The sequence below is a fragment of the Arachis hypogaea genome, chromosome 2 (assembly GCF_003086295.3).
Source record: "Arachis hypogaea cultivar Tifrunner chromosome 2, arahy.Tifrunner.gnm2.J5K5, whole genome shotgun sequence".
NCBI lineage: Eukaryota > Viridiplantae > Streptophyta > Magnoliopsida > Fabales > Fabaceae > Arachis > Arachis hypogaea.
In genome coordinates, this window is record NC_092037.1 from 88,123,672 (window position 1) to 88,250,631 (window position 126,960).

The 126,960-nt window shown below is 34.3% G+C and overlaps 3 protein-coding genes and 1 pseudogene across 10 annotated transcripts in view; 3 read left to right on the top strand and 1 right to left on the bottom strand.

Moving 5' to 3' along the window:
* Window positions 1-2,749, top strand: part of LOC112749677 (disease resistance protein Roq1) — a 12,363-nt gene extending 9,614 nt beyond the window's left edge. For all 6 annotated transcript variants that reach the window (XM_025798013.3, XM_072219557.1, XM_072219552.1 and 3 more), the window contains 3 exons: window positions 1-483; window positions 1,123-1,764; window positions 1,862-2,749. The exon at window positions 1-483 is cut by the window's left edge and continues 291 nt beyond it. In XM_025798013.3, the coding sequence (XP_025653798.1) occupies window positions 1-483; window positions 1,123-1,764; window positions 1,862-2,626 (1,890 nt within the window). In that variant the 3' untranslated portion in view covers window positions 2,627-2,749. The remainder of the gene's footprint in view (window positions 484-1,122; window positions 1,765-1,861) is intronic.
* A 4,470-nt stretch (window positions 2,750-7,219) lies between these two features.
* Window positions 7,220-25,462, top strand: LOC112749706 (disease resistance protein RPV1-like). 3 transcript variants are annotated; one of them, XM_072219569.1, is made up of 8 exons: window positions 7,220-8,016; window positions 19,951-21,049; window positions 21,173-21,448; window positions 21,627-22,400; window positions 24,067-24,490; window positions 24,585-24,649; window positions 24,859-24,984; window positions 25,102-25,462. In XM_072219569.1, exons 1-7 carry the CDS (start codon window positions 7,547-7,549, stop codon window positions 24,970-24,972), a joined length of 3,222 nt encoding a protein of 1,073 aa, XP_072075670.1. In that variant the 5' UTR covers window positions 7,220-7,546; the 3' UTR covers window positions 24,973-24,984; window positions 25,102-25,462. The 3 variants fall into 3 exon arrangements, with proteins under 3 accessions (XP_072075670.1, XP_072075674.1, XP_072075666.1); XM_072219573.1 differs by having other exon boundaries at window positions 25,109-25,462; XM_072219565.1 differs by having other exon boundaries at window positions 24,859-24,968; window positions 25,109-25,462.
* Window positions 25,463-26,102: 640 nt separating this feature from the next.
* LOC112749664 (disease resistance protein RPP2A-like) lies at window positions 26,103-40,362 on the bottom strand. The gene is given in 9 exon segments (XM_025797991.3): window positions 26,103-27,082; window positions 27,382-28,311; window positions 34,106-34,569; window positions 34,572-34,806; window positions 35,510-35,791; window positions 35,935-37,036; window positions 37,549-38,009; window positions 38,367-39,417; window positions 39,736-40,362. Coding segments are annotated over 9 exon segments (5,901 nt in total). The 5' UTR covers window positions 40,233-40,362; the 3' UTR covers window positions 26,103-26,203.
* Window positions 40,363-66,034: 25,672 nt separating this feature from the next.
* LOC112727513 (disease resistance protein RPV1-like) lies at window positions 66,035-71,073 on the top strand (annotated as a pseudogene).
* The last annotated feature ends 55,887 nt before the right edge of the window (window positions 71,074-126,960 follow it).

The following is a 126,960-nucleotide window of genomic DNA, read 5'->3' on the forward strand; positions in this document are numbered from 1 at the left end:
AAATCCTTGAAAAAATTGATTGCGGATAAGACTGGAATAACACAAGTGCCATTTTCAATAGTAAGATCAAAAAGCATTGGATATATTTCCTTGTGTGGCTACGAAGGTTTCACACGTGATGTGTTTCCTTCTCTCATTTGGTCTTGGATGTCACCAACAAATAATCTTTCATCATTAGTACAATCATTTGCTGGTTCGGGAATTGTCTCTTCAGATGTACTAAATCTCCGAAGTTTTTGGGTTGAGTGTGGCACAGATCTTCAACTAAGTGGAGGTGTAGCAAAAATTCTGGATACTTTGTATGCCACATACTACAAGGAATTAGAAGTAACACCAACTACATCACAAGCCTCACAAATTAGTAGTTCATCCTTGATTGGCTTTCATAGTCAATTTCACACATTTGGATCACCCAAGTCTCTTTTAATTGAAGTGGGAAAGAAGACCACAGTCAGCATTATTCTTAGGGAGATAATTTTGCAGGTTTGTCTTTGAAAATCTCTTTTCATTGTTTTTTGCTGGAAGAAATATTTTTTAAAATATATAATATAATTTTAATATGTTATTGTTATTATTATAACATTATATTAGTGATAATTCAGAATAGAAAACTTTAAAGTTAATTGATTCAAAAATCTAAATTTAGTATAATTCTCAACTTGGCCAGGTGCCAAATAGGGTTGGAAAATTTAATATAATAAATATTCAATTTCTTTTGAATTTGATATAGGTTTTCCCAACATATAGTAACTTAACTTTAGGTACTAAATATATTATTTTATTATATAAATGATAATTGAAAACAATAAAGCAACATATTTTATGATATTTTTTTTCATTATAGTTTACAGTAGGAAATAGAAAATTTCTAGCACATAGAAGAGAAAGTATTTTATGTTATTTATGCTTTAAAAAATTTATCGAAGCAACACCTTTTTCCTTAAAAAAATGATATAAGTAAGTAGGTAAAGTTTTTCAAAATAAACTATAACTAAAATATTTAAATAATAAACAGTTTTTGCCTTTAATTTATAGAAAATAAAAATTATTGTTCTTATTATTATTTTAGTATTTTGTTAGATTTTATAATAAGTTGTCTTTTTTTTTCTTTTGGTGTTACAGAAATTGATCACTGTTGAATTTCATGATTATTTGTTGCCTAGTGACAATTATCCATATTGGTTAACCTTCACTAGTGAAGGTTCTTCCATAATTTTTGAAGTCCCTCACGTGCATAGCCGGGAGCTGAAGACAATAATGTTGTGTATCATGTATCCTTCTTCTCCATATACCATCACATTTGAATCTCTCAAAAATGTGTTGATCATAAATTATACTAAGTCCACCATTCAGGTCTATAAGCAAGACACACTAGCCTCTTTTGAAGATGAAGAATGGCAAAACATAATTTCAAGTATGGAACCTGGTGATAGAGTGGAGGTTCATATTGTGCTCTTTGGGTATGGATTCAGTGTGAAGAAAACAACGATTTTTCTCATATATGATGGCCCGATCCACCAAAAAATGGAGCACCAGTATGCAGATGTTATTGTTTCCTGTGATAATGATACTATTTCCGGTTTTGGTGATGTGACATCAAATGAGAATGTCTGCGTTTCTGACGATGATATTGTTGCATTAGTTAAGAATGAAAAAACTTTTCCCATCGTGGTTCCAAGTGCTTCCTTAAACTCTCAAGAGGAATCAGGCAACTTAGGATACAAAAACACAACTCAAAATCAAGAATATCAACAGCTTCAAGAGGTAAACTCTCACTTAAAGAACTTTCAAATCTAGAGCCATTTACTAAACATGACATCCTTTTTTTATTCCTGTTCTCTAAATTATTTGCCGTGTACAGAGTCCCTTTGTTCCCAAGACTGATGATGCAGAGCCAGACAGAGTCGAAGAAACCAATGAAAGTGAGCTTCTTGTCGATCTTCCTGAAGATGTTGATTTACTGGCAGAGTTAGATAAGATCTTATCAGAGAGTTATATTTCTAAATTCAAATCTCAAAGTCTCTCGGTGATTCATATCCTTCACAAGATACAACAACTTTTTGATAATCAATTAGAAGTATTGGTGGTTGATGGTGGCATTAGAAGACAGTTTCTCGACCTTTTGGCTCAGCTAAAACAAATGAAGTCACAAGTCCCTACAAATCTTAAGCCTTTGGTTAATGATATTAAGAAATTCTATGAAGATGTCCTCAATTATTTCCCATCTATTCAAGAAGTCTTTGGCAATCATCAAAGGTTAATTGAATCCAAGAATCGACTTCAAGACAAGTTAGAAACAGCTAAATCCAGGCAGGCTCACTTTTATGCTTCAATTTCTAAAGGGAAAGAAAGGATCAATGAGATGTCAAAGGAAATCAATGACTTGGAGCTGAAACTGAAAGCCCTGTATGTGAAGAAGGACAAGTTAGAATCCACTGTGAAACTTTGTGAGGTTGAAACTCTCAACATCAATATGAAGGCTGCCACTTGGGTGACAGAAAGGGAAGAGGTCGAGAGAACTCTCCAAGATTCAGAGTCTGCCTTCAGAAATGCTGAATCATCGAAACAGAATTATGAGAGGAAGCTAACTGAATTGAAAAGCGCTCTTGGCAACATTAAACATTAGAATTTTCTTCATTCTGTAATTATTCCTTTTTCCGTTTGTTCGTTTGTTAACTTCTGCGATTGTTTTAAGTAGAATTTAACAACTGTGGCAAATCCAAATAATAATTTCCTATTATTTTTCCTTTGGACCGTTAGTCGTGCTTCCTTTATGATTTGGACACGATGTCAATCTACAAGATAGCATCATTTCAAGAAACAAACCTATACCCGTTTGAGAAATGAGAAGTCAGTTTTCTAGTACTATTATAGAAACTAGAATGAGATCCGCGCATCGCGCGGGTCGGTAAATTAACGAGAGTATATAATAAATATTAAAAATTGTTATGTTTTGTAGAAATAAATTAAATATGTGTAAATTAAAGTTAAATTTAAAAGGTATTTTATTTTAAATAATTTGTAGTACAAAAGATTTGGATGTTGGAGTTGTACAAAGTGACATTTTTATTTGGTGGTTTGATTTTTGCATTTGTTTTAGTTGATAGACTTAGTCATCTTATGTGACGCTCGTCCTCCTTTTTTTGTTGGTTGTTAGAGTTGGTGCTTTATTCTTTTCTTACGAATACATGTTCTTTATAAATTATTAAGTTTGATGCACTTTCTATTGTGTTATTTGGTTCCATCTTTGTATGTATGTTCTTCTTTGGAAGATGTGTCTTGAATTTGTATGGTTTTCTTTCTCCTTAATCTCTTGATGGGGTGGTGCTTCAATGTCATTATTTTTCTGAAATGTCATTAGATTTGAAGCAGTTGTGCCCAATAAATTTTTTTGCGTCACCATCAAATAGTGAAAAAGTTGTTGTAACGCTTTGATCTAAAACCTTTAATTGAATTCTGAACCTAAAATAACTATTGGGCTAGCAACTAATAATTTGATAGATGAGATTATGAAAAATATATAGAATTACCTTATTATTGGATATTGTGGTGTTTGATTACATGTGCCACAAATATAGTTGTTTCTTTTTTTGATATGCTTTCTTCTGACACTTTTTACATTTAACATAGTTCCATCCTAATTTGTCATCAATTTCATTTATAGTTGCTAAAATTGTGAAGATCTTTTTCTATTCCAATATTCAATTTATGTTATCATTAGATATATAGTATTTGAGTATGAATGTATGATACATGTTGTGATTTTTTTTGTCATACCTGATCATCAGATTCTCATTGCATAGCCATTAGATCTTGGATAGTTATTCGATTTCTAATCATTTTGCTCTGAAAGAATGATACTCTATTGAGTAAGTTTGAGATGTGTAGTTCGAAAATAAATTTTTTGTGCTAAATTTGATGTTATATGAAGGAATAGTAATAAGAGACTTATATATGTAGTTTAAATGGTATGGAATTTAAAAACTTATAATGTAAAATTTATTATGATTAATAATATTATTATGATATTTGTAATATGGATGTTTATTACATTATTTATAAAAATTAATAAATTAATTGTTACGGTTATAAATTTATTGTATCGTTTATAACGGTAATATATAATAAATACAAGAATATGAATTCAATGTATTTTGATGTTACAAATTTATTGGATTCTGTTTTTTAGTTTTTTATTTGTATATTTTTTTGTTGATTTAAAAATAATAGTTAATTTGGCAAGAATTGAGTGGTTGATTCTAAAATTGTGCCAAATAATAATTATTCTAAAGTTGACAATGCAATTGACGTAGTCAATGGCCTAAACTTATAGAGTTGCGGTCAACATAATTATTGTAATAATTATATATTTAGATTTGTATCCATGCATGATGCATCTTATATGTACAAATATACGCAACAAAAGCTAAAAGTTAAACATTTTTAGTAAAAAAAAAAAGAAAATAGTTAATTAGTGTTTTGAGGTAAACATGCATGCATGATGTATCTTATATACTACGAATGTATCTAATATGAAAATGTATGTCTAATATCATATATTTTTTGGTTTCGTTTTGATACTCTTTTAATAAATTTGTTTTTTTTTTAGTTTTCAAATATTCTTTTCAAAATTTATATTGGTAAAATAAAATATAATTTGTTTTTAATAAGTAAAAACTACAATAATAGTTTTTTGTACCTAGTGTTACTTTTAAAAATTAAAATGATTATTTTTTTTTACCAAAGATACAGAGACTTGAACTCGCGACCAATATGGGAGACTATGTCATTTGAGGTATAATTCATTGGCAAAAATTAAAATGATTATAATAAACATAATTATAATAATAAAATATAATTTTTATTTTTAAAATTTTTAATTTATAAATTAATTGTTGCGGTTATAAATTTATTGTATTGTTTATAACGGTAAGATATAATAAATATAGGAATATGAATTCAATATATTTGGAGGTTACAAATTTATTAGATTCTATTTTTTAGTTTTTTATTTGTATATTTTATTTTTTTTGTTGATTTAAAAATAATAGTTGATTTAGCAAGAATTGAGTGGTTGATTTTAAAGTTGTGCCAAGTAAACAATATTGCTGACATGGCATTAGTAGAAGAAAAGAAATATCTCAAAAACAATATGGTACATGTTTATGTATCTACTTTTATATATTAAGAATAGATAGAAATGAACCTGAACCAAACGAAAGTAAATCCTATAATTAGCCCGTGTCAATTGTCTCAGTAATAGAGTGATTTACTTTGCACAGTGTGAACAATTTGAAAATTTTCTTTTTACTTATTAATTGTCAAACTAGTTTTGGTAGTTGAAAATGAAAGCCACTAGCAAGTGCTCACAAATGAAACGTGGCCAGGCTGAGTGCCTGAGACTTGACCAGATTTACGATCTCTTCACTTTCGCTTTCTCCAGTTCATCAGCACAAGCAATCCTCGCTTTCTACTTGTGCAATTTTCTAAGATTTGTTACGATTTTTGGACTTTTCACTCTTTCTAGCCACTTTCTTGTAGCTATAAAAGGAAACCCAGTCTGATGGTAAAAGCATGTCATTTTCCCCTTATCTGAAAATGTTACACCTACTGGGGCAAATTTTATTATATATATACAATTTTTTTGGCAACAAACCCTTATTACATCATTTCAGACGACTTATATTTAAATGTTCTATCTTGTCATATTTTAATAGTAGAATCAAAATTAGTTTGCCGCTAATCAAATAGATTGTTGTGGCCAGAACGAAATTTGAATTTTCAATACTTATACTACTTAGTCAAATAAGTGATACCCTTTGACCAATCTAATTTAGTTGATTAAAATATAGAAGGCACTCCGATAAAGATATTTTTTATTAACTAAAATTTAATACATATAATCAATTAAATTATATTACTTTTGTCAAAATTAGATCAAATAAATTAATTTGGCCAAAAAATTGGTAAATCAAACCTTAAAACTGATCTAAATTAATATTCTTTTTATAAAAAATGACTACAATAACTTTATTATAGAAAATGACTAAAATATTCTTATTATATATATATTTTTTAATTTTGAAAATCCTAAATTTTAATTCTATAACGACACACAGAAAAGAAATATATATATATATATATATATAATAAGAGTATTTTAGTCATTTTTTATAATAGAGATATTATAATTATTTTTTATAAAAAAATTATTAATTTAGACCAGTTCAAGATATAATTTATCGATTTTTTAACCAAATCAATTTATCTAATATTATTTTAATAAAAATAATATAGTTTAATAAATTATATGTATTGAATTTTAATTACTTAAAAATATCTTTAAAAAAATGTTTTAAGCGTATTTATCTAAATGACTACCTTACAACATTACTTTACTAAAAAGAAATTGACCTTTTAGACATTAAAAAAAGACGTTTTAAGCATATTTATCTAACTACCTTCTTGTAGCTATAAAAGAAAATCCAGTGTGATGGTAAAAGCATATCATTTTCCCCTTATCTTACACCTAATGCTCCCGCTGGAATATTACATAAATAACCCAAAAGTTGATATTTTTAGTTCAGTTATCTTTTTAAATAAAGATTGAAAATTTAAATTTTATCATATATAAACAAATTTTTTAATAACAAATCCTTAAATAAATCTCTAATTTACATCATTTCAGATGATTTATGTTTAAATGTTCTATCTTATCATATTTTAATAGTAGAATTAAGAGTAAAGTATCGTTTTTGTCCTAAACGTTTAGAGTAAGTTTTATTTGTGTCCCTAACGTTTAGATCGTCCTATTTGTATCCTTAAGGTTTATAAAAGTGATTCAATGTTATCCTACTATCAATTATACTAACAAATCAGATTATATTTTTCAATTATTCTCACTTGAATGTATTAATTCTCAATTAGATATCACTTGGATGTGTTCGATTTTAATATTATACCTACTATTTGTGTTTAGATTCAATTATGTTCCTAGAAAAGTGAATTATATAAATGTTGTAGGAATTAGTTTCAACTTCTGATGAGCTATTTTTCGAGGTGGATCATCGATTCTATCCCAGACATTTGTATTCTAACTTCAAGAAGAGATTTTTAAAACTTAAACTAAAGCGTTCATGATGTGTAATTGACGGCATGATAATATTAAATCACTTTTACAAACGTTAGAGATACAAATAGGACGTTAGGAACACAAATAAAATTTACCCATAAGAAGAAAAACCATACTTTACCTAAAATTAAAATTGATTTGCCGCTAGCCAAATAAATTACTGCACAGAGTAAAATTTGAACTTTTGATACTTGCTCAACCAATCCAACTTAGTCGATTAAAACATTACTAAAAAGAAATTGACCTTTTGGACTTTACGGTCCTACACTCCTACCGAATAGATGTGCAAATTTTCCGAAAAAAATAAAAAATAGAAAAAGGTGACCTTGGGGATTTGACCTTACAGCGTTTCTCTTCTGCCTTCGTCTCTGCAGCAATCACTTGCTTTCTTTCACGATATACATTCCAACATCCATGTCTTCTTCGGAACCTAAAAGATGGATATACGACGTGTTCTTGAGCTTCCGAGGCGAAGACTCTCGCAGCACAACCGCCTCACATCTCTACAATTCTCTTACTCAAGCCGGCCTTTACGTTTTCCGCGACGATGAAGAGCTTCAGAAAGGAGACCAGATCTCGCCCTCACTGATTCGAGCAATAGAAGCTTCTAGAATCTCTCTGGTCATTCTGTCGGCACATTACGCTGCCTCAACATGGTGCCTGGAAGAGTTGGAGAAGATAATGGAGTGCCGGAGAAGCATAGGTCAGTGGGTTATTCCGGTGTTCTGTGATGCAAGTCCTTCAAAAATACGCCTTCAGGAAGGTCCTATCGGAGAAGCTTTCCAGCAGCATCTGCAAACGTTCTCAGAGGAGAAAGTCAATCTTTGGAGGGCAGTCCTCCGCCAAGTTTGTAGCTTTTCAGGGGTGGATCTCCGATGTTCCAGGTATTTCAATTTCAATACTACTCCTATGTTATAAGCAGACAAGTCTAACTCTAAACTGATATTAAAAACCGGGTCAGTTCTTGCCTTTTTGGTGGCATTAGCTCTTAATGACTAATTTATTATAGACATGAAAAAGTACAATAGTTAGTCGAAAGTCAAAATTCTAGCTCAGAAATCAGAATTTTAAATTGTGTTTTTTATGGTGTTTTTTTCTTTTCTTTCTAACAAGTCCTAAATTAAAACTAGCTGCCATTGTAAATACATCAACAGAAGATCTCGCTCCTTAGTTATCACTAGTTTTAAAATTAATTACATGAATATAATTATTTTAAAGAATTATCAATATGCCACTTAATTTACACTATAAGAAAAAATTTGTAGAAGTTTCTGTTGGAATAATTAATTTTCTATAACCCAGATCATCTATATTGAATCACCAAAAATATAACATAATGTGGAAGCGTACCTGAATTCATAAACATAAATTATGATTAGAAGAGTTTGGATCTTGTGGTTCTTTCGATTTTCCTCAACCAAAGCATTCTGTATTCCTAGGCGGCTGAACTGTAACTCTTTTGATGGGAAAAGAGCAACAAAGGCGACTTTTTTATATTGGGGACCGAAACCCTGAAGGTTTATTTATATTTGAGCATGACACCCATTAAACCCTTAAGCCCAAATAAAATAATATTTAAAGCCCAAAAGATAATATATCTAAAATCCAAAAAGATAATTATCTAAAGAACAAAAGATAATATCCGGTTTTATTCTCATTTAATTCCAAATCAAAAGTAATAATGACTTATTCAATTAGCATTTATAACAATAAATGAGATCATCATTATATAAGTCTTTTGATTTTAAATAGCATAATTTGTGATTATAATTAATATATGTATTGCCCACAAATAAGTTAGGAAATCAAATAATTTCCTAACAATCTCCCACTTGGGCTATACATATGCTATTTCTTAACATAATCACATCTTTATAAACTTTATGCGCGCATCTGAATGCTATTTCTCTCATTACTTTAACAATCTGGTCCGTCTCATATATTAGATATGGAACTACCGCAGCTTTTATCACATTAAATGCCGTGACTAAACCACGCCAATCACCATCCTAATATACTCAACGACATAGATCAAATTTGGATGAGTAATATGGAAATTACATGCCAAGTGATCTCATGCATGTCTATTTCCAGCTGGTCCAACTTTATTGAGATCAAACACAATACAAATATTGCAAAATGATCATTTCATTTAACATGAAATAAACCATCAACTTAATTCTGCAGAAAATAACTCAATATCTGTCATAGGACATATAGCATAAAATAAACTCTCACTAAACCAAGGCATCACTAATATTGACACCCATCCGAGCAGTGTGCTCATGAAAGACTTTAGGAATCAATTCCTTGGTTATTGAGTCTGCTAGCATATACTCTGTTCCTATATGTCCTATGGAAATCTATTTTTCTTAACCTTCCTCCTCGACAACTAAGAACTTGATGTCTGTATGCTTCAATTTTGTCAAGCTCTTATTGTTGTTAGAGTATAATACTGCTGACTTATTGTCACAAAATATCTTTAATGGCCTTTCAATGTCATCTACTATATGAAGCTTAGTGACAAAGTTTCGTAACCATATGCCATGAAATCGGAATCAGAGTACCTAATGATCTCCAAATTTTCTGATCTCCGATAAATAAGCATGTAATCCTTTGTTCTCTTTAGATAACGCATTATGCGTTTAATAGCTATCCAATGATCCATATCCGGATTGCTCAAGTATCTACCTAACACTCTCACTATAAATGATATATCGGGATATATGTAGACTTGAACATACATTAAATTCCCTAGTGCTAATGCATAAGGTTTATCATGCATTGCTGTCCTCTCAAGATCATTTTCAGGGCATTGTTTGAGACTGAACTTGTCTCCTTTAGTTACGGGTGTGTCCATTGGTCTACAACTTTTCATGCCATATCTACTTAAAATCTTATCGATATAGTTCTTTTGTGATAATCCAAGAATACGTTGAGAGCGATCTCTTAGTATCTCAATTCCTAATACAAATTCATTTCGAATTTGTCCGATAGAAATTTCTTAGTTTCATGCAACAAGCGATATCGTTACTAGCAAGTAGAATGTCATCAACATATAAGACCAAAAGGATATATTTACTCCCACTGAACTTGCGATATATACATTCATCTATAATATTTACCTCAAAATCATATGAGGTAATGACTTGATTAAACTTGTGATACCATTTAACAGGAAGCTTGTTTGAGATCATAGATGGATTTTCTCTTTTCTCTATTGGATCTCTTTAATGACACTTCTTGAGGTTGTTGAGCTTGCTGTATGGATTGGGATTGAGGAGGATTCTCATTATTTTTCTGTGCTGTAGCAGTATCTTGAGAAACAACGATATTCTCATTGTTCTCTTGTACTGTAACTGGATCTACAGTAGGATTCTCATTGTACTTTTGTACTATAACTGTGTCTTGAACAATAATAGGTACAAAGACCTGATCATTGTCAGTTACAGAATCCTCATCAAAAGCAACATTTCTAATATCTCCTTCCCCCCAAACTCAACATCCTCAAGAAATCTCGTATTTCCTGTTTCAAAATAGACCTTGATGCAGGATTGTCAAACTTGTACCCCCGTGAGCGCTCAGCGTAACTAACAAAGTAGCAACTAATTGTCCTTGAGTCCAATTTTCTTTCATGCGACCTATAAGGTCGCGCCTCAGCTGGACATCCCAAATATGCAGATGCTTTATACTGGCCTTTTTCCAGTCCAAATTTCATATGGGGTTTTGTTAATTGCTTTGCTTGGCACCCTATTTAAGGATGTACACTGCGGTCTTTAATGCTTCTCTCCAGAGTGATTCAGGTAAGGAAGAATGACTAATCATACTTCTCACCATGTCCTTAAGAGTTCGGTTCCTTCGCTCTGCAACACCATTCATGCTAGGCTTGCCTGGCATGGTGTATTGCGGAACAATACCACACTCCTCTAGGAAAAGAGCAAAAGGTCCGGGACGTTGCTCACCTGAACCATCATATCTTCCGTAGTATTCACCACCACGATCAGATTTGACAGCTTTAATTTTCTTTCCAAGTTGAAGTTTCAACTTCAGCTTTGAAAGACTTGAAAACATCCAAGGCTTAGGATTTTTCATGAATTAAATAAAGATACCCATAACGAGAGTAATCATCTATGAACGTAATAAAGTACCGGGATACAGTAGGGAATGGACCACATATATCGGTATGTATCAGTTCTAAGACATCTTTAGCTCTCTCGGCATCTAATTTTCTTTCGTTTGTCCTTTTCCCCTTTATGCACTCAATGCAAACTTCCAAGTCCGCCAAATTTAGGGGTCCGAGAATTCCATCCGACACAAGCCTCTGAATTCTCTGTTTAGAGATGTGGCCTAGGCGCTTGTGCCATAATGATGCCGAATTCTCATTAAGTTTTGTTTTGTACCCGTTTGCAGTATTTCATTATTATAGGAATTTAAGTTAAGCCTATATAGATTATCCACCAAATGACCAGAGCAAATATTATTCGAATTATAAAAGAGACTGACTTTGTTGTCTCCGAATGAACAAAAATAACCTGATTTGTCCAAACGAGAAACAGAAACCAAATTTCGTCTAAATGACGGTACATAAAATGTCTCTAATAAATCCAAATAAAATCCACTCGTGGAACATAATCTAAAGGTTCCTATAGCTTCGACTGCAACTATATTGCCGTCTGCCACGTAGATGTATCTTTCAGCATCACTTGGCGGTCGGCTCCACAGGCAACCCTGCATAGTGACACTTACATGAGTAGTAGCAGCAGAATCTACCCACCAAGTATCAACAGGTGCATAACTTAAACTAGCCTCAGAACAAACGAAAGTGAGAATTATACCCTTCTTCACACGCCAAGTGGCATATTTGGTACAATCCTTCTTCATGTGTCCCACCTTCTTACAGAGGAAACAAGTTGAAACTTGATCTTGTTTCTTAGCCTTTTTCTGCTGAGAAGGCACATCCGCAGTAGTATCACACTTTCTTTTATACTGAGAAGATGAAGCCATGTGAGCACTTTCAGTCTTATCTTGCTGTAGCCTCGCTTCTTCTTGCACACAGTGAGATATAAGCTCATTTAAGGACCAAGTGTCCTTCAAAGTGTTATAACTCACTTTGAATTGCCCAAAGTGTGCAGGAAGGGAAATCAAAATGAAATGCACGAGTAAATCTTCAGACAACTCTAACTTTAGTGCTTTCAATTTTGAAGCAAGATGAGACATTTCCATAATGTACTCCCTTATGTTCCCGTTACCTTTATACCTCATGGAGACAAGTTTGCTCAAAAGACTACTTGCCTCTGCCTTTTCATTCTTAGTAAGGAATTTTTCTACATCTTTTAGGAACTGTTTGGCATCTTTATCCTCAGTAATTGAGCCCCGAAACGCCTCAGGAATTGAGCGTTTCATGATAATAATGCTCATTCGATTGGATCTCTCCCACTTCTCTATTTTAACCTCATTGAGGTTTTTCGCAGTGGAAGTGGGTTTCTTCTCTCGAAGAGCTATATCTAGGTTCATACAATTGAGGACAATCTCTATGGTATCCTTCCAAATTTTAAAGTTTGAACCATTCAACATAGGAATACTGCTTATTTGTGCAGAAACATTGGTAGCTAAAGCCATAGTTTCTGGATTAGAACAAAAGGAACATGCAGTAAATATTAGTTATTAATGGGTAAAAAATCCATATTGAGATATCTAGCACAACATTAATTTTCAATCTTTGGATAAAAAAATTAACCGTAAGTGATACTCTCATTGCAGTAATCAAATATTGTCAAAATTCCTGTCACACATTAAGCCTTTCTTTGGACCGACTTAATGCGCACATGGAAACTTAAACTTTGCAACCTATTTATTACCGCATATATTTTCTATTAATTGGCCAAACAATAACCTTCCTTTGGGCCGATTATTGACCGCATAATTAATAGAAAATAAACAAAAGTGTGCAATGCTTATTATTTGGCCAAACAATAAACTTCCTTTGGGCCGATTATTGTTCGCATAAATAATAAGTATTACTTTATTCTTAATTAGTTACCCAAACATGTATTTACCATCAATATGTGTATGTAATTCGGCCAAATATAGACCTTCTTTTGAGCCGACCAATATTCGCATGAATTACATATCACCATATTCCTAATGTTTTGAATAAATCAATTTTCACAAAAGATGCTACTTTGGCAGCATAATGTTTAATCAATTTATTCCAAAACTAAATATTTATAATAGATGGGTATAATAATCCAAATTGTTACTAGTTTCCTTATGTAACAATAAAAAAATATTTAAATTCTAAAAGAAATTAAATTTTAATAGTGTCTTTTCAGACCTTAAAAAAATATGATTATTAATTTTCATAAGTATCAATTATATATATATATATATAAATATATATAAACTAAAACGTGCTCGGCATGCACTATAAGCACGCAATAATATGCATATATATACGTATCGAAATAATAATAATAATATATATGTATAATAAATTACCAACCGTGTATATATATATATATATATATATATATATATATATATATATATATATATATATATATATATATATATATATATATATATGCGTAACGTGTGATACATGCATATAAAAGCAATCCAAAACGGTATGGAAGAAATACGTTTCATATGTAAAGCATTGATGCACACACAATCAGAAATAATTTTATTAAGTGTGCAACAATTTCATATATAATGTAAACAACGTATATGTATATATATTGATCTAATAAAATTAAATATTTTTTGATGATTAAATTATGGATGGCTCTGATACCACTTGTTGGAATAATTAATTTTCTATAACCCAGATCATCCATATTGAATCACCAAAAATATAACATAATGCGGAAGCGTACCTGAATTCATAAACATAAATTATGATTAGAAGAGTTTGGATCTTGTGGTTCTTTCGATCTTCCTCAACCAAAGCCTTCTGTATTCCTAGGCGGCTGAACTGTAACTCTTTTGATGGGGAAAGAGCAACAAAGGCGGTTTTTTTATACTGGAGACCGAAACCCTGAAGGTCTATTTATATTTGAGCATGACACCCATTAAACCCTTAAGCCCAAATAAAATAGTATCTAAAACCTAAAAGATAATATATCTAAAATTCAAAAGATAATTATCTAAGGAACAAAAGATAATATCCGGTTTTATTCTCATTTAATTCCAAATCAAAAATAATAATGACTTATTCAATTAGCATTTATAACAATAAATGAGATCATCATTATATAAGTCATTTAATTTGAAATAGCATAATTTGTGATTATAATTAATATATGTATTGCCCACAAATAAGTTAGGAAATCAAATAATTTCCTAACAGTTTCATTTATATCTGTGAGACTTAAACAGACAAATTTTAACTTTTTATTTTATTATATTTATATTTTATATTTTATATAAATGATAGACATTTAAAATCTAACCCACTAATCGGGTAAATCATATTTTTTAATTTTTAAATGAATACATATATTTTTCTTAAATATCGAATCGAACATATTATGTAATTGGTTTTGAGTTAGTAAAGCTAGAAATTTGACTAAATTTAAGCTAAATATAATTATTATACCTACTTTTTTTCCAAAGACATTTTTATGTTATTGCTAAAACAAAAGGAGCTTTACCGCTGTTTCGATTAACACAAGGAAGGGGGTTTCCCAAAAGAAAAAGTTATTAAAAGTAAAAGAAAGTGAAAATTAGATGATTTTGCAGATAATAATTTTTGAAATAAAATTTTATCTATTTTGATAAGATTTATAATAAATAAAAAATAATTGCTAAAAATTATAATAAATATTTTATTATTTAAAATTACATCATTTTATACTTATGTAATAGCAATAAAATACTATTATAAATAATAAAATACATAAATAATTTTATTTTATTTCGTAATATTTATTGATAGATAGATATATATATTCTTTTATCAATAAAAATTATTATTTATAATATTTAAAAGTTGTTTACTTATATTTTTTTATTTAATTATCCCTCACTCTAAAGATAATTATTATACCCTACTTATGTATGCGTAAAATTATAAATTATATTTTTTAAAAAAAAATTAATTGAATTTTTAATCAAAACAATCGGGTAACCCATCTATCTATTTATATATTTTTATTATATAAAAATTAATACTAAAGTCTTTGTACATTAAACTTAAATTATTTTTATTTTTCTAATAATATCACGTGACTTACCTAAGCACATTTACTTATTTGGCAAGGTTTAAAAATCAACTAATCAAATTTTAAAAAAATAAAAACAAACAAAAACTATAACTCCCACAGTTAATTAATTAAATACAATAATATCTATATTAAAAATAGCATAATAATATTATCACAACAAACTTTAAATTACAAACTATTTAATTTTTATACTATTTGACATACTTATATGTTATACATAAAATTTTTATTGCTATTACTTCATTTTATAATTCGTAGTTCGTCTATGAAAAATATTTACATCAACAAATAAAAAAAATCATTCTATTAAATAATTAGGTACAAAATAAAAATATTTATTATATTTTTAAAACAAATTTATAAAAAAAACACTCTTATTACTTTTACTATTTATATTTTTTTATTATTTTGCAATACTTTACGTATAATTATATTTATACTATTTTAAATTTGTATCACTTGAGACATTATTTGATAGAATGAATTAAAAAAAATATTAACAAATATCTTTGCTTTATGCTATTTAAATTATTTTATTAAAAATAATTTATTCAATATATATATACACAAAATACATATTCTAAAAATTTTTAATCTTATTATTATAGATATCATTAAAAAACTATATGCATCGAGAGAAAAGAATAAATAGATGTCAAAAAAATTTACAAAAAATAAAAAAATAAAATTTTTGTGCTACAATATAAAAATATTATTAACATGTATTTTTACTCTATGCTATTTAAATCATTTTTATTAGAAACAGCATATTCAACATATTATATATACACATGCAATAAATATTTTAAAAATTTTTATTCTTACTATTATAGGTGTTATTGAAAAACTGTATACACTAAGAGAAGAATAACTATATGTCAAAGAAAAATCCATAAAAAGTACAAAAAATGACGTTTTTGTGCTACAACATAAAAAAATATTATAGATTAAAATTTCAAAAAATTTTATTAAATTCTATCAAATTATATATATATATATATCACAAAAAATTCATCAAATTATAAATTATTAACTCAATAATTATTCTAGATTCAAAATTAAATTAAAAGTATTAGATCAAAAGTGCTATAATAATTTTATGCTATTTGATAGAGAAGCAAAAATATTACTGGACACAACTACCTTAAATCTAATTACACTCTAAGGTAGTACCGACACTCAAGTACCATTCCAATTGAAAAATTTATACTTTACACTTATATTTAAAGTCAAAATAAATGTAAATGATTTTAACTATGTTCTCAACAATACACAATTATGAAGACATTTGTCCCAACAAAATATATGAAAGCTCAACTCCTATTACAACAAATAAAATAGATAATACAACAAAACTTTTATTTATTCAAAACATCATTTATATTGTTCATTTATATTCTTCATTGATTATAGGAATTAACTTCTCCAACACTAATATCATCAAATCTAGATGATCTAATGATCAAGAGATTAAGAAGAAAGAAAAATAAACAAATCTAAGATACATCTTCAGATGAAGAATATATATATATAAGGATAGAACAAAAAAAAAAGATAATAGATCAGAAAATATATACAAGTCAACGGTTCAAAAAAAATATGTCTCCACAAGAACATATGATAGAAAGAAGAAAGAAACAACAACAAAAAAATAAAAAAAAGACAAACATCGTATAAGAAGATTAAGTCGTCAATTAAAACAAATACAAAAATAAAAACAACAAATAAAGATATTGCTCTATATTGTTTCAATATAAAAACTTTTGTATTATAAAATATTTTAAATAAAAAACACATCAAATTTAATATTAGTTTGTATATATCTATTCTTAATATATAAAAGTAAATGGATAAATTTACCCACATTACTTTTAAAATATTTTTTTCTCCTACTAGTGTCATATCAGTAATATCGCTTACTTGACAAAATTCTAGAATCAACCATTCAATTTTTGCCAAATCAACTATTATTTCCAAATCAGCACATATATACATATATATATATATATATATATATATATATATATATATATATATATTAATAGTGTCTAACAAATTTGTAACCTACAAAAATATTGTATTCATATCTCTATATTTATTATATCTTACCGTTATAAATAGTACAATAAATTTATAACCCAAATTACAAATGTCATAATAATATTATTAATCATAATAAATTTTACGTTATAAATATTTAAATTCCATACTATTTAACCTGCTTATATAAGTCTCTTATCACTATTCATTCAAATAACATTAACTTTAGCACAAGAAATTTATTTCCAAACTACATAACATTTCAAACTTACTTAATGGAAAAAGCACGTTAGAGTTTTTTGAAAGTTTCAATTTTTTGTTTGGCTAATTTTCTTCTCTACAAACGCAGAAGTAATTTTATTCATAAAGCCACGTTTACAAAAAGCAATAATTTCTAACTTCTCTGTTGTACTAATGTGCTTTTAGCCACTACCTTTAATATTTATTTTTCTTTTACCAACTTTATCTTTTATACATGTTATTGCATTATTTATAAAATTTTTATTATTTCTCTCTATATGAACTCTTTTTTTATAATTTATTATTTATATTTTTTATTTGATATTATATATTTTTATAGTTATAATTTTTGTGTATTTTATTTATTATTATCTTTTTATAATAGAATTTATTGATCCCATTAGGTAAAATAAATTAAACAAAAAAATTAATCATAAATAATAATAGTTAAAAATTATAACGTACTAAAAAAGAGTACTAAGAATATTAAAAATATACTATATAAAAAATATATAAGAAAAAAGTATAAAAAAGAAAATTAAACATGTATAAAAAAATAACATTATAATTTAATGTCATATCCTTTTAAGTAATTACCTATCTAAAGGTGATTTTAACTAATATTATCCAAACAATATTTATTTTATCAAAATCAATTTCGATAAAGAGTTGTCAAACATAAATCATGTTGACACAAACTTACTTTTACCCAAAATCAATTCTATAAAATCACTTTTATTTAAACTCCAATTTGACAAACCACAATCCAAACACACACACATAACATTTTAAACTTACTTAACGGAGCGTCATTCTTTGGACAATATCACCAAATAAATAGACAATTGGTTTATCAAAATTTGCATGAACATTAACACCCACAAAATGAAGAGGAGCCTTTTTACTTAGAAATGATCATACTAAATGAAAGGGAGACCATTACATTTGTGGCACATGTAATCAGATACCACAATATCCAACAATAAGGTAACTCTATATACTTTTTATAATTCCATCTATCAAATTATTAGTTACTAATCCAATACTTATTTTAGGTTCAGAATTCAATTAAAGGTTTCAGATCAAAGTGCTACAACAATTTTTGTACTATTTGATGACAAAGAAAAAAAATTGTTGGACACAACTATTTCAAATTTAATGACACTCCAGAAAAATAATGACATTGAAGTACCACCCCAATTGAAAAATTTGTGAACCTCACACTTATATTTGAAGTCAAAGTAAATAATTTTAACCTCAAAGAAGGTTCTCAACAATACACTGTTACCAAAATATTTGTTCCAAAAATAATAAACCTCAACACCCATTACAACAAATAAAATAGGTAATACTAAAAAAAAAATCACTTATTCAACACATCATTTGTATTTCTAATTTAAATTATTCATTGATTATAAGAACCAACTTCGCCAACACTAACATCATCAGATAAAGATCACATACCCATTAAGAGATTAAAGAGAAAGAAAACCATACAAATTCAAGTCACATTTTCAAAAGAAGAACATACATGCAAAGATGGAACAAACAACACAATAGAAAGTGCATACAATTCAACAATTTATAAAGAGCATGCCTTAACAAGAACCTACGACAGAAAGAAGAAAGCAACAACTCTAACAACAATCAATAAAGAAAACGGAGGATGAGCGCCACATAAGAAGACTAAGTCCATCAATTAAAACAAATGCAAAAATCAAACCACCAAATAAAAATATCACTTTGTACAACTCCAATATCCAAATCTTTTGTACTACAAATTATTTTAAATAAAACATATTTCAAATTTAACTTTAGTTTACATATATTTAATTTAATTCTATAAAAAATAGCAATTTTTAATATTTATTATATATTATCATTAATTTATCGCCTTGCGCATTGCGCGTGTCTCATTCTAGTTTTAATTAATTTTTATACAATATAATATTTTTTAAAATATACTATATACTATCATTAATTTATCAACCCACACATCGTGCGGGTCTCATTTTAGTATTCTATTAAGTATCAATCCTAACAATTACCCAAAACACAACAGGATTTCCAACAAAAAAAATCTATTAATCTTAGTTGGCTCTTAATCGATAAATTAATAGTTTAACATGTCATGTGGGTTAATTCTATAATACAGAAAAAAATATTGACAGAGAGATAAAAAAAGATTTTTTTTTCTTTGTCTAGTACTTCAGTTATCTTTCGAGATAATTGTCTAGTGCGGTTTAGAAATTTTTCTCATGGTTTTATAACAAGTTGCTCGCAAGCCTTTTGTTCAATTAATTTTTGTAGGAATGAAGCTGAGGAAATCAATTCGGTTGTTAAAGAAATCACTAGGTTCATAGGCAATACACTCTTGTTTGTTGCTCAATATCCTGTTGGGTTAGAATCTCGTGTGGAACATGTGATCAGTCTCTTAAACTTGCAACAGTCAGAGAAGGTTTTGATATTAGGAATTTTGGGAATTGGAGGAATTGGAAAAACAACTATTGCCAAAGCCATTTACAATCAAATTCATCGTCGTTTTGAAGGCCATTGCTTCCTTCCAGATATTAGAGAATCTTGGAAGCAAAGCACTAACCGGGTTTATTTACAAGAACGACTTCTTTCTGATATCTACAAAACAACAAAGATAAAGATACATAACATTGAATCAGGAAAGTTTATATTGCAGCAAAGGCTTCCCGGGAAAAGGTTACTCCTTATACTTGATGATGTTGATGAATTAGACCAACTAAGAGCTTTATGTGGGAGTCGCCAATGGTTTAGTCCTGGTAGTAGAATAATCATCACAACAAGAAATGAGCACTTACTCAAAGTGTTTGAAGCTGATCACATATCTAGGATGTCAATTATGGACGATGATGAATCTTTCGAGCATTTTACTTGGTATGCATTCAAAGAAAAAAGTCCTCAAAAAGATTTTCTTGAACTTGCTACAAAGGTAGTTGCATATTGTGGAGGATTACCCCTAGCTCATGAAGTTATTGGATCCTTATTGTTCAATAAGAAGAAAAAGTTGTGGGAAAGTGTACTGGAGAAACTTACAAGAATTCCCAATCATGAAATACATAGAAAACTAAGAATAAGTTTTGATAACTTAAGTGATGATACAGAAAAAGAAATTTTTCTTGATATAGCATTCTTCTTTATTGGGATGGATCGAAATGATGTCATAAATATTTTAGATGAATATGATGCTGAAGTTGGAATAAGCACTCTTGTAGACCGAAGTCTTGTGACAGTTGATAAAAATAACAAACTTGGAATGCATGATTTGCTGCGAGATATGGGAAGAGAAATTGTCCGTGAGAAATATCCGAAGGAGCCAGAGGGGCGTAGCAGGTTATGGTTGCAGAAGGAAGTGCTTGAAGTGCTACAAAAACACATTGTAAGACCTACATGCATTTTATTGTTTATGAAATCACCGAAGAAAGTTAAATGAACATAATATTTGATTTCGTTGTTGTACTCATTTGGTTTCTGATATAATTCTGTCTATTTTATTTTACAGGGTACAAAAGCTATTGAGGGACTAACTTTGAAGTTGACAAGAACTGGTACAATTTGTTTGAAGACTGAAGCATTTAAGGAGATGAAGAAACTCAGATTGCTTCAACTTGCAGGTGTACAACTTGGTGGAGATTTTGAATATATTTCAAAAGATCTAAGATGGCTTTACTGGCATGGATTTCCTTTGAAATATATGCCTTCAAACTTTTCTCAAACAAGCTTAGTTTCCATTGAGTTAGAATCTAGCAGTCTCAAATTAGTGTGGAAAGAGCCAAAGGTATAAATTTTGAACATTTCTCAAACTTATTTCAATATATTTATTTTGATTTAAGGTTCTCATGGTAATGCTATTTTAATGTATAGGACTTAAGCTTTGCTTTTGTGTTGGTCATGCTTTCACAAACAAACAAACTTCTTTCATAATTTATCTTTCTTTCTTTCTTTCCTTCTTTCAGTTCCTTGAGAGGTTAAAAATTCTCAATCTTAGCCATTCTCAGCACTTGACACAAACCCCTAACTTCTCATACTTGCCTAATCTTGAAAAGTTGTTACTCAACGACTGTCCACGTTTGACTGCAATTTCAGAAACCATTGAACATCTCAAATACATTCTTTTGATCAATTTGGAAGATTGCACAAGCCTTCATAACCTTCCAAGAAGCTTCTATAAGTTGAAATCTCTGAAAACTCTCATCATTTCTGGATGCTCAATGATTGATAAATTGGAAGAGGACTTGGACCAAATGGAGTCATTAATAACTTTAATTGCAGATAAGACTGCAATAACACAAGTGCCATTTTCAATAGTAAGATCAAAAAGCATTGGATATGTTTCTTTGTGTGGTTATGAAGGATTCTCACGTGATGTGTTTCCTTCTCTCATTTGGTCATGGATGTCACCAACAAATAATTTCTCATCTCAAGTTGAAACATGTATGGATTTGGAACTTGTTTCCTCAGATGTAGGAAAGCTTCGAAGTTTGCAAGTGGAGTGCAACTCAGATTTTCAACTAGCTGAAGGTATTGCAAGAATTTTGGACACTCTATATGCAACATATTACAATGAATTAGAAGCAACACCAACTACATCACAAGTCTCAAACATGGGAAGTTCATCCATAATTAGTATTTGCAATCAATTTCAAATGAATGGATTAGTCAAGTCTCTTCTAATTGAAGTGGGAGTCAAGAACCAAGTCAGCAACATTCTTAGGGAGAGAGTTTTTCAGGTATCTCTCTCGAATTTATTTTAATAACGTTTAACTTAGGGTAAATGGTCAAATTAGTCTCTAAAAAATCACTCAATCTCTAAATTGGCCCTAAAAGATTTTTTTAATCAAATCCGTTCTTTAAAGAAATTAACTTAGTCATGTTAGTCCTCCCGCCACTTTATTTGTTGATGGTGTCAAAATTTGCTAATGTGACACGTTAACTGATATCCCGACACACACTTAGAAGTCTTAATTGACTATTAAGATGATTAATTTATGAAATTAGATAAAATTAACTTCAAATTAAGAGATTTCCATGCCTCAAGTTCTCTTCACAATTAGGTTTTGATTTGATCTAATTTCATAAACTTACTATGTTAATAGTCAATTAAGACATCCAGATGTATGTTAGAGTGTCATTTAATGGGTCATATTAGCAAATTTTGACACCATCAACAAGCAAAGTGACGGAAGGACTAACATGATTAATTTAAAATCTTTAAAGGACGAATTTGATTAAAAAAGTCTTTTGGGGACCAATTTAAAGAACGAGTAATCTTTCAGGAGCTAATTTGACCATTTACCCTTTTATTTTGGTGTATGATTATAGAAATGATAGATATATAGAGGATGTTTCCTCTTTTTTAGGATTTCCCACGTCTTTCTTACATATAGAGAATTTATCATAAGGTAGATTCTATTGTGGAACCAAATCTAGTGCCTTTGTTTTTAATTAGCAACAAGAATTCAGACATTAGAACATCATATTGTTAATTGTTTAATAAATGGGAAAAGATCTGCATACAAGCCCTTAGGGCTTGTATGCTTTACAAGTTCATTAAACAATAAAATCAAATTACGCGCTGCTCCACGTACGAGCGCTACATTCCTTCTTCTTCTCCTTCTTTTTCGATCGTTCTTTTCTCCTCCTTTCTCACTGGTTTGTTCTTCGTCGTTGACGTTAGTTCCTCCACATACTGTTACGGCACGTTTTCATTGCACCTTCTTCTTCTTCTTGCTGCACGTTCTTCTTCCTCTTCCTCTTCTTCTTCTTCTTTTCTTTTGTTTCTTGCATTCTCTTTCTCCTTCTTCATTTACATGCTTTTCTCTCTGTTTTCTTTCTTCGTTATTCTCGATTTCTATTATTTTTTGACATCAAGCTCTGAAATTGTTTTTGAAGAAGAAGAAGTAGCAGAAGATGAGGAGGAGAAAGAGAAAGAGTTCTGAATTATGCATGATTTTAGCTGAAGAACTCTTTCTCTTTCTCCTCCTCATCTTCTGCTGCTTCTTCTTCTTCAAAAATGATTTTACCATGAAAAATCGAAAAAAAAGAGAAAACAGAGAGAAAAGACGTAAATGAAGAAGAAGAAGAAGAGGAAAACGAGGAAGAAGAACGTGCAGAAACGAAAGAAAAGGAGAAGAAGAAGAGTAAGAGGAAGAAGAACGTGCAGTAAGAAGAAGAAGAAGAATTTCAGAAACCATGAAAATCGAAAAAAAAACGAAGGAGAAGAAGAGGAACCATTTGAGTGGGGCGCGTGTAGTTACGCTCCATTCAAAATGAGTTAATGCGCGTGTTAATGAAGTTTGGGCTGATAACTTGTAAAACTTGTACGGCCTTTTTACTTGTATGTGTAGCAGGCCCCATTAAATATTGATTTAAGATTTTATGAATTTTTCTTTTCAGAAATTGAGCACCAATGAGCATGACAATTATTTGTTGCCGGGTGACAATTATCCTGATTGGTTGACCTTCAATTCTGATGGCGCTTCTATAATTTTCAATGTCCCTCACGGGAATGGACGTGACTTGAAGACAATGACAATGTGCATTGTTTATTCTTCTTCTACAGACACCATCTCACTAAAATGTCTCAAGAATGTGTTGATAATAAATTACACCAAATCTACCATTCAAGTGTATAAGTGTGACACACTAGCTTGTCTTGAAGATGACGAGTGGCAAAGCATAATTTCAAGTTTGGAACCCGGAGACAGAGTTGAGATTGTGATTGTTGTTTATGGGACAGAATTTGTTGTGAAGAAGACATCAGTTTATCTCATATATGGTGAGCCAAATAATGAAGAAATGGAGAACAGCCACGTCAAAGGTAAGAACAATGTTGATGATATGAGAATAGTAGAATACATGAGTCATAAAGTCATTTATGAGGACTAATGTATCTCGTGGTGATGATATGGCAGGAGATAGGGATGCTATTGATATGCCAGAAGATAAGAATGTTATTACTTTTGGCAAAGCTAAAAATGTAAGTAGTTCTAACCCTATCACACTCATTCAATATTTCATGGTTAATGAGATGCGATGATTTATACCAATTGGCATTAGTTTTTTAATTTGTAATCCAAAACAAAATTAACAATCCATGAACTAGTGATTCTAGTGGTTAAGCATGGTAGACATGCTGAGTTGCTTCAACCAGTATAAACCATTTTCTTTACTTCTTTGTGAGCTTAGAGATTTCGTGGACCCTTGGCTCTCGCCTCTGTTTTGGTCTCGCCGCTGTTCTGGATTGGTGTCACTGGTTTTCTAATTTGGAAACATTGCCTATCTGACAAACGAAGAAGGTAATCTCATTTTAAGGTACCAACCTATACCTGCTGCTTCCTCAAATATGTATAGAACCATTTCTTCATCACAAATATGTTTTATTTTCCATGTCTTAGACTTAGAATTTTTGTTCTTACTATAGCTTTAAAGTCTGCAGACATGGATGCATCAAATTTTCAAATTATGAGAAGACTTTTCCATTTCTATTGTAGTAGACCAGAAGTATCGATGAAGAAATTAAAGAGGAAGGTAGCTTGCTATGAAAACACTCAAAATTTGATCTGTTATGTGACCTTTAAAAGTAAAAAAAAAAAAAAAGTTGTTGAAAAGAGCTCTTGGCAACATTAAGCATTAGAATTTTCTTCATTTTGTAATTATTCCTTTTCCTTTTGTTCACTAACACTTCTGCTATTGTTTAAATAGAATTTAACAACTGTTGCAAGTCCAAATAATAATTTCCTTTTTTTAACTTATATCTATGTTATGTTTTTGAGCCTATCACACAAACGAACAAGATAGCACCATTACATGGTACAAACCTATACCTCTTTGAGAAATGAGAATTCAGTTTGTTGTTTGTCATCAACAAAAAGTCAAAGCAATATATTGTTTCTATGTTTTGACCTAGAGTTTTCTGCTATGGGTTTTAACTTTTACAAATCACTTAAATGATGAAGTTTGTTCTGACCAAAGAAAAAAATAGAAAAAAAAGAAGATAATCGATTAAGTTTGTTGTGCCTTTCTAGATCTCAATGTATAAGACTAGAAGTATTAGTGTGCCTTGCATTCTTCAAGAAAAACTGAGGCATAAAGTAATTCGTCGGTTCAGATGTTCGAAATTACGAATTTTGAATGTTTGAAGAAAATTGAGTAATGATTAGGAGTTTTGTTTTTGTAGAAAGAATGGGAATTTAGATGAGAGCTTGAGTGATTATTGGTATGAGTGAGTGAATGATGTCAAGACCTTTTATGTGTGAGTGGAAACAATGGTGAAAGTTTTCACAGTTGAGAGCAAGAGTGAATGAGCAAGGGTTGGAGGAGGCACTGGTGTTTGCGGTGACCAAGAATTGAGTGGATACAGGTTTCCTTTTTTAATTAAAGAAGAATGGATTGGTGCAAATGAGTGTGCCTTTAAAAATTGTCTTGAGCCATTTCTTAACTAACTGTTATATATATCAGTTTGGACCAACACAAGTCTATAACTTTTTTATTAATATTAAGTGTTCTAATTATTACAAAATTGAAGAAAATTCTAATGTCTAGTGTTTCCAAGAAGAGCTTGCTTCAAAACGGCTAGCTTCCTCTCATAATGCTGCTTTGACAACTCAGCCTTTCTGAATGCAGATTCTGATTTTTTGAGAGTGCTCACAACCTCTTCATTCTCTTTTACCAAAGTTTCCAGTTTCCTATTGATATTTACAGATTCAACCTCACAACGTTCCACAGTGAATTGTAACCTATTCCTCTTCTCATGCAATGCTTTCAGTCGCACCTCCAATTCATTGATTTCTTTTGACATCTCATGGACCCTTTCTTTTCCTTTAGAAATTGAAGAAGAAAAGTGTCCCTGCCTGGCCTTAGCCGCTTCTAACTTCTCTTGAAGTCCATTCTTTGAGTCAATTAATCTTTGATGATTGTCTAAAACTTCTTGAGCAGATGGAAAATCATTGAGAAAACGTTCATAGAAATGCCTAATCTCAGTAATCAAAGAGTGAAGATCTTTAGGAATTTGTGATGACTCCATTATTTGGCCTAATTGAGCCATGGATCCAAGAAGTTGATTCTTGATGTTAACATCTCCTACCAAAGCTTGTAGTTCATTATCCAAAAGAAGTTGCATTTTCTGAAATATTGAAATAACGGAGAGACTTGGAACTTCCGGTGATCCAGAAGTGGAGTACAAAATGTAGCTATCTGACAATGCTTTATCCAACTCTGCAATAAGCAAATCACAATCTTCATCAAGCTCATCTTCTTCTGCAACCATCATAGGTATTATGGTGGTGACTGGTGATGCAGGATTAACACAAAGATCCGTAGCTGAATGGGAAATGCAGATTGTTTCATGTGTTTTCTCTACTGTCTCCTTGGTCAAAGTAAGATCAGAATCTGTATTTGAACCAAAAGGAATCTGTACAAGGTAGTAATTAAATAATTAGAAAAAAAAAACCAATAATTCGGGATTTAATTTTTAAATGAGAGTGTATCTGTAAACGTTTTCTAAATAAAAGTGTTTCACGTTGATATAGAGTGGTTCAATAAAAATGCAATGCATTAACAGTAACTACATTCAGCTATTTCTTGAGTGTCTTTGTTTGACAAGAATCAATGTTTTATACATTTGATTAATCCAAATCAATATTTAAATCATTCAAATTTCCAAATCAAGTTAAAACTATTCTGAACCGATATACCATTTTCCTTTCATACCTGAACTAAGGGAATAAGTCCTTCAGATTTTGAATCGAAACTCATGGTGGTTGAAATGGCTTCAACTGGCTGTCTTTTTACCAGGGCAGCAACATTGAGATTATTATTTACATTTTGATCTCCAATGGCAGCAACATCATCATCATTATTATCATCTGCTAATAGCATATCATCAACACTTGAAGCACTTGCATTCATATCAGTTGCTGCTACATAATTAGCACCAAGACCATTAGTACTTGGTGGCATGCTATCAGTACTAGAACTAGAAGCATGTCTGTTCAGATTGGTTATCGTATCATCATCAACACTAGCAACAGTAACATCATCCTTATCTTCTGCCATAGCATCAACACCAGAAACAATTTCACTCAAAACAGCTACCGCTTCATGAACACCAAAAACAGTTACATCTTCATCGTCATCTGTTGCAATGATATCAACACCCAGAGCGTTTCCATTCACATCAGCTACAACAACATCACCAATAGAAGGAACAATATCAACCTCATTCCAGTACTGTGAGTTTTTCTCAGTTGGTGGTTCTTCATCATATATGAGATAAACTATGGTCTTCTTCACAATGAACCCAGATCCTAAAGCAGCAATGACCTGCACTGTGTCACCAGGTTCTAGATTTGACATTAAGGTCAACCTGTCTTCATCTTTGAATGAAGCTAACTTATCTCCCTCATATAAGTTAGATGTGTTCTTTGTTTGATTTATGATACGCACATTTTCAACAACAAGACCGTCTGTTGTTGTGATGCATGTGGAAGAACAGAAAATAATGCGCAACATCATAGACTTCAAGTTAGGCTCATTCGTTTGAGGAACTTGAAATTTCACCAAGGAACCTTCACCACTGAATGCTAACAAACCCGGATTATTGTTGTCATAAGGGATTAGGTAATCTCCAAGCTCATTGTTCTGCGATTTCAGTGCACAACTATGCTTCACAATTCATTCACTAAAATATATTACATTTAAGATTTAACAATATAATAATATTCTAACAACTTTGGAAGTTGTTCTGACTTCGAGAAAATTTAATAATCAACCATGTGTAAAAATATGAATTCGATATTCACTAAATATACACAAATGTACATTAAATAATTTGTTTGCTCACTTCTTATGTTTAAGAAACACTTTTGTTAAACACTTTTTCAGTCCGATATTTCTTTCTTTCTTTTTTTCAAAGATAATAGGTTATATTTCATTAATTATTAAATAATGAAATACAAAGATGTCCAAAAGCAGGACAACATAATAAAAGGTGGGGATTTCCCAAAAATACTACACTGAAGGTATTCATCCAACGGTGCGTGGTCGAAAAACGAAGAAAAATCTTAAAGAAGAAATAATGATAAATCAAATTGAATGCATCTAAGAGCTTGTCTCATGGAGATGACGACTTAAACTGGGAGTTCTTTGGATTTTACAGAGCAACTTGACAGAGCTTGCTAGAATGGCAGACGGCATAGAAGTAGAACCTTCAAAAATCAACTGGTTGCGAGCTTTCCAGTAGTTCCAGCAAATGATGGCAAGCAATTGAGGATTACGGTCAGCATTCTTCAACGGGTTAAGTATCTCTGTTGATGCAGTCCACCATGTCCAAAAATCGTTAGAACTCTAAGGGGGAAGACAGTCACGAAGATAACTCTGAGACCATACGTCTTTAATTCTAGAGCAATCGATCAAACAATGAGTGACTGTTTCCGTTGCTTCATGACAGCAAGGGCATATTGGTGATATAGATGGGATGCGGTGATGAATCTGAGTAAGCACCGGAAGTCGGCCATGGAGAGCTTTCCAGATAAATAGCTTAATTTTGTGAGGCAAGTTCAACTTCCATAGATCAATCCACGGCTTTTTCTGTTGCATATAATTAGGGCAAAGCTCCAGAGGCAGATGGTAAAATAAATAGCCAATTCTGTAACCTGAAGCTGTATCATATTGCTTGGATTTGTTCAAATCCCATTGCAATTTGTCCCTACTCTGCTGAATTTTAACTGACAAAATTTTGTTTGTAACGTCTTGGGGAAATAGTTCTTGAATGAGATTCTGATTCCAATTTCTATCTTCAGTAATTAGATCTTTAACTCTTGGAAACAACTCAGAAATAGCCTGTCTATTTGGCATATCAGAAATCATTAAAGGATACGGAGGAGGCAGCCAAGGATCCTCAAAGGTTCGGATATCCTCACCAGTACCCACAGCCCAATTAAGACCTTTTTCAACAATCTTTCGGCCTTCCAGTATGCTCCTCCATCCCCAAGAAGGTAAGACTCCAATTTCTGCCGTTATAGCATTACCATTGCTAAAGTATTTACCTCTTAAGATTTTGGATAATAAGGAAGTAGGCTGTGTTACAAGTTGCCAAAACTGTTTGCCTAAAAGCGCCATATTTTGGATTCTGAGATCTTTAAATCCAAGGCCTCCTTCTTTTCGTGAGCGAGTCATAGTGTCCCAGCTAATCCAAGCCATCCTCCTTTCAGAACCTTTTTGTCCCCACCAGAACTGAGAAAGTAGAGAGTGAATTTCCGAAATTAAACCATCAGGCAACTTGAAGCAAGACAATGTATAAATAGGAATAACTTCTCCCACTGCCTTAAGCAATACGTGTCTACCACCTGACGAAAGAAGATTGCGCTTCCACCCTTGGATTATTTTCCGAACCTTTTCTTTGATCATACTAAAAGAAGCCTTTTTCGATTTAGAGACTGTAGAAGGCAAACCAAGGTATTTATCCTGAGCCCCAATATGATTAATATTCATAGAGTTAGCCAGTAGTGTACGAGTAGTGGACAGAGTGTTGTGGCTAAAGAATACAACAGATTTATTAAGATTTACCCTCTGGCCACTGATGCTTTCATAAGAATTCAATAAATGCAGGATATTTGAACATGCTTCAGGATTAGCCTTATAGAATAAAATGGAATCATCAGCAAATAGGAGGTGGTTGACCTTGGGACATCGCCTATGTATCTGAAGACCCTGAATTAGTCTGTTTTCTTCTGCCTTGCATAGCAAGAAGGAGAGACCTTCTGCACAAAAAAGAAAAAGATAGGGGGATAGAGGATCTCCTTGTCGAATACCTCTATTTGGTTTGAAGAAACCATAAGGTTGTCCTTCCACAATAACAGAATAAGAAACAGTTGTCACTAATTCTCGAATCCACATGATCCATCGAGAGTCAAAACCAAACTTCTCCAATATAAACCAAAGAAAGTGCCATTCCACCCTATCATATGCCTTACTCATATCTAATTTTAGCGCCATTTCATTTTCGAGACCCCTTTTTTTGTTCTTCAAGTAATGCATACACTCGTGAGCAATTAGGATATTATCAGAGATTAATCTGCCTTTAATAAAAGCACTTTGCGTAGGGCTAATTAGTCTATTCATCATACTCTGAAGCCTATGTACAAATACTTTGGAGATAATCTTGTAAAAGAATGAAGATAGGCTTATTGGTCTTACCTGAGTCATATATTTAGCATCAGAAATCTTGGGAATAAGACAGATCTGAGTGTGGTTAAAACCCTTTAAGATTCTGCCCCCAGAAAAGAAGCTCTTAACTGCTCGAAACACATCACCACTAAGTATGTTCCAGAAGCTTTGAAAAAATTTTGATGTCATACCATCATCTCCTGGGGCACTTTGAGAATGAATGCTAAATGTTGCGCATTTCACTTCCTCCATAGTCACTGGTCTTTGAAGCCTACGGTTCATGTGAGCTGTAACCTTAGGTTCAAAATCAGTAAACAGAGGTTCAGGGTTCTCATGACAAGTGGAGGAAAAGATGTCCTTGAAATAAGATTCAACCACAGAAGTAATACCAGCATTTGAAGTAGCCACTTCACCATCATTGCCAGTTAGTTGCCAAATTCTATTCCTTCGGGTTCGATTTCTAAATTTCTGATGGAAGAAAGCCGTATTCTGATCACCAGATTTGAGCCATTTGACTCTAGACTTATCTTTCCAATAAGATTCCTCATTTTGCAATGCTTTTTCAAGTTTGTCCTCAATTTCTGAAATGATGTCGCCTCCATGAATTCCTGCTAAACGAAGTTCCTCTAATTCCGACTGTAGTAAATCAATCTCCACCTTCGAATTAGATCTGTGTTCTTGCTGCCATTTGACAATCTTATGCCGACAACGCTTTATTTTTTGAGTTAGGATATACATGGCTGAACCATCAATCTGTTCATGCCAAACCTCTCTAACAATCTGCCATATTTCATCATTGGAACACCATCTTTCTTGGAATTTGAATCGGCATTTAGATCTCTCAGTTCTCGAATTAGAGTCTAGGATAAGAGGGGCATGATCCGAGCCTGATTCTGACAGTCTAAGAACCGTTGCATTGGGATAGAGTTGCTGCCAATCAACTCATACCAGGAATCGGTCCAGTCTTTCCTGTATCAACTCATCACCCCTCCGTCTATTTGACCAAGTGAATGGTCTTCCGACCATACCAATATCAATCAAGGAATTATCATCAATAAAACTATTAAAGGTTTCAATAGAAGAAGGAGATTTAGCACCCCCACCTTCTTTCTCCAATTGATTAGAAATGACATTAAAATCCCCCATTAACACAATCTTACCATCGAACTGTTGGGTGACTGAAGTTAATTCAGCAAATTGAGCCATTCTATATTGATCATTTGAACTGAAATAAACACCTAGAACACCATAGGGATCATTAGAACCAGCTGTCAGAACTGATGCCGCAATAAAAAATCTACCATGCTATAAAATCTGAACAGTGCAACCATCCCTCCATGCCATTGCCAAACCCCCTGATAATCCATCCGGATCTACAATAAACCATTCCTTGAAACCACAAGATCTTAGTTTTCCTTCAACTTCGAGATTGATTTTTTGTTTCACAGATAAAACCAACCTCGGGGGAGTAGGATTTGCAAATACCTTTAAGATTGTGGATTGTCAGGGGTCTCCCCAAACCCCGACAATTCCACGAGAGCAGTTTCATATTTCTTTGGGTGCCACTTGAAGGTTGGCACCCTCCACCGTCATAACAATTATATGAGGGTTCTGCGTCTCTGATTTGTTGTTCATGGTGTAGAGAAAATCAGAATTGGTATTCAATGATTCCAAAGAGACATAAGATATATGGAATGAGTGAATTAGAAAATGGAATGAATTAAAAGAGCAATGAATTGGGAGAGAAAACGAAAATTAGGGAGTTAAGTGAAAAAGAAATTAAAAAAAAATAAAAAATAGAAGAAGATGGAAAAGAGTTTGACGAAGAAAAGACAAAGAAAGGTGTAACCATAAAGGTGGCGCAGTGAAACCCTAGCAGAGCGTCGAGCGCTAGATGAGGAGTACGTACTCCCACGGTGAGAGAGTAGTAGTCCGATATTTCTTTCACGTTATCGAGTTGTTAAAATAATATTACTTATCAAAATATATTTATATAAATTTAGATTCTTTCCACGGTTTGAGTTAAAGTTGAGGCCAATTCTATGACGACTATAATTTGGTAAATAAATTTTATCTAACTTATTTTTTATAATAAATTTTATATTTTTAAAAATTATTTATTTTTATATTTTTTAAATTAAATATAAAAAATATAGGTAACTAACTCAGCGTAATCAATTTTTTAAATTTTACAAAACGTGCACCCATTATTTACATTGGGCCGTTCGTCTTTTTCCTTTTCTTCTTCCTCTTCCTTTTCTTCTTTGCCAAATCCGCCCTCCGCCACACACGTAAGACCACATCACAACCTCCTTCCGCTGACCACCCCGGCTCCCCCACTCACAATGCACAACGTTTCTGACCACCACGACTCCTTCCTTGCGTCGCACAGCCTCGTCAACCACTCCTTTTGCTTGGATATTTTTTCTCATAAGTTTTGAATGTATTTTTTCTTATGTTTTGGATGTTTCATTATTTATTTTGGATTTTATATAATTAAAAAAAACTATACTTTGATAGATCAGAGTCGTTAAATAATCTAACAGATTTGATTAAATTATCATCCAACGATTCTCAATTATCAACTTCACATAAAGTTTACTGTGTAGTTGAGTTTCCACCTTTTTTTTAATGTCTCTTTTATTAAATTTTAAAATAATTTTGAATATTTTTCTTTAGATTTTGGATGGTTTTTTTAATTACGTTTCGGATAATTTTTTTATTATGAATTTTTAAAATAATTTTAAGATTTATAAAATGAATTTTAAAATTTTTAAGATGATTTTAAATTTTTAAATGAATTTTTTGAAATTTCTAAAATAATTTTGAATGTTTAAAATAAATATTGAAATTTTAAAAATAATTTTATAATAATTTTAGATGTTTATTATTATTGAATTTAAATATTTTTTTAGATTTTGAATGATTTTCATAATAATTTAAATTTATATTTTTTCTAAAAAATTAGAAAAAAATACTAGTTCGCCCAAATCTACAGCAGAATTGATTAAATATTTGATAGGAATGATTATTTCTATGAAATATATATGGTAAAAACTCAGGTACCGTTGATTTCACGTGAAATTGATACTTAAGAACTGTTAGATGATTTGACTGTTTTGACTAAATTTTCATCTAACGAGATATCAACTTTATCTGAAGTCGACTTCACCTGGTTTTCATCAATATATATTTGTAGTTTAAAACTAATTCTTTTCCAAAATGGATATAATCAGATGAAAGAGTACAGGGAGAGGGAGAAAGAAACCTGTGAAATGGTCTTTTGAATTATCTCTGTAAGTGAGTTGTCCAACCCCATTTGAATCAAAAGGAAATTCGAAGATATTGATTCAGAAATATCCATCGACAATAAGTCATTGCACTTTGCCACATTATTGTCAGTATCCGAAGATAGATCTCCAACAATATGAAGCCGTGGATTGCATTTTGCCATCCGTGGACTATTTGTTAGTAGTGTTACATCCATGAAAACAGTTGATGAAGAGCCCGATGAACATTTTTCCATAATTGCAGACAACATATTAGTTGGAGAGGTCCATGACCAAAACATGACTAAAGGAATCACATCACGTGCCATTCCTTCGTAGCCACCCACAGCAACATATACCATGTTTCTTAATTTTGATAGCGCATTGGGCACTTGTATTATGCCAGTGTTATCTGCTTTTAGCACTGCCAAAGATTCCATTTGTTCCACATCTTCCTCGAGATGATGAGAGTTTCAAGAGATTTCAATTTGTATATGCTTCTTGGAAGTAAAAGGTTTGTACAACCTTCTAAATCGATAAGAAGGATTTTCTCTAGACTTCCAATGGTGGGGAAAATCGAAGACAAATTTGTACAATCTTTGAGTACTAACTTCTCAAGATTAGGTAAGTATGAAAAATCTGGGGTTGTTCTCAAGTCGTGAGAATGACTAAGATTTAAAATCTTCAACTGCCTTAACAACTACAAGAAAAGAAAATTTCAAAACTTACATTAGAATAATACAATGCAGGCTTACGAATTATGCATACACGTTAGGAACAACCACAAAATTCTAAAGATAATTAAGAATAGCTTTGATATCATTTTTATAGTTTTTTTTTTCTTTATGTGTTATTAGTCTTGGTTTCTAACAGGAGAATGTGAATTTTTGAGATGCTAAAACCGGATACGTCACATAACAACAACAACAATGAAAAGCTTATGAAATTAGGAAACTAGCTTTTATTTTAGATAGAACTTGTAAACAAAGAAAAGCAACCATATAAGATATAAAAATGTGGGAGATATATAATATTTATGTATATAATTGTCTAAGTTTTTTAAATAAATTATAAATTCAATGCAATTCAAGTGATTTATAAATATAACAAGAACCAATAATTAATTTTTTTTATCATTTTAATTTCAATATAGAGGTTTTCAATTCCAACCATGCTATGTACATATAAAAATCAACTAACAAATCAGTTCTCAACATAAAATACATATTAAAATATAAAATACGATGAAAAAACTTAAAAAAACACATGTATTTATATAATAGTGACTAATTGTTGACATGCACAACATAGCATTTTTGTTTTGATTCATGGATTGTAGAGTTAAACATTCCCGTAAAAATTGATTAACGAACGAAAGAGAAGATTAATCATAGAATTCAGACCTGGGCCTCCTTCCAAAAAACTTTGAGTTTGCTGTTTTCTAACTCAATGGAAATTATGTTTGGTTGATAGCAGTCTTTGGGTGTGTATGTCAGAGGAAATCCATGCCAACTCATCCATCTAAGATATCTTGAAACATGTTTGAACTCTCCATTAAGTTGTACACTGGCGAGTTGAAGCAATTTGAGTCTACTCATAGTCTTAAATGCTTCTGTACTCAAACAAATTGAATTGGTAGTTGGCAACTTCAAACTCAATCCCTTAACAGCTTTCAAATTTGTTCCCTAAATAAAATTGAAAAAAAAAAGGGAAAGGATTTGATATTAGTTGCTGGAAGTTAGAAACTGGCACGCATAAGTAGTAAAAGAGTTAGATTTCAACAAATAATCCTCGTTTCTTTTTGCATATCTCTCATACAATTTCATACCTCATGATTTTCTAATATTTGGAGCAGTGTTTCATTGTACCATATTCTACTTCGCTCTTCAAGTTCAGGTGATTTCTCACAAATTATTGCTCTCCCCATTTCTTGTAGCAGCTCATGCATTCCAAGCATATTATTGTTATCAACAGTTACAAGGTTTCGCTCTATTAGGACCCTGATTCCAATTTCTGCATGGAACCCACAACCATTTAATATCTTCACAACATCATTTCGATCCATCCCAATAAAAAAGCACGCAATGTCAAGGAATATTTCCTTTTCATTATCATCACTCAAACCATCAAAACTTATTTGTAGTATCTTCTGGACTCTATTGTTAGGGATTGATTTCAGTCTATCCAATGCACTCTGCCACTCCTTGATTTCCCTATCAAACAAATAGGACCCGAGAACTTCCAATGCCAGTGGCAATCCATTAGAATATTCAACTACATCTCTAGAGAGCTTAAAAAATTCATCCTTTGGATATGCTTGCTTGAATGCATGCCAACTGAAAAGCTCAAGGGATTCATCTGTATTCATCTTTTCTATGTCGAATGTGTGGTTAACACCGCACAATCTAAGAAGATGATCATCTCTTGTTGTAACAAGTATTGTACTACCTGGACCAAACCTATCACGACTTCCACACAACGCATTGAGTTGGTCCAAATTATCCACATCGTCAAGCACAATGAGTACCCTTTTAGTTCTAAGGCTTTCCATTAATGTTTGCTTCCCTGAATCAATATTATGTATCTTTCTTGTTGTTGATCTGAATACATCGTGAAGAAGTCGCTCTTGCAAGGAAACCTTTCCATTATCTTGCTGCCATGTTTCTCTAATGTTTAGGAGGAAGCTTCTGCCCTCAAAATTGCGACCAAGTTTGTTGAAGATGGCTTTGGCAATAGTTGTCTTACCGATGCCCCCCATGCCCTTTATCCCAAGAATCAGAACATCTTTTCTTTGTTGATTGTGTAATTTTTCAATCACCTTTTGCATACGAGATAGTACCCCCACTGGACGGGCTGCAATGAATAACTCTGTCTTATCCAGTAAACGACTAATATGCTCAACAATTCTTTTGATATCTTCACTTTCATTCCTATCAAATATATGGACCAGAGACAAGGAGCATATTATATCAGCATTTTTAGGTGCAATAATCGATAGAAAAGCATAGTTCTTTCAAGAAATTCTGTTTTTGAAAGGTCTAGAGTTTGATATTTGCTGAATCCCAAAAGAAATAAAAAAATAGTATAAAATAAATAAAAAAAGAAAATAATACCTATGTAAAAAATCAAGTAAACCCCAAAAGGCTTTTAATTGAAGGAACTTGTTACGAATATAACATATGTTAAACTGTTTTGTACTAGTAGTACATTAAAATTAAATTATTTATTTTAATATAATGAAATTTAAGTTTCATGTGCAGATATAATGTATTAAGTGTTTTGCACAAGAGAAATGCTAAGGAGCAATCATAATTTATTATTTTTTGTCATTACTTAATTATCAACTCAATTCTTTTAGTATAGTTCCTTTAATCTAATAATCCAACAACATACTGATGCTCAAAATCAATAAATTTTGATGGCCTTACAGCATTCAAAATACCTGGAGTTTATGACGGTAATTCCTGAAAAGTTACTCACTTCACGAAGATCTGCTCTCCAACTTTGCACCTTATCTTCTTCCACTGATCTTCGACTTATAAAATCTTCAAAGGCTTTGCCAAATTTACTTTGTTTCTTTTGATAACGCACATCTGAGGGATCTACTTCATAGAATATTGGAAAAACCACTTGACCTTTTGTTCTATGGCATACCATGATATTCTCAAGCTCTTGCAGGCAATATCTTGAATCAGCATAGTGGGTTGAAATAACAATGACAGAACATGCAGACAATCCAATTGCTTTTAACAATGAGATTGAGATCCGTTCTCCCCTTTGAAGTTCATCATCATCCTTGAAAACGGTAATTGAGGCATTTTGAAGAGATGCATGGAGATGTGAAGTAAATGTTGAACGAGTGTCCTTGCCTCGAAAACTCAAGAAAACATCGTACATCCTTCCCTGATGATGATGAATTTCCAAATGATAAATGATAGTGAGGGTAAATTGTAGACTTATCTAAGTGACTTGATATTGCTTCAACAAGATGCCGTGTTTGAAATTTTGATCTTTTCTATATATACATGTAAATTTATCTAGCTAAGATATTATTAATCATTTTTTAAAGTATAGTTAATTTTTGGAAGTGACTAACTGACTAAGGAAAGAAGAAAGAAGGATAATTAGTTTAATTACAAAAAGGAAAAGTATAAGCAAACCAATTTACTAATGCTTCTTTTGCTGCATTCAAATATCTTAAAATAAACTGCCATATACATTAATTGTTCATGAGAAAATAACACAGCACATAATATATACCTGAGCCTGAGTTTGAGATTGCTCTCTAACGATTTCTCTTCCCATATCTCGCAACAACGGATGCATTCGAACTCTGTTTTTGTCATCAAATGTTATAAGACTCTGCTCTTCAAGGAAACCAATTCCTGCAACTTTGCCAAGTCCAAAGCCATAATTTAGTGTTTTGAGTACCTCCCCGCTTTCCATGCCAATACAAAAGCTAGCTATATCAAGAAATATTTCTTTTTGTGTGTCATCATTTAAGTCATCATAGCTCATTTTCAAGACTTTGTGTACATCCGGATGGGGAAACCGTTTGAGTCCATCTAATACAGTCTCCCACTCTTCTATCGTCTTTCCAAACAATTGACAACCAATTGTTACAAGGGCTAATGGCAACCCCCCACAATATGCAACTACATCTTTTGCAAGTCTAGCAAACTCTTCTAAAGGAGTTGCTTGCGTAAATGCATTCCAACAAAGAAGTTGAAGAGATTCATTGTAATCCATTTCAGTCACTCGGTGCACATGATCAACTCCAACCATACAAAGCAGACGTCTATCTCTTGTTGTGATGATTATTCTACTCCCTGCACCAAACCATTCTCGACTTCCGCACAATGCATTCAGCTGGTCTATATTATTCACATCATCAAGTACAACTAATGCCTTTTTCGTGCAAAGTCTTCTCTTTAATATAGCTACTCCTGATTCAATGTTTTTTATTTTTATGCCTTGTAAGTCTTTACCATTCAATAGTTGTTCTTGTAGAAAAACCTGTTGGTTATTCTTCCACATCTCCCTAATGTTTGGGAGGAACTTTGGACATTCAAACATATGACAGTATTTATTATAAACAGTTTTGGCAAAGGTGGTTGTACCCACTCCTCCCATCCCCCATAGTCCAATTAGCACGACATTATCGTCTTTTCGCATATGACAATCTAATATTTGAACCACATCTTGCATGCGAGATTTTACTCCCACTGGATGCTTTGTGATGAACAACTCTTCCGAAACTAGCAGCGATGTTACACGTTCCACAATCTTTCCCACAACTTCAGCTTCATTTCTACAAAATTCAACCAGCAAAGATCTTAACGAGTACACTTTCTCCGGTGTGTACTTACAAATAACCAAATAATATCCAAAATTCCAAATAATAATAATAATAATAATAATAATAATAATAATAATAATAATAATATGTCATTTTACTAAACTTTTATTTTCTTTCTTTCTCTAAACTTTTTCTTTTCATCCAAATACACAACCTTTTCTATTCATTTTCTCTTGTGTAAGCTTTCTTTTAGCATCCAAACTATGCATACAGTAAAAACAGCGCTTCAAATTGTGAAAAGACAAAACAAACAAGCAGATATCGAATTACCTGTTGCTGCCTTTGTTGATTTCAAATCCGCCAATGTTAGCAACTTGAGTCAGCGCTGACCTCCATCTTTGGACTTTCTCAAGTGATGATGAGAGTCTTTCCTCATGTTTTGCAAAATCTTTTTCAAAAGAACCTCGCTGGTGGCGTACATATGTCGGATTGATATTGTAGTACACTGGGAGGACAATCTGACCTATGGTCGCTCTACACTCAATTATTTTCGACAACTCGTCCAGACACCATCTTGAACTAGCATAACCTTCTGACAGAACAACAACCGAAACTCTAGAACCTTCTATTGCTTGAAGTACCGTGTATGCGATCTCCTCTCCACTCATTAGCTCCTCATCTTCAGGGAAAGCATGAATCCCAGCATTCTTGAAACCTTGATAGAGAAATGAGATGAATCCGTGGCGAGTGTCTTGGCCTCGGAAATTCAGATACACATCGTACTTCCATGATCGAGTGGGGATTCGTTCTGCTGATTGGTAAGACATGGATTGATGGTGGATTAGTACGAAAACGAAAAGGTTTCGACGGTAACTTATGAAGAAACTCTATGATGATCTAAGGTCAACGACCACTCACCAATTGCATACGTTGCAAAGGTCATGATCATATGAGAAATTATTTTATGTTACCCACAAGGACTAGACTAGGCTGTTTTTTTAGTAATGGAGTATGATATCAGAAACACGGGTGTTACCAACCGGAAGATACCACGAATGAAAAATAGTGGCAAATTATATGATCGTGGTAATCACTTGCAATGTTTTGTATCTCTGTGGTTAAATTTTGTGGATTTTTTCGACGGTTTTATTTGTTCGTGGCCAACTTGAGATACTTTTCTCATTTACCACGAACCTAATGATCACCGTGGCGAATTCAAACGGTTTTCATTTCAAAATTTCGTCCTTAATTTGGTGTTTTTCTCCATCCCTTTTAAAATATTTTTATGCAGTTTATACTTTTTTTTTCAATTTTTATGCAGGCTTCTCCAATTTCCCAATTGTTAGTTTTTTCTCCCTTCTTCCTTTCTAGTGCTGCCGCTGAAAAATTATACTCTGCCATATCTCCAAAGTTTTGTTTACTTACTACTAATTATGCGCTGATTTGGTTAATTTTTCTTTCTTGATTTAAAAGTAATTTTTTTGTGTGGTTATGTTGTTCATTACTTTATAAAATCATATTGTAATATAATAAAAAAGACTAATTCATATACATACAATTTTACTATTTATATTTTTTAGTTGTCACTTTTTCTTATTTGTACTCTTTCTGCTTTCGGTATTTAATTACACAGTATGCATTAATTTAGAGACTTTAGTAATAAAATAAAATGATTCAATTAAAAATGAATGTTAAAATTATAAAAAGAATACTAAAAGAGTACAAAGAAAAAGTACATATTTATCTTTAACAGAATAACTCTAACTAATTCTAAAAAATAAAAAATACTAACTATGATTGATTGGAATAATAACTAATTTAATTACTCACTATTAATTTACGGCAATATTAATGAACAAAGTTCTAACTCTTAAAATTCAGAATATTAGTTTTATATTATATTTTATTATTCTATCTATTTATTAACATTTTATTAATTTAATAAAAAAATAAAATAAAATAAATTTTATGGAAGTTTAATTTTTAACTATGTACAAAATTTTTATTCTTTTTTAATTCAAAGGAACAATGGACACTTACCTAGAAGATCCGCATGCTCAATATACTCGATAGTTAACTGGTAAGTTCAACTTTCTATTCTAAAATATTGATCTTGGTAATTGCTAACACATTTCTATTTTTACTTTTAAATTCTGTCTCTAAATGGTTTTGATTGCAATCTGATATCTTACTTACTTACATAAAGCAATTGAATTGAAAGTTGTTTACCAGGATATATGTCTAGTAATATATAATATATTGATTGATGAGGAGTTTAATGAGATGTTTTATGTTGTGAAAATGAAAATTCAGCTTTATTGGGTATGCATTCTTACTTTTTTTTTTACATTAAACTATTATTTTAAATAATATCTTGGAACATTTTTTTTCATGAATTAAGAGATAACACAATCTTATTTGAATGTTTTCGCAGGTACTCCAATGAAGACGTTAGAGATCTAATAATGATGCATTCTGATACTTGATTTTGTAATAGTTTAACTCATTTAGTTCAGGATATTTACTTTTCAACATTATTATTTAAATTTCATATTTTTATTACTAAGAATTCTACTTATATGGACATGGCTAATTTTTTTTTAATTTTGTACGATATAATTTTGTATTAAGTAACATCTTTATTATATATATATATATTTAAATTTATCTTTTATGATTAGCCACGGAAAAAATCATGGCTAAATAACCCACTAACATTAGCCACGGACAAAATTGTGGCAAAAAAACTCAGTCCGCCAATATTAGTCACGGAAAAAATTGTGACAAAATTATACTTGTTGATTATATTGTTGTCATTTAGCCACGGTTTAGAGCGTGACTAAAATAGTAAAAACCGTGGCTATTCAAATGTCTCCACGGATCACAAAACCGTTACTAACAGGCTAAAAACCGTGACTAACTAAAAATGCGTCGCTCTTGTTAGCCACGGATACCCATTCATTGCTAACACTTCATCGCCACAATTTTTTTTATTTTAGCCACGATTTTTTTCCGTGACTAATTACCGTGTTTCTGGTAGCATGGTGTTATGCACAATTATAAAACAGTGATGTGTTTTTTATTAATATAGAGGTTTTTTCTTTTCTTATAAATTGTAACTCCGAGCCTCAGATTTAGTTAGCATGAGAGAATCGAGCCGAGCCTCCAATTTATGGTGCAATAAATTCAAACTCAGAGGGAACATATTGGAGCCTCCAATTTGTGTGGGGTTATTCTATTTATTTTCAACGTGAAAAAAAAAAATCTGTGGATCAATTTTGTGGGGAAAAAATTCAGAGCGCCTAAATCAGTGGATCAGAATTGTAAAATAATTTTTTTTAATTACGAAAATATAAATCTGAAAATTCGATTTGTAATTATATATATACACACCCGTGGGCTGTTGTGCAAACTTCATTTTCTTTAACTCACTCTTCTTTTCCTTACCGTTTTCAGTTTGTTCTTCTCACTTTTCCTGATCTATCTAATCTATCTATTTATAATATATAAAAACTGATTCCAACTTTTTCTACAATGAGTTTAAGTAATTTTTTTTCTAATAATACCACATCAGCAATTCTAATGACTTGGCAAAAGATAAAAATCAACCAATCACTATTTAGTAAAATATTTTAAAAAATTAAAACAAAAAACTCTTATCTATTATTATTCAATTGAAACATCAAGTACTAATTAAATGTAATAAACATATATTAAAAGTGTCATAATAATAATAATTATAAAAGATTTTAGTTACAAATATTTAAATTCCACAACTTATACATATTAAGACTCTTACTACTCTTCATTTTTTAATCTCTCATACTAATTGACAAAAATTCCTTAAATTTAATATAACATTTTTATATATTTTTCATTCTCATTCATTTATTTTTTTAATTATTTACAAACAAAAAAGTCGTAGGAAATTAAAAGACAAAGCGTAGCCATTAATGCAAATCGAAGAAAAAAAAAAGAAAAATACAATTTTGTATAACTCTAATATAAATAACTTATGTCTTTTTTAAAAATAAATCAAAAATAAAAAAAAAGAAAATACAATTTTGTATAACTCTAATATAAATAACCTATGTTTTTTTTAAATAAATAAATTCAAAATCTATTTATAATATGTTCTCTAAAATATTTTTAATATAACATTTATTAAAATATACTATATAGTATAAATAATCTACCTCTCTGTTTATTTTTTTCATTATTTACAACCAAAAATACCGCAAGAAATTAAAGGACAAAGTGTAGCCATTAATGCAAATCGAAAAAAATATAATTTTGTATAATTCTAATATAAATAATCTGTTCCTTTTTTAAAATCTATTTATAATATATAAAAGCTGATACTAACTCTTTTCACAATGAGTTTAAGTCATTTTTTCTTTGCTAATAATGCATCATCAGCAATTCTAATGACTTGACAAAAGATAAAAATAACCAATCACTATTTTTTCTTTGCTAATGATGCCACATCAGCAATTCTAATGACTTGGCAAAAGATGAAAATCAACCAATCACTATTTAGCAAAATATTTTAAAAAAATAAAACAAAAAACTCTTATCTATTATTATTCAATTAAAACATCAAGTACTAATTAAATACAATAAACATACATTAAAAGTGTCATAATAATACTAATTATAAAAAATTCAGTTACAAATATTCAAATTCTACAATTTATACATATTAAGACTCTTACTACTCTTCATTTCTTAATCTCTCATACTAATTGTCAAAATTTTTTTAAATTTAATATAATATTTTTATATATTTTTCATTCTCATTCTTTTATTTTTTTAATTTTTTACAAATAAAAAACCCGCAAAAAAATTAAAAGACAAAGTGTAGCCATTAATGCAAATCAAAAAATGAATAAAAAAAGAAAAATGCAATTTTGTATAACTCTAATATAAATAACCTATATCTTTTTTATAAATCAAAAATGAAAAAATAGGAAAATGCAATTTTGTATGACTCTAATATAAATAACGTATGTCTTTTTTAAAAATAAATAAATTCAAAATCTATTTATAATATATTCTCTAAAATATTTTAATTTAACATTTATTAAAATATATTATATAGTATAAATAATCTACCTCTCCGCTTATTTTCTTAATTATTTACAAAAAAAAATACCGCAAGAAATTAAATGTAACACCCTACCACACAGAGCTTTACACCTATGATGTAAAACAGAGGTGGCGTAGCGCTACGACCTCTAAAAATAAAATATATATACATAATAATAGAAAAAATATAATAAACTAGGAGTCTTGAAAAATGAGTAAAGCAAAATTCATAAAATAAAAAGTGCAACATTCAGAGAACGGAGTTACCTGCGTGCTAAGAAACCTAAAAGCTCAAGATATAAATAAGCAAGAGAGAGGAAAGAGGGCCAAGAATACAACATAACTAGCTCCTGACTCAACTTGCAAAGTCAAGGCTGGCCAGAGAATTTATATACATACATATACAAGTATCCCAAAAACCAAGGTACAGAAATGAAACCTTGACTCTTCTATAGCCTCTAAGTGGAGCAAAATAAACAAGTTTCTTGGAGAGCAAGCTAAATACATATATACATATATATAAACAGAAACCCAAAATACACCCTGGAACTACTTCGCTTCAAAGATCCAAACGCCTAGCGAGGAGCCTCTCAACCTGCATCTAAAAACAACAACACAGTATGGGATGAAAACCGGATGTTCTCAGCATGGTAAAAGTGTCACGCATATAATAAATAAGGTTCTCAGAATGCCATAAGCAATCCTAAAACTCCGTTATTTAGTTATCCAACTTAATTACTAAACAGAAACCATAAATAGGGGTAGGTATTCTAAATCTGCTTAACTGAATACCTAACTTACTTAATTTCAATCCTAACCTATCAACAAACCATTTCTCCATTTCCTCCATCCCTCCATTATCCGTAATGCAACAGAAACAAGCAACCAAACAAGTTCACGCACAAGTATTAAGCAGATAGTACAAGTAGCAAGTATAACAGGTAGCCAGTGGTATATATCAATTAGGCAAACCCAGGAAATGCATAGCAATCAAAACAAACAAATGCAAATGCATGGCTGTCCTATGGCTAATGGGGCCCATCTGTCGGTTATCCAGCCAACCCGACAAGTCTGAAAACCTTAGACTGTCCCCCATCGCGCATCCCCAAGAGTCTATGCATAGAGTTCACATTCATTCATTATATAATCACTCAATAGGGGCTATCCATACCCAGAAATTTATACGTGCACGGTCACCCTTACGACGTAGGGTTAACAGAGTATCGAGATTCAACCTGGAACACGTGGTGGCGAGCCACGATTTTTACCCATAGAAACTCATATCTCAGATATCATTATTCATAAGCCATGGCAATTTCATTATCAATACATCATCAATTATCAAGCCTTAGCGTTAAACTTCGTTAACATACTTATTTCCTTCATAAAAGCCACCATTTACAACTTTCTTCATCCTCAAGATATCTTGTTTTCCTAGTTTCTTTTATCCACTGGACCCAAAACCATACTTTAGGCCTTAAGGGAAGAAAATGAGGGTTTAAAAGTGGAAAATCGGTTTAAAAACAGTCAAAATCGATTTTTGCAGTAGGCAGCATCCACGCGTACGCGTAGGCCACACGCACGTGTGGAGCGTACATCAAGCCACATGTGTGCATGAGTCATGCGTACGTGTGAATATGCACACATGCATACGCATGCTTCTCGCGTATGCGTCACCAAAAATTCCACGCCACGCGTATGCGTGGATGGGCGTTTTTTCAAAAATGGGCAGAGTGCCCAGAAAGCTTGCTGCAACCAGTTTTTGCCATCCTGTAACACAGATTCATACATCAAACTTTCAACGTACACAACTTTTTCTACGAAATTCCATTTTTCATAAAATTGGTATCAATCAAAAGCTCATAGAACCATCTCTCATTTGCAACAAATCACAACTCAATCCGAAATTTGTGGAGTAAATTATGGATGCCCAAAATTCATCAAAATAACTTTTTTACCAAAACACTTCTAACCCTCATTTTCACCACATTCATAAATCCTTATCTCTAAAACATGTATATTGCTAACATATCCATTCCCAACGTATCAACAATCACTTCAAACTACCTTTAACCAATCCAATGAGCGATAATATCAACTTTACATTAGCATATATCACATATACGTATATGAACAACCCATCACAAATACCATTCCATTAATGCAATTATCAACCCTTCACACACAATATTCCATCAACACATTACCATTCTATTAATGCAATTTTCAACCCTTCACACACATTAATCCTTCAACTCACATAACAAATCTTTATTAACAAACACCAACCATAATCCATCAATATATATCAACACCAACACAACCCATCATAAGCAAGTCCAAGAGCATAAAATTAATAACGTCAATACCTCATAATTCCAATATATGTTCATCAAAAATTTATTCCAACAACATTACAAAACTACTCATTAAATACAACTAACAAATTCAACTTATCCTATAGTTCCTCTAACCTAAGTTTTCACAACACCATAAATATTAAACGTGCGAAACTTAAATCATACCTTGGCCGATCACTTTGTTTCACCCAAGGCAGCCTCATAACAAAAAACACAGCCCCTCTAAGCTCAATTAAAATAGCCACAAACCAAGCCTTGATCACCAACAAGCCTCCAAATACTCCCAATTTAATTCCAATGCATATATACCCACTTAATCTACACCTAATTCATATATATATTCCAATTTCAGTTTTTTCATTATAAATACAAGATTGAGCTAGGGTTAGAGTGTCTTTACCATACCCATATGCTCAATAGCTTGAATCCATAAGCCCCAGAAGCTAACTTGAACCTAAATGACAAAACTGGACAATATTTTACTATAGGATTTCAATTTCACCAAAGAAAGGGGAATAAAAATTTTGAATCAAATATGAGGTTTACTAGTGAAATTAATCCAATAGAAAGGTAGAGCTTGGCGCGCTGGACGCGTGGTCGCAAACGGTGTGACGACCGGAGCTCAAACGAGGAAGTTACGGTGGATCAAAGGTTGGTGAGGGTTTGGACGTTCTCCCTCACTCCCCAAATCTGTTGGCTTTGTTGGGTATGAATGAATGAAGAAGAAGCTGCTGCTTCTTTTTAATTATGGGTCTGGTTGGGCCCACGAGTCCGGTTTGGGCCACAGTTCAACCGGTTCGGCTCTTCTGATCCGATTTTGGGCCAAATTTTCGAAATTGGTATCAAAATTCTTGTTTCGACGAGCTCTATCATATTTTGATATTAGTTTTGAATTTTTAGCTTTCCTATTTAAAATTCAATTTATTAACTAATTATTTACCGATTTTAGCGGGTTTTACATCATACCCACCTAATTAGGAATTTTGCCCTTAAAATTCAGAGTGAGTTGCCTGAAAAGAGGTGTAGGTAGTCCTTCCGTATCTCTAACTCAAGCTCCCAGGTATGTTCTTCAATACCAGCCCGACTCCAAGCTACTTTCACCAAAGAAACCTCCTTTCTGCGTAGACGCTTGATGCTAGTATCATCAATCCTAATCGGAGTTACTGGAAGTGTCAAGTTTTCTCTTACTTGAACTGATTCTGGCTCTAGGATATGACTAGGATCAAAAGTGTATTTACCAAGCTACGATATGTGAAACACATTATGCTGGTTCGAAAGATGTGGTGGTAACGCGATCCTGTTCACCATTGGTCCAATTTCCTTCAGGATTTTAACGGCCAATGTAACGGGGGTTTTACTTTCTAGTTTTTTTATTGCTCACTCGAGTCTAGTTCGTTGAAGCAATTTTCAGAGATAGGTGTCCTTTTCCTTCCAACTTGAGAAGTCTCCTTCTTTGATCTGCCTAACTCTTTTGTCGGCTTTCATCATGAGAATCCTAACTCAAATTTACGTAACTTTTTCTTCGTTGTCTCGGCTATCAAATGCAGGAATTAAGACATTCGATGTTTCAGTTTCCGATCAATACAGAGGTGTTTAGTGTACTGTGAAGTCTCACCTTCTCCCTGATGTATAGTCTTATTACTATCTCCAATAAGTAATTTGCTCCAATAGGAAAACTGGACTTGCTCACTTGATCCATGATTCCCTAACAGCATCCCCTTTTGTCCTAGACTTCGGCAACCTATTACGAGATCGATAGTTGTTCTCTTTTACTTTTAATGTATAATTCTCGACGGTTGTAGCCTTTCGCACGTCTTCTGGTGGTCTCTCTTTTCTTTCTTATGCGTCGAACATGTAATCACATAGATTGTCACTTTGTTCTTCACTTCTGGCAGCTCAAAATATCTTCTTGGATTCGCGATACGTTTTAGAAATCTCAAAGTAACTTCGAAAATCCTCTTTTGTAAGCTTCGGACAACAGTTTCTCGTTTCAACCCCTAATTTTTGCATATATCCCTCTCTTGGGATCTTCTTGATTCAATCGGTTTCAGTACTCTTAGTAACTCCTTATCACCAGTATTGCACTCCCTAAGTTCTTGACTCTACGATTTCTATTTCGGCATTTGCATTAGGCACATAAATCTCTTTTTAATTCTCCTTTATTTACCAAACTTCAATATCTTTGGTGGATCCTTTTTGCCTCGTTACGCGTCTGGTATCTCATCGTTACCATGTTGTAAACTAGCAATGGATTTAGACCGATACTTCCAACCGCACCCTCACTCTTCCAACTTAGAACTTTAACTCATCTAACATTTTCTCCTTTGGAATTAACGTCCAAGAATCCCTTAGAAACTTCTTGCTTAGGGCATATACTTTGATCTCACAATGTTGTTTTAGCTCGCATCTTAAGTCCTCCAATAATGCATCGTAGTCATTCCCTAAATGGTTCATTAGGCTTAAGTGATACAAGCATTGGCATGAAGATCAATCTTCTTTCCATGGCTCGAAGGCTTCCATCGCATCTTGGTATTTTCAATCACACGGTGCACCTCATTGCATCTATTTAGTCACGAGTGATACAATCAGCAAGGATTAAGGCTCTAAATTCCCTAGTAATGTCGCTTGTTCATTTTCATGTTCAATAGTCTTGCCCTAAAGGATTGACACTCTAATAATTTCATCTAAGAATTATGCGCGACGCAAAATCCAATACGAGTCGATTTTTCAAAGAAATGTTATGTTCAAAGGGACGAACGAGTAACGCGAACGGTGTTCACGAGAATTCAAAAAGAAAGTCTTGCATACAGTTAACCGGAGTTGTACAGAACTAATGGAATGCACAAGAAGAGAAACCTAGTCGCATCTCAGGGAAGAAGTTTGGACCAAGCTTGAATGGAAAGAATAAGACATGCCGAATTGAATAGGTTCTAGTTGGCTTTAAAGGAATGCAAGTTTCCACAAGAGAGCAACTCCACGCACTGCAGGTTTCCAGGATTCAAGGCTTATGTGATTATATCAGGATGAGTTTAAGATTATTTTAAAAGAGACAAACTTTATACAAGTAAGGAATAAATTCGAAAGAACGATGAATTGGGCTTTTACAAGAAAAGATTCAAGATAGAGCTTTCAATGTAAACTATAAGAGAAAGGTTAGATTAAGTCGTGAAGATCAGTTGGCACGCTCTCGCAAAGAAACACTTAATTGGATGATTCTCTCTTCCAGTGCTCCCTCCAACTCGGTCCTGAGTTTTACTGATTATAATGATATCTCCACTTGTGACGCAATCAACACTGATCCGGCTTTTGCCACTAAGTCTATCGCAAACTTATGTTCTCTATATGGTGGGAATTCTGGTATATCTTCAAGAACGGTCTTGAGAACCCTCTCGTATAGGAATTTGGTCTTACCTTGACTCGTCTCTTAATTAATTCGCAACTAAAGGTTGAATCCACTCTATTCCTCTTCCTCGAAGTCTTAACGTCACTAGATTTCAAATGGTAACTCCGCATAGCTCTCGACAGTTCCAATTCCTTAGATATAATCCACCCTACTTCCACTGTGTCATTCTGATTCTCATCCTTTAAGAACCTAGTCACTCATCTAAGTTAGCTAAGTATCGCTCCATCTTAACAACTAATAGTATTCAACTAACCATCGGCTCGGACTCCATGATCATCAAAATTTGTCATGCTTCACAAATGGATACTATACATTAATGATATGCAAGGTAACTAAAAATTCAACTGCTGTTTCATTGTTACCTCGGGTCTAAGAATTGGATTCGGCTGCATCCCAGTGTTTCCTATCTAGAGCTGTCTCTCCATAGCCTTCATGTAGCATTGCCTTCTTCATGAAGTAATCTTCTGCGAATTGACTTTTCTTAACCAATTTAGTAAATTTTATTAGCCTTTGCGGATACACGTAGTTGAAGATGTCTCTCCTAAGTCCTTTCTCATAATGAGCACACTTCCACACCTCATAGTCGGCTGAATTTCCTTGACAAACTTTTGAGAGACGACAAAGGTCATCGAATTCACGAGTATAGTCAGCAACAGACATATTCTCATGCTTCAGCTGCATTAACTCCAACTCCTTTGCAATGCGAAGTGCATGTAAGAAATATTTTCCGTAAAATTCCGTCTTGAATCTATTCCAAGGGATGTCTGTTAACTCCATCTGCAAGGTATGATATAGCTTCTGCCACCATTTCTGATCATCTTCCTCCAACATGTAAGTCACTATTTCCACTGACTGTGCTTTCAGTATGTGCTGAGTGTATAAAAACCTCTCCACGTTTCGAAACCACCGATCAGCCTCTAACGCATTGGCATTTCTATTAAATCAAGGTGGACCACTTTTGAGGAAATTAGTAAGGGTCATAGACCTATAGTGTTGACCTATGTTGCTTGTACCAGCACCCAAGCTTCCATCTCAGGGTCCTCGCATCGGTTTGGTCCTAGGATTTTCCCTCCAGTTACCTCGCTCAGATCCGCGAGTCAACGTTTGGTCCCTGTTCACACCAAACCATTGATATTAAGGTGATCAGTCTCAATATCTCAAGTTTAGTGCTTAAGAGTCCCAAATGCATGCTCACAAACATGTATGCTACTTATATCAGTTAGATATCCTAATAACACATAGACACATACACAGAGAATGCAAGAAGCATAATCAGTTCGTCCTCAGGCTCTATAGAAATGAACTACTCTGATACCATAATGTAACACCCTACCACACAGAGCTTTACATCTAGGATATAAAACAGAGGTGGCGAGGCGCTACGACCTCTAAAATTAAAATATATATACATAATAATAGAAAGAGTATAATGAACTAGGAGCCTTGAAAAATGGGTAAAGCAAAATTCGTAAAATAAAAAGAGCAACATTCAGAGAACGGAGTTACTTGCGTGCTGAGAAACTTGAAAGTTCAAGATATAAATAAGCAAAAGAGAGAAAAGAGGGCCAAAAATACAGCATAACTAGCTCCTGACTCAACATGCGAAGCCAAGACTGGCCGGAGAATATATATACATACATATACAAGTATCCCAAAAACCAAGGTACAGAAATGAAACCCTAACTCTCCTGTAGCCTCTAAGTGGAGCAAAATAAACAAGTTTCTTGGAGAGCAAGCTAAATACATATATACATATATACAAACAGAAACCCAAAATACACCCTGAAACTACTTTGCTTCAAAGATCCAGATGCCTAGCGAGGAGCCTCTTGACTTGCATCTGAAAACAACAACATAGTATGGGATTAGAACCAAAGATTTTCAGCATGGTAAAAGTGCCATGCGTATAATAAATAAGGTCCTGAGAATGCAATAGGCAATCCTAGAACTCTGTTATTTAGTTATCCAACTTAATTACTAAACAGAAACCATAAACAAGGGTAAGTATTCTAAATCTGCTTAACTGAATACCTAACTTACTTAATTTCAATCCTAACCTATCACCAAACCATTTCTCTATTTCCTCCATCCCTCCATAATCTGTAATGCAATAGAAACAAGCAACCAAACAAGTTCACGCACAAGTAATGAGCAGATAGTACAAGTAGCAAGTATAACAGGTAGCAGGTGGTATATATCAATTAGGCAAACCAGGAAATGCATAGCAATCAAAACAAACAAATGCATATGATGCATGCCTGTCCTATGGCTGATGGGGCCCATCTGTCAGTTATGCAGCCAACCCGACAAGTCCGAAAACCTTAGACTGTCCCCCGTCGTACATCCTCAAGAGTCTATGCATATAGTTCACATTCATTCATCATATAATCACTCAATGGGGGCTATCCATACCCGGGAATTTATACGTGCCCGATCACCATTACGACGTAGGGTCACCACAGTATCGAGATTCAATCTGGAACACGTGGTGACGAGCCACGGTTTTTACCCAGGGAAACTCATATCTCAGATATCATTATTCATAAGCCATGGCAATTTCATTATCAATACATCATCAATTATCATGCCTTAGCGTTAAACTTCGTTAACATACTTATTTCCTTCATAAAAGCCACAATTTACAACTTTCTCCACCCTCAAGATATCTTGTTTTCCTATCTTCTTTTATCCACTGGACCTAAAACCATACTTTAGGCCTTAAGGGAAGAAAATGGGGGGTTTAGAAGTGGAAAATTGGTTTAAAAACAGTCAAAACCGGTTTTTGCAGCTGCTAACATCCACGCGTACGCGTGAATATGCAGACACGCGTACGCATGCTTCTCGCGCATGTGTCGCCAAAATTCCACGCCACGCGTACGCGTGGATCGCCGTTTTTTCAAAAATGGGCAGAGTGCCCAGAAAGCTTACTACAACCAGTTTTTGCCATCCTGTAACACAGATTCATACATCAAACTTTCAACGTCCACAACTTTCTCTACGAAATTTTATTTTTCATAAAATTGGTATCAATCAAAAGCTCATAAAACCATCTTTCATTTTCAACAAATCACAACTCAATCCAAAATTTTTGGAGTAAATTATGGACGCCCAAAGTTCATCAAAATCACTTTTTTACCAAAACACTTCCAACCCTCATTTTCACCACATTCATAAATCCTTATCTCTAAAACATGTATATTGCTAACATATCCATTCCCAACTCATCAACAACCACTTCAAACTTCCTTTAACCAATCCAATGAGCCATAATCTCAACTTTGCATTAGCATATATCACATATACATATATGAACAACCTTTCACAAATACCATTCCATTAATGCAATTATCAACCCTTTACACACAATATTCCATCAATACATTACCATTCCATTAATGCAATTATCAATCCTTCACACACATTAATCCTTCAACTCACATAACAACTCTTTATTAACAAACACCAACCATAATCCATCAATATATCAACACCAACACAACCCATCATAAGCAAGTCCAATAGCATAAATTAATAACCTCAATACCTCATAATTCCAATATATGTTCATCAACAATTTATTCCAAAAACATTACAAAACTACTCATTAAATGCAACTAATAAATTCAACTTACCCTATGATTCTTCTAACCTAAGTTTTCACAACACCGTAAATATTAAACGTGCGAAACTTAAATCATACCTTGGCCGATCACTTTGTTTCACCCAAGGCAGCTTCACAACAAAAAACCCAGCCACTCCAAGCTCAATTAAAAAAGCCACAAACCAAGCCTTGATCACCGACAAGCCTCCAAATACTCCCAATTCAATTCCAATGCATATATACCCACTTAATCTACACCTAATTCATATGCATGTTCCAATTTCAGTTTTTTCATTATAAATACAAGATTGAGCTAGAGTTAGGGTGTCCTTACCATACCCATATGCTCAATAGTTTGAGCCCATAATCCCCAAAAGCTAACTTGAACCTAAAACACAAAATTGGACAAGATTTCACTATAGGATTTCATTTTCGCCAAAGAAAGGGAGATAGAAATTCTGAATCAAATATGAGGCTTACTAGTGAAGTTAATCTGATAGAAAGGTAGAGCTCGATGCGCTGGAAGCGTGGTCGCAAACGCTGCGGCGATCGGAGCTCAAACAAGGAAGTTACGGTGGATCAAAGGTTGGTGAGGGTTTGGACGTTCTCCCTTACTCCCTAAATCTGTTGGCTTCGTTGGGTATGAATGAAGAAGAAGAAGCTGCTGCTTCTTTTTATTTATGAGTCCGGTTGGACTCACGGGCCCAGTTTGGGTCCCGATTCAACCGGTTCGGTCTTTCCGGTCCGATTTTGGGCCAAATTTTCGAAATTAGTATTAAAATTCTCGTTTCGACAAGTTCTATCCTATTTTGATATTAGTTTTGCATTTTTAGCTTTTCTAATTAAAATTCAATTTAGTAACTAATTATTTACCTATTTTAGCGGGATTTACATTAAAAGACAAAGTGTAGCCATTAATGCAAATCGAAAAAAAAGAAAAATGCAATTTTGTATAATTCTAATATAAATAATCTATGCCTTTTTTAAAATCTATTTATAACTAGTGTATGTTTCCGTACACTGTACGGTCTAATTAATAAAAATATATAAATTTTTTTTATTAAAAGAGATTAAACAAAAGATATATATAATAATTATTACTGTAAATATTTTACAAAGTTATAATTAAAATTAAAATTTATTTATTTTTAATATTAAAAATAATTAGTATTTATTTTAATTAATTTGGATTAGTTGAGTGGTCATTTCGCTTGTCTACCTAAGTAAGGATTAGAGTTTCGAATCCTGCCTTGTGTAGTTGTGTATATAACAACTCATTGGCTAGCCGCAGACCCTTAATAAATGGAGCTTCAATCGTGGATGATTAATTCTCGACTATGATACACGGATACGGGACACGACACGGGACACGCCGACACGCAAATTTTAAAATCTTACATGACACGGGAACACACATACATATAAAATATAAAGTATTTTTTAGATAAATCGTAATGATATTTTATTGATATTAAAATATAAATTAAAATTTTTAATTATTTTTAATATCTTATTTTAATTATATCAACTATTTAAAATATTTTTTGTTTTAATAAATAATAATATATACTATATATATATTTATTTTAAGAATATATGTTAAGAATAAGATTGGATCGGATACACTAACACGTGATGGTATTTAGGTGTGTCCATGCGTGTCCGAAAAAGAATTTTTTATATTTTATTAAGACACGGTTGGACACAGCAGACACGCGTGTCGGACGAGTGTCGGCGAGTGTCGTGTCCGAAATGTGTCCGGCACGCAGACACAGCAACTCAACAAAGTGTCCGTGCTTTATATGTTCTCGACCTGCCGAGTTAGAAAATACAATGAAAGAAAATAGTATTTGTTTTGAAAATAGAACAATTCTCATTGATGATAGCAATACTTATGGAGATTTGCCTTTGTTAAAATTTAACTGTGATAGTTTTATTTATTGGTATCATATTCATTCAGGAAGTCAAACAATATGATCAACGTTGTTACCGATTAAAATTTTATATTTTATGACATGATTTTCAAGCTTCTAAACTTATAAACTTATGTCATTACAAAAGCTATTAGATTGATTAATATTTCTTAATAATATTATCAAAACACTGTTGTTGAATATTAGTTTGTATAAAAAAAACTATAATAACTTTTGTTATTCAATATATAATTTATTCTATTAAAAAATATATTATTATTCCTAGATTGATAAATATATTTTTTTCCATTTTTATATCATTTTATTTGGCAATAATTGTCATTAAGAAAAAACAAATGACTACAATATCTTATAATATGATGTACAAAATTATTTTTTATTTCAAAATTAATTTCGATTAGTAAAAAAATTCAAAATATTTTTCTTACACAAATTTAAATTTAAATTTATATTCAGAATTGATTAACAACTCACATTTTTTAAAATTTTAATAACAAAAACAAAATTAGTTAGGTTCAAAATGTTCAGCATTTAAATTTTTACTACCAAAAGTTAAGTTAAAATGAACTATAACTTAATAATTGATAATATACACACATAATACACAAACGCACGCACGCACGCACGCACATACACATTATTTTTTATTATTATTTAAAAAATTATTCATACTTTTTTTATTATGTAATTAATTTAATTAATAACCTTTATTATTGCTTTTCTATAAAAAAAATCATGTTTATATTATTTGTATATTTTTTAAATACTAATAAATATGTAGGTATTTATACTATTGTATTTATTGTCTTAGATAATGGCTTAAAGTATTTATTTCATATGTTAAATAATATAAATTATATTTTGTATATTAAATTTATCAATTTATCCATATTAAGAGAAAAAAATTATGCAATAGATCGTATGTTATAAAGATTAGTTGATTTATATATAAATTATCTTTAAAAAAATAAAGAAATAATTTACCACATATAATAATCTTTGATATATGTAGTGTCTTGTATTTATTAGGATGATCTATTTTAATTATGTGAGTGATTATTATTATTTACTTTTTCATTAACATAGTAAATAATATTTAAAATTAAAAAAGAAAAAAAATAATTATAATTTGTTTAGTTTGATTATAAAATCTATTGTAAGTATACCTAACTTTTATATATACTAAATACAATCATATTAATAGTATAATCTTTATTACATCAATGACTCATGAGTAAGATCAACCTAGGCCTATTACTAGGATCCTAAATTCGAATTAGGTTCATTGTCATAAAACCCAATGCAGATAAAGTTCACGTGTCCTATCTCAAATCGGCTCAAATTGAATTTCCATTGTTAGTTAGATACAGTAATAGATACTCGTGTGGGTACGGCGGACCTCTTTTTCCATCTTTCACTTCCGTTTAAAAAAAATATCCACTGTCCGCTCTCCATCTTCATCGCAAGTTCCCCTATTTAATTATCCTCTTAGAGAATGCAGATATCCAAGATTATCTATGGATATTTTTTGAAAATTTTTGAAAAAAAAAACAAAAAATATAATATAATAATCATAAAATAATCAATTCAATATAATTCAACACAACTCATAATATATTCATTATAAAAAACAACATTTCAAAAAAAATATGAAAACATCTTCCAACATAATAATATAATATAATATTTTAGGGCGAGACTGAGCGACAAAATGACGAACATAAGAGGTAGAGAAAGTAAGTTAGAGGAAGAGTAAATACGAAATCAAGGCTAAGAACGAGTCCAGAAGGAAAAAAAAAAGAGTTTAAATTGGAGAAATAAATTAGGATTACTAAATTTAATATATATATATATATATATATATATATATATATATATTTCACATGGTGTTTATCCGTAAAAATTTCACATATCTCCATTTAGTTCCAAATTACAAGTAATCCAGCAAATATCTATTTGGCTGATCTTTTTTCATTATTCTAATTGCTAGCATTTGTTGGTTCGTGATGTGAAACTACTCTAGCTACTTAGTAAATTTTTAGATAACTAAAGTTCAAGCTATATCATTCTCATAAAGTCACATGTATCCTTATTATAACAATATTAATCGAAAATAAGTGGTTAAACACTAAATGAGTCGCATTTTTCATATATATATATATATATATATATATATATATATATATATATATATATATATAACAATTGCTAATATCACATATTATAACTTGTAAATCATTTTATAAAATATTGATAAGTTTGGACAACTTTAAAAAAAATAAAAAATATTAAAAAATTACTAGTTGATTCATAAGATTTTATTTTTAGAAACTTATCTATAGTCTATGATTAATAATGGAATTATATGCTATTTATCTTATATGTATTTTATTTTATTTGATAGATATTTATATTTTTTTCCTATCAACAATCTTAGTGATAGAAAAATTTTTACCATTAAATAAAACTATAGAAAAATTAAAAACAAAATTTCTTGATATTTTTTGATAATTCATTTAATTTTTAATTAAAATTAAAATTAAATTATATATTCAATTTATATTTGTTTGTTTATTATGTTAGTGACTATAGAAAAAATTTCACCATTAAATAAAACTATAGAGAAATTAAAAACAAAATTTGTTGATATTTTTTGATAATTTATTTAATTTTTAATTAAAATTAAAATTAAAATTAAATTATATATTCAATTTATATTTATTTATTTATTATAATAATTATTTGTACTAGATAATATATTTAAGTATTTTTGAAAGAAACGGTTCAATTTTACACAATTAAAAGATAACTATGAAATTGAATTTAAGACGAAGTGAAATATAATAAACAAATTGGGAGTAAAAGTTAAATAAATAATTAAAAATAAGATAAAAAAAACAACTAAAAGAAATAGAAATTGGAAGAAAAGACTATACATGTACTCGATAAAAAAATACACTGCAAGAAAAATTTAGTATAAATCAATGAATATAAAATATGAAAGACAAAAATTAAGATATGTCTCTATTAAAAAAAATATTACGAAGAACTTATTAATAAAGTTTTAAAAAAATCACAAAAAATTTGAAATATTAATAAATAAAATAGTAACATTCTTAAAAATTATTAATCAAAATACATAAAAATTATATAAAACAAAATCATAGAAAATTTTGGCAAAATAAAGAAATTACAAAGATTATAACGGAAGTACAAAAAAAAGAAAGAAAAAAATATAAAGTACATTCTAATTATATATATATATATATATAATAGGTAAAAATTTTAAATTAAATTCATTTATTTTATTTTCCTATTCATTATTTATTAAATAATTTAATATTTATTATGGTCAAATCAAATAATTAGTATAATGACTATTCATACTTAATGCTATTTATGCAGTAGTATAACTGAAACATATTGAAATATCAAGAATAAAACTGAAACTAAATATTAAGAATAAAATTAAAAAATTTCTATTTACTATCTTATAATTTTTTTAAATAAAAATAGAAAATAATATATTTATAAATAAATAAAAATTACTATTAAAACTCAAATATCCAAATAAAACAAAAATAATTTATAACTTGTAAAAATAATTTATAAGATTTGTTACCTAAATATTAAAATGTATATACCCTGATGTCACTAAGGTAGTCTTTGGAAGAGAGAGACTGAAAGACAGAGATTGAGAGACTAAGATTGAAATAAGTCTCAATATTGTATTTGGTGTAAAGTGAGAGATAGAGACTGAAATAAGAACGAACACTAATTTAATTTGCACAAAGAGTAAAGTTGAAATTAATTAATTGAAATGAAGATATTTAAGATATAAAACATTATTAAAATTCAATCTTCATTCCAAACGATTTCAGTCCCCTATGTCTCCACTTTTTGGAGGTACTGAAATATTGAAATTTTGAGAATATATTGAAATTTTAATATCAGTTTTTGAACCAACAAACATGATATTGAATCACAATCTCTTAGTCTCCATCCCAATACCTTAAAACATATGCTACCTAACACAAATACAAATCATACAATATAAACAAATGTATAAAAGTAAAAGTAAAATCTTCAAACTCAATCAATATAACAATAAATGAAAATTTTGTTATTTATCTACTAAACGAGCAGTAAATATTGGACAAAATAAAATCATATTTTTATAATATATTTACAGATAACTAAAAAATTAAAAACAAACACACTAAACAATATATAGCATTAATGATAAAATATAACCTAAATACATTAAAAGACAAAGTGTAGCCATTAATACAAATCGAAAAAAAGGAAAATGTAATTTTGTATAATTCTAATATAAATAATCTATGCCTTTTTTTAAATCTATTTATAATATATAAAAGCTGATACTAACTCTCTCCACAATGAGTTTAAGTCATTTTTTCTTTGCTAATAATGCCACATCAACAATTCTAATGACTTGGCAAAAGATGAAAATCAACCAATCACTATTTAGAAAAATATTTTAAAAAATTAAAACAAAAGACTCTTATCTATTATTATTCAATTGAAACATCAAGTACTAATTAAATGTAATAAACATACATTAAAAGTGTCATAATAATAATAATTATAAAAAATTTCAGTTACAAATATTCAAATTCCACAACTTATACATATTAAGACTCTTACTACTCTTCATTTCTTAATCTCTCATACTAATTGTCAAAAATTCCTTAAATTTAATATAACATTTTTATATGTTTTTTATTCTCGTTCATTTATTTTTTTAATTATTTACAAACAAAAAAACACAGAAAATTAAAAGACAAAGTGTAGCCATTAATGCAAATCGAAAAATGAAAAAAAAAAGAAAAATACAATTTTGTATAACTCTAATATAAATAACCTATGTCTTTTTTAAAAATAAATAAAAAAATGAAAAAAAAGGAAAATGCAATTTTGTATAACTCTAATATAAATAACCTATGTCTTTTTTAAAAATAAATAAATTCAAAATCTATTTATAATATGTTCTCTAAAATATTTTTAATATAATATTTATTAAAATATAATATATAGTATAAATAATCTACCTCTCCGCTTATTTTTTTAATTATTTACGAACAAAAAAAACTGCAAGAAATTAAAAGACAACATGTAACCATTAATGCAAATAAAAAAATAAAAAAAGGAAAATGTAATTTTGTATAATTCCAATATAAATAATTTATGCCTTTTTTAAAAATAAATAAATTTAAAATCTATTTATAATATGTTCTCTAAAATATTTTTAATATAATATTTATTAAAATATACTATATAGTATAAATATTCTATCTCTCCGCGCATTGCGCGGGTCTTACTCTAGTTTTATTATATAAAAGTTGATACTGACATCTTATATAATGAGTTTAAGCCGTATTTTCTCTTCTAATGATGTCACATTAGCAATTTTGATAATTTAACAAAACTTAGAAATTAACCAATTATCTTTTAGTAAAAAACTTTAAAAAAATTAAAAGAAAAAATTCTTATTTACTATTATTGATCAAAACATAAAGTACTAATTAAATACAATAAGGGTAAACTATTATTTTGGTCCCCTACGTTTGGGGTGAATTCTGTTTGAGTCCCCAACGTTTAAACTGTTCTATTTAAATCCAAAAAAGTTTTGATTTGCATCAATCAGGTCCTTCCGTTAAGTGGGTGTCAAATTATTGACGCCGTGTCCGACGTGGCAAAGTTGGTAGTTTGGCTATAGTTGACAGTTGGAAGTGGAAGCACGAAAAAAAAAAGAAATGAAATCGGGTCCAATAAGTAAACCCTAATCCCCAAAGTTGATGTTCTTCGTCTGCTGAGAATGGCTAGTATGTCGTCTTCCCAAGGTTCGCGTAGCAGCACCAAGAGTCGTGGGAGAAGGAGGACGTGCTTCTGTGAAGAGAGACCGGTATTGCGCACATCATCTACAGCGGAGAACCCAGGAAGAAGATTCTGGGGCTGCGTCAACTATCAGGTGAGTATCCTCTTTTCTGTCTCTTGTTTGAAAATAATATTGGGTGTTAGTGTTTGGAGGATCTGAAGTGTTTGGTGTGTTCGTGTTGGTTTGGTTGAGAACAGATAGGAGATGGATGCGATTATTTTGGTTGGGCAGAGCCTGAAGGACAAGATCCACAAATTCAAAGACTGAAGAACAAAGCGAGCTCGTTGAAACAATAACTACAGAAAGCTGAAAGGAAATTTGCAGTGGCACTTGCTGTTGAAATTTTTGGATGGACAATGGCTGGGCTGTTGTTATATGATCGACTTAATTGAGGTTTAGGGTGTTAGCATTTTGTTTTGTTTGCTTTTCTGTTGTTGTCCCTAGTTTGTAGGGAATATCAATTGTTTAGGGATTGAAAAAATTAACATACAGTTAGGATGATAACAGTGATGTGTTAGTTAAAATTTTTTAGAGGCTGTATGTGTAAAAGCATTTGCTGTAAACATTGTAAGGTTTTGACAGTGAAATGAATAGCAATGAGTTCCTGTATTTTAACATACATTATTTGACTCTGTACAAGTTTATTTTAGTTTGATCTACTAATAAATACAAGGCTTAATTTGCCAATTCAAATAACTTTGCTGCTGAAAATTCATGTAAGTCAATAGATAATGGAGAAGTCTTAAAGTAGCTTCTCTTAACCATAACAATATCCAAACAAGCCTTAAATATAACCATGAAAAGGTAACAACACAAAAGAGATCAACATGAAACTAGTAGTCTTAAACTCGGGTGTCTAAAGTATCACAGGGACATTAGCCCTTGGTCATTGACAGATTCATTACAAAACATATGGTAAACACTAAAATCTACTATGTTCTTCATCCCAATGCCTTCCAGGCCCTAGGTGGTGTTTTTGCCATGAACCTTAGGGTCCTCCTTGATGGGCTAGTGACTGTTGCTGTTGATGGCTGTGGTTGACTGGCGCTGGTGCTGCATCTAGCTCTCTTGGAGGATGTTTGTGACTCCTGACTCCCTCCAACTTGTGTATTGCTCTTCCTCTTTGGCTGAAGTTTTGTTGCTGGTTGTGTTGTTGTCTTGGCTGGGATCTTGCTGGGTTTTGGAGTCCTAGTTGTGTCAGCACCTTTCTTGGCTTGTGGAGTTGCATTCTGCTATAAATAGTAACAACAAATTGGGTTAATTGGACAGTATCAACATTCACATATAAGGAATTGTAATCAAATTGACAACAACTTTACCTTTTTTGCAGAGGCCTCCATCTTACGTTTTCTAGGGCAGGTTCTTTTGTTGTGACCAAGTGCAAAACAATATGAACATTTTTGTTGTTGTCCAGTCCTGGATAACTTAGACAGTGGTCCATTATTGCGTGGCTCATCACCAGTCTTGTTCCTGCTCAGTTTTGGGCGACCTATTGGTTTCCTAAACACTGGTGGCAGCACATCATCATTCTTAGTCCGGGATTAGAGATTTGGTCCATTCAGTGGGCAGATTACATGTTGATAGCAGTCCACGTAGGTCTCTTTCCTATAACACTTGTTCACATAGTTCTTAACATCTAGACACATTTTCCTAATGCAACTCATGGCATGCTCATAAGGGTAACCTGTTAGTTGAAACTTTCTACAGGAGCACTCATGTAAGTTTAAGTCCACAACAAACTTGGCTCTATTACCCTGACTGCTAGACACTTCATACTTGTCCCTACCAGCATATATGGCTAACCACTCCCCACCCTTATCAAACTCTCTTTCAATTTTCTTGTTTATTTTTGGCAAAATTTCTCCAGCATATGTAACTATACTTTGTCTGTTATCACTCCACCTATTCATTAGATAAACCCTAATATCTTCTAGCATAGACACAATGGGTTTCTCTCTAGCATCTACAATAACAGAGTTAAAACACTCACACATGTTGTTTACAAGTGTATCAACTCTAGAAAAATAATTAAACCTGGACTTGCTCCAATACTTGGCAGGGATCTCCATGAGATGATTATAAGCTCCTTGATCAACCTACTGAATCTCCTTCATCCTCCTCTCCCACTCCTGGACATATGTTACCTACCTTTGTAGCCTTCCACATCATCATCTTTAGCTGAACACCTAGGAACCTTTTTCTGAAGTTGCTATATAAGTGCCTGACACAAAACCTGTGGTCTATGCCAGGCAGCAACTCATTAAAGGTTGGGATCAATCCCTTTGAAGCAGAATTTAAAAACATCATCAGTCAATAACAGCACAACATGAATTAAAGACAGAATTAATTATACAAGTTTAGGTTGAGAGTTACCTTTTGTTGGTCGCTCATGAATGTACACCATCTGATATTATCAACTCCCAAATCATCACACAGATTCAACAAAAACCATCTCCATGAGTCTTTCGTCTCTGCTTCAACAACAGTAGGCAATTGACAAAATCTGATCATTGGGGTCCCATCCAATGGCTGTTAGAAGTTGACCCCCATATGGAGTCTTGATGAAGCATCAATCAAGGCCGATCATGGGTCTGTACACCATGAAACTCCGTTTACAAGCATCCAAGCAGATATAAATCCTCTGAAATCGTGGTCTCATGTCCGTACCAGGAGTTGGTGTCTCTAGTTAAAATTCAGGAGGTCTCTCCACTTGTATCTGAATAGTGGAACCCGGATTACACCTCAGTAACTCTGCAGCATAGTCATGAATCCTCCTATATTGCTCTACATAAGTACCATTAATTTCATCCAGGGCTTGCTGCTTCACTCTGGTAGCTTTGGTCATTGTGAGATCCACATTCTACTTGCTATGAGCCTTCTTTATCAAACTTCTCAACCTGATTTTCGGGTTTTCACAGATCTTCTTCATAAAAGCCTTACTTAGCCACTGAGAACTCATTATACCAATCTTGGTTGCCTTAGAGCGTGTGTGTTTTTTGTAACAGCTGGTCAGTTGCCATGTATCTTCTCTCTTCATCTTATGGCAGTAAACAAACCACTTGCAACCTTCTTTGCAAACAGCTTTGCACCTATGGCTATCACACTTTGAGAACCATATTCCTCTGCCACTGTGCACAGCATAGCTCGTTAAACATTCCTTAAAAGCATTCCTATCTACGTACATTATCCCAGCCTCCCATTTATACTCCTTCATATTCTTCAAACTTTTATATAACGGGTACCTCCTCAACAAGGGATCTCCTTCATCATCACTTACAGGGACATCCCACAACCCCTCACTCTCATACCCATCATCCTCATCCCTTAATCCAGCAGCCACCACTTGCTCCTTACCCTTATTAACACTGCTACTGTGCTCTCCTTGTTCTCTCTCAGTTGGAACACTCTGTTTCAGCCTTTGGGGATCTTTTGTAGTTGTGACTTCAACATCATACAAACCCCCATCACCATTCTGATCATCATCGTTGTCATCAAATGCAACCTCCAGATCATTATCTCTAGAGCTATTTTCACTCTATTGTTCATCACTGTCCCCCTCATCATCATTTTCTGGCTGGTAGTCATCATCCTCATATTCATTACCTCCTGAAAAATCTGACCTCTCTTCATCACCATCCTCCAGCACATCATTTTGGGCTTTTGTCACCACCTTGGGCTTCTTACCCACCTTGGCCTGAGCAAATGATTGGGCCTTGTGCAACACAATTGGACCAGGCCCAACAGTGTCTGCAGTGGGTGCAGCAGCCTCACCACTATCTATGTCTTTAACTTCCTCAATAGTGCAGCCTTTCCTAGTAGTAGCAGCATCTTTGTGAACAACAAAAAGCTCCACCATGTTGTCCCTCAATTCCAATTTTAGCCATGTCCATGGCATCCTTGTCTGTGTGAAGCATCCTCAACCCTACATCTGTTTCATCTTTCAGAGACTTATACCACATTGCAGCGATGTTCTCTACCACATATCCCTGTTCAAGCACTATCTCCATAGCCTCGAACCTACTCCACCTATCTTCATCACAGTAGTCCACTATCGAAGTCTCACCCCCCACATAGGGTAAAGGTTCACCACCAAACCCAAACTTCCCCCCATGGTGTATCTTGACACTAAAATAACTCATTTTTCGAACAATCTGTTACACAAACATAATACACTTCATAAAATTCTCACATTGATCAACAACAACAAAAATGCATAAATAAAATCACTAGGGCAAAATAAAAACTTTCAAAACAAAACAAGAAACGAATATGAAACTATAAACCAAAACAATCACACATCAACATACATCATTACATATCAACATGCATTAAGATAAAAACCAAATGGGTTCAGGAGATTTGATAACGGAATACCTGCTACGATCTTCTTCCGGAAAGCAAGGGTTTCAAGCTCACTGCTGCTATGGACCTTCAACGTTACTGAACGACAATGTCACTTCTCTGGCTGTGAATCGCAAGCCTTTAGTGACGAGCGATAGGGTTTGTGGCTATTCATTTGCGTTTCGTGCTTCACAAGAAGAAGAAGAAGAAGAGTCAGGGTAAGCAGCATGCGTTATGTCCAAATGCGGGAAGGCTTACACGTCTATAACCACTGTCACCTCTCCCTTGTCACGTCGGACACGGCGTCAATAATTTGACACCCACTTAACGGAAGGACCTGATTGATGCAAATCAAAACTTTTTTGGATTTAAATAGAACAGTTTAAACATTGGGGACTCAAACAGAATTCACCCCAAACGTAGGGGACCAAAATAATAGTTTACCCAATACAATAAATATACACTAAAAGTGTCATAATAATAATAATAAAAAAAGACAAATAGGTCTTTGACCTTTTGATTCGTAGACATTTAAGTCTTTGAAAATTTGAAAATACATTTAAGTTCCTAACCTTTTCAAAATCTGGATATATCGATGCCTCGTATTCATTTGGGTCTGTCAAATCCAACGGAAAAATCAAACCTGACTGATTGATATGGATGCACACATGAAAGAATTTTTAAAATTGGACAAATTAGATTCAGAGATTGATGTGTCAAGATTTTGAAGAAGTCAGGGACTTAGATGTACTTTTAAATCCTTAAGAATTTAAATGTTTGCTCAGAGATCAATTTGTCTTTTTCTCTAATAATAATTAAAAAAATTTTAATTACAAATATTAAAATTCTATAACTTATACATGTTAATATTCTTATTACTACATTTAGAAAGTATCACTGCTTTGCTAGACAATACAATCTTGTTCGTTGCTCAACATCCTGTTTGAGTAGAGTCTTGTGTACAACATGTGATAACTCCAACAGATCCGATAATGTTTTGATATTAGGAATATTGGAAATTGGGGGAATCGGAAAAACAACTATTGCCAAAGCCATTTACAATCAAGCTCATGGTTGTTTTGAGGGTTATTGCTTCCTTCCAAATATAAGAGAATTTTGGATGCAGAGTACTAGCCAAGTTCATTTGCAAGAACAGCTTCTTTCAAACATCTTCAAAACTACAAAGATAAGGATACATAACATCGACTCTGGAAAAATTATATTACAACAAAGACTTTGTGGCAAAAAGTTGTTTCTTATACTTGATGATGTTGATGAATTAGACCAACTAAATGCATTGTGTGGAAGTCGAGAATGGTTTGGTCCAGGTAGTAGAATAATCATCACAACAAGAAATGAACATCTTCTTAAAGTTCTTCAAGTTGATCACATTTCTAGGATGTCAAATATGGACCATCATGAATCTATTGAGCATTTTAGTTGGCATGCATTTAAACAAAAATGTCCCAAAAGAGAATTTCTTGAACTTTCTAAGAAGGTAGTTGCATATTGTGGGGGATTGCCACTAGCTCATGAGGTTATTGGGTCTTTGTTGTTTGATAGGATGGAAAATGTGTGGGAAAGTGTATTGGAGAAACTCACAAGAATTCCTAACCATGAAGTGCAAAAGAAGCTAAGAATAAGTTTTGATAGTTTAGTTGATGATACAATCAAAGAAATTTTCCTTGACATAGCATTTTTCTTTATTGGGATGAATCGAAATGATGTGATACACATTTTAGATGAATACAATGCTGAAATCGGAATAGACGTCCTTATAGATCGAAGTCTTGTGACTGTTGACAACAAAAACAAGCTTGGAATGCATGATTTGCTGCGAGATATGGGAAGAGAAATTGTTCGCGAGAAATATCCAAAAGAGCCAGAAAACTGTAGCAGGTTGGTTACAAAAGGAAGTGATTGAAGTGCTACAAACACAACGTAAGCTAAATAAACATAATGAACCAGTATGTTATCTAAGCTACTTTTTAATTTTTTTTTTTATTTGTCCATTTTATTTTCACAGGGGACAAGAGCAACTGAGGGACTAGTCTTGAAGTTGACAAGAACCAATACAATTTGTTTGGAGGCTAAAGCATTTAAGGAGATGAAAAAACTCAGATTGCTTCAACTTGTTGGTGTACAACTTGGCAGAGATTTTGAATATATCTCAAGAGATTTGAGATGGCTTTATTGGCATGGATTTCCTTTAAAATACATACCACCAAACTTTTCTCAGGAAATGTAGTTTCCATTGAGTTAGAATCCAGTTGTCTCAAATTAGTGTGGAAGGAACCGCAGGTATAAATTCCTAGTTTTTGCATTATCTTTCAAAAAGGATTAGATTTCGCTGCCTACATTACACTCTGGTGAGGCACTTTTCCAAATTCTGTGTGGGATACTTCTGCTTCCAACTGTCTTTCCAGAAAGGATTATCTCACATTTTTTTTTCTTTTTTCTAATTGTACTTGTTATGATTAAGCTATGCTTAAGATTTTCATAGCCTATCTTGATCATTTCTAATATAATTTATAATTCTTTTCTTCAGTTTTTGGAGAGGTTAAAAATTCTCAATCTTAGCCATTCTCAGCACTTGACACAAACACCTGACTTCTCATACTTGCCTAATCTTGAAAAGTTGTTACTCTACGACTGTCCATGTTTGACTGCAATTTCTGAAACCATTGAACATCTCAAATACATTCTTTTGATCAATTTGGAAGATTGCACAAGCCTTCATAACCTTCCAAGAAGTTTCTATAAGTTGAAATCTCTGAAAACTCTCATTATTTCGGGATGCTCAATGATTGATAACTTGGAAAATGATTTGGACCAAATGGAATCCTTGGTAACTTTGATTGCAGACAAGACTGCAATAACACAAGTGCCGTTTTCAATAGTAAGATCAAAAAGCATTGGATATGTTTCTTTGTGTGGTTATGAAGGATTCTCACGTGATGTGTTTCCTTCTCTCATTTGGTCATGGATGTCACCAACAAATAATTTCTCATCTCAAGTTGAAACATGTATGGATTTGGAACTTGTTTCCTCAGATGTAGGAAAGCTTCGAAGTTTGCAAGTGGAGTGCAACTCAGATTTTCAACTAGCTGAAGGTATGCCAGAATTTTGGACATGAAAGAGCCTAGCAGCGGAAAGGACAACAATGTCCAACACAAGAACAATATGGAAGCACTCACAACACAATATGGCAGCAACTATAACAAGCAAATATAGCAAGTAAAGCAATAACAAGAACACACCAAGATTTTAACGTGGAAAACCCCCTCAATGTGAGAGGTAAAAACTACGGGTCGTCCAGACTAATGAAATAGCTCTACTATAATCAAATGAGGTATAAGAGAGTCTCAAACAAAGCACAAAAACGTGCATATAACCAGCCAAAACATCAATGCACCAAAGCTCACAAATAATAGGCAAGAAGATGAAATATACCCAAAAAACAGAGCTGATGTCGAAGCCAATTTCTCCCTCTGAAGACCTCCAATTAAAATCTCCACCATTCAGAATGAAGAACAATATGTGAAGAATCTACAGTTCAAATTTCACGTCGATCCAACGGTGAAAGAATGAGAAACTGCCGTTCTAAGATTGCTGCTCTGTGTAAAAATGGGAAACCTAATTTCTCTCTTGCGAAACCAATTTCTCCTACTGCAAACCTCCAATCAACATCTCCACCGACCAGAATGAAGAACAAAATTATAGAAACATGCAGTTTAAATTTCAAGCCGATCCAACGGTGAACAACTGAGAAACTGCCATTTGAAATTTACTGCTTTGGCGAAAACGGGAATTCTGTTTTTCCTTCTTCTCTCTCACTTGGTGGCTATTCTCTTTCTCTCAAAAAATCTCAAAAAACTGAATTAGGGTTGTGACACTAGGGTGCAAGAATACACCCCTAAAATTTTGGGCTTAGGCCTCACAAAGGAGAGAAAAACCCAACAGGACACTCTATATGCAACATATTACAATGAATTAGAAGCAACACCAACTACATCACAAGTCTCAAACATGGGAAGTTCATCCATAATTAGTATTTGCAATCAATTTCAAATGAATAGCTTAGTCAAGTCTCTTCTAATTGAAGTGGGAGTCAAGAACCAAGTCAGCAACATTCTTAGGGAGAGAGTTTTCAGGTATCTCTCTCAAATTTACTTTTTATAATAACGTTTAACTTAAGAGTAATATTAAAACAATTACATGATATTTACTTCAGAGATCTTAATGCCTCAAAGGTTTGGTCATTGCTATTGGCAATAGAATCCTTTGACTTTTGAGAAACCAAAGAAAAAATGTGTAGCAACTTATTGATTTCTATTTTTATTTTGGTGTATGATTATAGAAATGATAGATATATAGAGGATGTTTCTTACATATAGAGATTTTTTCATAAGGTAGATTCTATTGTGGAACCAAATCTAGTGCCTCTGTTTTTAATTAGCAACAAGAATTCAGACATTAGAACATCATTTTGTTAATCGTTTAATTAATTATTGATTTAAGATTTTATGAATTTTTCTTTTCAGAAATTGAGCACCAATGAGCATGACAATTATTTGTTGCCGGGTGACAATTATCCTGATTGGTTGACCTTCAATTCTGATGGTGCTTCTATAATTTTCAATGTCCCTCATGGGAATGGACGTGACTTGAAGACAATGACAATGTGCATTGTGTATTCTTCTTCTACAGACACCATCTCACTAAAATGTCTCAAGAATGTGTTGATAATAAATTACACAAAATCTACCATTCAAGTGTATAAGTGTGACACAATAGCTTCTCTTGAAGATGACGAGTGGCAAAGCATAATTTCAAGTTTGGAACCCGGAGACAGAGTTGAGATTGTGATTGTTGTTTATGGGACAGAATTTGTTGTGAAGAAGACATCAGTTTATCTCATATATGGTGAACCAAATAATGAAGATAGGGATGCTACCGATATGCCAGAAGATAAGAATGTTATTAGTTTCGGCAAAGCTAAAAATGTAAGTAGTTCTAACCCTATCGCACTCATTCAATAATGTGTTATTTCATGGTTAATGAGAGGAGATTATTTTATACCAATTGGCATTAGTTTTTTAATTTGTAATCCAAAGTTAATTTAACAATCCATGAACTAGTGATTCTAGTAGTTAAACATGTTTGACATGCTGAATTGCTTCAACCAGTACAAACCATTTTCTTTACTTCTTTGTGAGCTTAGAGATTTCGTGGACCTTTGTCTCTCGCCTCCGTTCTGGTCTCGCCGCTGTTCTGGATTGGCGTCGCTGGTTTTCTAATTTGGAAACATTGCCTATCTGACAAACGAAGAAGGTAACCTCATTTTAAGGTACCAACCTATACCTGCTGCTTCCTCAAATATGTATAGAACCATTTTCTTCATCAACAAAATATGTTTTGTTTTTACTATAGCTTTAAAGTTTGCAGACATGGATGCATCAAATTTTCAAATCATGAGAAGACTTTTCCATTTCTAGTGTAGTAGACCAGAAGTATCGATGAGGAAATTAAAGAGGAAGGTAGCTTGCTACGAAAACACTCAAAATTTGATCTGTTATGTGACCTTTAAAAGAAAAAAAAAAATAGTTGTTGGAAAGAGCTCTTGGCAACATTAAGCATTAGAATTTTCTTCATTTTGTAATTATTCCTTTTCCTTTTGTTCACCAACACTTCTGCCATTGTTTGAATAGAATTTAACAACTGTTGCAAATCCAAATAATAATTTCCTTTTTTTAACTTATATCTATGTTATGTTTTTGAGCCTATCTCACAAACGAACAAGATAGCACCATTACACGGTACAAACCTATACCTGTTTGAGAAATGAGAATTCAGTGTTGTTGTTTGTCATCAACAAAAAGTCAAAGCAATATCTTGTTTCTATGTTTTGATTTTGAGTTTTCTGCTATGGGTTTTAACTTTTACAACCCCCTTAAATGAAGTTCGTTCTGACCAAAGAAAAAAAATAGAGAAAAAAAAGAAGATAATCGATGAAGTTTGTTGTGACTTTCTAGATCTCAATGTAGAAGACTAGAAGTATTGGTGTGTCTTACATTCTTCAAGAAAGACTGAGGCATAAAGTAATTTGTCGGTTTTGGATGATCGAAACTACAAGTTTTGAATGTTTGAACAAATTGAGTAATGATTAGGATTTGGGAGTCTTATTTTTGTAGAAAGAATGGCCAACACAAGTCTATAAACTTTTTATTAATATTACTAATTATTACAAAATTAAAGAAAATTCTAATGTCACAGCCTAAAATGAGCCACGACTGACGCTCAGGAAAAAGAGTTCCTTAACAAGCCTAACAGATTTGAATATAAGATAAATAAAAAATGTTACAAATAATTTTTGATAAATTTACACTTTCTACAATGAATAATGAATAATTACATAAATGAACAAAAATAAAATAAATAAATATAGATGGATCCTGCCTGTGACATATGGAGCAGATGACGTCTAAGAACTCAACAAGGAACAGAGTCCATTGCAGATCATTACTCTTGAATAAAAAGGTTCACATAATCAAACACTTATTCCTGAAAAATATTTAAAAAAAAAAGAGTGAGTTTTGCGACTCAGTGACTAGACAGTACATCTATAATTCACATGAGACCATCTAAACATTATTATGAAAATAATTTTAGTTAGAAAATCATAATTTATATGAATAAGTGAATCAATAAGGGAGCTCTCATACAGAAATCAAATCAAATAGTCCACACTTAGGCGGCTCCACCTCTAAGGGTAGCCGTTTCCTCTAGTGTGTCCGTACGAAATAACAGATCCAACATGTGGCCTACACGTTAGGCTAGCAACGCCCCTACTAGCTGAGGTCTGAGCCAGATGCATCTAGGTTAACGTCATAACCGCCGTTAACTACGGTTTTCTAATACGAGCCTCCCAAACTAATTCAAAACATATAATTTCAAATACAACCAATCTTTGATCTTTCAAATATATACGGTATCAAATCAAATCAAATAATACTTTCTTATCAAAAATCCTTTTCAATCATATGAAATGTCAAATATATTTTACAAATTCATAGTATATAAGTGAGTATTTACAATACTTTAATGTTCCAAAAGCACATATTCAATAAAATCGAATATTCTAAAATAATACAAAACTTCATCAAACATGTATATAGTCTCATGTGCAGATTAAAAATTCGAATTTCACAAAAATAATATTTAGTTCTAATAAATCCATTATTAAAATCAGATTCAAATCCTTTGTTAATAACTTATAAATATAGTTATAAATTCATGAAACATTTATCAAAATAATTATAGATGTAAAGCCAAATAATTATAAATGTAAAGCCTACTCACAACTTGGTCCTAAGGGACCGAAGAAACCAAACCCGAAATGCCGAATTAAAAGCTAAGAAAGGTTGGAATAGAATGGAACGACAGAACACAGAGTTTGGACCGAGCCGGTGGCAGCAACTTCAATTCAACAGCACCAACGACTACGTCTTGGATGTCATCTCGACAATAACAGCAGCATCGGTACCACTTCTAGCCCGTAACAAACAGCAGCAAAATCAAATCAATCAAGAAAGATGGCACGAAAATAGAGCGACACAGTAAGGTAGATTAAAGTGGAACAGGAATAAGAAGAGATGTCAAGTACAAGCAGAATGGGGTTTGTTTTACCAAGGGAAAGGTATAGCAGTGGTGGCTCTTGGTGGCTGATGAGCGGATAATTTATACGCTTTTTGGCATTATTTTTAGTATGTTTTTAGTACATTTTAGTTAGTTTTTAGTATGTTTTTATTAGTTTTTATTTAAAATTCACTTTTCTGGGCTTTACTATGAGTTTGTGTATTTTTCTGTGGTTTCAGGTAATTTCTGGCTGAAATTGAGGGACCTGAGCAAAAATCTGATTCAGATGCTGAAAAAGGACTGCAGATGCTGTTGGATTCTGACCTCCCTGTACTCGAAGCGGATTTTCTGGAGCTACAGAAGCCCAATTGGCGCGCTCTCAATCGCGTTGGAAAGTAGACATCTTGGGCTTTTCAGCAATGTATAATAGTCCATACTTTTCCCGAGATTTGATGGCCCAAACCGGCGATGCAAATCAGCTTCAGAATTCCCAGCGTTTAACGCCGGAACTGGTACAAAAGTTGGAGTTAAACGCCCAAACTGGCACAAAAACTGGCGTTTAACTCCAGAAAAAGTCTCTACACATGAAAGCTTCAATGCTCAGCCCAAGCACACACCAAGTGGACCCCGGAAGTGGATTTTTACGTCATTTACTCATTTCTGTATATCCTAGGTTACTAGTTCACTATTAATAGGACCTTTTGACATTGTATCTTGACCTCATGACACTTTACACGTTTCATATTGTACCTTCTACGACATGAGTCTCTAAACCCCATGGTTGGGGGTGAGGAGCTCTGCTGTGTCTTGATGGATTAATGCAATTACTACTATTTTTCATTCAAACACGCTTGTTTCTATTCTAAGATATCACTTGCTCCTCAACTTGATGAATGTGATGATCCGTGACACTCATCATCATTCTCACTTATGAACATGTGCCTGACAACCACCTTCGTTCTACTTTAGATTGAGTGGATATCTCTTTGATTCTTTAGCCAGAATCTTCGTGGTATGAGCTAGAATATATTGGCGGCCATTCTTGAGGATCCAGAAGGTCTAAACCTTGTCTATGGTATTCTGAGTAGGATTCAGGGATTGAATGACTGTGACGAGCTTTAAACTCGCAATTGTGGGGCGTTAGTGACAGACGCAAAAGAATCACTGGATTCTATTCCGACATGATCGAGAACCGACAGATGAATAGCCGTGCTGTGACAGAGCGCGTTGAACATTTTCACTGAGAGGATGGGAGGTAGCCATTGACAACAGTGAAACCCTACATACAGCTTGCCATGGAAGGAGCCTTGCGTGTATGAAGAAGAAGACAGTAGGAAAGCAGAGATTCAGAAGATAGAGCATCTCCAAAACCTCAACCTGTTCTCCATTACTGCAAAACAAGTATTTATTTCATGTTCTTCTACTTTTCACAATTAAACCTGAGAATTATTGATATCCTGACTAAGAGTTACAAGATAACCATAGCTTGCTTCAAGCCGAAAATCTCCGTGGGATCGACCCTTACTCACGTAAGGTATTACTTGGACGACCCAGTGCACTTGCTGGTTAGTTGTGCGGGATTGCAAAAGTGTAATTGCAATTTTGTGCACCAAGTTTTTGGAGCCGTTGCCGGGGATTATTCGAGTTTGGACAACTGACGGTTTATCTTGTTGCTTAGATTAGGACTATTTTATTTTTGTTGGTTTAGAGTCTTTTATTTGAGTTTAGTTTCATATTTTAAGTTTGGTGTCAATTGCATGCTTTTGTTTTCTTTTAATTTTTTTTTGAATTTGCATGTTCTTAGTCCTTTCTTGATCTTTAAAAATTCCAAGTTTGGTGTCTTCTTTGTGTTTTCCTTTAGGTTTTCGAAAATTTGTGTGTGATTTTCTAAAAATTTCTAAGTTTGGTGTCTTCTTTGTATTTTCCTTTAAATCTTCGAAATTTTGCATTAATTTTCAAAATCATATATTTTCAATCATATCTTTTTCAAAGTAATTTTCAATCATATCTTTTTAATTGCTAATTCCAAAATCTTTTTAATTAATTAATCTAGTTTTCAATTTGCTTTGATTTTATTTTCTTTTTGTTTTTGAAATTTTATTTTATTTTCTTTTCTATTTTATTTTATTATTTTCGGTCATTCCTAAAAAAAAATTATACTTTACTTGTGATCCATATCTTTTCCCTTTCTCCATTATGGACCTAAGTGGAATTGAGTAGTCCAGAAGGACTCTGAGGTCATATGCTAACCCCATTACAGCTGCATATGGGAGTAGCATATGTATACCTCCCATTAAAGCAAGCAGCTTTGAGCTAAATCCTCAACTCATTATCATGGTGCAGCAAAATTGCCAGTATTTCAGTCTTCCACAGGAAGAACCTACTGAGTTTTTGGCACAGTTCTTACAAATTGCTGACACAGTACGTGATAAAGAGGTGGATCAGGATGTCTACAGATTATTACTGTTTCCATTTGCTGTAAAAGATCAAGCTAAGAGGTGGTTGAATAACCAACCCACAGCAAGTATAAAAACATGGAGACAGTTATCAGACAAATTCCTGAATCAATTTTACCCTCCAAAAAGGATGACACAGCTGAGACTGGACATCCAAGGCTTTAAACAAGAGGATAATGAATCCCTTTATAATGCCTGGAAGAGGTACAGAGGTATGCTAAGAAAATGCCCCTCTGAAATGTTTTCAGAGTGGGTACAGTTAGACATCTTCTACTATGGGCTTACAGAAAAAGCTCAGATGTCTCTAGACCACTCAGCTGGTGGATCTATACATATGAGGAAGACGATTGAAGAGGCTCAAGAGCTCATAGATACGGTTGCTAGAAATAAACATCTATACTCAAGTAATGAGTCCTCTACAAAAGAAGAAGCTATGACAGTAGCTACTGATCCTAATCCTCAAGAACAGATTGTTGAGCTTAATCAGCAATTACTCCTGATGACAAAACAGTTAGCAGAATTTAAAGAGATGCTCCAATAAACTAAAATTGCTAACAAGAACATAGAATTACAGTTGAATCAGACAAAATAACAATTATCTAAACAGATAACAGAAGAATGCCAAGCAGTTCAACTGAGGAGTGGGAAGACATTGAATAACACTGCTCAAAGTGGCAAAAAGCCAAGAAAGGAACAACTGACAGAGGATAACCAAACCACTGTCCAAAATCCCTCTGAGGACAGTAAGAGCCCAGAGAGGAATACTCCTGGCGTTCAAACGCCAGAAAGGGGGGAAAAGTTGGCGTTAAACGCCCATTCCTCACCCAGTCCTGGCGTTCAAACGCCAATGAGGAATCAGACACCTGAGAGTGCTGATAGTAACCCCTCTAAAAAGGCTTCTTCAACCACCTCTGTAGGGAATAAACCTGCAGCAACTAAGGTTGAAGAATATAAAGCCAAGATGCCTTAACCTCAGAAACTCCGCCAAGTGGAACAGGATAAACAATTTGCCCGCTTTGCAGACTATCTAAGGACTCTTGAAATAAAGATTCCGTTTGCAGAGCCACTTGAGCAAATACCTTCTTATGCTAAGTTCATGAAAGAGATCTTAAGTCATAAGAAGGATTGGAGAGAAACTGAAAAAGTGTTTCTGACTGAAGAATGCAGTGCAGTCATTCTGAAAAGCTTACCAAAAAAGCTTCAAGATCCAGGAAGCTTTATGATACCATGCACATTAGAAGGTGCTTGTACCAAGACAACCCTATGTGACCTTGGAGCAAGTATTAACCTAATACTTGCATCTACTATCAGAAAGCTTGGGTTGACTGAAGAAGTCAAACCAACTCGAATATGTCTCCAACTTGCTGATGGCTCCATTAAATATCCATCAGGCATAATTGAGGACATGATTGTCAAGGTTGGGCCATTCGCCTTTCCAACTGACTTTGTAGTGTTGGAAATGGAGGAGCACAAGAGTGCAACTCTCATCCTAGGATGACCCTTCCTAGCAACTGGACGAACTCTCATTGATGTACAAAAAGGGGAAGTGACCCTGAGAGTCAATGAGGATGAGTTCAAGTTGAATGCTGTCAAAGCTATGCAGCATCTAGACACATCAAATGACTGCATGAGCGCTGATATTATTGACTCTTTGGTGGAAGAGATCAATATGACTGAGAGTCTCGAATCAGAGCTAGAAGACATCTTTAAAAATGTTCAGCCTGATTAGGAAGAACCAGAGGAAATAGAAGAACCTCTGAAAATTCCTCATGAAGAGGATAAACCTCCAAAACCTGAACTAAAACCACTACCACCATCCCTGAAGTATGCATTTCTGGGAGAAGGTAATACTTTTCCAGTGATCATAAGCTCTGCTTTAAATTCACAGGAAGAGGAAGCACTAATTAAAGTGTTAAGGACACACAAGACAGCTCTTGGATGGTCCATAAGTGATCTTAAGGGCATTAGCCCAGCAAGACGCATGCACAAGATCCTATTGGAGGATAATGCAAAGCCAGTGGTTCAATCACAAAGGCAGCTAAATCCAGCCATGAAGGAGGTGGTGCAGAAAGAGGTCACTAAGTTACTAGAGGCTGGGATTATTTATCCTATTTCTGATAGCCCCTGGGTGAGCCCTGTCCAAGTTGTCCCCAAGAAGGGAGGCATGACAGTGGTTCATAATGAAAAGAATGAACTAGTTCCCACAAGAACAGTTACAGGGTGGCGTATGTGTATTGACTACAGAAGGCTCAATACAGCTACCAGAAAGGATCATTTTCCTTTACCATTCATAGACCAAATGCTAAAAATACTAGCGGGTCATGATTATTACTGCTTTTTGGATGGCTATTCAGGGTACAACCAAATTGCAGTAGATCCTCAAGACCAAGAGAAAACAGCATTCACTTGTCCTTCTGGCGTGTTTGCCTACAGAAGAATGCCTTTTGGTCTGTGTAATGCACCTGCAACTTTTCAGAGATGCATTCTATCCATCTTCTCTGATATGGTAGAGAAATTCCTGGAAGTTTTCATGGATGACTTCTCAGTATATGGAGACTCATTCAGCTCCTGTCTTAATCATCTAGCACTTGTCCTGAAAAGGTGCCAAGAGACTAACCTGGTCTTAAACTGGGAGAAATATCACTTTATGGTGACTGAAGGAATTGTCCTTGGGCACAAAATTTCAGGCAAGGGAATAGAGGTGGATCAAGCAAAGATAGAGGTAATTGAAAAATTACCACCACCTACCAATGTTAAGGCAATCAGAAGCTTTCTAGGGCATGCAGGATTTTACAGAAGGTTCATAAAGGATTTTTCAAAAATTGCAAAACCTCTAAGTAACCTGCTAGTTGCTGACATGCCATTTGTGTTTGACACAGCGTGTCTGCAGGCGTTTGAGACCCTGAAAGCCAAGTTGGTCACAGCACCAGTCATCTCTGCACCAGATTGGACATTACCATTCGAACTAATGTGTGATGCCAGTGACCATGCCATTGGTGCAGTGTTGGGACAGAGGCACAACAAGCTTCTGCACGTCATTTATTATGCTAGCCGTGTTCTAAATGATGCACAGAAGAATTACACAACCACAGAAAAAGAGTTACTTGCAGTGGTTTATGTCATTGACAAGTTTAGGTCCTACTTAGTAGGGTCAAAAGTGATTGTGTACACTGACCATGCTGCTCTTAAATACTTACTCACCAAGCAGGATTCAAAACCCAGGCTCAAAAGGTGGGTGTTGCTTCTGCAAGAGTTTGATATAGAAATAAGAGATAGGAAAAGGACAGAGAACCAGGTAGCTGATCATCTATCCCGGATAGAACCAGTAGCTGGGGCGTCCCTCCCCTCTATTGAGATCTCTGAGACCTTTCCAAATGAGCAACTCTTTGCCATTCAGGAAGCTCCATGGTTTGCAGACATTGCAAACTATAAAGCTGTGAGGTTCATACCCCAGGAGTACAGCAGGGTGAAAAGAAAAAAAATTAATTTCAGACGCCAAGTACTACCTATGGGATGAGCCATATCTCTGTAAGAGATGTGCAGACGGAATGATGCGCATATGTGTACCTAGAGAGGAAGCACAAAGGATCCTATGGCATTGCCATGGATCACAGTATGGGGGACATTTCGAAAGTGAGCGAATAGCCACTAAAGTCCTCCAATGCGGCTTCTATTGGCCTACTCTCTTTAGGGATGCCCGAGAGTTTGTGCATAACTGTAACAGTTGCCAAAGAGCTGGTAACTTGCCTCATGGTTACGCCATGTCTCAACAAGGGATCTTAGAGATTGAATTGTTTGATGTATGGGGTATTGACTGCATGGGTCCCTTCCCACCATCATACTCAAACACTTATATTCTGGTGGCAGTAGACTATGTATCTAAATGGGTAGAAGCAATTGCCACTCCCAATAATGATACTAAGACCGTGTTGAAATTCCTCCAGAAACACATCTTCAGCAGGTTTGGTGTTCCCAGAGTACTAATCAGTGATGGGGGGCACTCATTTCTGCAATAAACAGCTGTACTCTGCTATGGTCCGATATGGAATTAGCCACAAAGTAGCAACTCTATATCATCCACAGACAAATGGGCAAGCTGAAGTCTCTAATAGAGAGCTAAAAAGAATCCTGGAACGGACTGTTATTGCCCGTAGAAAGGATTGGGAAAAGAGCTTGGATGATGCTCTGTGGGCATACAGAACAGCATTCAAGACTCCTATAGGAAACTCTCCATACCAACTTGTGTATGGGAAGGCCTGTCATCTGCTCGTTGAACTGGAACATAAAGCCTACTGGGCAACCAGATTCCTAAACATGGATGCTAAGTTAGCTGGTGAAAAAAGATTTCTCCAGCTAAATAAGCTAGAGGAGTTCAGACTCAGTGCCTTTGAAAATGCAAAAATTTATAAGGAAAAGACAAAGAAGTGGCATGACAAGAAGTTGTCATCCAGAGTCTTTGAGCCAGGACAAAAAGTTCTGCTCTTCAACTCTAGGCTCAGACTATTCCCAGGAAAACTTAAATTCCGGTGGAGGGGTCCGTATGTGATTACAGGAGTGTCACCATATGGATATGTTGAGCTTCAAGATATTGATTTAAATTCTGATAAAAAGTTCATTGTTAATGGACAGAGGATCAAACATTATCTTGAAAGTAATTTTGAGCAGGAATGCTCAAAACTGAGGCTTGAATGAGTCTCAGTAAAGGTCAAGCTAAAGACAATAAAGAAGCGCTTGCTGGGAGGCAACCCAGTCATTAGCAGGTTATTTGTTCTATAAAAGTTTGATATATATTCTTCAAGGTTGATCATTGAAATTGGAGGAATTCACAGAGTTACAGAAGAATTCAGTGCAAAAAGCAGAGAAAAGGAGTTTGCTGGCAAGAAAACGCCAGTAAAGGGTACTCTGGGCGTTAAACGCCAGAATGGATACCATTCTGGGCGTTTAACGCCAGTAAAGGTACCATTTTGGGCGTTAAACGCCAGAATGGGTACCATTCTGGGCGTTTAACGCCAGAATTGCAGCATCCTGGGCGTTCAGCAAAATGCCCAGTGATAAAAGGGTTTCTGGCATTTAACGCCAGCCAAGGTACCTGGCTGGGCGTTAAACGCCCATAATGGCCAACATTTGGGCGTTAAACGCCAGAATGGATACCATTCTGGGCGTTTAACGCCAGAAAGGTAGGGGACAGAGATTTTGTTTTCCACTTCAAATTTTTTCAAACTTTCTTGTTTTGATCCATAATTTTTTGCATAAACACATTACAAACTTTCATCATTCACCTTCAAATTTCAAAAATTAAACAATCTTCTAAATCATTGTTCAAATCTCTTTCAAATCCTTTCCAAATCTTCTTCAAAAACTCAAATATCTTCTCAAATTATTTCCATATCTTCTCAAATCTCCTTCAAAATTTTCGAAATCTCTCCCCCCTTATAAATACACGTTCGGCCATCCTCCTCTCCCCACCACTCGAATTTGCTCTCCTCCTGTCTCTCCTCTTTCCTTTCTTTTGCTTGAGGGCAAGCAAACCTCTAAGTTTGGTGTGCTTTTCCGTGATCACTAAGCCAAGATTTATCAAGATCATGGCTCCTAAGGAAAAACAAACTAATTCAAGAGGCAAGAAAGAGAATGCTCCAAAAAATCTTTGGAGTCAAGAGAAGTTCTTAACCAAGGAACATGCGAACCATTACCACAAAATAATGGGTCTGAGATCAGTGATCCCGGAAGTTAGATTCGATCTGAAAGAAGATGAATATCCGGAGATCCAAGAGCAAATTCGAAACAGAGGATGGGAAGTTCTAACCAACCCTGAGACAAAGGTTGGAAGAAACATGGTTCAGGAATTCTACTCAAATCTGTGGCTGACAGATAAGTAGAGAATGACTAGAACTGCTTTTCATACCTACAGAACCATGGTCAGAGGGAGAATTATTTACTTCCATCTGGACAAAATAAGAGAGGTCTTCAAATTGCCTCAACTACAAGATGATCCTGAATCCTTTAATAGGAGAATGGTGAGAGTAGATAAGGGGTTGGATCAAGTTCTAAAGGACATATGCCTCCCTGGAACTAAGTGGACAACCAATTCAAAAGGTGTCCCAAACCAACTCAAAAGGGGAGATCTCAAACCAATTGCTAGAGGTTGGCTAGACTTTATTGGGCGTTCTATATTGCCCACTAGCAACCGTTCTGAGGTCACGGTCAAGAGAGCAGTGATGATTCATTGCATTATGCTGGGAAAAGAAGTGGAGATTCATCATCTGATTGCTTGTGAGATTTACACAATTGCAAACAAGAACTCCACTGAAGGCAAACTGGCTTACCCAGGCTTAATCTCTTTGCTATGTAAAGATGCTGGGGTGAGGATGGGAGTAGATAAATTCATCCCAATTGAACATCTAATCACCAAGAAGTCAATGGAAGGACAAATGCAAGATAACTCTATCAAAAGGAGGGCGCAGGAATTTTTCTCTGAACTTCCTGAAATTGACTACTGGGTCAGCCTAGAAGCATCTATTGCCAAGCTGCAAGAAACTATGGAACAAATTAAGGAAGAACAGCAGAATCAAAACTGCATGCCCTGCAAATTGCTGAAGGAACAAGAGAAGCAGGGGCGTGAGCTACAAGAGCTGAAGCGCCAGAAGCTCTCCCTTGAAGGGTCAAATACCCCATAAGTTGAGGGAGCATCCACTTCTCAAAATCAAGGTTGTTGAGTCCTAACTCTGTGATAACCTCTATCATTAGGAGTCTGTTTTAGAGTCATTTAAATTTTTGTTTTCTATTACTATTAGTCTTATCTTATATTTATTTTTGAGTCTTGTTCTTAATTCATTAATAAAATTTAAGGTTCATGTCTTAAAGCTATGAATGCCCTATGAATCCATCACCTCTTTTAAATGAAAAATGCTTTAATCACAAAAGAACAAGAAGTGCAGGATTTCGAATTCATCTCTGAAACTAGTTGAATTAGTTTGATGTGGTGACAATACTTTTTGTTTTCTGAATGAATGCTTGAACAGTGCATATGTCTTTTGAAATTTTTGATTAAAGAATGTTAAACTTGTTGGCTCTTGAAAGAATGATGGAAAAGGAAAAATGTTATTGAGGATCTGAAAAATCATCAAATTGATTCTTGAAGCAAAAAAAAGCAGTGAATTCAATATATATATATATATAAAGTGATCCAAGGCAAAAAGAGTGTGCTTAAGAACCCTGGACACCTCTAATTGGGGACTCTAGCAAAGCTGAGTCACAATCTAAAAAGGTTCACCCAGTTATGTGTCTGTGGCATGTATGTATCCGGTGGTAATACTGGAAAACAGAGTGCTTTGGGCCATAGCCAAGACTCATAAAGTAGCTATGTTCAAGAATCATCATACGTAACTAGGAGAATCAATAACACTATCTAAATTCTGAGTTCCTATAGATGCCAATCATTCTAAACTCCAAATGATAAAGTGAGATGCCAAAACTGTTCAGAAGCAAAAAGCTACTAGTCCCGCTCATCTAATTGGAGCTAAGTTTCATTGATATTTTGGAGTCTCTAGTATGTTCTCTTCTTTTTATCCTATTTGATTTTCAGTTGCTTGGGGACAAGCAACAATTTAAGTTTGGTGTTGTGATGAGCGGATAATTTATACGCTTTTTGGCACTGTTTTTATTAGTTTTTATTTAAAATTCACTTTTCTGGGCTTTACTACGAGTTTGTGTGTTTTTCTATGATTTTAGGTAATTTCTGGCTGAAATTGAGGGACCTGAGCAAAAATCTGATTCAGAGGCTGAAAAAGGACTGCAGATGCTGTTGGATTCTGACCTCCCTGCACTCGAAGCAGCTTTTGTGGAGCTAAAGAAGCCCAATTGGCGCGCTCTCAATTGCGTTGAAAAGTAGACATTTTGGGCTTTCCAGCAATGTATAATAGTCCATACTTTTCTCGAGATTTGATGGCCCAAACCGGCGTTGCAAATCAGCTTTAGAATTCCCGGCGTTTAACGCCGGAACTGGCACAAAAGTTGGAGTTAAATGCCCAAACTGGCACAAAAGCTGGCGTTTAACTCCAGGAAAAGTCTCTACACATGAAAGCTTCAATGCTCAGCCCAAGCACACACCAAGTGGACCCCAGAAGTGGATTTTTACGTCATTTACTCATTTCTGTATATCCTAGGTTACTAGTTCACTATTAATAGGACCTTTTGACATTGTATCTTGACCTCATGACACTTTACACGTTTCATATTGTACCTTCTACGGCATGAGTCTCTAAACCCCATGGTTGGGGGTGAGGAGCTCTGCTGTGTCTTGATGGATTAATGCAATTACTACTGTTTTTCATTCAAACACGCTTGTTTCCATTCTAAGATATCACTTGCTCCTCAACTTGATGAATATGATGATCCCTGACAATCATCATCATTCTCACTTATGAACATGTGCCTGACAACCACCTTCATTCTACTTTAGATTGAGTGGATATCTCTTGGATTCTTTAGCCAGAATCTTCGTGGTATAAGATAGAATATATTGGCGGCCATTCTTGAGGATCCGGAAGGTCTAAACCTTGTCTGTGGTATTTTGAGTAGGATTCAGGGATTGAATGAATATGACGAGCTTCAAACTCGCGATTGTGGGGCGTTAGTGACAGACGCAAAAGAATCACTGGATTCTATTCCGACATGATCGAGAACCGACAGATGAATAGCCGTGCTGTGACAGAGCGCGTTGAACATTTTCACTGAGAGGATGGGAGGTAGCCATTGACAACGGTGAAACCCTACATACAGCTTGCCATGGAAGGAGCCTTGCGTGTATGAAGAAGAAGACACTAGGAAAGCAGAGATTCAGAAGATAGAGTGGTGCACGAAATTGTGATCATCAATGGCGCCATCAACATGGTACGCTCAATTGCAATCTCAACTCTTTATCACAACTTCGCACAACTAACCAGCAAGTGCACTGGGTCGTCCAAGTAATAAACCTTACGTGAGTAAGGGTCGATCCCACGGAGATTGTTGGTATGAAGCAAGCTATGGTCATCTTGTAAATCTCAGTCAGGCGGATTTAAATGGTTATGGAAGATTGATAATTAAAAGATGAATAAAACATAAAATAAAGATAGAGATACTTATGTAATTCATTGGTGAGAATTTCATATAAGCGTATGGAGATGCTTTGTCCCTTCCGTCTCTCTGCTTTCCTACTGTCTTCATCCAATCCTTCTTACTCCTTTCCATGGCAAGCTGTATGTTGGGCATCACCGTTGTCAATGGCTACAGTCCCGTCCTCTCAGTCAAAATATTCAACGCGCTCTGTCACAGCATGGCTATTCAGCTGTCGGTTCTCGATCATGTCGGAATAGAATCCAGTGATCCTTTTGCGTCTGCCACTAACGCCCCACAATCGCGAGTTTGAAGCTCGTCACAGTCATTCAATCCTTGAATCCTACTCAGAATACCACAGACAAGGTTTAGACCTTCCGGATTCTCTTGAATACCGCCATCAATTCTAGCTTATACCACGAAGATTCCGATTAAGGGATCCAAGAGATATCCACTCAATCTAAGGTAGAACGGAGGTGGTTGTCAGGCACACGTTCATAGGTGAGAATGATGATGAGTGTCACGGATCATCACATTCATCAAGTTGAGGAACAAGTGATATCTTAGAACAAGAATAAGCCGAATTGAATAGAAGAACAATAGTAATTGCATTGATACTCGAGGTACAGCAGAGCTCCACACCTTAATCTATGGTGTGTAGAAACTCCACCGTTGAAAATACATAAGAACAAGGTCTAGGCATGGCCGTGAGGCCAGCCCCATGATCTAAGAACTAGACGTCCAAAGATGATCAAAAGATCTAAAATGATCCAAAGATGAAAATACAATAGCAAAATGTTCTATTTGTAGAGAACTAGTAGCTTAGGGTATACAAAGATGAGTAAATGACATAAAAATCCACTTCCGGGCCCACTTGGTGTGTGCTTGGGCTGAGCATTGAAGCTTTCATGTGTAGAGACTTTTCTTGGAGTTAAACGCCAGCTTTTGTGCCAGTTTGGGCTTTTAACTCCCATTCTTGTGCCAGTTCCGGCGTTAAACGCCAGAATTCTTGATTTGACTTGGAACGCCTGTTTGGGCCATCAAATCTCGGGCAAAGTATGAACTATTATACATTGCTGGAAAGGCCAGGATGTCTACTTTCCAACGCAATTGAAAGCGCACCAATTGGGCTTTTGTAGCTCCAGAAAATCCACTTCGAGTGCAAGGAGGTCAGAATCCAACCGCATCTGCAGTCCTTTTCAGCCTCTGAATCAGATTTTTGCTCAGGTCCCTCAATTTCAGCCAGAAAATATCTGAAATCACAGAAAAACACACAAACTCATAGTAAAGTCTAGAAAAGTGAATTTTAACTAAAAACTAATAAAAATATAATAAAAACTAACTAAAACATACAAAAACATGCTAAAACCAATGCCAAAAGCGTATAAATTATCCGCTCATCATAGAGCATCTCCAAAACCTCAACCTGTTCTCCATTACTGCAAAACAAGCATTTATTTCATGTTCTTCTACTTTTCACAATTAAACCTGAGAATTATTGATATCCTGACTAAAAGTTACAAGATAACCATAGCTTGCTTCAAGCCGACAATCTCCGTGGGATCGACCCTTACTCACGTAAGGTATTACTTGGACGACCTAGTGCACTTGCTGGTTAGTTATGCAGGATTGCAAAAGTGTGATTGCAATTTCGTGTACTAGTGGCAACGACTCCGGCAGCAACTTTCATGGCCCTAGAGACTCCGGCAACCAATGGAAAACCAAAACCAGAAGCAGAACAGAACAATCCTTCTCCGGTGACCTCCTCCACCTGCAACGGAGGCAACCCCAATGTCGGTGGAGGATTAGAAGGCTGGCTCTGTGTCACGGTGGTGGAAGGCAGCAGCATTTTGGCGACGAGCTCCAGCAGAGCTCCCCTTTCTCCCTCCCATTTGTGTCCTCCTTCTCTGCCCTAGTTGGCAACAACGATGACCTCAACCAGGGCGGCGACAGTCTCAATCAATGGCAGTGGGCGGCGACGGGCACAGCAACGATGACAAGACTCCCTCCTCCCTCTTCTACATCACGCACTTTCCTCTTTCTCCGTGGAAGGCCTGTGATCTCACTCTCATCTCTCTCGCACATCTCTTCTTTTCTCTGCGATGGCAACAGCAGCGCCCACCCCTGCTGGCATCGTCTCTTCTTTTCCTTTTCTTCTTCTTCTTTTCTTCTTCAATCGCTCCTCCTCTGATTTTTGTTCTCCTCCCTTTCTCTCGTTCTTTCTCTTATTTGTGGGTGTATGTGTTGTAACATTAGGGATTTTTGGATTAGGGTTAAGGTGGGAAAAAGAGGGATAAGGGTAGTCTAGAAATTTTGATAAAATATGAGGGTAAGGAAGTAATAAAAAAGAACTTGGGACATTACATTCTACCCTCCTTACAAAAATTTTTGTCGTCGAAAATTGATACAGTATGCAAAATGTTACATGGTTTTAGCCTTTTACCGAACATGAGAAGAAATATAATCGGGTACAAATGGTTACAAGGTAGGTTTGTGTTAAAAAGATGTGGTTAACATTCACACTCTCTTGTTCCGTTAATAAGTCAAACACATATAGTGCTTTTCACTTCGTTCATCACTCCCAAAGAATCTCCGAAAGTCAAACATGAGGACTAACATTTCAACTTATATCAAAATCTCCTTAACTTCCTCCTCGAAATACTCTTAATTCATAATCTTCTTGACGTCGCCATGTCCTAAAACTAACGTATTGCTCGCTGTATCTAGAGATTACACGTTAACCAATAGAATCTCGAGTTTACTCAAGGAATACAAAACTTAGGAAGAGAAGAACAAGCATCTCATATGCTGTTCGCAAGAATTCGAAAAGATGTGTAAGATTGCAACAAAACAAGGATGTACAGAAACAATAAAATGTGCCAAAAGAGAGTTAAACCACATATTAACAAGAAAATTTGAATCGAGGGACTCCGATGGAAGCAATAAAAGAGAAGATGGAGTATTAGGTCGGAACAAGTTCAAAATGAATAAAAGAAGTACAAAGCTCATAAGAGATGGCCACTAAAGTCGATGACAATGTTCACAAGGATTTAAAAGAAAGATTAGAAACACAATCAAATAAGACATCCATCAACAATGAATAAAACCAAGAGAATTATTTCACATCCTCAAGGAAAAAATACGAGACAAACATTTCAAAAGAAATAATAAAAGCATAAAGTTATCACGTCATAGAAATTCAAGTTGAAACAAGAAGATGCAAGGTTTATGAATTTAAGATTAATAGCAGTCAAGGGCAAAGTTTTTTTTTTCAAGAACCTTGGGGAATACTAGATGTACAATCAAGCGAGGATATGCATTAGTAAAAAGACAAAATCAACAACAGAGAAAGCAAGCAAAACATAAATTAAAATAAGATAAGACATTCTGGAATAGACAACTTAACAGTCATAAAATAAAAAAAAACAGTAACTATCATAAAATCGGCATGCTTCTTTTCCCTTTCTATAGAAACCTTCGACTAAGTACCTTTGAGAATATTACCATGACTTTGGACCTTAAATAATTACATCAATATAAAATTTGATATCTCCTAACTCAAAATAGTAGAAAGTTATGTAATACATGACAAGAAATGTAATTGATCTTGTTGTCCCTTAAGCAAGAATTTACATATACATTTAGGTATTTAACTCCTTATGGTCGCTGTTGGTAAAATACAGTCATGTGATTTCTTATGATCATGCAGCTAAACTTAGTATGAAGTTCTAAATAAATTCACATATAAAATACTGATAATAATAAAACTAAACTTTGAAGTACTGCCAATTAATATGCTAAAATCAGTTAAAATAACTATTTTTTTTAAATATAATCCAACACATAGTAAAAGAATTTTAGAAAATTGGTATGAGGTCATATTTCTTATAAAGATAAAACACCAAAAAGAAAATTCACCTTCATAAATAGTCAAGTGAACTTAAAGCTCATAAACTAAGGACAAACTCAAATACATATATTAAATCTAAATATTTAAAAATATATCTCCCAAATCTTTGTCGTATCTTGGAAAATATATAAAAAAAATTTTTTTTGGTATATAGGAGCCTTTCACAAATTTCCAACCCAGAAGTGAGACTAAGAAACCCAAAAATAACCATTACATACAAATCAAGAAATTCAACAGTCCAATCACCAAAGAAATTGACTTGCTTGTTACTTAAAAAATCTCAGTGATCTCTATTAATATTAGTCATATAACCACATTTTGGATTCAATCCTAGTAGAAATCCATTTATCACTCTTTTCTTCATATATATTATTGTCTTGAGTGCACATGTATACAAATTGTAGGCTTGTAGCTTTCTAAAAAATATTTAGCTCATGTTGTATTTTATTATCTTATTATCAAAATATAAGAAAAATCAATCAAAATTACAAAATTAATATTTAGTATACTATAATAAAATTGATGTAAAATATCAGTTAGATTATCAAAATCAAAGTACAAGATCTGGCAAGACAAACCGGAAAGGATACAATTTCAGTGTATTAGAAAGTATAAAAGATTTATTGGCAACTCTCTATTTCAGGTCAAACGTTCTCGTATTCTCTGCCACAAGAATAGCATTTAAGTATATACACAAAATACAAAAACCAAATATATCACATGAATGGTAAGAGAAATGACAAGTGTGGTCCGTGTCAATGTCTTTGTTGTAAGAATTAATAAGAAGAAAAGAAAATTTTCTTTTTTTTTTATTTTGGAAAAGATTACACCAATTAATTCATGGTGATAAAAAAATCATTAAAAGTAGTATTATCCCATGCACTCCATTAACATAACACTTAACAATAAAACTCCCAACATATGCAACAATTTAAGGTTCAAACCAGAACATGATTAACTTGCACAAGGTAAAGTAACTTGAAGCAAAATGTTTTTTTTGGATCATAAATTTAAAACAAGAAACAACTGAAAATCAGTAAACAGATTAGAAACTTGTAAGTAAAGGGTCTTCAATGAAAATCCAAATAAGCAAAGCATTGCAGAAGTGCGAGAAGGTAAAACATGCCTTGATTAAAAGTTTAAAACAAAGATATATAAAGGAAGGAATCTTGAACATTCAAAGCACTTTCCCATAAAATAAATAATGTTACAGTATTCAAAAATCAAACAAACAAAATGCATAAAAAGAGAGAACTAACCAACATGTATAAGTTCAAAACTTCTGAAAGGTATTGAAAACAATGTTCAATTCGGGTGTTGAAAAACAACAAAAAATTTTAGATTTTAGAACATGATTGAAAAACAAATGAAGGAGGAAAGAAAAACCTTCTTCAAAATTTAATGCAGTATTCAATACAATATTCAATACACAATAAACTAAACAGGTTTGAGTTATTTTTCACAACAAGATAAGAGTATTAATCCAAAGCAGCATCAACTAGTAGGAAAACGAAAAGAAAAAGAAAAAGAAAGCACGGATTTTAAAGAAGTGATTACTACACAGAAATTTCTATACACAAAATTCATGCCCCATAATTTGCACGCTATTTTGAGTTTTCTTACCATAAAAAATATGAAGCGCTGTCAGTATAGAGCAGAAACAAAATGAGTCAGTTGAAATCCAAAAATTTTAAAATTAAAGGAATCCTGAGATTGAAAAGGGAAGAACTTGAAGGTTCCCAGAAGAAATAGTGCCCTTGAAAGAAAAGTCACGTTCAACAAACAAAACCATAGCAGAACAAATTATCAAACAAAAAGCTCAATCAAACTTTCAGAAAGAAAAAGATCTTCAAATCAGCTAACACATCATAAAAAAAATTTACCATACCTAAACAGAGAAATTATAATTCCAATCTAGCAAACAAGAATAACACTCCATGCATATGTTTGTCACGTAGTTCTTCTACCTGAGCAACTGAATAACAGTTTTTAAATTTATTGATTCGAAAGAAAGAATCATGAGTGGTTCAAAATTCTGTTAACTTCAAAGATCATCAACATAAAAAGAACAAACTTGTTTTTATCGAAATCCAAAACAAAGTATCTAAATCAGCAGCTAAGTAAATCAACAATTCACAAATCTAAATACAATTCTATAACAGGAATAAGATAAAAAAAATTCACAGCAAAAACATATCGAACCTTCTAGATAATGGATGAAATCTTGAAATAAAAAAGCATAGAAAATAACATGAATATGAAGAATATTAAAGAAAATATTCACAAAAACGAGGAAGATTGGAACTAGCTACAAGGCAGGAATCGCGAACCAAAACCGAAACTAAAGTCATTGCAAAAGCTAGTTCAAGAAAAGCTACCAAATAATAACTCAAGGTTTGGTACAAAGAAGAGAAAAGAGGTGGCAAGAATCGATAGATGACTCATGATGACAAGAACCAAAAGACAAGAATGACAAAAAGAGAAGGATGACATTCCTATAGGCCTCTGATAGTGCCACAATTTGTACAAATAGGCACGCTTCTATTTATACAACTGTAATCCTATCATAGGACACTTGCTCCATATTACACAGATTAAACCTAAGCTCTGATACCACTCTGTCACAGCCCAAAATGAGCCATGACTGGCGCTCAGGAAAAAGAGTTCCCTAGCAAGCCTAACAGATTCGAATATAAGATAAATAAAAAATGTTACAAATAATTTTTGATAAATTTACACTTTCTACAATGAATAATTACATAAATGAACAAAAATAAAATAAATAAATATAGATGGATCCTGCCTGTGACATATGGAGCAGATGACGTCTAAGAACTCAACAAGGAACAGAGCCCATTGCAGATCATTACTCTTGAATAAAAAGGTTCACATAATCAAACACTTATTCCTGAAAAATATTTTTTAAAAAAAAGAGTGAGTTTTGCGACTCAGTGACTAGACAGTACATCTATAATTCACATAAGACCATCTAAACATTATTATGAAAATAATTTTAGTTAGAAAATAATAATTTATATGAATAAGTGAATCAATAAGGGAGCTCTCATACAGAAATCAAATCAAATAGTCCACACTTGGGCGGCTCCACCTCTAAGGGTAGCCCTTTCCTCTAGTGTGTCCGTACGGAATAACAGATCCAATGTGTGGCCTACACGTTAGGCTAGCAACGCCCCTACTAGCTGAGGTTTGAGCCAGATGCATCTAGGTTAACGTCATAACCGCCGTTAACTACGGTTTTCTAATACGAGCCTCCCAAACCAATTCAAAACATATAATTTCAAATACAACCAATCTTTGATCTTTCAAATATATACGGTATCAAATCAAATCAAATAATACTTTCTTATCAAAAATCCTTTTCAATCATATGAAATGTCAAATATACTTTACAAATTCATAGTATATAAGTGAGTATTTACAATACTTTAATGTTCCAAAAGCACATATTCAATAAAATTGAATATTCTAAAATAATACAAAACTTCATCAAACATGTATATAGTCTCATGTGCAGATTAAAAATTCGAATTTCACAAAAATAATATTTAGTTCTAATAAATCTATTATTAAAATCAGATTCAAATCCTTTGTTAATGACTTATAAATATAGTTATAAATTCACGCAACATATATCAAAATAATTATAGATGTAAAGCCAAATAATTATAAATGTAAAGCCTACTCACAACTTGGTCCTAAGGGACCGAAGAAACTAAACCCGAAATGCCGAATTAAAAGCTGAGAAAGGTTGGAATAGAATGGAACGACAGAACACAGAGTTTGGACCGAGCCAGTGGCAGCAACTTCAATTCAACAGCACCAACGACTACGTCTTGGATGTCATCTCGACAATAACAGCAGCATTGCTACCACTTCTAGCCCGTAACAAATAGCAGCAAAAGCAAATCAATCAAGAAAGATGGCACGAAAATAGAGCGACACAGTAAGGTAGATTAAAGTGGAATAGGAATAAGAAGAGATGTCAAGTACAAGCAGATGGGGTTTGTTTTACCAAGGGAAAGGTATAGCAGTGGTGGCTCTTGGTGGCGCGACTCCGGCAGCAACTTTCATGGCCCTAAAGACTCCGGCAACCAATGGAAAACCAAAACCAGAAGCAGAACAGAACAATCCTTCTCCGGTGACCTCCTCCACCTGCAATGGAGGCAACCCCAATGTCAGTGGAGGAACAGAAGGCTGGCTCTGTGTCACGGTGGTGGAAGGTAGCAGCATTTTGGCGACGAGCTCCAGCAGAGCTCCCCTTTCTCCCTCCCATTCGCGTCCTCCTTCTCTGCCCTAGTTGGCAACGACGATGACCTCAACCAGGGCGGCGACAATCTCAATCAATGGCAGTGGGCGGTGACGGGCACAGCAACGATGACAAAACTCCTTCCTCCCTCTTCTACGTCACGCACTTTCCTCTTTCTCCGTGGAAGGCCTGTGATCTCACTCTCATCTCTCTCGCACATCTCTTCTTTTCTCTGCGATGGCAACAGCAGCGCCCACCCCTGCTGGCATCGTCTCTTCTTTTCCTTTTCTTCTTTTTCCTTTCTTCTTCAATCGCTCCTCCTCTGATTTCTGTTCTCCTCCCTTTCTCTCGTTCTTTCTCTTATTTGTGGGTGTATGTGTTGTAACATTAGGGATTTTTGGATTAGGGTTAAGGTGGGAAAAAGAGGGATAAGGGTAGTCTAGAAATTTTGATAAAATATGAGGGTAAGGAAGTAATAAAAAAACACTTGGGACATTACATCTAATGTCTAGTGTTGCCATAAAGAGCTTGCTTCAAGACTGCTAGCTTCTTCTCATAACTCTGCTTTGACAACTCAGCCTTTCTGAATGCAGATTCTGATTCTTTGAGACTGCTCACAACTTCTTCATTCTCTTTTACCAAAATTTCCAAATTCTTATTGATGTTTATAGATTCTGATGGTTCTAGTTGAACTTGAGAAGGGGGTTGAATCAAGTTGGCTTAAAACTTAAAGTTTCAAACTCTGTTTCAGCAGTAGCTCGAGTTGCAGGATATTATTTCAAATTATCTCATACGCAGAACAAGAAAAGAGTAGGGAAGAAAAGATGAAGACCAACATGTATCCTGGTTCGGATTCTTTGTGCAATGAATCCTACGTCCAGTCTCCACCACAAACCATGGTAGAATTTTCATTAATCTTTCACAGATTATATATACCAATACTATTGAATTACTCCCTAATTCAACTAGTGTCTACCCCCTAAGCTTTCATCACCAAAACTTAGCTTCCCATAACGCTGTCCCAACTAGGAAGGGGAATCAAACAAATTCAATCTCCCCAAGTGCTAACCCAACTTGGTAAGGAGAACTAATCCTAGTTCAAAAACTCAAATTACATCAGAAATCAGTGGCTCTTTTGCATCACTCTTGCCTTTTCACTCATTGGCTTTTCAACCTCACAAGATTAGCCTTTTCTCAAAACAGAAAATGACACAAGATAGCCATAACAAAAAGATCAGAAATTAAGCTTGAGTAGAAGAAAAAGATTCCAACTATGTGTTAGAGATGGTGCTCTAAGTGTGTACTCTCTTTTTCTTGCTTTGAAATGATGGAATGAGACTTCTTATATATCTTCAGCTTGCCTTCCTTTTTGCCTCTTCTATTTCCTTGTACCAGCTACTCGTTGGAGCTGTCCCTGCTGGCATGCAGTGCTTTCTTCATCCTGCTCCACTCCCTCTGCTATCCGAAGAGCTCGACCACTACCTCTATTGTCCTTTGTTTTTCTTCTTTCCTTGGCATGCTCTCCTTTTTCATTCTGCTCCATTTCCTTGCTGCTGCTCCTCTATGCAAGTTTGTGTTTTGTTTAACCACGATCTAAGTATTGCTTAGCTGATGTCCTTGGGTTAGTGGGGTGAACCTGTCCTTCTTGCTTTATTTGTGTCACACCTGTCCTTACTCTGTCCAGCTGTCCTCTTCTAGCTTTTAACAAATACATAAACATTTAATTGTTGAACGGTGCTATGAGGAGCATTGGCTCTTTTACATGGCTGAAGCATATGCTAGCCTTGGGCTGTGAAAACTATATAATGGGCCTGCTACAATAAAACACACATTAAACAATATTGTGCTTTCAACCCAAATGAAATCGAGCTTTAATGTGCTTTGTTCTTGAGTGCAAAACAGGGTTTTTGGAAATATTAATAACACTCATGTTGTCACAAAATAATGAAATATTAGAGACATTCAATTTATAATCAGCTAATTGAGTTTTCAGTTATAATAATTGAGAACAGCAAGAGGAGGCTACAATATACTTAGCTTCGGCTATTGAAAGCACCACTGTAGCTTGCTTCTTGCTAGACCAAACAATGAGAGATTTCCCAAGAAAGCAGCACATGCCACTTGTGCTTCTTCTATCAATCCTGTCCCCAACGAAATCTGCATCACAGAAACTCACTAATTGAAATGAATAAGTCTTAGGAAACCATAAACAATAATTAGTGATACTAAGCACATATCGGATGATCCTCTTGACAGCTGAGAGATGGGACTCCTTAGGCTTTGATTGAAACCTTGAGCAAACTCCAACACTTTGGATGATATTAGGCCTTGAGGAGGTTAGATACATCAAAGATCCAATCATCCCTCTATAGCGTGTCTCATCAACATCTCTACCATGTTTATCCTTATCAAGCTTGATATTTGGATGCATGGGGGTTCCCATTGGCTTAGCACAGTCCAGCCTAAATTTCTTGACAAGTTTCTTTGCATATTTTTCTTGATGGATGAATATGCCTTCAGCAGTTTGTTTTATTTGCAAGCCTAGAAAGAAGTTGAGCTCTCCCATCATGCTCATATCAAATTCATTGGTTATAAGCTTAGCAAAATCTGTACACAAATTCTCATTAGCCGAACCAAATATAATATCATCAACATAAACTTGCACAAGAATAAAATGATCATGATAATTCCTAATAAATAAAGTGGTGTCAGTGGCTCCTCTTTAAAAGTTGTTTTTCAATAAAAATGAGCTAAGCCTCTCATACCAAGCTCTAGGAGCTTGTCTTAAACCATATAAGGCTTTAGCTAATTTGAAAACATGGTGAGGAAACATTTTGTTTTCAAACCCAGGTGGTTGAGTCACATAAACCTCTCTATCTATTATGCCATTGAGGAAAGCACACTTTACGTCTATTTGGAATAGCTTGAAGCCACAATGAGCAGCATATGCAAGGAGCAATCTGATGGCCTCCATTCAAGCTACAGGTGCAAAGGAATCATCAAATCAATCCCTTCCTCTTGATCATATCCTTGAGCAACCAATCTAGCTTTGTTTCAGACAATTGTTCCATCTTCATCCAATTTGTTTCTGAAAATCCATTTAGTGCCAGTGATTTTCTTTCCATTTGAGTGAGGCACTAATGTTCAGATAATTTTTCTCAAACTGCTGCAATTCCTCTTCCATAGCTAACACCCAAGATGGATCAGCAAGAGCTTCTTGGATGTTTTGAGGTTCAATCTTTGATATAAGAGCTAAGTTGTTGGATTCAACTCCTTTCAAAGATGACCTAGTTGATATACTTTTGGAGGGATCACCAATTATGAATTTCTCAGGATAGTTTTTCAGAAACTTCCATTCCCTGGGCTTTCTAGTTCGAGTTGAGGATTCAGGTTCCTCTTGATTAACAATAGCCTCTGCATCAGTGTTTTTAGCTGCGACAGGAGATAATTCCAAATTGTTTCCTGCAGAATTGGAATTATCGCTGCTAACAGGTGCAACTTCATGAGAACTTGGATTTTGTGGAACTGATTCAATGTTCTTGGGTAATTCAGCTTTAAAACCTGGACTATCATCAATGCAAACACTGACAACATTATTAGACTCACAGAATGTGACATGCATGATTTTCTCAATAGTTTTGGAGTTCTTGTTATAAACTCTATAAGCCTTACTAAGAGTGGAATAACCCAGAAAAATACCTTCATGTGTTTTAGGATCAAATTTTCTTAAATTTTCTTTGATATTCAGTATGAAACATTTGCAGCCAAACACATGAAAATAACTAAGATTGGGAGGATGCTCTTTCCAAAGTTCATATGTGATTTTCTTCAAACACTTCCTAATGATGGTTCTATTTAAAACATAGTAAGCTGTATTCACAGCTTCAGCCCATAAGAACTTGGGGATTTCATATTCACATAACATAACTCTAGCCATTTCTTGTAAACTTCTATTTCTTCTTTCTACAACACCATTTTGTTGAGGTGTTCTTGGACAAGAGAAGTTATGTGATATGCCTTGGTCATCACAAAAAGATTCAAAGTATTGATTTTCAAATTCTTTATCATGATCACTTCTAATTGAAACAATTTTTAAACCTTTTTCATTTTGAATCTTTTTGCTGAATTTCTCAAAAACAGAAAAAGCCTCATGTTTATGAGCAAGAAAGAACACCCAACCAAATCTAGTATAGTCATCCACAATTACCATGCCATAACTCTTTCCTCCAAGACTTTGAGTCCTAGTTGGTCCAAACAGATCAAGATGCAACAACTCCAATGGTTTCTTAGTAGAGACATCTTCCTTGGGTTTGAAAGAGGTTTTTTATTTGTTTACCCAATTGACAAGCATCACAAATGATGTCCTTATCAAATTTTATATTAGGAAGACCTCTAACTAAGCCCCTCTTTACAAGTTTAGAGATTTGGAACATACTAGAATGTCCTAACCTCTTATGCCACATCCATTTTTCAGATTCCATTGAATAGAAACAAGTTACATTTTGAACTTTTAGATCATATAGAGTAACACCATAAACATTGTCACTTCTTTTGGCAACAAATAAAATAGCCCTGTTTTCTCATTTATAACTCTACAATCAGATTTCCTAAAGGTTACCGCATATCCAAGGTCACACAATTGACTTATGCTCAATAGATTATGCTTTAACCCATCAACTAAAAAGACACTATCAATGCAAGTTGAAAAATCTTTGCCGACCTTACCAATGACAATTATTTTACCTTTACCATTATCTCCAAAAGTGACAAATCCTCCATCATACTTGTTGAGTTTAATGAAGAAAGTATCACTTCCAGTCATATGCCTTGAACATCCACTATCAAGATACCACATGTCCATTTTTTTCTTGGATGTAAGGCAAACCTGCATGTTCTTCAACTAACCTTAGGTATCCAAATCCATTTGGATCCTTTGATGTGAAATCTTCTTGGTTGCCCAAGAGCATTAAAATCATGAACAACTTTATATAATTTACTATCATTACCAAAAGACTTAAGAAAGATGAAATATTGAGGAGGATCATGACCATTTCTATTGCACTTGTAGCAATGATTCTTGCCCACTGATTTTTGAGGTTTGCTGAATCCTTTTGGTTTGAAAAACTTGGAAGAGGATGATTCAGATTTTTGAAAGTTTGGTTTGAAAACAGATTTATTTTCCTCTTTGAATCCAAGTCCAGATTTTTTAGACCCAAACCTTTGACAAGCAAGCAGTTTGTTCAGATTTTGAGAACCTTGAACCAACTTTGCTAAGTCTTCATTCAAATTTTTTATTTGTTCATTCAGCTTTTTGTTTTTAGAAATCAAATCAGTGGAAGCAGTAACTTCATGCTTGAATTTGAATTTCTCTATTTCAGCTCTGATAAACCCCGTTTTGACGATTTATCTTGCATTGATTTTAGGAGATTTTAATACCTTTTACCCACATTTATTCAATGAAATAGCATGGTTTTGTAATTGTCTCCTTAATTGTGCTTAGATGTGAAAACATGCTTTTAAACCCTTAATTTGATGGTTTTAATCTCCCTTTGATTCCACTAGATGCCTTGATATGTTTGTTAGTGATTTCAGATTGAAAAGGCTAGGAATGGATCAAAGGAGTGAAGAGGGAAAGCATGCAAAGTGGAGAAATCATGAAAAGTCAAAGAAGTTGAACTCACCCATGGATGCGCACGCGCACCTGGCGCTTGCGCGCACCTGCGAATTACCCCATGGATGCGTACGTGTGCTGTGCGCGTACGCGTCGGTGCTGGTTTATGATTTTTTAATGAAAACGTGACCAACGAATTCTGAAGGGTTGTGGGGCCCAATCTCAACCAACTTTGGCGCCTAAACTGCTATTTAAAGCCAAGGATTGAAGAGAAAAGGAGATTAGTTCATTTTCACTCATTAGGATTAGTTTAGAAGTAGTTTCTAGAGAGAGAAGCTCTCACTTCTCTCTAGGATTAGGATTAGAATTAGTTCTTAGATCTAGGTTTTAATCTTTGCTTTCTTCCACTTCTATCTCTCAATTCTTTGTTGCTACATTCATCTTCTTCTATTCTTTTGTTGTAATTTCCTTTATGTTGTTCTTATATTTTGTTGTAGATCTAGTATTGTTCCTTCTACATTCTTCCAATTCAATAAGAGGTAATTCATAATAAATGTGTCTTCTTTGCTTTTCTATTGTTGATCTCTTGCCTTTGTAGTTAGATCTCTCTTTAATTCTTGCAATTTATGTTGTTTACTTTCATTGCCTTTTATGTGTTTGTTGAAATGCCTCTTCTAGATATAGTGTAGATTTTGTTCCTCTTGGCCTAGGTAGAGTAATTAGTGACACTAGAGTTATCTAATTCCTTTGTTGATTGATAATTGGAGAGATTGCTAATTGGTTTGGAGTGCACTAAAGCTAGTCTTTCCTTGGGAGTTGGCTAGGACTTGTGGCTCAAGTCAATTCATCCACTTGACTTTCCTTTATTTAGTAAGGGTTAACTAAGTGGTAGCAATGAACAATTCTCATCACAATTGAGAAGGATAACTAGGATAGGACTTCTAATTTTCATACCTTGCCAAGAGTCTTTTATAGTTGTTAGTTTATTTTCATTGCCATTTACTTTTCATGCTTCTTATCCAAAACCCCAAAATAACTCATAACCAATAACAAGACACTTCATTATAATTCCTAGGGAGAACGACCTGAGGTTTGAATACTTCGGTTTATAAATTTTAGGGGTTTGTACTAGTGACAAACAACTTTTTGTATGAAAGGATTATTGTTTGGTTTAGAAACTATACTTTACAACGAGATTTCATTAGTGAAATTCTAAACCGTCAAAAATCCATTCATCAAAATGGCGCCGTTGCTGGGGAGTTGCAATGGTGTTGTGTTATTGGTTATTGTATATATGTGAATATTGTGAATATGTTTGCTTTTTGCTTCTTTGTTAGTTTTTAGTTTGTTCTCTTTAATTGCTCATATTTTTTTTTTTGCCCTCTCTTACTATCATGAATTCTCACTTTGGCTATGAGTGTAGTTACAATTATGTTGTAGGTGATGAGGACTATAATGAAGATGTGTATCAAGGATGGAACAATCAAAGGTGGGAGGAGCCATATGTATATGATCAATCTTCATGGCAACAACCTCCACCAATGCACTATGAAGAAGAGCCATTCTATGATGCATATCAATCCAATGGCTATGGTGAATTTCCTTGTGACTTTCAAGAACCACCACTATATGCCTATGATTCATATCCTCAACATAACCCTCAACCATACTCACAAGCCCTTTCTTACCAACCACCTTCATATGACCCTAATCCATATCCATCCTACCAACAACCTTATGAGCCATATGAACCACACATAGAGCCACCACCACTCCAACATCAATATTTTCAAGAGCCACCCCCTCCACATTATTACCAAGATGAACCACCCCCAATATATGAAAATTTCTAACCACAAGATGAATACTACTTTCCACCACAACCTCCCATGAAAGAATACTCATGTCCTTCAATCCAAGAGCCCTATGGTCCTACTCATGATATCCAAGAGGAACAAGAGTCAAGGGATCACCTCAAGGAAGCATTGGATCAATTTCAAGCAACCATGGAGTGTGTTGTGCAACAAGTGGAAAGAATGGAAAACATTGAACCACCACAACTCTACCAAGAAGAACCACCTTCCTATTATAAACCCTTCCCCCAAAATGATGAACCCTTCCAAAAACCACAATCTCTAATGGATGAAACCCTTGGTGTTCTTGTTCAAGGGCAAGAAGAGATGAAAATGGATGTGCAAAATTTCATGGCCGCCTTGGATGCGGTAACAAATCAATTAGCCTCCCAATGCTTGAACACTCAAGGAACTCCCATGGCTACATGTGGAGAATCGAATGAAGAACATAGCATGAAGGAGAGATTGGAAATTCCGGTGGGAAATGAGGGAAGTTGCTTTATATTGGAACAATTGGAGGAAGCTTTAATTGTTGAAGACAAGGAAGAAGCGGTAGAAGACTTAGGAGATGCGGAGCCTCCATGGGAACATAGAGTTGAAGAAAACCCCTCTAAGATGATTGAAATTAATGCTAGAGAGGAAAGTGCACACCTTTCAAGGCATATTCCATATGAAGACTTGGATGGGATAGAGAAAGAATTGAGTTCCCTTGGTGATGAAGATCAAGCATCAAGTCCTAGTGGTGGAGAATCCTTTGAACTTGAAGAACCTTCTCCCAGTGTATTTGAAAATGTTGTGGAGGTAAACTTCTTTCACCCTCCCAATTATAGTTTGATTAAGGGAAAAGGCTTAGATAGTATTAATGAACAAAGGATTGAATTAGAGAAATCTTATGAAGAGGTGGAAGTCCTTAGAAATAGAAGGATGGGAGTGGAATATGCTTTGTCAAGATCGTTGAAAGCATCTTTGCCTAGGTTGTCATCTACTCCTTCACTTGAGTGGGTAAAATTCATTTCTATTAGCTTTATTGTCCCACTTGAGTATGGCTTGCTTGAAACGGATGGTCAACTTAGGATGCTTTGTGGGATGAAGTGTAAGCGGAAGACGTTTCGTGGTTGACGTTGCAAATCAAGGCTCATTATGGTTGATGCATCAAACATGAGATATAAAGGTTGGAGTAGTGCTCAAATAGATGGGTCTAGGAGGATTGTTGGCCACTATATAGAGAATTCACCTTACTCACCACCCGGTTGGACTAATAATGATGATCAACCTCAAGACGAGTGTGAAAACAAAGTGTGGGATCCCGGATCACAAGAAGAGGACCAACTTTGGGAGCCCCAAGCTTGTGAAGAACTCCATCAAGACTTGGCTCAATCCATGAAGAATCTTGGGGCACAATGGAGAACCAAGCAGTGGTGGAAGTTCCAAGATGAGTACAAGCACAAGCCACCTTGAGAGGAGCTCCCCATAAGTCCAACTTAAGGACAATAAACAAAAGTGCTAGGTGGGAAACACCCCACCATGGTAAAATCCTTTCATTTTCTTTTCCGTACATATTGATAGAATTAGTTTAAATTCATGTTTTTGTTTAGATAGTTGAGTTTAATTGGTATTTCAACATGTTAAATAAGGTTTTATGGTGTTTTGGTAGCTGTTTGGAGGTTTGGAATGCTTGGATTGGTGTAAAAACATACCAAAAATTTTTGAAAAACAGAGCACCATCCACGCATACGCGCACTGCACGCGTACGCGTACATTGAGTATTTTCGACCATCCACCTTCCATGCATTAACCCGAGAGTTAGGCCCGCACTGTGCGCGTGTTATGCCTTTGGCACAACCCCACTTGCGCGTACGCGCACATGACGCGTACGCGCCACTCTCGAAATAAACCATCGACGCGGACGCTTCTTGTGCGCGTATGCATCGCATCCATTGCACTACCATCCGCGCGCGCGCGTGCGTACGCGCGGATGTCCTTCTTTCACTATATTTGCTTTTCTTCTCTTCTCTCCATCTCTTTCCCTCTCCTTCCTTCTTTCCTTCTTCTACACCTCATCCAACACATCCAAACACCATCGATAATCATTTATTTTAGTTAGTTATTAGTTAGTTAGTTAGTTAATTAGTTAGTTCGTTAGTTGATTAGTTAGTTTTAGTTTAGTTTTCATTCTATTTTCTCTTTTTCATTGTAAGTGTTGGATTGTTATCCTTGTTTACCATTAATTGCTGCTGAGTATTAAAAAGGGATGTTAACTTAACATCATTATGTTTATAATCTTTGTTGGACTCTATTGTTGAGGTTATATTTTGCTACTTGGTTTTGAGTTTTTCATGCTCACATTTTAAGAATACCAAGTGATGAGAATTGCCTTTGAGATGGTAACTCTTTTGAATTGCATGTTGTAGCTAGCCACCATGTGATTTGAACTCTTTCTTTGAGTGAGCAATCTCTTGATGGATGTTGTGCATCTATTCTAATGCATTGTATTTCTTGATTCTATGCATCCATATGTGTTTGACTTGAATGCTTTCATGCTTCTTTAATGCTTGCTTTACCTTACAAGCTTACTTAAAGCATCTCAAGCACACTAGGATAAGTGAAGTGCATGCTTCTTTTGTGACATAGCTCTTTATACTAATGTGTGTTCTAAACCGCGCAATTTAGAATTCACACACTTATTTGTCATTCATGTCACACTAATTCACTCACTCATTTCTAGTGATTTACCTCATTCCAACAAAGTATGCTTCCTTGCTTTTATATCTTCTCATCTTATGGTGTTATATTTTTGTTTTTCATAAATGATGCACCACAAGCAATAATGGAAGCCAGACTAAGAACACGCAGCAATCCGGAGATTCGCCGTACCCCCTTGCTCATCTTTGAGTGTACCGAGGACGGTGCAAACTTTTAAGTGTGGGGAGGTCGTCCGACCGGTCAGCGATTTTGGGTGACAAATTTCTAATTCCAACACTTTTGCATTTCATTCTAGGATTTTAGGATTTATACTTGCATTTTAGGATTTTTACTTGCATTTTAGCCAAGAAGCTAATTCTTGATGTTAACATCTCCTACCAAGGCTTCTAGTTCGTTATCCAAAAGAAGTTGCATTTTTTGAAAGATTGAAATCACATAGAGATTTTGAAGTTCTAATGATCCAGAACTAGAGTACAGAAAGTAGCTCTCTGACAAAGTTTTATCCAACTCTGCAATAAGCAAATCACTATCTTCATTAAGCTCATCTTTTTCTGCAACCATAATAGGTATTATGGTGGTGGCTGGTGATGTAGGATTAACATGAAGGTTCGTAGCTGAGTGGGAAATGCTGATTGTTTCATGGTTTTTTTTCCTGTTGTCTCCTGAGTCAAAATAAGCTCAGAATATATATTAGCATCAAGAGGGATCTGTACAAGAAAATAATTAAATAATTAGAAAAATTAACCAATAAAGTTGGGATTTAATTTTTAAATGAGTGTGTATGTGTTAATGTTTCTAAATAGTTGTTTAAACCAAATCAATATTTAAATCATTCAAAAATTTCACAAGAAATTAATACTAGTGTGAACGAAGCTACCATTATATATCCTTTCATACCTGAACTAAGGGAATATAAGTCCTGTGGCCTTTGACTCGAATATCTTGGTGGTTGAAATGGCTTCAACTTGCTGACATTTTACCACTGCAACAACAGATTTTTTTTGGGTTTCCTATAGTATTCTCTAGTCCTCGGACTAAAGACTAATTCGCGGTGGTACTGACCTCCATTTAAGGGTATGTTGCTGGTCAATGAGTTGCTACATGTACAAGGCGGGATTCGGAACCCCACACCTGCTTAAGCGGACTAGTGAGCTAACTACTAGACCAATCCAATTTGATTACAACATAGAGATCATTACCTACATTTTCATCTCCAATGGCAGCAACATCATCATCATTATTATTATCGACACTTGAAAAACTTTCATTTATATCAGTTGCTACTACATAATTAGCACCAAGACCATTAGTAATTGGTGGCATGCTATGAGTACTAGAAGTAAAAGCATTTGTGTTCAGATTGGCTATCATATCATCGTGAACACTAGAAAGAGTAGTAACATCCTCATCTTCTGCAATAGGATCAGCACCAGAAATAATTTCATTTACAACAGCTACGACATTAGGAATGCTGAAAACAGTAACATCATCATCATCTGTTGCAATGACATCAACACCAAAGCATTTCAATTCACATCAACAACAACAACGTCACTAATAGAAGAGACAATATCAACCTCATTGCAGAACTGTCAGTTTTCCTCAATTAGTTGTTCATCATCATATATGAGATAAACTACGGTCTCCTTGTCTTCATCTTCGAATGAAGCTAACTTATCTCCCTCATATAAGTTAGACGTGTTCTTTCTTTGATTTATGATACCCACATTTTCAAGTTACGCTCATTCATTTGAGGAACTTGAAATTACACAAAGGAACCTTCACCACTGAATGCTAACAAACCCGGATTATTGTTGTCATAAAGGATTAGGTAATCTCCAAGCTCATTGTTCTGCGATTTCAGTGCACAACTATGATTCACAATTGATTTACTAAAATACTATATTAAGATGCAACTAAAATTAATTATTCGATTGGTCCTTAACAATTAATTCCGTCAATCACTTAGGTCATGGGCTCCATCAACTCTAACGGAAGACAAAATGGTCTCTGACAACTCTAACAGGGGACAAAATGATCCCCCACAATTCTAACAGGGGACAAAATGATTTTTGACCCCTTTGTTCAAAGACGACATTATTCTTACCCAATTTTTATCATATTTTCCATAACCATAACATTCATACCCTTCTTCTCCAATTTTTATCATATCTCCCATAACCATAATATTCATACCCTCTTTCTTCACTTTCACAGTCTTCTTTTCCATCTTTTCCTTCATCCTCTTCAGTTCCAAGATCAAGCCATAGTGTAACTACCACATGTGTCGCACATACCTCATCATGTCATATACCACACATTTCCTAAATCTCTGGTACGCTCACATCCTTCGCACTTCATGAGAAACTTCTCTTTCGACATCATATCGAATTCTCATTTAGAATGGACCTCGAGTACTTCATTCCTTCTTTCTCAGAGTCCAAGTTGGCAAACAGTTTTGACCTCACATCCAAGCTTTCAGTACAATGAGCAATGTCGTCGTTGCCACTTATATGAAAATGAAAGCAATTACTAAACATTGATTTGGAGAAGAAGCTGAAGGAAGCGATTGGAATGGTAGACAATGTGATCATGGAGATGATAGGGCAGACGAGGAGGGAGATGGCGATGACGACGATAGGCCTTAACAAATCAGACTTGCTGTCTAGATTCATGGGATCTATGGAACACGACAAGTAGGTTTCCTGAGTATGAATTAGTTGAGAATAAGTTAAGGAATTTTTTTTCTTGTGAACATTGATGTTGTAAAATATGCATTGTGTAGCTTGAAGTTAGAGTGTTAGTGTTAGACTGTTAGTGTCATGCATGATATGATGGAAATTGGGAGAAAACAGTGTCATTTTCTCACAGAGGAGGTCAGGAACCATTTTGTCCCTATTTTCAGGGACTTATTTTGTCCTCCGTTAGAGTAGACAGAATAAAGGACCCAAGTGATTGACAAAGCTAATTGTTAGGGACCAATCGAGTAATTAATTTTAGTTGAGAACTAAAGTGTCTGATCCAAAATTACCAAAATGAATAAATACTCTTTTATTTTTCATAAATCTAAACACCATTTATTATTCTATTTTTTTATTCTTATGTTTTTTTAGATGTTTGAATAAGGCAGCAGTAGAGACAGATTTTGACCGCATAAAGGATTTGCCGAATCCATGGAAGTTCTGCACCTTTGCAACTGTCTCAAATAAGCACCATGTTTGTTCTACAAGGCAACACAATGGACCAGCACATTGGTCCAAATTTTAAGATTCCACCAGCCTCCCTCTCCCTTTTTGACGATCTCAGCTGCATCGCTTTGGCAGCGGTGTACGACGGCATCACCGTCTCATTCGCAAGAAAGTTCACCAGACACGAACACCGATTCCCAGAACTTCAACGGATAGGCATTGGCCTCATCATCTCCATTGTGTCCATGGTTGTGGTGGAATCCTAGAGGTCGTTCGCCTCAACATGGTCCGGATAAAAAATTACTATGATCTGGAGACCATCCCCTTGTCCATCTTCTGGCAAGTGCTGCAGTATGTCCTCATCGGAGCGGTTGGAGTCTTCGTAAACATTGGTCAGATGGAATTCTTTTATGGTGAGGCACCTGATGCTATAAGAAGTCTCTGCTCGGGTCTGTCACTAACGACTAATGCCTTGGGAAATTATTTTAGTACCTTTCTTGTTACCATTGTGATGAAGGTCACCACAGGTCATGGAAGACTTGGTTGGATACCGGACAATCTGAATAGGGGCCATCTTGATTACTTCTTTACTTCTATTGGCTTTTGACCTTCCTCAGCTTACTCAACTTCCTTGTGTATCTTTGGATTGCAAAGAGGTACAAGTACAAAAAGGTGCCAACAAATGTTCGTTGAGATGCTAGCATATCATATATATTCTACAACTTTACTATCTTCTAACTGTTTGTGAGTTTGTAGGTTTTTCTTCAATGTTAACGAAAACTCCTTTCATGTCCCCATTCCGGACAAATGAGTATGTTAATAGGGAGGAAAGTCTACAAACTACGGCACAAAAGCCATTAGTGGAGGTGTATTATCAATTTTCTGCGGCAATCCGCCACACTGCCAGTTTGTAGTGTCAACAGCCGTACAAAACAGAGTTTGTTTTACAAATCCAAAATATCCCATATTAGTTAAAAGTTAAAACTAGTGATAAGAAGCATTTTTTATTAGTTAAAATTAGTGGCAAGTATAAAATATATATGTAAAATCCCTACAATATCTTTATTTCTCTTTTTTCAAACCAAACCCTAACCCTCTTCTAACACACTCACTCACCTCTCACTACCGCATACACTCTCACTCCCCTCACACCCTCTTCTTCACAGCACACACACACACCTAGACTCGATGAAAAAGAAAGAAAGAAAAGGGAAAGAGAGAAAAGGGGAGACCGCGAGAAGAGAAGGGAGGAGGAAGAAGGGAGCTGTTCAGGCTGAGCCACCGTGTGAGGAGAGAGAGAGCCGCACCTCATCACCGTCGGCCTGGAGCATGCCGTTCGTATCCCGTCGCATTGCTGCCAGCCACGTCTAGCTCATTACAGTTGAGTCGCCATCAGAGGCCAGAGCCGAGAGAGATGCATCCGAGAGAGGGGACGAGTGCGAGCGAGGAGACGCGGAAGAAGGACTGCCGCCGTTCTGCCTTGCCGCCGTTGAACTGCTACAGCTACCGCACCTTGTCTCTGTCGCTGCTAAACTTCAACCGCCGCCATGCCAAGTCACTGTCGCCATTGTTGAGAGCGAATGAGGGAGCTTCTTAGAGAGAGAAGTGGGTTTGCGGAGGAGAAAAAAACCGCGACGAGGGAAGAAAGGGGCTGCCTCCATCGCGGACAAGCCATCGCCGTTGAGGCCGCCACCATCTCTGTTGGGGGGTCACTGTCATTGCTGAATGAAGAGGGAGAGTTTGAATTGGCCAGAGAAGGGAGGAAGAGAGAGTCGCGATGGAGGAGCCGTTCACCATCGTCGCACCTACTGTTGCCATCAATGGAGCTTGTCGTCAGGGGAGCATCACCGACGTTACTGTACTATCGCTCTACTTTTGTTGTGTTTCTGCTGGAAATTATCTTGAGTACTGGTGTTGGTGCTATCATGGAACGGTTGGAGCTGTTGATGTTATGATTACATATGCGATGTAGCCGTGGAAGTTGCTGCCACCGTCTCGATCCAAATTCTGCGCTCATTCATTTTATTTTACTTCAATCCTCCTCACCTTGGATTCTGGCACTTCATTTTACATGCTTTGAATATGTTAAAAGCAAATTCATAATTGGAGATTTAGACCAAAAAAAAGAAAGTAGTTATTTTAATTGATCCTAGTGTGTTAATTGCCAATACTTTAAATTTTAGTTTTATTATTATTATTATTTTATATGTGAATTTATTTATAACTTCATACTAAGTGTAGCTGCATGATTATAGGGAATCATTTAACTTTATTTTACAAAAATGAGTTAAATATACAGGTGAATTTTGGCCTTGAGGATAATGAGATGATTGCTTACATTTTCTCGTTATGTTTTACGTTATTTATCTATTATTTATAGTCAAAAGCTATTAAATTTTTTGGTATACTTAATATTCAAGGTTATGGCAATAATTATTTCAAATGGCCTTTATCAAAGAATTCTAGATCAGAGAAAATGAGGATGTTAATTTTTGTGACAATTACTGTTTTTAATTTTCATAATTGTACAATTGTCTTTCTAAAAGGTGCGGTCAAATTTTCTATTTGTTGTTTTGCTTTGCTCCTTTGTTATTATCTTTGTCTTGTTGCTTAGGATTTTGATTTATAATTGTTGTGGGTATTTTATTTACGTTGTATGTTTGTTGCTATTTAGTTTTCCTTACCTATACTGCTATTGCTTCTTATTGTTTTCTTTGAATTCATTTGTCCTAGTGTTCTTATTTTGCTCGATAAATATTATAAAATTTTTAGGCCTTGTATTTTCTTCCTCTTCTTTGATTCTAAAATATTGTGTGTTATTTAATTGTGTTCCTAGTCATTCTCTTAAATCTTTGTGAACATTGTCATGGACTATAGTGGCCATTTTTTGTGAACTTTGCACTTATTTGATTTAACTTGAACTTGTTCCGACCTAATACTTTATCTTCTTTTTATTGTTTCTATCAAAGTTTATTAATTCAGATTTTTTTGTTAGGAAGTAATTGACTCTCTTTCTAGCACACTTCATTGTTTTTGTACGTCATTGTTTAATTGTGATCCTGCGCATCCTTCCGAATCCTTGCAAACCTCATCGGTGATGTTGCTCTTTTCTTCCGAAGTTTTGTATCATTTTGGGTAAAACTCAAGTTTTTTTTATGTCACTTGCAATTTCTAGTTGTAGTAAGCGATACGCTAGTTTTTTTTTACACAACTTATCAATGCTGAAGTTTGGAAAGTTGTAATTTTAAGGCTTGACATAAGATTGGGTGCTACCATGGATACTGACAACAGAACCAAAGAGATTATGAAGTAAGATTGTATTTTGAGGAGATTGACGAACAAAGTAAAGAGTGCTATGTATATCTGAGTTGTCAAGGGAATGAGAATTGGTGAATACCAACCGCATCATTTTAACACACACCTATCTTGTAACTTTTGCACCTCGATATACTTATTTATCATATTTGGTAAAGTGCTAAAACCATATAAAGTTTTAAAGGTTATATCAATTTTCGAGGACGAAAATTTTTATAAGGAGGGTAGAATGTAAAATTCCTACAATACCCTTGTTCCTCTTTTTTTTCAAACCAAACCCTAACCCTCTTCTAACACACTCACTCACCTCTCACTACCGCACAAACTCTCACTACCCTCACACCCTCTTCCTCACAACACACACACCCATACTCGACGGAAAAAGAAAGAAAGAAAAGGGAAAGAGAGAAAAGGGGAGACCGCAAGAAGAGAAGGGAGGAGGAAGGAGGGAGTTGTTCACGCCGAGCCACCATGCGAGGAGAGAGAGAGCCGCACCTCATCATCGCCGGCCTGGAGCATGCCGTTTGTGTCCCGTTGTGTCTCTGCCAGCCACGTCCAGCTCGCTGTAGTTGAGTCGCCATTAGAAGCTAGAACCGAGAGAGATGCGTCCGAGAGAGGGGACGAGTGCGAGCGAGGAGACGTGGAAGAAGGACTGCCGCCTTTCTGCCTCGCCGCGTTGAACTGCTACAACTGCCACACCTTGTCTCTGTCGTTGCTAAGCTTCAACCGCCATTATGCCAAGTCGCTGTCGCCGTTGTTGAGAGCGAATGAGGGAGCTTCTTAGAGAGAGAAGTGGGTTTGCGGAGGAGAAAAAACCGCGACGAGGGAAGAAGGGGGCCACCTCCATCGCGGACAAGCCATCGCCGTTGAGGCCGCCACCATCTCTATTGGGGGTCACCGTCATTGCTGAATGAAGAGGGAGATTCTGAGTTGGCCAAAGAAGGGAGGAACAGAGAGTCGTGATGGAGGAGCCGTTCACCATCGTTGCGTCTACTGTTGCCATCAACGGAGCTTGTCGTCAGGGGAGCATCCCCGACGTCACTGTATTATCGCTCTACTTTTGTTGTGTTTTTGCTGGAAATTATCTTGAGTACTAATATTAGTGCTATCATGGAACAGTTGGAGCTGTTGATGTTATGATTACATCTGCGATGTAGCCGTGGAAGTTGCTGTCACCGTCTCGATCAAAATTCTGCGCTCATTCGTTTCATTTTACTTCAATCCTCCCCACCTTGGATTCTGGCACTCCGGGTTCAATATCTTCGGTCCTTCGGGACCAAGTTGTGAGTAGGATTTACATTTATAATTGTTTGATTGTGCATCTATCATTATTTTGATATATATCAATTATGATTTTTGAATTATACTCACTATATTTGCCTTGAATGATTTTAAATTGATTAGAATAATTGACTTATTAGTATTAAATAATTCGTTTTTATAAAATTTATACTTTCTGAACTATACATGAGACTATATATATTTTGATAAATCTTTGCATTATTCTAAAATGTTTGATTTTATTTGAATATTTGTTTTTAAAGCATTGAAGTATTTGTTGGTACTCACTTTAAAGTTGGTGAAATATGTTTGAAATTTCTTATGATTGAAAAAGTATTATTGGAAAAGATTTTTGACGAGAAAGTATTATCTAATTTGATTTGATTTGATACCTTATATATTTAAAGATCAAGGATTTGGTGTATTTGAGATTATATGTTTTGAATTGGTTTGAGAGGCTCGTATTAGAAAACCGTAGTTAACGGCGGTTATGACGTTAACCTAGATGCATCTAGCTCAGACCTCAGCTAGCAGGGGCGTTGCTAACCTAATGTGTAGGCCACACGTTAGATCTGTTATTCCGTACGGACACACTAGAGGAAAGGGCTACCCAGAGAGGTGGAGCCGCCTATGTGTTGATTTTTTATTTGCTTTCTGTATGAGAACTCCCTTATTGATTCACTTATTATTATCAACTACTATTTTCTAATTAAAATTACTTTGATAATAATATTTATATAGTCTCATGTGGATTATAGATGTATTGTCTAATCACTGAGTTGTAAAACTCACTCCGTTTTTCAAAAAAAAAATTCAGGAATAACTATTTGGTTATGTGAGTCTTTCTGTTCGATGATCTGCAATGGATACCAATTCTTTGTTGAGTTTTTAGACGTCATCTGCTCCATATATCACAGGCAGGATCCATTCATACTTATTTATTTTATCTCTTATTAAAAATTTGTAATTATTCATTTTAGATACTTTAAATTTATTTAAAATATTTGTAACTTTTTTATTCAACTTATGTTTGAGTCAGTTAGGCTTGCTTGGGGGTTATTTTCCTGAACGCCGGTTATGGCTCATTTTTGGCCGTGAGAATATATTAGAATATAAAATATATATTAAATATAAATTAAATGATATACATAAATATGATTGGATGCATACCCTAAATTTATTTTTGTTGACTTATGCACACTCAAATTTGACATTAGGTAAGGTGTTTTTTACTTTTTACTTTAGTTGCCAATAAATTTTAACCAAAAAAAAAAAGAAAAAGAAAAAAAGTTTAAATTAAGTGTCAAAGCATGCTGTCTAATACTTCTGTTGTATAAATAGTTTTTGGAATGATAATTATTTTCGTTAAACCTCTAAATATGTAAACAAATAGTTTAAATGGTTTTATTTTCGGTTCGCTCAGACAATATTTAGTTGGAAGAAAACAATATATAGAGGAAATAAGTAAAAAGGAAAAAAATTGAATAAAGTTTTTTTAGATGTATTTAAATTAAAGAAAAAAAAATATTATAAAAAAATTTTTATTTTTATATTATAAAATATATTTTAAAAAATAATATTAAAAGTAGAGAAACATAATAAATTTTCTCTTTTTTTTATTAGTGAAAAAAATGGATAAATTTTATCAATTTTTTATATTATTTAATTTTTTTTTAATTTCTCTCCTCAATCAAACAATAAAAAATAATTATTTTTTTATTTTTTTTAATTTTTTTCTGAAATAAAATAAAAAAATTATTATTTTTCTAAATCCCATTTTTTAATTTTAATTTTTTAAATAATATTTTTTTCATAAGAATAAGTCATATTTTTAATGAAAAATAATTATTTTTTTTAATTTATAATATAAATAAATTATTGTTAAATATGGTTTATTCCCATCTTTTGAGACTATGACAATGGTTTTGTCTAATTTTGTGTACTCTTATGTACTCTTAGGAAACTATAATAATATCTTAAAAATTTGAGTTTTGTTGGTTTTGGAGAAAATTGGGGTGAAGTTCGTTGGAGTTAGAGGAACTCTATAAAATTAATGAAATTCGCGGGTGAAGCGAACTCTATAGAAAAATATAGAGTTTATCGGAGAGCGACAAACCTGTTCTAAATGTAAAAAAAAAATCGTATTTAAAAAATTAAAATTAAAAAATAAAATTTTAAAAAATAATAATTTTTTATTTTATTTTAAAAAAAATCCAACTTCCTTTCCTCCCTTTTGTTTCTTTTTCATTTCCTCTCAAACACACATAGTCTCAAAACTTTGAAAAACACTCATTAGCAAAAATTTTGTAATATTAAAAGACTAACGACGACAACCTTAAATATTAAAAAGGTTTAATAAAACTCTCTTGCACTACAACAAATTCAGGTTGAGGCAACCCTTTGAAAACGTTGCCTATAATACGGAAAAGTGTTACCTTTGATCAAAGGCAACACTTTTCGACAAAACGCAACGCTTTTTGGGGGATTGGTTATACGGCCGTTACCTTTGGTCTAAAGCAATGTTTTTGTGTATCAAAGGGAATTCTTTTTATGGCAACATTCAAAAAACGTTGCCTTTTCTACAAAAAAAAGTAACTCCACAAAAGGGTTGCCTTCGGGGACCGAAACACAACGCTTTAGATAAGACTTTATAGCAACACTTTTTACGAGTTGTATTTTCTAATATATAAAGCAACACTTGTCCAGATTTTTTTAAGTTGCCTTTAAATATACCTAAAGCAACACTTATATAAATTTTTTCTGGTTGTTTTTTCATATACCTAAAACAACACTTGTCCATATCTTTTTTAAGTTACTTTCTTCAAGACCTAAAGCAACACTTATCTAAGTTTATTTGCAGTTTTCTTTTTCTAATACTTAAAGCAACACCTCATTGAGTTTTTCTTAGATTCTCTTTTTTTATATCTAAAGTAATATATTTTTTACCTTTGTTATATGTATATGACATTTGAAGAATATATAGCACACACTAACAATATTTAAATATTTAAATTCAATTTAATCAATATAAGAAAAATAAGCTAATAATATATATTGCATATATATAGAAAGGTCTTCCAAGTGTCAATTAACATACTTGCTAAGTTACCAAGTCAAATAAATAAACATAAGTAACAAAATACATATTTTTCCTGCTGTGCGATATTGCAAATTTGGCAATGCACCTTGCATGTGTATTTCATCACCAATAAGGCAGTAATCAACACACTTACACCCCTTGAAAAAGGAACCTAATTCTAAATCTCAGCATACCAACTAATAGAAAACTATAACTGAACTACTTTCTTGAGATCCTGTGGGGTTATTCACAAAATTCTATGGTCACAAGTAGGATATCAACTTGTTTCCATTTGTTCCCCACCTTCCTCACCATTTGATTTTGTTGCTTCAGAACCATTGGCATCTTCAGGGGGTGGTGGCAATGTTCTCTTCACAATCTCAACTATTTTTGTGAGCTCTTCATCCGAAAAACGAGTATCATAACACTCTATGATCTATGTAACAAAAGCAAAGCACACCAAAACTCTAATTAGAACTACTCAAATAAATGCTAAACACAAGTGAAGATAGATAACAAACTCAAAAGCATATCACCGAGTTCATCGATTGTCAATGTCAAACATAAAAATGACATAACATAGCAGAGTGATTCTATGGCTTAATAATTCATGCACCATCATAATTACTTTTCTCATTTCAAAACAAACGCACCAATCAAGAATTGACATACCCCAAATTCACATTGAACAAGAAACTTAGAAGACAAGGTTTTGTCATTGATGTTATAGGCTACAAGGACTTAGATCATGGCTTTTAACACTTTCCAAGAACTCATTGAAACAAATGCAACCAATCAAGAATTGACGTACCCCAAATTCACATTGAACAAGGAACTTAGAAGACAAGATTTTGTCATTTATGTTATTGGCTACAAGGACTTAGATCATGGCTTTTAACACTTTCCAAGAACTCATTGATGCTCTCTCTTGTTTGATCACGAGCAGTAGTATCAAAAGTAAAATTAAAGGACTGCTTTGTAGTTGAAACAAGACTGACAAAAAGAAAATCATACCATGTTTATCCAGTCTGATAGATGTTCTCCTACAGAAGCTAGAGCCTTATTGCAATGTAGCATGAGAAGACACTATGCCAGCTTTAAAAATAGAATGGACAACAAATAAAAATATTATTTAAAAAAAAGAAAAAAGAAAGTCATTACTTCTGAAGATAGATAACATATATCTAGTTCAATAAAATTATAAACTAAAAATTACAGGAAAGCACTAAACAAATGTTAAGAGCATATTAGCATAAAGAACGTCAACAAATTGAAACATAAATAAATGGATAGCAACATAAAGAACGTCTTATGAGCAACAAGAACAAGATCCACAGAATTCCAATAATGTTAAGAGCAAGGATAGTTCAATATATTACGTATGCACATGAAGATGGAAATTGCGAAAGTTATTTAGGTTATGAGAAGCACTAACATTGTCTTTCTTAGTTTTCAAAATACAGCACTAACATAGATACATAGTAGTAACAAGTGCAGAAAATTAGCATTAGCATAATAAACAAGGCAAAGAAAAGTTCTAACTTCATTCATGGTTATGCTGAGTGAGGTTCCACCAACTGACCTTCCTTTACAACTTTGCAATGATCCAACCCAACAGAATCAAGATTTAGATGTGGGAAAAGGTACCGAACTTGATCAACAGCGTTCTGAAACGACATCTTCATCGATTTGTTTCATTTTTGAAGAAGAAATGTTCCACCACATCTTAATTCTGAGCCAATGTTAAGCTAATATACAAAGGTATTTGTGAGAATAAATAGCATGAAACTTTGTAGTGCTTTTTTAAATTAAAAAATAGAAAAAATGAGGCTTAATCATCCATTTAGTATTCAAATTATAAAATGGATTTTTTAAATCCAAACAATTTAATAGTAAATAACTGGCAACAAACCTATGGCTAGTTGAAACCAATGAACATGCCAATTAATCACCATGCCATGACTAATAAACACCTCTAAAAAGTTATTTTACAATTCAAAACTCAGTTACATAAGTTCTATGTAAAATTTGCACATACCTCAAAAATATTAGAATACCTCAGAAGGTTTAATACCCGATTAAAACACTCGCAGTCGAAATTGAGGCAAGCCATATGCTCTAGCGGCCAGAATTCCCAAGCTACACCACATATTACATTAGCATCTCCCTACAAGACAACTATGATGATATATATGACATCAAATAGCACTCAAGAAAACTAAAGAAAAAAACAGACACCCTGAAAATTAAAATTTTAATAGTGTCACAAACTGCCTTTTCGTTCCTTATTTCTTGTTCTTTTCCCTTTAACTTGAATCCTACTGAAAAGCAGTAAAAAACTTGAAATTCAACAAAATATCAATCAAGCCAATCCATACAAATTGGAATTCCAGACTCAAGAATCATAATAGCATGCTTAATTACCTATGAACTAAGGCAAATGCTGATAAGAAATCCTAATTTAAATCTAAATTAACCTAATTAGCAAAAATAAGTTTGACTAAATAAAATCACTAAGTAAAAATTAAAATCTAACTAAAATCTAATGAATTAAATCAGAAAACAGCAAAATTGGTTTTTGCAAAAACCTGGAAATTGAAGAACAGAGTAACAAGAAGGCAGTGGTGAGGAGGTTACAATTGAGGGGTGGTCGCCGTGTTGCCAGAGCAATAGACCAGCGGAGGGGTAGTCGCCGTGTTGCGTCAAAGCTCGCCAGTGGAACAGAGGTTGCTACGGTTCTACATGCATCTCCGGTTCGCGAAGAGGAGGATGTGAGAAAAGAGAAGAAGAGGAAGAAGGAGAAGAGAAAGAAGAGGGGTTTCTCGCCGGTGGTGGTTCGGCACAGAACGAGGAGCACACCGCGCCGTCGCCGTGGAGAAGCCCGCGTGGAGAAGAGAATCGCACCGTCGCCGTGGAGGAGAGAACCGCGCCGTTGCCGTGGAGGAGCTGCTGTCGCCGTTAACGTCGTCGATTATTGGAGCTGCGTAGCTGACAGTGGAGAAAGGAGAGGAAGGGTTCGTGCATGGGTGTTACTGGTGGCTTGGACGCTTGGTTATTCAAGGCTTAGGTATTCTCTTTCAAATGAACTCAAACAAATATGTTTTTTTTTTAAGTTATTTGATAGGAAAAATAATTGGTGGAAATATGATTAAAGGTTTCTCTAAAAGTTTTAATTATGAACAATTTTAGATAGTCTTTTATAAATATTATTTGTTAAATTTTTTTGACAACTTTTATAAAATGTTGTATTTTTATTTAAAATTGTTGTCTTAAAGTTTTTATATTACAACATTTTATAAATGTTGTTTTAGATATTAAAGACAACTTTTTTTCGGGCCTGCTACACATACAAGTTTACAAGCTTACAAGTTGGCCCAGCCCAAATAGAACTCACGCGCATGAAGAGAGATAACATGGCGCGTCAAAATCACACGCTCAACACTCAAACGGTTACGTATGGCAGACTCTTCCACTTCTTCCACTTCTCAAAGCGCTTTGAAAACAAGGAAACCCTCCCATTTTCGAGTGAAAATCAAAGTTCAAAATATACAAATCGTTGTTCGAAACCTCCATCAAAACACCATCAAACTCTCCGTGAAGAATCTAAAGAGAAAACAAAGCAACAATACTCAACGTAAGTTCATTAAGATTCCTGTATATTTTACTTTTCTTCTACGTCGTTCTTCTAGGGTTTACTATTATTCTTGCTTCTTTGTTACACTGTTCTAAGTTCTACGTCGTTCTTCTAAGTTCTACATCGTTCTACGTTGTTGTTCTAAGTTTTCCTGCTATTGTTGTTGATTTTTGGGGGTTTATTCCGTAGATTGGGAGGTGTATACTGCTTAACCTTGTAATGTGGCTTGATATTGAAGCATGGTTGAGTGATATCCGACTGATATCTATATGGATGTATCTGAATAATATTTATGGGTGTATCTCACTGTTATCAATGGGTGTATCTTGCTGATATCTTTGGGTGTATCTGACTCATATATATGGGTGTATCTTACTGTTATCAATGGGTGTATCTTATTGTTATTAATGGGTGTATCTGACTCATATATATGGGTGTATCTTACTGATATCTTTGGGTGTATTTTTCATTTCAGAGAAAATGGCAGCAAGAAACCAAACAAAAGACCTTAAGTGTGCCACACATCTCCTGAGTGATAAGTTCAGAAACATGACTGAGGAGAAGAAGGCGATTGTGAGGGATCTCAGATTCGGTGGGTTGATGCACATCCCACCACTAAGGGTGGATCACCAACTCTTAAGGGAGCTGGCAAACAACTTCAAACTTGGGGAGAACAGATGAAGACAGGATATGGTTCTTTCCAAATAACACCAAAAAAAATAGGTCATGCGATTGGCATCAATGCAACAGGTAACTAGCTTAAAATTATAGGTGTATATTAAGTTGTTGCTTGGGTGTATTTAAGTTGATGCTTGGGTGTATTTGAACCGACTTGGATACTTTGTTGTCTTCCTTTTTGTAGGAGATCTATTTCCTGAGAAAGTTGAGTATAAGAAACTTTCTGATGATGACAAAATAATTTATAGAAGATTCCAGGGTAAGACCCTCAAAAATCTTACCGATGAAATGATGAAAATCGGCGTTGGCAACGAAGAGGAACGCCTGATGTTCAAGAGGATATTCATCCTCTACATACAGATGGCGTTTTTTTGCCAACGACGATAAACAAAATATCGCCCGTGCACCTGGCCCCAATTTTTAAGATGGACGGCATATCGGAGAGAAACTGGGGGGGGGCATGTTTTGACCTTCATGGTCAAGGGCAAAACAGACTACCAGGAGAAGAAGAAGAAGAAGGCAATTAATGGCTGCCTCTTCGCCCTGATGATAATCTACTTTCATCTTTCAAAAAACAAAGGCAAGAAGAGGGTTGAAAGACCACCAAAGCCCTGGATTGCCAACTGGATTAAGGAGCAGTTGGTGGAAAGAATGACTGCAGAAAAAGAGAAAATTTTGGTAAGTAAACATAATAAGTTGGGTGTATTTACCTGAATGCTGCTAACTAAAATATCTCATGTTTCAGGAGATTGTGAAGATGGCAGAGATAAGAGAAAAAATGAAAAAAAAAAGAAAAAAAAGAAAAAAAACAAGAAATCAAAAAAACAAAAAAAGGAAGCCGAGTCCAACACCGTCTTCGGAGACAGAAACTACTGACAGTGACACTTCTACCTCTGAGTCTGAGGCTCAAGAAGACTCAAAGGATTCAGGAAGAAAACACCCCAGCAAAAAGGGGAAAAAGTAAGTACCATACTTGGGTGTAATTTCTTTTTCGAGTTGGGTGTATTTTGTTTGATCACGTTGGGTGTATGTAGTTTATTAAGCAGGGTGTGTTTCGTTTGCTGCATTGGGTGTATATTGTATATTCAGTTGGGTGTATCTTGTGAATTCATTTGGGTGTATTTTTAGTATGTTCTAAATGATGATTGTTTGCCTTCCAGAATGGACTCCAGAAAAAGAAAGCAGAGGCAAGAGGAGTCAGATTCTGATTCAGAATCTGAATCTGAACCAAGTGATGAGTAATGTCCTGAAATTATTACTCCTTTCTTTTGGCTTCATTATAAAGATTTCGTGTATTAACTGAAGTGTCTATTATTAACTTATAGGAGCGAAGAATCATCACCTACGGAGAAGGAGAAGAAAAAGAAAAAAAACAAAAACAACACCAAAAAAGTAAGCACTTCTTTGGATAATATTCTGTGATAAAATTAATTTTTTATTTCTGATTGGTACTCTTTTTTTTCCACCCAAAACACAACAAAAAAAGAAAAAAGTTGTTGTGGAGGATTCACCTCCTGAAGAAGATCAATACTTTGACGGGTACAGTACCTCGTAAGCTATATTACGGTCTATCATCGTAATTATTTTTGTTAACATCTTATTTTATGAATGTAGTGAGAGATATGAAATATCAAGTGACGAACTCGATGAATGGCTTGCTGGGCTGTGTATTTGAGATTTTGGTGTGTTTTGTTTGCTAATAATTGTATCTTGTTTCGCAGGGAGAACCAAGCTGACCTGCGATCGACAGAAGGTCGCTATATGTCCTCTGAAACGTAAGAAGCTTTATTATTTAATAAAATCTTGTTATCATGATTTGGATGTATTTTGTGGAACCATTTGGGTGTATTGTGTGGATCAAGTTGGGTGTATGTTGTTTACTAGGGATATTTCGTTTGTTTTGTTGGGTGTATATTGTCCATTCGGTTGGTTGTATCTTGTGCATTCATTTGGGTGTATTTTATACCTGTATCTTATTTTGTCTGAATAACATGAAATCTGTTTAGAATACCGGCTGTGAACTTGGGAAGTGATGATCCTTCCTCTCAAGGATGCACAAAACAGAGTAGTGTAAACCAGCCGTCACAGAGCATGTAATTTCTCTTTCAAATAACCGTTACTTTTGTTCTTCTATTACCTTCTACTTCTAATTCTGCATATATTTTTTTTAGAAAAAAAAGCCCTTTATTATTTTATTCAAAAAAAAAAGGCAGCAAAAAAAAAGCAAAAACTGCATGTAAGTTCTCAAAAAACAAAGCCTGTCTTCTTTTTGAATTGTTCGGGTGTATTTTTTGACCTTCTTTGGGTGTATTTTAGGTTGAGTCCGACTGATTCGAATATGATGGTTGTGAGGGAACAAACACCGTCGGAAGCGCTTGCAGTGTGAGTTTTCCAAGAATATTTCAACCTTATAACCTTATTATTTTCAAATACGTTGTTAACCTTTCATTTTTCTTCTTGTTTAGAGTCCCGATCCAGGTTTTTGTGCCGGCATCCCAAACAACCACTGAGACAGATTTTGAACCAACCCCTATGCTACTGATTGAAGGGACTACAGAAACGTAAGAAATAGTATTGGGTGTATATTTGTTTAGAGTTTGGGTGTATATTTGCTAACAGTTTGGGTGTATATTGTTCCTGATCAATTTTTTTTTACGCCAAGATTAATTTTGTGTAACTGTGCAGCACTCCTGAACCCCCCAAACAACTTTAAGAAACCACACCCACGCTTCCCCCAGCTCCAACTAAAATGTAAGTTCATCAGACTAAAATCAATCTTTGCTTATCATCCGTATATTCTTATTCTTACTCTTATTCTTATACATCATGACGCAGTCATCCAGCCGTAGAAGACGCTGCTGCCCTGTTGATGATGGCACGGACAGCAACCTATGTTCCTAAAACAGATCCAGGGATGCCATCATTCAGCCTTGGATTAACTGATTCAAGCCAGGAGGGGGCGTCAACGCAGGAGACAGAAAGGGGAAAATCTCCAGAAACTACAAATTTGCTGGAACAATTAGATAGTTTGGTCCAAAAATTAGCAAGCAATGCGGCGAAGGGGAAAAACGAAAGTCCACAAATTCAGAGGGAGACTGGGAGAGAAAGTTCTGCAAAGTTTGAAACTCCTGGGGGAATAAATCAAATTCCAGATGATATGAAACAAAAGTGCTATATCTGGGGGACGAGACTGAAGGAAGACGCAGATGGCAATACTAACGAGTATGAGGAGATGTGCACTCTGATTGGCCAAGGAGAATGCATTTTGATGAGAATGCACCTTGCATCCCTCCAGGCAAAAAGTGATATAAAATCTCAGGTAATATTAGAATAACATTAATGTTTTTACACCAAAGTCAACTGCAATGTTTATTAATGTAAAATTGATTTCGGCATATATTTCTAGATTGTATCTGCCATCTGCCTCATCCTCAACCAGAAAAATGAAAAGAGGTTTCAGGAACAAATATACTGTCTCCCCCCCGATATTGTGGTAAGTGTTACTTCTACTAACTTTGGGTGTATTTTCTGTATTGATTTGGGTGTATTTTTTACTTTCGATTGGGTGTAAGTTGTGTATTTTCAGTATTTCATTTCTTGTTTCGCAATTCTTGCAGAGCATGGCACTTTCGGATCACCCAAAGGGGGGATTCATATGACCGAAAATGAAAAAGGAATTCAGGGTGGAAGCCTACCCGAGTTTCATTCCCTTCATAGATAGAAAAAAAATTAACTTCGCATCCATATGTAAGTTTTCGTTTGCTAAATTTGTTAGTACGCTTATTTACTTATATGCCAAATAAAATAACACACTGTTGAAATGTGGCAATCCTTCAGATTTTTGCTCCTGTTTGCCACTCGGGGCATTGGTGGTTATGGTTGATAAATATAACAAAGCGGAAATGTCAAATACTTGACCCGCTACACAAAAAAGCTCCAACCGATGAGAGAAAGGACATTAATAAATTCACTGTAAGTTGCCTCTGTCTTCTTTACTTTAATAGATAGGTCTATTTCGTTAATTGTGTTGGGTGTATATTGTCCATTCAGTTGGGTGTATCTTGTCCATTCATTCAGGTGTATTACTAATTTGTTTTGGTATTTAAGGGATATGTATTTTCAAGATTGATAACATATGCTGGCGGGGAACCTCTGGAGAAAGGGGAGAACGAGAAGAAAATTAAAGCATCATATGTTAAAATATCAGGCCAAAAAACAAGGTATAAATTTGTGACTCTGAACATTAAACTTTCCTAAATAAGATTTGTAATTTATTTTCTTCATTTTCAGCTATGACTGCGCTATCTACATTATGAAGTGGCTTGAGTTAATTGAGCCGGAAAACATCAAAAAGGGGAAGTATGAATGGGATAATTGGCCACAGGTAACTGTCTTTAGAACTATATAACTCTGTATTACTTTACTGAATTAATATTGCTGTTTAAACAGAATATACTTTTTAGTTGTAGGAGAAGGTGGACCACTATAGAGTGGAGTATGCTTCCCGGATACTATTCAGTGAGATGAATAAACAGAGAGATCGGGCAATCAGAGAGAGTAGTGCTATAAGGATGTCGAAGCCATCCTCTGTATTATTGAGTCCGTTTTGTCAGATTAATTCTGCTGATATAGAAACTGGGTAATCCAACTGCTGGGTAGTTTGTAAATTGAACAAATGATGTAAATATTTGCCATTTATCAACAACTTCTATTCCATGTATATTTTTTCCCATAGTTAAACTATCTGTGCTGGTAAACTGTCTGTGATGTATTCAAAAGCTGTATTACAGGTGGTAAAATATGAAGCAAAAAATCAAGGCATATATAAACGCAAATTATAAACTGTTACACCCAACGCAAATCTAATAATACACCCAAGATTGCATAAAATATACACCCAACTGTCTGTGCTGTATTCAAAATGTATGAATTACATGTACTAAAATATGAAGAAAAAATCAAATGAAATATACACCCATAACCTGCGAATTTTTACAACTTTTGTTCTATATGTATCTATATATGTGTCTATATGTAAATTGTGAATTAACAAAAATACACCAAAAAGAACAGTGCTTTTACACCCATATTCTATAAAACTATACACCCAAAGAGTTATCCCCTGCTGCTGGTACCCTAAACTGATAATTCATAACGTGTCCTTGATATTGGCTGGAATTTGAATGCGCCGCTGATGCAGCATCAAACAGGTTTATCTGAATATAACACTCACACATTAGCTAAACTATTAACGAGAAAAATAAACTCAATCGCCACAAATTTAAAGAAAATTACTTTTACCTCGCTTAAAACTTTCGTCTTCTTCTTCTTTGTGGCATTTGCAATCTGTTTCTCCAGCTTTGAACCTAGCCTGTTTTTTGGACGTCCTCTTATTCAAATCCTTAGCGGGCTTTGAAGCTCGTTAACAGATTCCAAGTTGGCGTCTTCGTGGGATAAAGAAGATGTCCCCTTCCTTTTGGCTTTTAATGCTTCCATCTCGGCCATGACGTTATCGTACGCACGGTGCAGAATTGCAGTCAGCTCCTCCGATTCGGAGGCAAATTCGCAAATATTTTGCGAACGAAAAACCAATTGGTCGAACCTCTTGCTTCTTGGCTCCATTAGTGGCTCGTCGTGGCTGCTCTTGATGTGTGTGTGTCGCCTCTTTACCTTCTTGCTCCATCGTTCCAGTATATATCTAGGGGACACTTGGCTTACTTGTTCGAAGCTTAACACGCTTAGTGCGTGACGACACAGTATCCCTCTCGACTCGAATAATAAACATTGGCATTTTACCTCGGCTGCAACTGAGTCGTAGGTAACCGCGAACTTGTTGAATATTGAGCTGGAAACTTGTTCTCCGACTTCGTATATTGAATAGCCTAGAGCGGAATTCTTTAATCTGGTGATGCAATTCGCCTTTCCTCTGAATTGCGCTTGGACTTCCCTAAACTTTGCATGAGTGTACGCATCTTGAAACTGAGCTTCAATGGAGGATTTGGTTGCACACGGTATGACCGTATGAAAATCTGCAGCATCTGATTCTCTCTCTGCTTGCTCCCTGCTTCTGAGGCAATTATCGTATTGTTTGACGAACTGAATAAGCGAGCTGTTCCGGGTGATGTACTTGTTAAAAAATGAATGCATGCTCTCGCTCCTTTGTGTGCTTCTCATCCCTGCCCAGAAGTGGTGATCCAGATAGATAGGAACCCATATGTGACAGTCTTCGTACAGATCTGCATAATACACCCAAACACAGACTGTAAAATACACCCGAGAGAACATACAATTTACACCTCTGCTGCAGATTTTAAAAACACATTACCTGAAAGCCACTTGTTGTCCGCAAGACCAAAATTCAGCAGAAAATCGTTCCAATTCCTATCGAATGAGTCTTTGCTATGAGAGTTCCAAACAATATGGCTCATTTCTTGTTCGATATTAGCATGTCCCTTGTACCCGTTTAATTTGCTTGAAATCTTCTTCATGATGTGCCAAATACACCAGCGGTGAACTGTTGTTGGCATACAGGCCTCTAAAGCCCTTTTCATTGATGCGCACTGATCGGTGAGAAACCCTTTCGGAGCGTTTCCTCCCATGCAACGAAGCCAGCATTGAAATAACCATTTGAATGATTCAATTTCTTCGTTCTTCATCAAAGAGCATCCGAGAAGTGTTGACTGACCTTGGTGATTCACCCCGACAAAAGAACCACAGACCAAATTATACCTGAAACAAATTACCATGGTCCAGAATGCAAAATCATTTGGTACACCCTAACAAATGCTTCGAATACACCCAATGAAACAGCCAATATACACCTCTGCTGCGGATTCGTAAAAATAAATTAATTTAGCATCATAAACAGGGACAATTTATTACCTGTTTGTATTGTAGGTGGTGTCGAATGAAATGACGTCTCCGAAATACTCAAAGGCAGCTCTGCTTCTTGCATCGGCCCAAAAAGCCAGCTTAATCGATTGATCCTCCTCGAGTTCGAGCTCAAAAAAGAAATTCGGATTCTTCTCTTTCATTCTTAAGAAATATTTTCCGAATTCCTTTGCATCTTCTTGTTCGGAAACATTCCGCACTTCCCTGGTAATGTAATTCCTCACGTCCTTTTCGATAAAATTTAACTCGCGGTGACCCCCGGCAGCCGCAACAAATGATTGGTAGGTTTTGCTTGGTCTGATACCGGCCTCCTCGTTATTCTCTATCGTACGACGAATGGACATGCTTAGTTCCCTGTGCTGTTTGAGCATCTCTGCTTTGCTTGGACAGCAGGGGTGTGAATGATCCAGCACAACCTTTGAAATGATCCAAGCACCGACATCCTTCAATGTGTGTATATAAATTCTTGCAGGACAGTTTAAACCGGCTGTCGGATTGGTCTTCTCGGTCGGAGATATTTTAGATTTCTATTTTCCCTCTCTGCTACATGTAATCAGTTGATTCTTAATCTCGTTTTCCTTCCTATTTGTGCACTGAACTCTTGTAGAGAAACCTGCAGCCTTGGCGTAGTTCCTGTAAAATTTTCCAGCATCTTCAAGGGTGGTAAAGGTCATTCCGACCTTCGGAACAAGCTCGTCATCAACAACCGAGAGAGGCTGCACAATACACCGTGTCAGAACTGTGAATACACCCATGGATATGATTCAAATACACCCAATCATGTCTAATATGATACACCCGAACCGCAACAACTCAACTACAGAATGACCTTTAAAGCCATAAACTGTAAATACACAGGCTGCAGAATACACCATGTCAAAAACTAAAAACACACCCAATCATGTCTGATATAATACACCTGAACAACAACAACTCAATTAAAATAACAAAAAACCAGTAAAGTATAGATACACCCACACTTCTAGCTAAAATACACCCAAAGAAGAATTGATCTACACCCGAGCGTCTGCTATAAATTCCAGGTAATTAATCACAACTAATACATTGAATCGACAGATTCATGTTAACGTGTTACTTTCACAGTCAATGTTCAGCAATTTTTCAACTACATAATGCTATACAAATTAGTGAATTACTGAAAGAAAATTCATACTAAATCAAACCTCAGGAACTTCGTTAGATTCAAATTCATAATCCACTTCGCCTGGATTCAGCTGACAATCTGAGGTTGAATGATCCATTATCTTCAAAACGAATTCAAACTTTGATTTCAGAAAATAACAAATCAAAATAGAAAACGAAGCTCGAGTT

Excerpts from the sequence above, each read along its gene's own strand:
- LOC112749706 (XM_072219565.1), top strand. The coding sequence starts at position 7,547 with ATGTCTTCTTCGGAACCTAAAAGATGGATATACGACGTGTTCTTGAGC. Across the intron at positions 22,401-24,066 it reads TTAGGGAGAGAGTTTTTCAG|AAATTGAGCACCAATGAGCA; the intron begins GTATCTCTCTCG and ends TTTTCTTTTCAG. Across the intron at positions 24,650-24,858 it reads CTTTTGGCAAAGCTAAAAAT|AGATTTCGTGGACCCTTGGC; the intron begins GTAAGTAGTTCT and ends TTGTGAGCTTAG.